General features: G+C 43.1%; 3 protein-coding genes, 1 long non-coding RNA gene and 1 other non-coding gene across 15 annotated transcripts; 1 reads left to right on the forward strand and 4 right to left on the reverse strand.

The window, feature by feature from the left end:
• Positions 1 to 19,578: 19,578 nt before the first annotated feature.
• On the forward strand, positions 19,579 to 19,635 carry LOC118937484. Its single transcript, XR_005034823.1, has one exon. It is a non-coding gene; the product is annotated as a U7 small nuclear RNA (small nuclear RNA).
• Positions 19,636 to 21,864: 2,229 nt separating this feature from the next.
• Positions 21,865 to 25,319, reverse strand: LOC110536211 (proliferating cell nuclear antigen). Its single transcript, XM_036936092.1, has 6 exons — positions 24,879 to 25,319; positions 23,534 to 23,631; positions 23,248 to 23,315; positions 22,900 to 23,094; positions 22,531 to 22,654; positions 21,865 to 22,423 (listed from the first exon to the last, which is right to left on the reverse strand). Exons 1-6 carry the CDS (start codon positions 25,097 to 25,099, stop codon positions 22,347 to 22,349), a joined length of 783 nt encoding a protein of 260 aa, XP_036791987.1. The 5' UTR covers positions 25,100 to 25,319; the 3' UTR covers positions 21,865 to 22,346.
• A 640-nt stretch (positions 25,320 to 25,959) lies between these two features.
• Positions 25,960 to 33,001, reverse strand: zgc:152830 (leucyl aminopeptidase family protein). Of its 2 annotated transcripts, XM_021621840.2 has the most exons (16): positions 32,883 to 33,001; positions 31,252 to 31,293; positions 31,086 to 31,176; positions 30,837 to 30,985; positions 30,632 to 30,740; positions 30,241 to 30,368; positions 30,009 to 30,108; positions 29,606 to 29,681; positions 29,168 to 29,253; positions 28,949 to 29,053; positions 28,750 to 28,825; positions 28,437 to 28,555; positions 28,023 to 28,106; positions 27,859 to 27,916; positions 26,627 to 26,808; positions 25,960 to 26,523 (listed from the first exon to the last, which is right to left on the reverse strand). In XM_021621840.2, exons 1-16 carry the CDS (start codon positions 32,891 to 32,893, stop codon positions 26,389 to 26,391), a joined length of 1,551 nt encoding a protein of 516 aa, XP_021477515.1. In that variant the 5' UTR covers positions 32,894 to 33,001; the 3' UTR covers positions 25,960 to 26,388. The 2 variants fall into 2 exon arrangements, with proteins under 2 accessions (XP_021477515.1, XP_021477516.1); XM_021621841.2 differs by lacking the exon at positions 31,252 to 31,293 and having other exon boundaries at positions 32,883 to 32,938.
• Positions 33,002 to 40,791: 7,790 nt separating this feature from the next.
• gpat2 (glycerol-3-phosphate acyltransferase 2, mitochondrial) lies at positions 40,792 to 91,955 on the reverse strand. 9 transcript variants are annotated; one of them, XM_036936098.1, is made up of 23 exons: positions 91,805 to 91,955; positions 88,439 to 88,548; positions 84,356 to 84,466; positions 75,443 to 75,516; positions 75,236 to 75,346; positions 73,325 to 73,447; positions 68,894 to 68,993; positions 67,795 to 67,928; positions 67,578 to 67,677; positions 61,559 to 61,738; positions 58,490 to 58,591; positions 46,106 to 46,188; positions 45,487 to 45,605; positions 45,084 to 45,154; positions 44,645 to 44,808; positions 44,469 to 44,572; positions 44,181 to 44,365; positions 42,230 to 42,307; positions 42,033 to 42,125; positions 41,828 to 41,948; positions 41,670 to 41,738; positions 41,450 to 41,505; positions 40,792 to 41,360 (listed from the first exon to the last, which is right to left on the reverse strand). In XM_036936098.1, exons 2-23 carry the CDS (start codon positions 88,508 to 88,510, stop codon positions 41,244 to 41,246), a joined length of 2,367 nt encoding a protein of 788 aa, XP_036791993.1. In that variant the 5' UTR covers positions 88,511 to 88,548; positions 91,805 to 91,955; the 3' UTR covers positions 40,792 to 41,243. The 9 variants fall into 9 exon arrangements, with proteins under 9 accessions (XP_036791993.1, XP_036791992.1, XP_036791991.1 ...); XM_036936097.1 differs by having other exon boundaries at positions 42,018 to 42,125; XM_036936096.1 differs by having other exon boundaries at positions 42,206 to 42,307.
• Positions 91,956 to 112,196: 20,241 nt separating this feature from the next.
• Positions 112,197 to 113,614, reverse strand: LOC118937456. Of its 2 annotated transcripts, XR_005034806.1 has the most exons (4): positions 112,992 to 113,614; positions 112,729 to 112,819; positions 112,387 to 112,638; positions 112,197 to 112,282 (listed from the first exon to the last, which is right to left on the reverse strand). It is a non-coding gene; the product is annotated as an uncharacterized LOC118937456 (long non-coding RNA). The 2 variants fall into 2 exon arrangements; XR_005034805.1 differs by having other exon boundaries at positions 112,729 to 113,614.
• Between the last annotated feature and the right edge of the window lie 30,565 nt (positions 113,615 to 144,179).

The following is a 144,179-nucleotide window of genomic DNA, read 5'->3' on the forward strand; positions in this document are numbered from 1 at the left end:
ATACATGTGTAACTGACGTATTCTAAATGGATACAGGTGTAACTGACGTATTCTAAATGGATACAGGTGTATCTGACGTATTCTAAATGGATACAGGTGTAACTGACGTATTCTAAATGGATACAGGTGTAACTGACGTATTCTAAATGGATACAGGTGTAACTGACGTATTCTAAATGGATACAGGTGTAACTGACGTATTCTAAATGGATACAGGTGTAACTGACGTATTCTAAATGGATACAGGTGTAACTGACGTATTCTAAATGGATACAGGTGTAACTGACGTATTCTAAATGGATACAGGTGTATCTGACGTATTCTAAATGGATACAGGTGTAACTGACGTATTCTAAATGGATACAGGTGTAACTGACGTATTCTAAATGGATACAGGTGTAACTGACGTATTCTAAATGGATACAGGTGTAACTGACGTATTCGAAATGGATACAGGTGTAACTGACATATTCTAAATGGATACAGGTGTAACTGACGTATTCTAAATGGATACAGGTGTAACTGACGTATTCTAAATGGATACAGGTGTATCTGACGTATTCTAAATGGATACAGGTGTAACTGACGTATTCTAAATGGATACAGGTGTAACTGACGTATTCTAAATGGATACAGGTGTAACTGACGTATTCTAAATGGATACAGGTGTAACTGACGTATTCTAAATGGATACAGGTGTAACTGACGTATTCTAAATGGATACAGGTGTAACTGACGTATTCTAAATGGATACAGGTGTAACTGACGTATTCTAAATGGATACAGGTGTAACTGACGTATTCTAAATGGATACAGGTGTATCTGACGTATTCTAAATGGATACAGGTGTATCTGACGTATTCTAAATGGATACAGGTGTAACTGACGTATTCTAAATGGATACAGGTGTATCTGATGTATTCTAAATGGATACAGGTGTAACTGACGTATTCTAAATGGATACAGGTGTAACTGACGTATTCTAAATGGATACAGGTGTAACTGACGTATTCTAAATGGATACAGGTGTAACTGACGTATTCTAAATGGATACAGGTGTAACTGACGTATTCTAAATGGATACAGGTATAACTGACGTATTCTAAATGGATACAGGTGTAACTGACGTATTCTAAATGGATACAGGTGTATCTGACGTATTCTAAATGGATACAGGTGTAACTGACGTATTCTAAATGGATACAGGTGTAACTGACGTATTCTAAATGGATACAGGTGTAACTGACGTATTCTAAATGGATACAGGTGTAACGACGTATTCTAAATGGATACAGGTGTAACTGACGTATTCTAAATGGATACAGGTGTAACTGACGTATTCTAAATGGATACAGGTGTATCTGACGTATTCTAAATGGATACAGGTGTATCTGACGTATTCTAAATGGATACAGGTGTAACTGACGTATTCTAAATGGATACAGGTGTAACTGATGTATTCTAAATGGATACATGTGTAACTGACGTATTCTAAATGGATACAGGTGTAACTGACGTATTCTAAATGGATACAGGTGTATCTGACGTATTCTAAATGGATACAGGTGTAACTGACGTATTCTAAATGGATACAGGTGTAACTGACGTATTCTAAATGGATACAGGTGTAACTGACGTATTCTAAATGGATACAGGTGTAACTGACGTATTCTAAATGGATACAGGTGTAACTGACGTATTCTAAATGGATACAGGTGTATCTGACGTATTCTAAATGGATACAGGTGTAACTGACGTATTCTAAATGGATACAGGTGTAACTGACGTATTCTAAATGGATACAGGTGTAACTGACGTATTCTAAATGGATACAGGTGTAACTGACGTATTCTAAATGGATACAGGTGTAACTGACGTATTCTAAATGGATACAGGTGTATCTGACGTATTCTAAATGGATACAGGTGTATCTGATGTATTCTAAATGGATACAGGTGTAACTGACGTATTCTAAATGGATACAGGTGTAACTGACGTATTCTAAATGGATACAGGTGTAACTGACGTATTCTAAATGGATACAGGTGTATCTGATGTATTCTAAATGGATACAGGTGTAACTGACGTATTCTAAATGGATACAGGTGTAACTGACGTATTCTAAATGGATACAGGTGTAACTGACGTATTCTAAATGGATACAGGTGTAACTGACGTATTCTAAATGGATACAGGTGTAACTGACGTATTCTAAATGGATACAGGTATAACTGACGTATTCTAAATGGATACAGGTGTAACTGACGTATTCTAAATGGATACAGGTGTATCTGACGTATTCTAAATGGATACAGGTGTAACTGACGTATTCTAAATGGATACAGGTGTAACTGACGTATTCTAAATGGATACAGGTGTAACTGACGTATTCTAAATGGATACAGGTGTAACTGACGTATTCTAAATGGATACAGGTGTAACTGACGTATTCTAAATGGATACAGGTGTAACTGACGTATTCTAAATGGATACAGGTGTAACTGACGTATTCTAAATGGATACAGGTGTAACTGACGTATTCTAAATGGATACAGGTGTAACTGACGTATTCTAAATGGATACAGGTGTATCTGACGTATTCTAAATGGATACAGGTGTAACTGACGTATTCTAAATGGATACAGGTGTAACTGACGTATTCTAAATGGATACAGGTTTAACTGACGTATTCTAAATGGATACAGGTGTAACTGACGTATTCTAAATGGATACAGGTGTAACTGACGTATTCTAAATGGATACAGGTGTAACTGACGTATTCTAAATGGATACAGGTGTAACTGACGTATTCTAAATGGATACAGGTGTATCTGACGTATTCTAAATGGATACAGGTGTAACTGACGTATTCTAAATGGATACAGGTGTAACTGACGTATTCTAAATGGATACAGGTGTAACTGACGTATTCTAAATGGATACAGGTGTAACTGACGTATTCTAAATGGATACAGGTGTAACTGACGTATTCGAAATGGATACAGGTGTAACTGACGTATTCTAAATGGATACAGGTGTAACTGACGTATTCTAAATGGATACAGGTGTAACTGACGTATTCTAAATGGATACAGGTGTATCTGACGTATTCTAAATGGATACAGGTGTAACTGACGTATTCTAAATGGATACAGGTGTAACTGACGTATTCTAAATGGATACAGGTGTATCTGACGTATTCTAAATGGATACAGGTGTAACTGACGTATTCTAAATGGATACAGGTGTAACTGACGTATTCTAAATGGATACAGGTGTAACTGACGTATTCTAAATGGATACAGGTGTATCTGACGTATTCTAAATGGATACAGGTGTAACTGACGTATTCTAAATGGATACAGGTGTAACTGACGTATTCTAAATGGATACAGGTGTAACTGACGTATTCTAAATGGATACAGGTGTAACTGACGTATTCTAAATGGATACAGGTGTAACTGACGTATTCGAAATGGATACAGGTGTAACTGACGTATTCTAAATGGATACAGGTGTAACTGACGTATTCTAAATGGATACAGGTGTAACTGACGTATTCTAAATGGATACAGGTGTATCTGACGTATTCTAAATGGATACAGGTGTAACTGACGTATTCTAAATGGATACAGGTGTAACTGACGTATTCTAAATGGATACAGGTGTATCTGACGTATTCTAAATGGATACAGGTGTAACTGACGTATTCTAAATGGATACAGGTGTAACTGACGTATTCTAAATGGATACAGGTGTAACTGACGTATTCTAAATGGATACAGGTGTAACTGACGTATTCTAAATGGATACAGGTGTAACTGACGTATTCTAAATGGATACAGGTGTAACTGACGTATTCTAAATGGATACAGGTGTAACTGACGTATTCTAAATGGATACAGGTGTAACTGACGTATTCTAAATGGATACAGGTGTAACTGACGTATTCTAAATGGATACAGGTGTATCTGACGTATTCTAAATGGATACAGGTGTATCTGACGTATTCTAAATGGATACAGGTGTAACTGACGTATTCTAAATGGATACAGGTGTAACTGACGTATTCTAAATGGATACAGGTGTAACTGACGTATTCTAAATGGATACAGGTGTATCTGATGTATTCTAAATGGATACAGGTGTAACTGACGTATTCTAAATGGATACAGGTGTAACTGACGTATTCTAAATGGATACAGGTGTAACTGACGTATTCTAAATGGATACAGGTGTAACTGACGTATTCTAAATGGATACAGGTGTAACTGACGTATTCTAAATGGATACAGGTGTAACTGACGTATTCTAAATGGATACAGGTGTATCTGACGTATTCTAAATGGATACAGGTGTAACTGACGTATTCTAAATGGATACAGGTGTAACTGACGTATTCTAAATGGTTACAGGTGTAACTGACGTATTCTAAATGGATACAGGTGTAACTGACGTATTCTAAATGGATACAGGTGTAACTGACGTATTCTAAATGGATACAGGTGTAACTGACGTATTCTAAATGGATACAGGTGTATCTGACGTATTCTAAATGGATACAGGTGTAACTGACGTATTCTAAATGGATACAGGTGTAACTGACGTATTCTAAATGGATACAGGTGTAACTGACGTATTCTAAATGGATACAGGTGTAACTGACGTATTCTAAATGGATACAGGTGTAACTGACGTATTCGAAATGGATACAGGGGTAACTGACGTATTCTAAATGGATACAGGTGTAACTGACGTATTCTAAATGGATACAGGTGTAACTGACGTATTCTAAATGGATACAGGTGTATCTGACGTATTCTAAATGGATACAGGTGTAACTGACGTATTCTAAATGGATACAGGTGTAACTGACGTATTCTAAATGGATACAGGTGTAACTGACGTATTCTAAATGGATACAGGTGTAACTGACGTATTCTAAATGGATACAGGTGTAACTGACGTATTCTAAATGGATACAGGTGTAACTGACGTATTCTAAATGGATACAGGTGTAACTGACGTATTCTAAATGGATACAGGTGTAACTGACGTATTCTAAATGGATACAGGTGTATCTGACGTATTCTAAATGGATACAGGTGTATCTGACGTATTCTAAATGGATACAGGTGTAACTGACGTATTCTAAATGGATACAGGTGTAACTGACGTATTCTAAATGGATACAGGTGTAACTGACGTATTCTAAATGGATACAGGTGTAACTGACGTATTCTAAATGGATACAGGTGTATCTGACGTATTCTAAATGGATACAGGTGTAACTGACGTATTCTAAATGGATACAGGTGTAACTGACGTATTCTAAATGGATACAGGTGTAACTGACGTATTCTAAATGGATACAGGTGTAACTGACGTATTCTAAATGGATACAGGTGTAACTGACGTATTCTAAATGGATACAGGTGTAACTGACGTATTCTAAATGGATACAGGTGTAACTGACGTATTCTAAATGGATACAGGTGTAACTGACGTATTCTAAATGGATACAGGTGTAACTGACGTATTCTAAATGGATACAGGTGTAACTGACGTATTCTAAATGGATACAGGTGTAACTGACGTATTCTAAATGGATACAGGTGTATCTGACGTATTCTAAATGGATACAGGTGTAACTGACGTATTCTAAATGGATACAGGTGTAACTGACGTATTCTAAATGGATACAGGTGTATCTGACGTATTCTAAATGGATACAGGTGTAACTGACGTATTCTAAATGGATACAGGTGTAACTGACGTATTCTAAATGGATACAGGTATAACTGACGTATTCTAAATGGATACAGGTGTAACTGACGTATTCTAAATGGATACAGGTGTATCTGACGTATTCTAAATGAATACAGGTGTAACTGATGTATTCTAAATGGATACAGGTGTAACTGACGTATTCTAAATGGATACAGGTGTATCTGACGTATTCTAAATGGATACAGGTGTAACTGACGTATTCTAAATGGATACAGGTGTAACTGACGTATTCTAAATGGATACAGGTGTAACTGACGTATTCTAAATGGATACAGGTGTAACTGACGTATTCTAAATGGATACAGGTGTAACTGACGTATTCTAAATGGATACAGGTGTAACTGACGTATTCTAAATGGATACAGGTGTAACTGACGTATTCTAAATGGATACAGGTGTAACTGACGTATTCTAAATGGATACAGGTGTAACTGACGTATTCTAAATGGATACAGGTGTAACTGACGTATTCTAAATGGATACAGGTGTAACTGATGTATTCTAAATGGATACAGGTGTAACTGACGTATTCTAAATGGATACAGGTGTAACTGACGTATTCTAAATGGATACAGGTGTAACTGACGTATTCTAAATGGATACAGGTGTATCTGACGTATTCTAAATGGATACAGGTGTAACTGACGTATTCTAAATGGATACAGGTGTAACTGACGTATTCTAAATGGATACAGGTGTATCTGACGTATTCTAAATGGATACAGGTGTAACTGACGTATTCTAAATGGATACAGGTGTAACTGACGTATTCTAAATGGATACAGGTGTAACTGACGTATTCTAAATGGATACAGGTGTAACTGATGTATTCTAAATGGATACAGGTGTAACTGACGTATTCTAAATGGATACAGATGTAACTGACATATTCGAAATGGATACAGGTGTAACTGGTGTGTCCTTGACTTGTGCGACCAGTCTTCCTTGCACACGTCAATATATCTATAGGACTAACTCTGGAGGGAGAATAGGATCACCATTATAATGAAGGGGAAATGGCGATCTTTGTGGTCAATCTTCATGTAAATAAATACACATTTTAAGGAAATCATGGTACCAATATTACTTCTATAACACCAGATGTATGTCCTTGAAGAGATTATTTTTAAATCACACAGAAGAAATTATAAGGATAATTTAGTAGCTAATATCAGCCTGCAGTACCCCGGTCAGTCTTCAATTTGAGGAGCAGCACTGAGCTACCCTCAAAGGTCACTTGATCGAGTAGCTCAAACTTTGCATGTGAGGTCTACATAAATCTCCCACGAGACGCCATTTTAACCAACTTCCTGGGCTGCATTCCAAACACTTAACAGACACACCCTCTCAAATGAAGTGGACACTTCTGATGACGTATCATGATATCTGACGAGTTTACACTTGCAGGTCAAGGGGCGAGGGAGGAAGGAAGATTTGATAGAGAGGAGGTGCCAAGATGGCTGCTTGAACAGACGCTTTTTTACAGAGCTCCGTACCAAACTTCAGAAAGATTGTGAAAAAAAAAAAAAGTTTAGTCATTATTATTTTTATTTGTTCAAGATATAAGACCTTTCCTGTGACTGGAATGATAATTGGATCATTTATTTCAGCATGTCCAGGCAAAGTCGTGACAAAAAAAGAAAGGAAGAAGTTAGCCGTTCTATTGCTAATCAACAAGAGAGAAACGTGCTTATAGACAACTGCCATAACTACGCTTGGCCTATGGATAATATCATGCTTTCGAATGCTGTTGAAGATGACGATGACGAATTCCCCTATTTACCGGTTACTCCGTGCAAACCTCCACCCTCCAAAAAACCCAACATGAACTCTGACATCGTGGCTACCCTCTCCTTACTCATCAACTCCAGGTGTGACGCCATTGAGAAAATGGTAGGCGCGAACGCCATGGTTATCGAAGGCTTGAAACAGACTGTGGAGTTTGCATGTGGTGAAATTAAGGATGTGAAAACGAGAGTGGCAAAAGTTGAAAAAAATGTGGAAAGGGTGGAAAAGAATAACAATGTCTACCATAGACGTCTCACTGATTTGGAACGATACACAAGAAGATGGAACCTGAGACTCTACGGCTTGCCAGAGGTGGAGAATGAAGATGTGCGAGGAGAGGCTATCCGTATCTGCCAAGACGTTTTGCCTGCAGAGAAGAACAAAGTTGGTGATACCATCGACGTTGTGCATCGCTCGGCAAGAAGCAACAGCAAAATGATTCAAGACCCAGGGGTATCATCATCTTATTCACTACCAGATTCTACAGGGATGCTGTCTGGAAAGCTGCTAGGAAGAACGCCTTCCTTCAGAGCCATGGTATGCGTTTCACTGAGCATCTCAGCCCGGAAGACATAGAAAGAAGGAACAAGTTGTGGCCAACGATCAAGAAAGCACGAAGTGAGGGGAAGGCTGCTTACTTCGTCGGAGGACGAGGCTTCATCAACGGTTCAGAAATCCATATTCCTCCCTAAAATATCACCAGAAGGAACAGGTTGATGGTTTCAGCCATGGTATTCTCATTTTCCTTATGTGGTTTACCTAACAAGCATCAGGTGACTATTTTACAGGAATACTCAGGTATTTAAATGTATTAGTTTGTTCTTGTATGACCAGAAGACCTATTTTGTTTACAAACTTACGAAGAAGATTGAAAGCTGAATTTATGTTTTATGTATACAGTAACTAAGATACTGTTTTAAATGGCATACAGGTCTGCTCTGACTTTACACGGTTATTGTTCTATTTAGTTATTAATACTTATTTCCAAAAAAGGTCTTAGGAACGTTTATATGTAAAACATGTTGTTATTCAGTTATTTTATGATCAGTTTTCATATGTACTTAAAATAGTAGGTACCCTTTTATTTAAATTATTATTTGTTGTTTTATTTCTCAGAATAGTTCCTGATTACACTAAAGAGGGTTTTTAGTCTCTCTTACTACAAGAACCCTTGGTTTGGTCTTGAACATCATTTCCAGTTGAGTTGAATTTCAAAGCCAGATAACGTCTAGCTCAAAGGTTATGGAATAAGCTATTTTCACTTTAAATTGACTTAAATGGTGCAGATCTCGGTTCCTTATCGTTTACGTTCACTGCTCCTACGTCTTTGACTCATCCTACTACAGTTTATACTTTTATATAATCTTTGTTGTTTTGTCTTTGTCTATATTATCTCTTAATGCTAGGGGGTTACGAAACAATGTGAAGCGCAAGGCCTTATTTTTATTTGTTAAACAATTTTGAACAGATTTTTGCTTTTTTCAAGAGTCTCACTCAATTTTGGCTGATGCCAACTTCTGGAGGTCACAGTGGGGCAACGATATTTGGCTTTCCCATGGATCTGAACGCTCCGCTGGTGTCACTACAATGAAAAATACCTTTGGTGGTAATATTCTACACTCGGACTTCTACACTTCTACACCCTTTGGTCACTTTATTTGTCTTGTGATCAGTTACAATGACATTACGCTCATTACTGTAAACTTCTACGGGTACAACACCAAACATGAGAACGATGAGTTGCTTGAATCTATAGAGAAACATATACTTCATAAATGTCCCAATTCGTTATTATTGATAGGAGGGGACTTTAACATTACAATAGATAATTCAACTGATAGATGGTCCCCAGGTAGGCCAACCAATCAGAATTTGGGTTTAATACTTTTTATGGAAAAGTTTGATCTTACGGATCATATGGATATGAGCGGTTTCCGGCTGACAGATCATTCACTTGGAGTAACAAAACAGGTTCCAGACAATCCAGAATAGATTTTTGGCTTATATCCAAATGTATTGATAGTGAGTGTGTTACTACAAATATTTGTACTACTCCCCTCACAGACCATAGGGCTATTTACATTGATATCAAAATATTTACCCCTGATACGAACCTTGGTAGAGCATCCTACTGGAAGCTAAATAGCTCAGTATTAAATAATGATATAGTTACATTTGAGGTTAAAGATCTGCTCTCACACTTTTGGGAAAGGGCTTGTGAAGAAAAATCTTATTGCAAGAACTGGGAGCTCTTTAAATTTGTGTCCAAATACCTTAGAAAATATGGTAGTAATCTTGCTAAGACTAGAACAGCTGAGGAGGAAAAGGTGATCTTTAAGATAACTTCCCTTTCTCAGAGGTCCCCAGCCGACCTCTTGGGGGAGGAGAAGATGGAACTAATTGAGTTACAAAATAACCTGGATAATACATATAAATTAAAAGCAGAAGGAGCCTTTATTCGATCTAGGGAAAAATGGATTGAGGAGGGAGAACAGAATTCATCCTATTTCTTTAGACTTGAGAAATTTCACTCTAAAAATAACACTATCCATAAGTTAAACATTGATGGTGTTATTACAGATGACCAAAAATGTATCGCTAAATACTGCAGCAATTTTTACAGAAAATTGTATAGCTCTACATACTGTCAGGAATCCACAGATATGTTTTTTAACTCACTGAATAATGTTCACTCTATCAGTGATATAGAATCTAAACAGTGTGATGAACCCATCAAAGTTGAAGAGATTATAGAGTCTATCAAACATCTAAAGAACAATAAATCACCAGGTGTTGATGGAATTACATCAGAATTCTACAAATTATTTTCTGAACAAGTAGCTCCCTTCCTATTTGAAGTCTTTTTAGAGAGTATTAAAAACAGTTCTCTCTCCTACAATGAGTAGGACCCTACGGACCCTGGTTAATAACACTGATACCTAAACCTAAAAAATAAGTGCTGCTCATCGATAACTGGCGTACAATTTGTCTTCTTAATAATGACTATAAGATATTAGCCTCACTACTTGCAAAAATAATTAAAGAAGTCCTGGATGCAATCATTGATAAAACAGTCTGGCTTCATGAGGAACAGACATATTTCTAACAATGTCAGACTAGTATTAGACGTACTTGACTACTCAGACCTAATAACTGAGGATAGCTTCATATTATTTTTAGATTTTTATAAAGCATTTGACACAGTAGAGCATCAGTTCCTCTTCCACTCCCTTGAGAGACTTGGCTTTGGGGATTTTTTCTGTAAGGCTATTAAGACTCTCTATGCAAATGGTAACAGCTCTATCAAATTGAAATATGGCACCTCACCTAGATTTGAGTTAAAGAGAGGAATTAGGCAAGGTTGTCCTATCTCTCCATACCTGTTTTTATTAATCACCCAACTTCTTGCAAATTCTTTAAATAATAGTCCTGTACAAGGTATTTCCATAGCTGGTAAAGAAATTATTATAAGCCAGCTGGCTGACGATACTACACTTTTTCTGAAAGACGCTAACCAAATTCCCATATCGATCAATGTGATACAATCCTTTTCCAAAGCGTCTGGTCTATATCTTAACATTAATAAATGTGAACTCATAGCTGTCAAAGATTGTGTGACACCTTCATATTATGGTATTCCAGTAAAATAAGAACTTACATATTTAGGCATAACCATTACAAAGGATCAGAAGTCTAGAGGCTTACTAAATTTTAACCCTCTTATTAAAAAAACCCAGAAGAAACTAAATCAATGGCTACAGAGGGACTTATCTTTAAAAGGTAGAGTCCTAATAACCAAGGCTGAAGGTATCTCTAGACTAACATATGGTGCTCTGTCTTTATATCTTGACAGTAAAATAAGCAAGGAGATAGACCAGATGCTTTTCAACTTTCTTTGGAGAAACCGTACCCATTACATTAGGAAAACTGTTGTAATGATGTTATGGTGAGTGAATGAGGACCCAAAAGCGAACTAACTTAAACAGAGCTTCTTTAATAACCAAACATAGGTAGGCTCAGATAGACCGGCAGATTCCGACAGGACAGGACAAGGTTACAGCAAACATGACGATAGTCTGGCTCAGGCATGAAACACAACAAACAAGAATCCGACAAGGACAGGAGCAGAAACAGAGAGAGATATAGGGACCTAATCAGAGGGAAAAAGGGAACAGGTGGGAAACGGGGTGAATGGGTAGTTAGAGGAGACAAGGAACAGCTGGGGGAAAGCGGGGGAGAAAAGGTAACCTAACAACGACCAGCAGAGGGAGACAGGGTGAAGGGAAAGGACAGAGACAAGACACAACATGACAGTACATGACAGTACCCCCCCACTCACCGAGCGCCTCCTGGCGCACTCGAGGAGGAAACCTGGCGGCAACGGAGGAAATCCTCGATCAGCGCACGGTCCAGCACGTCCCGAGAGGGAACCCAACTCCTCTCCTCAGGACCGTACCCCTCCCAATCTACGAGGTACTGGTGACCACGGCCCCGAGGACGCATGTCCAAAATTCTACGGACCCTGAAGATGGGTGCGCCCTCGACAAGGATGGGGGGGGGGGGGGGGGGAAGACGAGCGGGGGCGCGAAGGACGGGCTTGATGCAGGAGACATGGAAGACTGGGTGGACGCGACGAAGGTATCGCGGAAGAAGAAGTCGAACTGCGACAGGATTAATGACCCGAGAAATACGGAACGGACCAATGAACCGCGGGGTCAACTTGCGAGAAGCCGTCTTAAGGGGAAGGTTCTGAGTGGAGAGCCAAACTCTCTGACCGCGACAATATCTAGGACTCTTAGTTCTACGCTTATTAGCAGCCCTCACAGTCTGCGTCCTATAACGGCAAAGTGCAGACCTGACCCTCTTCCAGGTGCGCTCGCAACGTTGGACAAAAGCCTGAGCGGAGGGGACGCTGGACTCGGCGAACTGAGATGAGAACAGCGGAGGCTGGTACCCGAGGCTACTCTGAAAAGGAGATAGCCCGGTCGCAGACGAAGGAAGCGAGTTGTGGGCGTATTCTGCCCAGGGGAGCTGTTCTGACCAAGACGCAGGGTTACGAAAAGAAAGACTGCGTAAGATGCGACCAATAGTCTGATTGGCCCGTTCTGCTTGACCGTTAGACTGGGGGTGAAAGCCGGAAGAGAGACTGACGGAAGCCCCAATCAAACGGCAAAACTCCCTCCAAAATTGAGACGTGAATTGCAGACCTCTGTCCGAAACGACGTCTGACGGAAGGCCATGAATTCTGAAAACATTCTCGATGATGATTTGTGCCGTCTCTTTAGCAGAAGGAAGCTTAGCAAGGGGAATGAAATGAGCCGCCTTAGAGAACCTATCGACAACCGTAAGAATAACAGTCTTCCCCGCTGACGAAGGCAGTCCGGTGACAAAATCTAAGGCGATGTGAGACCACGGTCGAGAGGGAATAGGAAGCGGCCTGAGACGGCCGGCAGGAGGAGAGTTACCGGACTTAGTCTGCGCGCAGACCGAACAAGCAGCCACGAAACGACGCGTGTCATGCTCCCGGCTGGGCCACCAAAAACGCTGGCGAATGGAAGCAAGCGTACCCCGAACGCCAGGGTGGCCGGCTAACTTGGCAGAGTGAGCCCACTGAAGAACGGCCAGACGAGTAGGAACGGGAACGAAAAGAAGGTTCCTAGGACAAGCGCGCGGCGACGGAGTGTGAGTGAGCGCTTGTTTTACCTGCCTCTCAATTCCCCAGACAGTCAACCCGACAACACGCCCCTCAGGGAGAATCCCCTCGGGGTCAGTGGAGGCTACTGAAGAACTGAAGAGACGAGACAAAGCATCAGGCTTGGTGTTCTTAGAGCCCGGACGATAAGAAATCACGAACTCGAAACGAGCGAAAAACAGCGCCCAACGCGCCTGACGCGCATTAAGTCGTTTGGCAGAACGGATGTACTCAAGGTTCCTATGGTCAGTCCAAACGACAAAAGGAACGGTCGCCCCCTCCAACCACTGTCGCCATTCGCCTAGGGCTAACCGGATGGCGAGCAGTTCGCGGTTACCCACATCATAGTTACGTTCCGACGGCGACAGGCGATGAGAAAAATATGCGCATGGGTGGACCTTGTCGTCAGAGAGGGAGCGCTGAGAAAGGATGGCTCCCACGCCCACCTCTGACGCGTCAACCTCGACAACGAACTGTCTAGAGACGTCAGGTGTAACAAGGATAGGAGCGGATGTAAAACGATTCTTGAGGAGATCAAAAGCTCCCTGGGCGGAAACGGACCACTTAAAGCACGTCTTGACAGAAGTAAGGGCTGTGAGAGGAGCTGCCACCTGACCGAAATTACGGATGAAACGACGATAGAAGTTCGCGAAGCCGAGAAAACGCTGCAGCTCGACGCGTGACTTAGGGACGGGCCAATCAATGACAGCTTGGACCTTAGCGGGATCCATCTTAATGCCTTCAGCGGAAATAACAGAACCGAGAAATGTGACGGAGGAGGCATGAAAAGTGCACTTCTCAGCCTTCACAAAAAGACAATTCTCTAAAAGGCGCTGGAGGACACGTCGAACGTGCTGAACATGAATCTGGATTGACGGTGAAAAAATCAGGATATCGTCAAGGTAAACGAAAACAAAGATGTTCAGCATGTCTCTCAGGACATCATTGACTAATGCCTGAAAGACAGCTGGAGCGTTAGCGAGGCCGAAAGGAAGAACCCGGTATTCAAAGTGCCCTAACGGAGTGTTAAACGCCGCCTTCCACTCGTCCCCCTCCCTGATGCGCACGAGATGGTAAGCGTTACGAAGGTCCAACTTAGTGAAAAACCTGGCTCCCTGCAGGATCTCGAAGGCTGAAGACATAAGAGGAAGCGGATAACGATTCTTCACTGTTATGTCATTCAGCCCTCGATAATCTATGCAGGGGCGCAGAGACCCGTCCTTCTTCTTGACAAAAAAAAACCCCGCTCCGGCGGGAGAGGAGGAGGGGACTATGGTACCGGCGTCAAGAGCTACAGACAAATAATCTTCGAGAGCCTTACGTTCGGGAGCCGACAGAGAGTATAGTCTACCCCGGGGGGGGGGTGGTTCCCGGAAGGAGATCAATACTACAATCATACGACCGGTGTGGAGGAAGAGAGGTGGCCCTGGACCGACTGAACACCGTGCGCAGATCGTGATATTCCTCCGGCACCCCTGTCAAATCACCAGGCTCCTCCTGTGAAGAAGAGACAGAGGAAACAGGAGGGATAGCAGACATTAAACATTTCACATGACAAGAGACGTTCCAGGAGAGGATAGAATTACTAGACCAATTAATGGAAGGATTATGACAAACTAGCCAGGGATGGCCCAAAACAACAGGTGTAAAAGGTGAACGAAAAATTAAAAAAGAAATGGTTTCACTATGATTACCAGAAACAGTGAGGGTTAAAGGTAGCGTCTCACGCTGAATCCTGGGGAGAGGACTACCATCCAGAGCGAACAAGGCCGTGGGCTCCTTTAACTGTCTGAGAGGAATGTCATGTTCCCGAGCCCAGGTCTCGTCCATAAAACAGCCCTCCGCCCCAGAGTCTATTAAGGCACTGCAGGAAGCTGACGAACCGGTCCAGCGTAGATGGACCGACAAGGTAGTGCAGGATCTTGAAGGAGAGACAGGAGTAGTAGCGCTCACCAGTAGCCCTCCGCTTACTGACGAGCTCTGGCCTTTTACTGGACATGAAGTGACAAAATGACCAGCGGAACCGCAATAGAGACAGAGGCGGTTGGTGATTCTCCGTTCCCTCTCCTTAGTCGAGATGCGGATACCTCCCAGCTGCATGGGCTCAGCACCCGAGCCGGCAGAGGAAGATGGTAGTGATGCGGAGAGGGAGGCGACGGAGAGCGCGAGCTCCTCTCCACGAGCTCGGTGACGAAGATCAACCCGTCGCTCAATGCGAATAGCGAGTTCAATCAAGGAATCCACGCTGGAAGGAACCTCCCGGGAGAGAATCTCATCCTTTACCTCTGCGCGGAAACCCTCCAGAAGACGAGCGAGCAAGGCCGGCTCGTTCCAGCCACTGGAGACAGCAAGAGTGCGAAACTCAATAGAGTAGTCTGTTATGGATCGATTGCCTTGACATAGGGAAGACAGGGCCCTGGAAGCCTCCTCCCCAAAAACAGATCGATCAAAAACCCGTATCATCTCCTCCTTAAAGTCTTGATACTGGTTAGTACACTCAGCCCTTGCCTCCCAGATTGCCGTGCCCCACTCACGAGCCCGTCCAATAAGGAGAGATATGACGTAGGCGACACGAGCAGTGCTCCTGGAGTAAGTGTTGGGCTGGAGAGAAAACACAATATCACACTGGGTGAGGAACGAGCGGCATTCAGTGGGCTCCCCAGAGTAACACGGCGGGTTATTGATTCTGGGCTCCGGAGATTCGAAAGCCCTGGAAGTGGCCGGTGGATCGAGGCGGAGATGGTGAACCTGTTCTGTGAGGTTGGAGACTTGGGTGGCCAGGGTCTCAACGGCATGTCGAGCAGCAGACACTTCCTGCTCGTGTCTGCCTAGCATCGCTCCCTGGATCCCGACGGCTGAGTGGAGAGGATCCGAAGTCGCTGGGTCCATTCTTGGTCGGATTCTTCTGTTATGGTGAGTGAATGAGGACCCAAAAGCGAACTAACTTAAACAGAGCTTCTTTAATAACCAAACATAGGTAGGCTCAGATAGACCGGCAGATTCCGACAGGACAGGACAAGGTTACAGCAAACATGACGATAGTCTGGCTCAGGCATGAAACACAACAAACAAGAATCCGACAAGGACAGGAACAGAAACAGAGAGAGATATAGGGACCTAATCAGAGGGAAAAAGGGAACAGGTGGGAAACGGGGTGAATGGGTAGTTAGAGGAGACAAGGAACAGCTGGGGGAAAGCGGGGGAGAAAAGGTAACCTAACAACGACCAGCAGAGGGAGACAGGGTGAAGGGAAAGGACAGAGACAAGACACAACATGACAGTACATGACAAATGAACACTTATGAGAATGGTGGACTGAATTTTCTGGACTTCACTTCACTTTAAATAATACTTTTAAGATCAATTGGATAAAACAATTCCTAAGAAGACCCACTTCTATCTGGAATTTTATTCCTCATCATGTCTTCTCTACTTTTGGTGGCCTTAACTTCATGTTGTTTTGCAATTATAATATTGACAAAGTTCCAGTGAAACTTTCTGCTTTTCATCGGCAGGTTTTCTTGTCATGGTCCTTAATTTATAAGCATCATTTTTCTCCACACAGATATTATATATGGAATAATCGGGATATATTGTATAAAAATACCTCTCTGTTTCTAGAATATTGGTTCCAAAATAATATCCTATTGGTGAGCCAACTGGTAAATGCAGATGGTCTTTTACTCAGTTATAAGGAATTCTTATCACTTTACAAGGTCCCTGTAACACCTAAAGATTTTGCAATTGTTTTAGATGCCATTCCCTCAGGTGTTGCTTTATTATTCAGGAACATGTCAAGACCTGACCCTCAGAGCCTACCTCCCATTACCCCTGTTGACTCATCAGTAGGAAAGATTTGTTTCTCTTTTGATCCATTCAACAACAGAGCGATACGATCCTTGTTTCAGCAGGATGTTGTATCTATCTATACCTTATGTCATGCCTTATTGGAATGGATTTATTGATAATATCTGTTGGAAAAAAGTTTGGATGTTGCCACACACATACCTACCTACTTGTTAACAAAATTAAGGAAGTTTCCTTTAAAATTATTCATAAATATTATCCTGCCAACCACTATATGAAGAAGTTTAAGGAAAACATCAACTCAAATTACTCCTTTTGTAATGACCACCCAGAAACAGTTTTGCATCTTTTTTGGCATTGTATGCATGTAAGAAAACTGTGGCAAGACATCAGTAGGTTTATAATTGAACACATTTATGAAGATTTTACACTATTGTGGAGAGATGTACTGTTTGGATTCTTTACATACAATAGAAATAAGCGGAATCATTTTTATGTAATTAATTTCATTATTCTTTTGGCCAAATTTCATATACACAAATGTACATTTACAAACAGAAAACCACATTTTCGTACCCTACAAAAATTAATTGAACTGTATTAAGACGGTTAAATGCTCTACTAACAAAAAAGCTATTAGAATTGTAAGTATATGCATGTCCCTTAAGGTCCTTGTGTAATTGTAATGTGATATTGTACCCCCTAGCTCGATTGTCTATTGTTTGTAATCTATGCATGCTTGTGTTCCCTCATGTGCTTTATGTATTGATTTGTTATTATAAAAAAAAAATTAAAAAAGAGGGAGGAAGGAAGGAATTTTAAATGGACCACATTTGCCCGGATATTCGTCCTCATTCATCCCACGACGATTGTGTTTTCAGCCACTGGTAGCTTGTGGGTGCTTTATATGCGCTACAAGTCAATTATGATTGCATGTCTACTTATATTAAATATATAATTATTCATATACGCCTACTGTATGATAGCTAGCAAATTAATTAGCTAACTAACGTTAACCTGCCTAGCTGGAACTTCTGAAGTAGGAAAATGTTTTATTTTTTACCATTTCCAAAAGCTAACCAAACAAAAACATAATTACTGAAAACGAGGGCTGAGGGGCTTACGTTGCAAACTTCCCTTGCTTGGCTAATCATTTGGACCGCCGACAAATATGGCCGCAGGCATTCCCCCAAGGGCATAAGACGAGGATAAATTAATAAGAGTGTCTTTTATGAGTTTGAAACGCAGCCCTGGGCTTCAAATGCGCTATTGAGTCTTCAGATACGAATGAATGGTGTCACGTGATCGATGGCTTTGTCCATTCATAAATGTAGTCTTTGCGCTGTACCCACCTAGGTATACCTAGACTCACAGAGTAAGACCAAAGTGACTTGCTCTCCTCCTTCTCTCCATTAGCGATCCCCTGACTTTTACTATCTCCATGTATCTTCATCTAACTCTGTCGTTTCTCTGTCTCGGTCTGGGTGACCCACACTCATTGAGAAGAGTCTAACACAGGTCTGTATTAACTCATTTCCCTCTGCCTCAGAGAAAACTATAGAACTTACTATAGAATTCTGTTGTACACTGTACAACACTAGACTCCACACTGTAGTATCCCTCGTTCATGTGTTGTACTACAGTATACTATAGACCGCAAAAACACTACAGTAATTACTATAGTATATACCGCAGTATTTAATTTGCATATACCCTGGCCAATCCCCTCCCTAATATCCCAATTTGTGTCACCTATAAGTGACTGGAGGCTGCTATAACAGCCTCCAGTCTCTATCTCCAGTCTTCTGGGAAGGCTTTCCACTAGATGTTGGAACATTCCTGGGGGGACTTGCTTCCATTCAGCCATTGGAACATTAATGAGGTCAGGAAATAATGGATGATTAGGCCTGGCTCGCAGTTGGCTTTCCAATTCATCCCAAAGGTGTTCGATGGGGTTGAGGTCAGGGCTCTGTGGAGTCCAGGCAAGTTCTTCCACACTGATCTCAACAAATCATTTCTGTATGGACCTCGCTTTGGCCACAGGGGCATTGTCATTCTGAACGATGGAAACACAAAAAACATCAACCACAAATACCACCAGTATCCTGAAAAACAAGTTTCCATCCCCTACTTTCTATTTTTAATAAAGTTATTCACCCCCTCCCCAACCATACCCTAAACTGGGTTTGTATCCTATTCCCAACCATACCTCTTAAACCTAACCCCATCTCGTCTATTTTATTATCCTCTTTACATTTTTTTATTCATTATTTAAAAAAAAATCAAATCGAGGAAGACAAAAGGTGAACTCCACCACCCCTCCCCCTTGCAAACCTGATCTTCAACCAGACAGCTACACTGAGAAGAGGGATAGAAGAAGGCATGATACCTTGAGATGTCCCTACCAGTCCCAAAGTTTGTTGTGTCTATCTCCAGGTTATAGAAAAGAGCAGCTCTTAACTATCTGTACAGACTCCAGTCCTAAATACCTACAGGCTATGGAATATTTGCTCTTTTAGTATTTGTCCAGTAGGTTTCCTTTAAGGAGAAAGACCACATGTATATTACAAAAAGAACTAAACAAAAACATAAGAGTAAATACTACAGTAAATACTACAATCATGTCCGCAACACTACATTGAATAATACAGCAAAAACACTAGTGTATACTATCATATTTATACCGTAGTGTACTATACTATTTTTTCATGTGAGGGGAGAGAGCGATAGAGACGATTGACACGCAAGCCTAAGTATTCTCAGTACTGGATAATCTCCTTTTGCATGAGGGGAGGGGGGCTCAGAGAGAGAGGCGGCGTCTCACCCTGTCCCCTTATCTCACCCAGTCTCTGGCGCAAATCCCAGTCCTCTAAAAAGCAGTTTACAGACCAGACAGAAAAAGCAGAGGGAACGAGAAAGGAATGGATTAGAGAGATAAGTGCGGTAGAGTAATGAGCAGAAAAGGCTGAATAGACAAAAAGGGCACTCCAGGCCAGAGAGAAAAGCTAACTGTATACTAAACATGTAAATCAGAGAAAGCAAACTCTATAGGCTAAATTTATGAGTTGTCTGGCTCAAGAGATGTGAAGGGGTGAATTGTTAGATTGCACAGCAGTAATGCTTGTTAATGTACTTTTAAATTATTAGAATGCTTGGGCAGAAATAACTATTTAAGACAAATGCAGGGGCTACGCAGACAGACCTGTCACCAGAGGAAGACTGATAAATGGAAGTGTCCAGTTAAACCGTCATAGCTGCCTCAATATTTCATTAACCACTCACATCGACTAATTACTTTATAGAATTAATCAGAAGTCCACCTAGGTTTGTAACCAGAGAAGGGGCAAGGATGGAAGCCTGGAGCAACCTGAGGCAGTAGTTATTTTTTACCTTCAGTAGAAATTGGTCACAGAACCCGTGATGATTTAACTTGAAATGAAGATTGAGGGGGAAAAAAAACATTTCTCCCCTGGTTACTGTGGATACTAACTCAATGCAGCTCAGATTAGTTTTGAGAGAGCCTGTGGTAGCTGGGAAAGGGATAATGTAGAAATGCAATCTAGTGAGATTATAATCCAGCCCTCCCCTTTGTTGCTTTTGGGCTGGTTGAACCCAGTGAAGTGCTAAAATTGAGTATACATCTGAAGCCAGATGTACCGATGGGATTAGGGTTTAGAAAACCCAGACTGACAAAGCTGTGTTGGCTAGGCCCGTAGAGAGAATTGCTAGAGGACATAGCCTATTCACTTATAGCATGAGTGCCAGTGGTTGTGCCATAATGCCAAACAGTTTGGTTTGACAATGACAGTTGTCAAGGGCAAACAGATCTGGGCCCAGGCTACTATTTACAGCAGTCAAAACGATTTTGATTGTAAAAAGCTTGGATTTTGATTGCTATAAATAGCCTGGTCCCAGATCTGTGTGCCCTTGACAACTGTCATTGTCAAACCAAAGAAGCATTTTAAGACTAGGTAGAACCCACATATCTATGATCAACTCACATTACCCCAATCGGTAGGGGGATTAGGGGATTGAAGAAATACCAGACCCTATATGGTTAGTGGGAACTAGCAGGATCATTGGGTCCCCCAGGGGATGGTTGAGCTAACCTAGGCGAATGTGATTAGCATGAGTTTGTAAGTAACAAGAACATTTCCCAGGACATATCTGATATTGGCAGAAAGCTTAAAATTCTTGTTAATCTAACTGCACTGTACAATTTACAGTAGCTATTACAGTGAAAGAACACCATGCTATTGTTTTAGAGTGCACAATTTTCAACATGAAGTTATTAATAAACAAATTAGGCACATTTGGGCAGTCTTGATACATTTTGAACAGAAATGCAATGTTTCATCAGATCAGTTTAAAACTTGGCACACTTGCCATCTAGTGGCCAAAATCAAAATTGTACCTGGCCTGGACTAATGTTACGGCCTCTTGCATCAGACAAAGATTTGGGTATGTCGTTTTACGCAAAAAAAATGAAGGGCAGATCCTTATTAAAACATGCACCAATTGTCTAAATACATTGGTAAATTAATCTGGATAAAGTTTCCCTTAAAAACAAGAGTATGTTAATTAAGAGGCATATATTATTTTTCAGGGACACAGACCAACCCCAATACTGGAATAAAAATGTGTTCAAACAAGATTCTCCATTGCAAGTAATTTGTCAAACTAGTCCATCTATGCCCAGGAAAACTGCAAATGAAATGGCACTGAGAAAGTTCTGATTATTTTATAGTCATGGGCACCACCTTGTGGTAGCAGATAGAAAATACATATTGTAAATCAGAATCAAATTATTTATTTATTGGGGTTCAAGAAAAAAAAGTTGGAGTGGTGAACATGACCACAGAACATATATACAGACATATCTACAAACTGGAATGAGCATTTGTTTTCCAAACAGAAGAGGGAACAAGGGGAGCATGGAGTTCTGTTGATCTTCCTCACAGACAGCTGGCCAGGTAAGATGATCAACTAAAAAGTACTTGAGCTAGAATAAGAACCCTAGTCCCAGAAAAGGACATTAGTAGATCCTACCACCATTGTCTATCCAGTATATATATATATATATAAAAATGACTGGATCAGTCAAACTGCTGATAAACAAACGTATCCAGATAAAACTAAAACGCAATAGCGATGCCATGACGCAGACAAAGTCAGCCAGCCATCCCTTTCCCACCCGCCAACAAGATCCTCCTCCCCACCCACAGGAAGGAACATGAACCCCCCCACTGGAAGTTTGGACTAGGGAGGTTTAGGAAGCCTCCTCGTCAATCTTGGGCGCCAGGTAGTACTTGACATGGCCCATGTCAGCTATCTTGTACTCCACCACTGTCAAAGAAAAGATCAGTCAGACATCAGAAAACAATGTACAGTACCTGATAGGCTGTGTGTATGGGGTAGAGGTTAGGGTTAGAGGGCAGGAGCAGGTTACCTACCTAGGGGGATGTCTGCAGACATGCTGAGGATGACTGTCTTGGAGAGGGGTGTGGCCTTGGTGAAGAAGTTGAGGTAGTTGAGAGCAAAGATCAGCTGGACTGGCTCGTTCATCTCAATACTCACCTAAGAGGAAGGAATGGGAGAGAATATATTTAATTCAACATCGAAGCTTCCAGTGATCCCAGACAAAACTGCAAATCTGCTGTCCAAGAGAACAACCTTTACCGAGCCGATGGCCATTCTGGTTGACATGTTCATTGTCCATCTGATATGCAGTTTCTCACACTTCACCCCAGAGATCAAATTATATAGGGCACTAAAAAGGGAATAATTTGGGATACAGACCCAGGTCTCCTCCCCATACGTACCGCTTCCTCCTCCTTGTCCACGTTGCTGGTTTGGGACAGTTTGACGTTGCCAGTGCCCAGCTCTCCCGTGGCCGAGAACTTAACGCCATCCTTGGCGCAAGAGATCATGACGGCGTCACCAATCTGAGACAGGTCACGGCAGATACGGGCAAACTCCCCCGATGGCATCTTGACCACACAGCTGTACTCCTGCTCCTAGAGGGTAAGAGAGGGGTGAGAACGTGACAACCAACATGGCATGGTCTGGTGACAAGTGACTAACGCTACTGCCACAAGTATGGTTCAAATAGCACACTCTAAAGAGAAGCTTAGAACTTTTACTTCATGGAATATTGGGAGAACACTTACTGGGATTCCCAACTGTTCTACATCGAGATCCATCAACTTCATCTCATAGTCCGACACCTTCTCCTGGTCTAAGAGAAGAACAGGTTAACACTGACATCTAATTAAACATTAAATACATGACCAAGCATATATGATAGCAGGGGTTTACCATGGGTCCTGAGAATTCAAGTCGTCCTACTACAGGTACAACTCTCTCGATAGATCTAGCAATCTATCATTCCAGCTGCAAAATTAAATATCCCTACTGTATAAGTATAGATATTGCTTGATGGATAAAGGTACTCACTGAGTGTCTCGAAGACTAGGGCGAGTGTGTCTGCGTTGTCCTCTGCTCTGAGAGTGATGATGTCCTCATTCCCAGCACACTTCAGGATCTTTGACATACTAGGAGGGAGAGTGGTAGACCAGTCATAATTTCACTCAAAAAAAAAACTTGCTGAAGCACAAAATATGAAAATTGATTTGATATGCTTTGTTTATACAGCAATATTTTTATTAGCATATTTAAACCTGCTCTTTCCATAGGCTGTGTATGTCAATCAAATGCAACTTTGGTTAGGCCGTCATGACACTGCACGGACGTTAGTGGTTAAATTATACATCAGCATTTATGATTGTTGGATCCTGTTTTACATTATAGCCATATGATTGAATATTATCTGCTGTTGGCTTGTGTGGATGTATGTATGTGTTATGCAACATAGCTGACTTGAAACATTGTTAACAGTTACAGGGCCACGGGCCTTTCTCATGATGGAAAAATACAGAGTAGCATGGGGTTGCAGAACAAGCGGTCTTTTGTTAGATAACAGGAGCCAGGTGCGAGATAACCGTATGGAGCATGAGCGCATGGATGTTCTTCACAGCAACAGTTACATCTATCAACAGAAGCGCTAAGAGGCGGGGACCCGCCTGAGCACCTGCAATAGGCTGAGCAAGTTTAAACCACGCCCAGTCTCTACTGTGATAGGCCAACAGACGGGTTGGAACTGTCTATCACAGTATAAAGAATACTGCTTACATACAGTGGGCCCGTATATACGAAAGTTGCATTTGCCATTTATTACTTAGCTAATAAAAAATACATAGTACACAATCGGTGACTTATTTATCCTGATACCAGATTCGAATTTACGCAACTCTAACATGGTGACCGTCTAACATGAGATAATATACAAAGTGATTTCATATAGCTGGTAAACCTCATCGTATGCTCCATTTAGCCAACTTCAAACAATAGTGACTGACGTCACCTGAACTTGGCGGGTTCGCGAAATTCCCGCCAACCTTCAACCAGCGATTTAGCGCTCAAGTGACGTCACTTTCAAAAGGCGGCATGTTACGCTGCAACCGGTCGATATATCAGTTTTCCAGGAAAAACATAGTCTACAAACTTTTAACTTCTGAAAATAACACGAGGCGTTGCAAGAGACTTGAACGTCTAAAATGTCCTCACCACAGTACAAAGTAGAATACTAAAGCCACAAGAACATGGTTAACTTAGCTTACTAGCGACAATGAAAAATCTTAAACTTGTTACCTCCCTGCTAAACTAACGACATTATTGTTCTCTAGGCAAAGTAACTACCATTGACAATCATGCTGTCATACTCAAAATCCATTCCACTAACCTGCTAAGATTGACTCCCATTGCGAGGTTGCGGTCACAACGGTAGGAGTCGAATCCGTCGCTGCGGAGAGTGAGCTGAACTAGGGAGACGTGGGACGAGTCCATACTCTGAAGAGAGATACCCGACGAGCTCACGTCCCAACAGGCCTCCGTGATCAGGTCCTTCAGAGCCTCCAAAACCTTCTTCAGGATGGATCCCTGTACCAAGCGAGCCTCAAACATTGTCGAGTCTGTTTGTATGTAGTAGAAATACAAAATTATTTCCTGAGACCTTCTCCTTCAACTTTGGTCCTGCAGTCTAAAAATGCAGGCTTGGATAAAAAAAAAAAAGTAAAAAAGAGCTCCCTTCCTCGCTCCTCAAAATGCGACAAGAGTTCTCTCTTCTCTAGTTGGAGGGGAAACGGTCTGTGGATCACGAACGCGCGCTAACGTGTCGTTTTAAGCGTCATTCGTCATTTCCGTTTAATAATGGACGCCTTCGGCTCCTCCCACTGAAGAAATTGAGGCACAATAATCTCTTTGATATAGTTTTAGGCACTTGTTCATACGCATACGTTGATCCAAAATGGTATATGTTACAACCTATTTTCAAAATAAGGACGTTCGATGGCGCCAAATGTTCTCCAGCTTAATTTTCAAAACAGTAAAATGACTCCGATATTTCGACCGTAGCTATGCATACATGTTCTCTGGTTTTACTTTATTTGACTCATATTTATTACTTTAACCCATTTGTTTGAGTGATATGCAACTGTCTATGCGCTGCTGCATTAGGTTTGTCTGAGCTTTCCCAGTTGGCATTTTTTTGTGTGACTTTGTCATAAATTCATATGTTTTGTTGCAAACAGTCCATGCAACATGACAAATGTAATACATTTGAATTAAGAGAAACTATAGCTTCCATATTCAGCATACAATTGGTTAAAAATGGATTTCCCCAAATAGACAACTTATATATATATATATAATATATATATTAAAAAAAAGTTGTCTATGATTGGTGGCCTACCTCTATATACCTGCCATTCCACAATTCCTGGCCCTACAGATGTTAACATTGGTTATTGAAATAAGTAAACATAGAAAATTGATTATTTTATTGAAGCACACAACCATTTGACTTGCCACTCAGCTCAAGTTTCACGTGTATAAAATGGATGGATGAACAGAGCATGTCATTTCTCCCCTGAGAGTATTCAATACAGTGACTCATGTTAGACATGGGGGTAAAACATTTGGGACACTTAAGGTTGGATGGATATATATTTGCATGATCTTAGAAACAGAATCTATCGAACAACAACCTGAGCTCTTGGAATGTTTGAAATTAACTGCCAATATCACACCATTGATGGATGTCTGTTCTTATTCTTTGTGTAATATATCAAATTGTACTGGCACTACCATATTAGGACGGTTATATGTGATATAACTCAGGACAGAGTAGGGTACATTCTACACATTCTTATATCACAAGGTTGCTAAGCACTGGGCAGGGTGTAGTTGGGTTGCTAGGCGCTGGGCAGGATGTAGTTGGTAGCCATGGCAAGGACTGGCGCTCCGGTGGGTACACCGGGGAAGGGGCCGCTGGAGCCAGCAATGTCGATGTGAGAGTATGGCAGAGGACTGCCAGAGTCCACACCATACTAATGGAGGGAAACAAACAAACAAACACAGATTATGTTCGATCTAGAGCTGTGAAAAGAGCTGGAGCATTGTGTGTCTGTGTGGTGTGGGATGTGTGTGTACCTTGTCCAGCCCAGAGGCCATGATGAGGAAGGCAGCGGGGGTCTGATGTCCGCGGGGAGTAGCAGAGGATGGCAGGTTGTTGCTCTGCAGAATCTCCTCGTACTCAGACTTCCCCTTATGGAAGTCATAGTCCTCACGCCTGATACTGGACACCTCAAACAGATCACCCAGCACCTCTCCCGCTACACAGAGAGAGAAAGAAATAGGACTAACAGGTTAAACCATGTCCAACCCAGAAAACCCACATTCAGACCTGTAAACCCTGGTTTGAATGTATGTACAGTGGGGCAAAAAAGTATTTAGTCAGCCACCAATTGTGCAAGTTCTCCCACTTAAAAAGATGAGGCCTGTAATTTTCATCATAGGTACACTTCAACTATGACAGACAAAATGTGAGAAAGAAAATCCAGAAAATCACATTGTAGGATTTTTTATGAATTTATTTGCAAATTATGGTGGAAAATAAGTATTTGGTCACCTACAAACAAGCAAGATTTCTGGCTCTCACAGACCAGTAACTTCTTCTTTAAGAGGCTCCTCTGTCCTCCACTCGTTACCTGTATTAATGGAACCTGTTTGAACTTGTTATCAGTATAAAAGACACCTGTAAAGGAAAGAATGAATGGGGCCATGTATCGTGAGATTGAGTGAAAACCTCCTTCCATCAGCAAGGGCATTGAAGATGAAACGTGGCTGGGTCTTTCAGCATGACAATGATCCCAAACACACCGCCCGGGCAACGAAGGGGTGGGTGGCTTCGTAAGAAGCATTTCAAGGTCCTGGAGTGGCCTAGCCAGTCTCCAGATCAACCCCATAGAAAATCTTTGGAGGGAGTTTAAAGTCCGTGTTGCCCAGCAACAGCCCCAAAACATCACTGCTCTAGAGGAGATCTGCATGGAGGAATGGGCCAAAATACCAGCAACAAAAAACCTTGTGAAGACTTACAGAAAACATTTTACCTCTGTCATTGCCAACAAAGTATTGAGATAAACTTTTGTTATTGACCAAATACTTATTTTCCACCATAATTTGCAAATAAATTAATTAAAAAAATCCTACAATGTGATTTTCTAGATTTTGTTTTCTCATTTTGTCTGTCATAGTTGAAGTGTACCTATGATGAAAATTACAGGCCTCTCTCACCTTTTTAAGTGGGAGAACTTGCACAATTGGTGGCTGACTAAATACTTTTTTGCCCCACTGTATATGTATGCATGTGCAGAGCGTCTCACCTTTCTGCCACTGCCGGGCAGTGCCAGAGCGTTGGGCAGCTCCGTTGTCCATGATGATCTAAAAGGGGACAAAGTTTAATCAAACAAAATTGTCACCATGGCCTGTGTGTTGTATTGTACTGTGTGTATGGTAGAGTACTGTGTGTAAATGGTCCCGTCCTCACAGAGTAGTTTGGTCCCATGGCTCTGATGGCGTGTCCTGTCAGAGTGGCGATGGTAAACAGCTGAGGAGACACCTCACATACCGCCTGGAAAGAGAGGAGATAGAGGGTATTATTACACTTGACGAAACACCCTGCCAAGAAATGAAACTTTACACCTAATTTTACATTGTCATCAACAGCTATCCCCTAGAATGTCGCATGCAAACATATCCAGTGACACCTGTTTTGGGACTTAAACAGATATACGCACACATTAAAGGTCTTGCCCCTGGACCTGGAAGGCGTATAAAGTCATGGACTGACAGTCAGTCAGTTTTTGACAGAAAGAGGTGAGATTAAGGTGACAGAATGGGTTGGACAGGAGAAACAGAGGGAGAGATGGAGAGAAGAGGGAATAGAGTTGTGTATTCTCACTTTCTCCTTCATTTCACAGAGCAGGTCGACCATCACCATGCGTCCCTCAGCGTCTGTGTTCCCCACACGAACTCTGCGACCCGCACGGGACACCACCAACTCATCAGCTACGTAGCAGTCTGAAAGAAGAGAACCACAACACAACCCTTAAACCCTCATTCAGTCAGAGAGACAACACACAGAGAGAGATAGGAGAGAGGGAAGACGCCAACTGTACACTCATTAGGTGAAACTATAGAAATAGAATAATAAAAATAGATTTTCATATAAGATTCTATTTGTGAAACCCCTACCCCTATGTCATCACACTGACCTGAGCCCACGCTGTTCCTGACCATCGCCATGGCACCGACCACCTTCAGATGCTTGGGCTTGAGTTTGGCCAGGACCTGACAGGGCAGAACAGAGCTACATGTTAGCAGGAGTAGCAGACTATTTGAGGGACTATGAAACATCTCTAACTACCATCCTCTAGTGATAACTAAATAGTGTCAAAGTTCTAGTTGTTGAACCTGGAAGAACCCAGCCACGGCAGCAGCACCACACTTGTCTCTGTGCATGCCAGCCATGAAGCCACCAGCCTTGATGTCAGCTCCACCGGTGTCATAGGTGATGCCCTGAGAGAAACACACACAAACATGTTACATCCAAAAACATGTTCATGACATGAGAACACCCCACCTCCTTTATCGCCACCATCATCTTCCCCTCTTCCACACTCTCACTCTCACCTTGCCGACCAGCATCAGTGTGTGTTGGACTGGTCCTTCTCCACAGTACTGCAGCTTGATCACTCTGGCCTGGTGACGAGGCACAGCTATAAGAGACAAACACACGGATGAAAAACAGACACACCAGACCTAGGTTCAAATACATGTGAATTTGAGTATCTGGTATTTAAAATACTATTCTCTGTGTATTTGAGTATTTTCAAATAAACAGCCCAAAACAAGTACTTTTATTTGAGTATTTGAATGGTTATTTGTAATAAAAAAAACAGATAGAATATCAAAAATTGAGAGCATTTTCAAATACTATTTTTAAATGGGACTGTATTTGAGTATTTTCAAATATTCAACTACTATTCAAATAAGAGATCTGAATACTTACTGTGAATGTATGTAAAAGTAATTGAGGTATTTGAACTCAGGTCTGACACACACACTTACCATTGGCACAGCGGTTGACAGCAGCGAGGCAAGGGTACTCCTTCTCCAGCACCTTCAGATCACTCACCACATCTACCTGAGAAAGACAGGGTGGTTCAGCTTCATCACATTAACATATTAGTGAAATACATGAGACAAGTAGAGTTTAGATATGCTGGCACTACTAAAGGCTGGTAAAGAATGGAGAGCTCATCTGGGTAAAGTCATATTCCCCAAAATTAAAGGTGATTGCATCTCCCAAAAAGACTGCAACAAACCTTTGACAAAGACCGATTGAGGTCGAAACAGATCAGCTTTTTTAACTAATAAAAAAAGCACCTGAATCACAAAATCACTTTGTTGTTGCTGTCTTTTTGGGAGATATAAATCACCTTTTCAGATGTCTGAGAAAATCATCTCTCACCTGCACTGGGCTGTCCTTAAAGAGGGCCTGGATGTACTCAGCTACACGAGGAGCAGCCATCCTCTCAGGATCGGACCCTCCTATGTCGCGGCAAGCCAGCCTGGAGAAAGAGGGAGAGAGAGATGGGGTAGTCAGCGGGAAAAAAATATTGATTTTTCAGATCTAATACATTTAAAAACCTCTCCCCATAAGAGGGATCACTAAGTTGTGAAAATGTGTGTGTGTGACCCACCGTCCACTCTCCAGAGCAGAGGCCAGATCCACTAACTCCTTCCCCTGGGCCTCCTGGTCCACCCACAGCCCCAGAACACACACCTTATACTGGCTAGGCTTCACAGACGCCTCCCTCACTTCCAGAGGCTGAGAGAGAGGAGATGGAAAAAGAGAGAGAGGGATAAAAAGAGAGAATAAATGTCAGCACCATATTTGGTGCAAGAGAATTGATTTTCTAGAGCTCCATATGTGTGCAAAGTTTTTTTGAATAAGGGTCTAGGGCTTTATGGGCACAGGAGTGCCTGACAAAGTCTTTCGGGTCGAAACGTTGCACAATAAAAAACAACTATGGGAGCATTAATCAGTGTACTGGTTGGTATCTATTCAGTTTTTCATAGGATAGTTCTCACCATGTAGAGGGCGTGCAGGGCACCTAGGGCAGCCACCAGGGTGCTCCTGTCATAGCTGCTATGGCGAGGACAGACCAAAAGGGGGCGCTGCATGCCTGCTTTCATGGCCCTGAAGAAACACCCATACAGTATATGGTAATGAATGTGAGAGCCACACACACACGCACACCTCTTGATACCATTTGTGTGTGTGGTGTTGACTGACCTCTTGATGCCATTAACAGCTGCGTCACTGAAGCGTCTGACATCATCGTAGTCCCGGTTAACAGGCCCGGTGGACGCAAACACCAAGCGGTTACCAGGCAACCCCGGAACCTTCAACAGCACCACCTCATCTCCCAGACCACAGTCCACCTAGAAGAGAAAGGGAGAAAGGAGAGAGACGAAGGAGGAAAAATGAGAGGGGAGAAGAAAAAAAGTATGGCTATATTCTATATGCTGTTGTGTGACTCACAGAGCTGTAGTCCAGCAGAGGTGCTTTCAGACATTGCAGCTCCTTGGGCAGCGTGTCATAACTCTGCGTCACCAAGACTATTCCATCATAACTGGAGAGAACACACACAGTTAGATCTCACACACACACACACACACACACACACACACACACACACAATACTCACTTCTGGCTTTTACAGTCAGTGGTCCACTCGATGGGCTGGACACTATAGAAAGTGGTGGAAAAAGTACCCAATTGTCATACTTGAGTAAAAGTAAAGATACCTTAATAGAAAAATGACTCAAGTAATACTAATTGAGTAAAAGTATTTCGTTTTAAATATACTTAAGTATCAAATGTAAAAATGTAATTTGTAAAATATACTAAAGTACCAAAAGTAAAAATAAAAATAATTTCACATTCCATATATTAAGCAAACCAGAGGGCACAATGTTTTTGTTTGATTATTTTAGGGATAGCCAGGGGACACTCCAAAACTCAGACATTTACAAACAAAGCATGTGTGTTTAGTGAGTCCACCAGACCAGAGACAGTAGGGATGACCTGGGATGTTCTCTTGATTAAGTCTGAACTGTCCTGCTAAGCATTCGAAATGTAGCTAATACTCAGGGAAAATGTATGGAGTAAAATTACATTATTTTCATTAGGAATGTAGTGGAGTAAAAGTGGTCAAAAATATAAAGATGCCCCCCAAAAACTACTTAATTAAGTAGTACTTTAAAGTATTTTTACCTTAGTACTTTACACTTCTGACTATAGAGAGAAACATTAATTACAGCTCAATATTACTGGTCTTGAAGGTCCAACTCACAAACCTGGTCCCAGATTTGTATGTGACCTTGTCAACCCAATTGCTGTCATTGTCAAGCCAAACATTGTTAAGCATGATAATGAATGACAAGGAGTTGGAAATCATTATAGTACACACTGGATCTCTGGTTACCAACTCAGAATAATACAGTGAGCTGTTTTGACTGCAGAGAAAGGTGAGATAATGTATTGCTTTGCTTTCCTGTCTGGTATTCTCTGCTGCAGGGTTAGCGATTTCACTGAGACTGTGTCAAAGTCTGTCTTGCAGAGAAACCTTTGGCCTCTAGTTAACCTGCAAGACTCGTATACACTCGGCCTGTTAAGACTCCCTGGTTATCTCTAAAGGCACACATAGTCAAGGGGACATCGCTTTTACCTGCCCAATTCATCCACAACGCACAAGGAACAGAGAGACCTTTGAGATCCACTTTATGTTTAGTTGCAGACCATATGAGTCCGACTCAGTATTTACGTATCTCGCCATAGAACGAACAATGCCTTCAGATTGAAATGGAAGGGGTGTTCTAAAGACCAGTGTTACCTTTCTCGCACCCTCCCTTTCCTGTAATGTGGAGATTTATGCCTTTGTCACAAGAATAACATGTCATGTGGGGAGACTATTATATCTCCAAAAACAAGGAACACGATCTAGGAACAGAAAGTGAAAATGGCAGATTATATTTTTTGCCATAGGCCAAGACAAACTGGGCTGTAATAAAAAGCTAGTTCGCAGCTACTTGAATGCAAAATTGCAACTATCTTGCTAATCAGCCTGTCTGTAAAAAAAATAGACAGTCCTTGCGAATTGATCAAGTGGATTTAAATATGCATGCAATCTTGTCGAACAAAGCCACGGCTCAAGAAGTTAGTTCGCTCATTCATACCAGATAACAATTGATCCTGCACACATGTATTTCACAAAGTACATTTTCTGACCAAATCTTTGCACGGAAAACAGCTAAATATATGAATCGGTAGGCTTACCGGGCACACATTGCTGTCCTTCCGACGTCTAGAGGGAAAGAGACAGCAAGCTGACAGAACGAAGCCTCCCTCTGGTTGATCACCTGATTTATCAACGTTCTTTAAATGTAATCATGGGAATTGTAGTTTATACATAGCAATTACTTATCGTCTCGTTCGCGGAAATGTATGCAGATTATCTATAGAAATTGTTCAGATAATCAATTGTAAGTGTTACTTATGATGCACATGCTAGAGAGCATTGACCTTTCATCTCACATACTGTGAACACTGAGTGACAGTCTCCACTAAACTAAACTACAAACACTGACCAGGAAGTGCACTTCTGTGCATATCTGTTCTGTAGACAAACTAGCAAGGCGAGTTTATTGATCTTCGGTCCAAAGTGCAATAATGAGACGATTTACAAGACGTTTGACCTGATTTATATGATATCGGTAAAAACCAGCTACTTTTCATTGACTAGATTGTATTAGCAAATTTTGGTTGTGCAACGTAGAGTATATGTTGCTGGCTGCGTAATGTATACACCAGTTCCACAGGATAGGGACAAGAGGTTAATTTGTGATTGGGCACAAGCGTTACAAGTGTTGTCTGTTGTGGTCCTCAGTGCTAGACTTCAGCAAGAACTCACCAGAGTTGACTACTGGCACCTAAAATGTTCTACTGCTTGAGCTCCTGTTCCTCTAATAGAATAGGAACTCATAAGTATTGTGAAGCTCCTGCACCATAATGAAGTGTTCCTGTATATGTGTGTGTTTCAGAGAGGTGACGTGGTTGAGTGTCAGATAGACCAGCTGGGGGGTAATAGCAACAATGTTGTCTAACCTATGACTCCTGAAGCAGCCAGCCCATTGGTCAGCTCTTTTTTAAATCAACCAATCATTATGATTGATAGATTCAGCTCTCTTTTGGACCGAAGTGGCATTATTCTACTGTACTGTAAATCAGGTCACAAATCCAAGCAATGTTTTGTGTGTAAATTCTGTCAATCTAACTCATGTTGCATATATTTTGTGGAATTCTTGTAGATTCGACTAGATTACTTATCAATTCAAGCTCTGTGTGTGTTCGGTGATCATTCTTATACAAAACATCTGTTGTCATACTAAAATACCACTCACATGGCTAAATGCATGACGAGTCTTTACAGAAGTCAAGTGTGCTATAACAATGTTTCCATCCCAAATGGCACCCTATTACCTACATGACCACAGACCAAAAGTAGTGCACTATATAGGGAATAAATAGGATGCCATTTGTGATGCAAAGTGTCATGAAGAATATATTTTTACCTAGACAATTAGATTAAGCAGGACTACCATTAATAATTATGATAAATATTCATGTGGGTCATTATGACTCATATCACTGTTATATTTCTTTGACAATAGATATACTCAGTGGTCAGTTTATTTAGGTACACCAAGCTATACTGAACAAAATAAAACACAAAATGCAACAACTTTAAAGATTTTACTGAGTTAAATGAACTTGAAGGAAATCAGTCAATTGAAATACATTCATTAGGCCCTAATCTATGGATTTCATATGACTGGGAATACAGACAGGCAACTGTTGGTCACAGATACCTTAAAAAAAAGGTAGGGGTATGGAACTGAAAACCAGTCAGTATCGGGCGTGACCACCATTTGCCTCATGCAGCGCAACACAACTCCTTCGCATAGAGTTGATCAGGCTGTTGATTGTGGCCTGTGGAATGTTGTCCCACTCTTTAATGGCTGTCTGAAGTTGCTGGATATTGGCAGGAACTGGAACACGCTGTTGTACAAGTCGATCCAGAGCATCCCGAACAGGCTCAATGGGTGACATGTCTGGTGAGTATGCAGGCCATGGAAGAACTGGGACATTTTCTGCTTCCAGGAATTGTGTACAGGTCCTTGTGACGTGGGGCCGTGCATTATCATGTTGTCACAGTATTTCTATGCAATCAAAAATTGCCAACGATAAAATGTTTGTTGTCCGCAGCTTATGCCTGCCCATACCATAACATCACCGCCACCCTTCTGTTCACAACGTTGACATCAGCATACCGCTTGCCCACACATGAACCCTCCAGGACACCTACAACACCCGATGTCACAGGAAAGCCCAAAAGATCAAGGACAACAACCATCCGAGCCACTGCCTGTTCACTCTGCTATCATCCAGAAGGCGAGATCAGTACAGGTATGTCAAAGCTGGGACCGAGAGACTGAAAAACAGCTTTTATCTCAAGGCCATCAGACTGTTAAATAGCCATCACTAGCACAGAGGCTGCTGCCCTATATAAACTCAGCAAAAAAAGAAATGTCCCTTTTTCAGGACCCTGTCTTTCAAAGAAAATTAGTAAAAATCCAAATAACTTAACAGATCTTCATTGTAAAGGGTTTATACACAGTTTCCCATGCTTGTTCAATGAACCATAAACAATTAATGAACATGCACCTGTGGAACAGTCGTTAAGACACTAACAGCTTGCAGATAATTACCTACTAAGGTCACAGTTCTGGAAACTTAGGACACTAAAAAGAGGCCTTTCTACTGACTCTGAAAAACACCAAAAGAAAGATGCCCAGAGTCCCTGCTCATCTGCGTGAACGTGCCTTAGGCATGCTGCAAAGAGGCATGAGGACTGCAGATATGGCCAGGGCAATAAATTGCAATGTCTGTACTGTGAGACGCCTAAGACAGCGCTACAGGGAGACAGGACGGACAGCTGATTGTCCTCGCAGTGGCAGACCACGTGTAACAACATCTGCACAGGATCGGTACATCCGTAATACACACCTGCGGGACAGGTACAGGATGGCAACAACAACTGCCCGAGTTGCACAATCCCTCCATCAGTGCTCAGACTGTCCGCAATAGGCTGAGGGAGGCTGGACTGAGGGCTTGTAGGCAGGTCCTCACCAGACATCACCGGCAACAACGTCACCTATGGGCACAAACTCACCGTCGCTGGACCAGACAGGACTGGCAAAAAGTGCTCTTTATTGACGAGTCACGGTTTTGTCTCACCAGGGGTGATAGTCAGATTCGCGTTTATCGTCGAAGGAATGAGCGTTACACCGAGGCCTGTACTCTGGAGCGGGATCGATTTGGAGGTGGAGGATCCGTCATGGTCTGGGGCGGTGTGTCACAGCATCAGACTGAGCTTGTTGTCATTGCAGGAAATCTCAACGCTGTGCGTTACAGGGAAGATATCCTTCTCCCTCATGTGGTACCCTTCCTGCAGGCTCATCCTGACATGACCCTCCAACATATCAATGTCACCAGCCATACTGCTTGTTCTGTGCGTGATTTCCTGCAAGACAGGAATGCCAGTGTTCTGCCATTCGCCAGCGAAGAGCACGGATGTCAATCCCATTGAGCACATCTGGGACCTGTTGGATCGGAGGGTGAGGGCAAGGGCCTTGGTGGAAGAGTGGGGTGGAACTGGCAAATCTGGTGCAGTCCATGAGGAGGAAAAGCACTGCAGTACTTAATGCAGCTGGTGGCCACACCAGATACTGACTGTTACTTTTGATTTTGACCGCCCTTTGTTCAGGGTCACATTATTCAATTTATGTTAGTCACATGTCTGTGGAACTTGTTCAGTTTGTCTCAGTTGTTGAATCTTGTTATGTTCATACAACTATTTACACATGTTAAGTTTGCTGAAAATAAACGCAGTGAGGACGTTTATTTTTTTGCTGAGTTTACAGACTTGGAATCACTGGCCACTTTAATAAATGGAACACCAGTGACTTTATTAATGTTGACATATTTTGCCTTACCCATTTCATATGTATATATTGTATTCTATCCTATTCTACTGTATCTTAGTCTATTCCGCTCTGACATTGCTCGCCCAAATATTTATATATTCTTAATTCCATTCCTTGACTTTAGATGTGTGTATTGTTGTGAAATTGTTAGATATTACTGCACTGTTAGAGCTAGAAACACAAGCATTTTTTCGCTACACCCGTTTATAACATCTGCTAAACACGTGTATGACAAATTCAATTTGATTTGACATGCTGTCTGTCATCTGCCCGGTACAGTCAAAACCGGGATTCATTCGTGAAGAGCACACTTCTCCAGCGTGTCAGTGGCAATTGAAGGTGAGCATTTGCCTACTAAAGTCAGTTATGACGCCAAACTGCAGTCATGTCAAGACCCTGGTGAGGACGACAAGTACACAGATGAGCTTACCTGAGAAGGGTTGACAGTTTGTGCAGAAATTCTTTGGTTGCGCAAACCCCCAGTTTCATCAGCTGTTCGGGTGGCTGGTCTCAGATGATACTGCAGGTGAAGAAGCCAGAAGTGGAGGCCCTCGGCTGGCATGGTAATACGTGGTCTGAGGTTGTGAGGCCTGTTGGACATACTGTCAAATTCTCCAAAACAACGTTAGAGGTGGCTTATTGTATAGAAATGCACATTTAATTTTCTAGAAACAGCACTGGTGGACATTCCTGCAGTTAGCATGCCCCCACAAAACTTGAGACATCTGTGGCATTGTGTTGTGTGACTGCACATTTTAGGGGCCTTTTATTGTCCCCAGCACAAGGTGCCCCCGTGTAATGATAATGCTGTTCATTCAGCTTCTTGACATGCCGCACCTATCAGGTGGATGGATAATCTTGGCAAAGGAGAAATGCTCACTAACAGGGAGGGAAACAAATTTGTGAACAACATTTGAGATACGCTTTTTGTGCTTATGGATAATTTCTGGGATTTTTTATTTAAACTCATGAAACATGGGACCAAAACTTTCTATATGTCGCATTTTATTTATGATCAGTGCAGTACCGGGTTGAACCCCCCTTTGCCTCCAGAACAGACAGAATTCTTCAGGGCATGGATTCTACTTAATATAGCAAGCCACAGTCACATGATTCACTGTCTGTAGGTGTGAACCATTTTCATGAATGGGGTGGTGTACCTAATAAAACAGACAACTGAGTGTATGAGGTTAGATGTGGGCACAGATAAGATTCCAGTGTGTGCAGGAATAGCAGCTGCTTACCATGAGGCAGTGTGGCAGCTGGAAAGGTATTGCTCTGAGTCAGCTGTTCTGGGCAGCTCAACTTCTCTGTATGGAGATGGTGGCTTTGGTCTCCATGATTCAATCAGACATATGTATGACCTTGGAAATATTAAAATATCTTGGTCCACTGCAGTTCAATGCTTTACGGTAGATACATATTCTGTATTTGAAACATTATACCTGGTTAGTCTCACCATCAGACAGTGGCCTCTCCTGTGGCACTTACACAAACACAAGTGTTTACTGTGTCAAACACACCCCAGAGATACCCACTTAATCTAAATGCAAAGTGCGAGACCGAAAGAGAGAGCTGAAGGCTATTGATTATTCAAGGGCAATAGAGGTAAAATGCACAGCCAGCCTGTCACATCTCTGATTACAAATGCTGCCATTTGTTCAGACCAACACAAGGTGGTAGTAGTGTGTCATAAGACATTCAGACAACGGTATCTTATCTCTGCCATCTCTTGAAATAGTCTGCATGCTATATTGTTGCTTTACAAGACAACTGATTTGACTTATTTCCATCTGTTCAAATGTTTCTTGCACATGTTGTCTTCTACAGTATTTAAGGGTGAATTATTTGACCTCAACTCATCTTCCCATGTTTTTGCTGTCCAGCCACTCTTCTCCCAGGTTAAGTATTGATTGCTCTCTCTTTGTTATTCAGTGACCCCCCCTCCTCATCCCCTGGTTGTTCATACTCTCCTGGGCTCTGATTCAGCACATCAAGACAGATATAAAATATACTGTCTAGAACAGCGATGTTAGAAACGCACTACCTTGAACAAGCATGATAGAAATACACTGCCTACAACCAACATAAAGTACACTGCCTAGAATAGGCATGCTAGAAATATAATATATATATATATATATATATATTTATTTATTATCAGTCAAACTTTTGAACACACTCATTCAAGGGTTTTTCTTTATTTTTACTATTGTCTACATTGTAGAATAATAGTGAAGACATCAAAACTCTGAAATAACATATGGAATCATGTAGTAATTATGTAGTAAAATGTAAATCTATTTTAGATTCTTCAAATAGCCACCCTTTGCCTTGATGATTGCCAAGAGTGAGCAAAGCTTTCGCTTAACCAACTTCACCCGGATCAGTCTTGAAGGAGTTCCCACACATGCTGAGCACTTGTTAGCTGCTTTTTCTTCACTCTGCGGTCCAACTCATTCCAAACCATCTCAATTGTGTTGAGGTTGGGTGATTGTGGAGGCCAGGTCATCTGATGCAGAACTCAATCACTCTCCTTCTTGGTCAAATAGCCCTTACACAACCTGGAGGTGTGTTGGGTCATTGTCCTGTTGAAAAACAAATGATGGTCCCACTAAGCCCAAACCAGATGGGATGGCATGTCGCTGCAGAATGCGTGCAGTGTGCCTTGAATTCATAATAAATCACTGACAGTGTTACCAGCAAAGCACCCCCACACCACCTCCTCCATGCTTCACGATGAGAACCACACATGCGGAGATAATCCATTCACATACTCTGAGTCTCACAAAGACACGGCGGTTGGAACCAAAAATCACAAATTTGGACTCATCAGAACAAAGAACAGATGTCCACCAATCTAATGTCCATTGGTCGTGTTTCTTTGCCCAATTAAGTCTCTTCTTCTTATTGGTATCCTTTAATAGTGGTTTATTTGCAGCAATTCGACCATGAAGGCCTGATTCATGCAGTCTCCTCTGAACAGTTGATGTGTCTGTTACTTGAACGCTGTGAAGCATTTATTGGGGCTGCAATCTGAGGTGCAGTTAACTCTAATGAACTTATCCTCTGCAGCAGAGATAACTCTGGGTCTTCCTTTCCTGTGACGGTCCTCATGAGAGCCAGTTTCATCATAGTGCTTGATGGTTTTTGCGACTGCACTTGAAGAAACATTCAAAGTTCTTGATATTTTCTGTACAGACTGACCTTCATGTCTTAAAGTAATGATGGACTGTTGTTTCTCTTCGCTTATTTGAGCTGTTCTTGCCATAATATGGACTTGGTCTTTTACCAAATAGGACTCTTCTGTATACCACCTCTACCTTGTCACAACACAACTGACTGGCTCAAATGCATTAAGGAAAGAAATTCCACAAATTAAGGCACACCTGTTAAATGAAATGCATTCCAGGTGACTACCTCATGAAGCTGGTTGAGAATGCCAAGAGTGTGCAAAACTGTCATCAAGGCAAAGGGTGGCTACTTTTAAGAATCTATAAAATATATTTTGATTTGTTTAACACTTTTTTGGTTACTACATGATTCCATGTGTTATTTCATAGTTGATGTCTTCACTATTATTCTACAATGTAGAAAATAGTAAAAATAAAGAAAAACCCTTGAATGAGGAGGTGTGTCCTAACTTTTGATTGGTACTGTATATGTTCTTAATTTTCATTGGACATAAAAAACATTAACATTTTGGGAAATCTGTTCTAAAGTATTTCCATGCATAACAGTGATCATATACAAATGTAAGCAAGGTTTGAAATTATTTAGTTTAATTTATTATATCTGTTTGCTAGTTTAGGGTTGGAGTAAAAACCTATACGATGGTAGCTCTCCAGAAATAGGGTTGGAGAGCCCTGGCCTAGAACAGTTATAGATATACACTGCCAAGAACAGGAATGATAGAAATATACTGCCTAGACTTGATAAGACTCAAGAGTTCTAATCTAAACTGACCTCTAGTCCATAAACCATTGTTAATTATGTGAACACTTGGCAAACAATAAACTGAATGGCTGCCCACACATTAGTTTTATAGGGATTGTTCTCAATCATTATGGCCCTTATCACTTCTAATTGAGTGTGATGCTTCAGGTTTGTGAGAGCAGAGCAATGATGGATTCAGAAAATAAAAACATTTCTAGGTTTAATAACATCAACGTAACAAAGAGCATCATTTGAAAAAAAATCTTGCTTAGACACTTTCCACTGAGCTATTCAGCATCATTAACACTAGAAACACACATCTTCTCTCAATTTCTCTGGTGTGTCAAAAAATTTGAACTGTTCCAAGCCAAGTTATCACTATACATCTTTGGCCAAAGGCAACATCTAAACTGAAACAAGACCCAATGTTCCGGTCCATTATAGACTCATGCAAAGTCTTTTACTAAACTGAAACACACATTGAGATTAAACAAAAAAATTGCCTGATGAGAACAGTAAAATGTAAACTTAATTCCAACGACTTGATCATGTAAACACATGAAAGTCAATAAGAGCAGGCTAAACATTATAGAGCTTCACTATATAGACTTTACTCTCATTCACTGCTTGGTCGTTCTCTTGTGGTGTGTGTGTGTTAGTCATAGAGGAACTGGGATACAAAGCTGTGGAGTTTCTGTCTGTTGTCTGTCTGTTGGAAGAGTGGACTGACTCCCAGGAACACACATCCTCTCTGCTGATCCTCAACCAGCACCTGACACACAAACACTATTTAGATACACGTGCAAGGACCAGTGAGTCACTGATAAAATGTTAATCATATACAGAGTGACTGCTTCTCACCCCCAGGTCTGTTAGCGTCCTGACTGTCACACGTGCCACCTCCTCTGAGCAGCTCTCTGTGACACACACACAACAAACCAGTGTTTGTGAAAGGTAAGTCATGTGCGTAACCTTCAGACAAAAAAGCTGGTTATTAAAGAGGAGATTTTCATTAGGAAAATGTTTGAAGTATGAGTATTAAGCATTCTGTGTGTATGTCATTGTGTAATTCCAGTCTCACCATAGTGTCCCCTATCCCTCTGGGCGGTGTAACACAGGTGGGAGTGTATCTGGCCCAAACAGACAGCCTCTGCAGGGTGAGACACACACAGCTACTCAGAGGAGTTCCACGCACACACACGCGCACACACACACACACACACACACACACACACACACCTGGTAGCGGAGTGTCTAGGAGGTCTAACCCCTTTGTAGCCCAGCACAGGGCCCTCAGGTAGCCAGCCATCAGACTGCACAGGAAGAAAAGCAGTTCTGGACACTGGCTGGGCTGGCTCAACTACAAAGAGAATGAGAGAGATAGATTTTAGTCACTGAGTTGTGTTGATTAGTAGTTCTGTGTGTGTACCTTGAAGGAGCGTGCCTCTCCTTCTTCACAGTCAGAATGGTCATCTGAAGCACTCCAGGTCAGAGCACCCTTCCTCCAGAAATCACAGATCGGCGTGTCGCTAGGAACCTACACACACACACACGATATAAATGACATAAGCCCAATCACTGGGTTGAAATGATGAAAGTGTGTTGTGAGAGATGTACGTTTGTGTGTGATGCACTTTTAACCTCTTCCATCACAAGGATGCCACAGCGAACCAGTGTGTCCACTGCATCCAGAGCAAAGCCATGAGATGACTGACATGGCTATGGAGAAAGAAAGACAGAAAAATGGGGCAAGTCAGAGCATTATCTGTGCATATTTCGTTGCTACTGGTGGACAGACAGGCAGTTATCAGTCAATGTGGAAACACAGATGGGTAGGGGGAGTGAGGAAAAACAGATGGGTAGGGAGAGTGAGGAAAAACAGATGGATAGGGGGAGTGAGGAAAAACAGATGGGTAGGGGGAGTGAGGAAAAACAGATGGGTAGGGGGAGTGAGGAAAAACAGATGGGTAGGGGGAGTGAGGAAAAACAGATGGGTAGGGGGAGTGAGGAAAAACAGATGGGTAGGGGGAGTGAGGAAAAACAGATGGGTAGGGGGGGTGAGGAAAAACAGATGGGTAGGGGGGGTGAGGAAAAACAGATGGATAGGTAGGGGGAGTGAGGAAAAACAGATGGGTAGGGGGAGTGAGGAAAAATTGATGGGTAGGAGTGAGGAAACACTGATGGGTAGGGGGGGGTGAGGAATAATAGATGGGTAGGGTGAGTGAGTGAGGAAAAACAGATGGGTAGGGTGAGTGAGGAAAAACAGACGGGTAGGGGGAGTGAGGAAAAACAGATGGGTAGGGGGAGTGAGGAAAAACAGATGGGTAGGGGGAGTGATGAAAAACAGATGGGTAGGGAGAGTGAGGAAAAACTGATGGGTAGGGGGAGTGAGGAAAAACAGATGGGTAGGGGGAGTGAGAAGAAATTGATGGGTAGATGGAGTGAGGAAAAATTGATGGGTAGGGGGAGTGAGGAAAAACTGATGGGTAGATGGAGTGAGGAAAAACTGATGGGTAGATGGAGTGAGGAAAAACTGATGGGTAGATGGAGTGATGAAAAACAGATGGGTAGGGAGAGTGAGGAAAAACTGATGGGTATGGGGAGTGAGGAAAAACTGATGGGTAGATGGAGTGAGGAAAAACAGATGGGTAGGGAGAGTGAGGAAAAATTGATAGGTAGGGGGAGTGAGGAAAAATTGATGGGTAGGGGGAGTGAGGAAAAACAGATGGGTAGGGGGAGTGAGGAAAAACAGATGGGTAGGGGGAGTGAGAAAAAATTGATGGGTAGGTGGAGTGAGGAAAAATTGATGGGTAGGGGGAGTGAGGAAAAATTGATGGGTAGGTGGAGTGAGGAAAAATTGATGGGTAGGGGGAGTGAGGAAAAATTGATGGGTAGGGGGAGTGAGGAAAAACTGATGGGTAGGGGGAGTGAGGAAAGACAGATGGGTAGGGGGAGTGAGGAAAAACAGACGGGTAGGGGGGTGAGGAAACAGATGGGTAGAGGGCGTGAGGAAACAGATGGGTAGAGGGGGTGAGGAAACAGATGGGAGGGGTGGGGGGTGAGGAAACAGATGGGAGGGGTGGTGGGTGAGGAAACAGATGGGAGGGGTGGGGGGTGAGGAAACAGATGTGTAGGGGGGGTGAGAAAACAGATGTGTAGGGGGGGTGAGGAAACAGATGGGTGGGGGGTGAGGAAACAGATGGGTGGGGGGTGAGGAAACAGATGGGTGGGGGGTGAGGAAACAGTGTGAGTCAGATAGAAATAAAAACTGATGCAATCAGACAAAGGAGGGAGCGGGAAGGAGAGAAGGAGGGAGCGAGAGAGAGAAAGGCCTAGTATTTATGTCTTTGATTAAAAGCCTTTGAGGACAGAGAGTTCGAGCACACACTCCATACACAATCTCTTGCACTCTCTGAGCTAGATGAATGGCTGTGCTGCACCATTAAACATTCATTGAATAAGACACACACACACCCAGCCAGTCCATTGTGTGTCTAGTATAGTATTTCCAGGCACAGTAGGTATGTGTGTGTGAATGTGTACTATTCACAGGTATTGTTCACAGGGGGGCATTGTGGGTGTACGTACTCACAGGTATATACCCCGGGGGCAGTAAGTGTGTGAGTTGCAGGGCTCTCTCAGTCAGTTCATCCTGACACAGTGCCACGTCAAACTCCATCTCCCCTCTGACCTCGTCACCTTTAATCTCTTCACCCCTGATCCTGCTGCTGCCCCCGCAGCCTGCCACCTCACACAGCATGGCCGACACCGCACACGCTGCACACACACACAGTCAATTGTAGGAAAAACAAAAGAATCATAAATAATACAACTAATCAATGAAGATTGTGAATGTGGTAATGAATTTGCACAGACGTACCTCCGACGGCCTCATGGATGAAGGTGTGTGTGAGTATCTGGGAATGGCGGGAAAGAGAGAGAGTGGCGGAGAGAGAGGGGTGGGGAGCGATGAGGGGATCAGACCTAGAAGGGAGGGAGAGAAATGGTTGGTATTCCCTCTCCGTCACACACACACACACACACCTACCTACCTACCTGTCTTTGGGATGGGCAGCGAGGGTGAGGTGAGGGGTGAGTAGGGTGAGGGAGTGGTAGACCACCCCAACCAGACTGCCCCCAAAGCCCACATCTCTGTTCCTGAACAATATCTCCTCCAGCAGCCAGGCCACGTCACGACACAACACAGACAGACATACACCCTGGATGGAGGGTGGGGGTGGAGAGAGAGAAAAAGAGGTGAGCAGATGACCTAATGACCAATAAAATGAAAGAACAGGGCTTTGCCCCTTTGAGAGTAGAAAGTCAGCATCAGCGACTCTAATAACGTCTATACACAGAAACAATAAGCATTAAAGCAGAAAAACACGGGACTCCAGTACTTAACCCCCCATGCTGAGTTTATGGTCATAGATGGCGTGTGTTCCCAGTGATATCACCACAGGGCTGGCAGGAGAATAGTTCTCACACACACTACCTTGCGGTGTTTGTGCAGTAGAAGACAGGAGACCAGGCTAGTGGACATCACAGCCATGCAGGACATAGTGGCTAAAAAGAGGAAAAACACCAGGTATATTACATGTTAATAGACTGGAACTGGCATTATGACATGTCAAAGAGATGGAGACAGAGGGTGTGAGAGAGAGAGGGGGGGGGTTGGACAGTGATGTAGTGTCAAAGATATTATGGAAACTCCAGACTAGTACAGTATAGCTGATCTGGTCCTTTCTGATGTACAAGGGGGAAATCAAGAAGAGTCTAGGGGTTAGGACTAGAGGTTGATTTAGGACGGCAATAGATTCACAGTAGATGAAGGGCAGGGTGGGGGTGTGTGTGCGCACTTATGTATGCATCTCTCTGTGTGTGTGTGTGTAACTCACAGTAGGTGAGGTGCAGGGTGAGGGCAATGCTGAGGTCTCTCTCCGATTGGCAGAGCTCAGGCAAATAACGAGGGGGCAGGATCCATGACATCGTCCTCTGGCCAAATATCGCATCAGACCTGGAGGAAGGGCAAGGGCGCGCACAAACATATCAGCCTGAAGACCTTTCACTAAATCAGCTCCTTCAAAACAGGAAATGATCTCAATTAGCGATGCCAGATAGACAACAGGAAGCATAAAACCTAGAGAGTAGAGACTGCAGGGTGTTTGAGCATCAGTTAGGTACTTTGAATGAGTGTGTTTTTGTGAGTCAGATCAAAAGTGTGTGTATATCCCACCAGGTTCCCAGCTTGGTTTGGCCAGCTCTCCTGTTCACTGCTGTGTGTTTACCATTTGAGCTGTGAACAATAGAGACTTTAAACAGACCTAATAAACCAAGTAAAGCCAGACAGATTGACTCAACAACCTCTTTCTCCATCCATCTTCAGTCCCCACTGCTAATAACCCCTTTCAACTCTCTCCTTTTCCCATCGTCCTCTCTCCTCCTCTGAGTTTCAAAAGAAGTGAGGACTGAACAGCAAATATTGAGATAAGATGTTACGCAAGCGCAGGCACACACCTGTTGTGTAGAATGGTAGGGAGCAGGAGATCTTGTAGAGGGCGCCCTCCATCCACACGACACTTCCCTGTGTCACACATCTCCTAACACACAGCAGAGAGAAAAGTCACACACGCGCACACTCAGTAACAACTAGGGCTGTTACGGTGACCGCATTACTGCCACAACGGCGGTCACGAGTCATGACGGCAGTCAAATTCCACCTGGGTAATTAGGCTTCTCCAAGCTCTGATGCTGCTGATGGTCATTAGTAGCCCACCAAACTTGCTAACTGCCTGGTACTCAGCACTCCACTGTCCCTCTAATCACTCTGACGTCAATGCAAACGTAATCAAAAATCGAATCAAACACTTTGAGAGCCCATGAGCTCATGTTGAGCAACATTTCTATAGGCTATGCAATTGCGCAAGAAAACAGAGTGATGGCCTCTATTAAAAAGAGGACGATCCCATCAGATTTCTTCAGGCTAGGCTTACTTTATTTATCAACTTTCCTAATATTTAGCACATTGCTTCTCTTTACAACAGGAGTAGAGCCTACCTGACTGGTGTGAAAATAAACCAATGGAAAAGTGTCCTCGATTTGCTATTTAAGTGCATAGATGACATGTATTTTCCCCGATGCCCCGTTTCAAGACAGGTGCATGATAATGGATAATTTTAAATCTAAACTAATTCCACACATATACAGTGGGGCAAAAAAGTATTTAGTCAGCCACCAATTGTGCAAGTTCTCCCACTTAAAAAGATGAGAGGCCTGTAATTTTCATCATAGGTACACTTCAACTATGACAGACAAAATGAGGGGAAAAAATCCAGAAAATCACATTGCAGGATTTTTAATACATTTATTTGCAAAATTATGGTGGAAAATAAGTATTTGGTCAATAACAAAAGTTTCTCAATACTTTGTTATATACCCTTTGTTGGCAATGACAGTGGCCAAATAACTTCTTAAAATGAAGCACATTAATCTGCTTTATAACAGGTGTAGAGCCTAACTGGCAAACACATGCAGTGCGTGAGTGTCAAGTTTGGGGGAAGATAATTTTTACCATAATAATTCACCTTTATAATGAAATAATTTAATGCATCATCGCATCTGTGGTCACTTTTGAGAATGCTGTTTTCCTGCTAATGGAACATTTGCGCTTATAGCCTACTGCCATTTGCGCATTGCTGCGCTTATAATGTGAAGAAATAGCCTAATAGTTTAACAACATTTTAAGCTAAATGTTCTCTTCTGTTTTGTCAGGCTCATTGCTTTAAATTGTTTTTTTTATGCTAGTGTTTGTATTAATTTGGGATCTAGGGCATTCCACAACTGTCCCGGGCTATGTTTGGAATATTTATTTCTCGTACGGAATAGGTGAACTTTTGTACTATGGGGATAGTATATAGACTAGTGCTTTTGCTGTTTGTTACGCCTACTCCTCTTGTTGGTTGACAAAAAGTAAATGTGGACAGTTCTTCCAATATGCGCCTCGGAATTGGATAAGGACGCGCACAGTTGCGTCCCCGATGTGTCTGTCTTCACTTGTAGCCTGTGAGAAAGACATGTACCACATGACTGAAGAGCCATACGAGTGTGATGCCTCGGCACGCAGCCGGGAGAAGGGAATCATAATTATTATATTCAGCCCAAGGGCACAGATTTTTTTCGTGGGCATTACGGCCACAAAGGGGATGCAGCAAGGAAATTTGAGGCATTATCAAATGCTTGTCAAACTGTGAATGAGAGTCTGATGAAGTGTGTACAGCCTGAGCAAAAAAAAACAAATCAGAGCTCATGCCTTTTTTCAAAACATCATTAGAGTCGCACCATGCAGGCTTAGAAAGTATAACATCTAAACATTGTCATGACGTTGCCCTGTTGGGTGAGGTTTATGACCCCCCATAAATACATTTCCCCCTTCTCTCCACTCTACAGAATGGACTCTTGGAAAGCCCTTTGTTAACAAGGAGAGAGTATGGCAATATCAAAAGGTTGAGGAATGGAACAATATTTCCCTTTCTCAACCAGTTGAAAGTGTCTGTTGGTACTTAAAGAATATGATCTCAGATCAGTTGTTGTCTGGGACTGGGACAATTTAGTTCCCGACGACGTGAGGACTGGTGTCCAAATGTTTAAAAGGGCGAATTTCAACGTGGAAGTGGCGATCACTACGCTGGAATGGTGAATTTCAACGTGGAAGTGGCGATCACTACGCTGGAATGGTGAATTTCAACGTGGAAGTGGCGATCACTACGCTGGAATGGTGAATTTCAACGTGGAAGTGGCGATCACTACGCTGGAATGGTGAATTTCAACGTGGAAGTGGCGATCACTACGCTGGAATGGTGAATTTCAACGTGGAAGTGGCGATCACTACGCTGGGATGGTGAATTTCAACGTGGAAGTGGCGATCACTACGCTGGAATGGTGAATTTCAACGTGGAAGTGGCGATCACTACGCTGGAATGGTGAATTTCAACATGGAAGTGGCGATCACTACGCTGGAATGGTGAATTTCAACGTGGAAGTGGCGATCACTACGCTGGAATGGTGAATTTCAACGTGGAAGTGGCAATCATTACGCTGGAATGGTGAATTTCAACGTGGAAGTGCTGATCATTACGCTGGAATGGTGAATTTCAACGTGGAAGTGCTGATCATTACGCTGGAATGGTGAATTTCAACGTGGAAGTGGCGATCATTACGCTGGAATGGTGAATTTCAACTAGACCAGCCAGAATACAGTGCGAGCTGATTACGGCAACTTGGTATGAACTTTGAACAGTTATTCACGAAAGAAGAAGTGATACTGCAGGAAGGGTACCACATGAGGGAACAGGATGTCTTTCCTGTTTCGCACAGCGTTGAGATTACCTGCAATGACAGCAAGCTCAATTGGTATGTTTTTATTTATCACACTTTTCTTTAACCATTTATGTTCTTTAATACAGGGCCGACATACCAGTTCCTTATTTTTTTCCCCTTCTACTTGCCTCTTCCATTTTTGTGGTAGTGCTGCAATTAGTTGGTTGTAATTTTGGGTAGAGCAGATATTTCCATGTCTGTGTTAGCTGCATGTGTGACATAACTCCACCAGTCCTATTTATGATATCATTCACTATAACACCTTTTTTTAATAATTTCTTCGAAAAATATATATTTTTTTAATCAATTAGTATATTTGAGTTTAACCACAATATTTGTTGTATTATTTGTTCTGTCTTTTCAGGTGGATTTAACTGAAATTGCAACCAACTTTCTAAGGCTTGTTTAAAAAAATAACGATATTTTAGATTATTTCCTTTTCAAACAACCGAAAGTGAGCAGGTGTAATCTGAATAAAGGGAAAAAGGCCATTCTTGAACATAGGATGAGACATTCCTACCAATTTAATAGAAAACCAGTTTGGATTTAAGTATAACTTTTGTATGACTGATGCCTTTAGTGAGACCATTTAATTGGTAAACTACACGGTAATGTAAAATTAGCATTTTTTTGAGAGCCAATACGTAATAGTACACTTATAATTTGGTTTTAATCCAGAGACGATAGCAAAAGTATCTAGATCCTTTATGAGGCCGTGGAAAGATTCTAATTGTGTTTTTAAAACAAAACATGAATCAGCGTACAATGACACCTTCGTTTTTAAGCCATGGATTTCTAATCCCTTAATTCTTAAGGCTAGAGGGCACTATTTTCACATCCGGATGAAAGTGTGCCCAAAGTAAACTGCCTGATACTCAGGCCCAGAAGCTAGGATATGCATATAATTGGTAGATTTGGATAGAAAACTCTAAAGTTTCTAAAACTGTTAAAATTATGTCTGAGCATAAGATAACTTATTTGGCAGGAGAATCCCCGAGAACAAACCATCCAGGAAATTTGTTGTTGTTGAGGTCACTCTTTTCAATGGGTTTTCTATGTGGACCTAGATTTCTAAGGTACTTGCTTTCAGTTCCTATCGCTTCCACTAGATGTCAGTCTTTAGAAATTGGTTGAGGTTTTTCCTTTGTGTAATGAAGAAGTACGGCCATCTTGAATGAGAGTCACTTGAAGTGGACTGTTTGATAGATGCGCGTGACCAGAAAAGTAGCGTCAGTTTGTTTTCTTTTTGTATTGAACACAGACCATCCCGCCTTCAATTTTATAGATTATTTACTTAAAAAAAATACCTAAAGTTGTATTACAAAAGTAGTTTGAAATGTTTTGGCAAAGTTTACAGGTAACTTTTGAGATATTTTGTAGTGACGTTGGGCAAGTTGGAACCTGTGTTTTTCTGGATAAAACGCGCCACATAAATGGACATTTTGGATATATATGGACGGAATTAATCGAACAAAAGGACCATTTGTGATGTTTATGGGACATATTGGACTGCAAACAAAAGAAGCTCATCAAAGGTAAGGCATGATTTACATTTTTATTTCTGCTTGCAGGGTTGAAATATGTTCTCTCTCTTTGTATACGGAGGTGCTACCCTCAGATAATAGCATCGTTTGCTTTCACCGAAAAGCCTTTTTGAAATCTGACATGTTGGCTGGATTCACAACACGTGTAGTTTTAATTTGGTATCTTACATGTGTGATTTCATGAATGTTTGATTTTTTTATAGTATTTTATTTGAATTTGGCACTCTGCATCTTCCCTGGCTATTGGCAATCATCCTATCCCAGAGTGGTTAACCTGTTGAGTGTATGGGGCAGTATTTTGATGTTTGGATGAAAAACGTACCCAAATGAAACGGCCTATTTCTCAGGCCCAGAATCTAGAATATGCATATAATTCTCAGATTAGGATAGAACACACTCTAAAGTTTCCAAAACTGTCAAAATGTTGTCTGAGTATAACTGAACTGATATTGCAGGCGAAAACCTGAGGAAAATCCAACCGGAAGTGCTGTTTTTCCTGAAACCTCTGTTCCATTGCCTGCCTTCGCTCCATTTAAAGGGATATCAACCAGATTCCTTTTCCTATGGCTTCCACATGTTGTGAACAGTCTTCAGACATAGTTTCAGGCTTTCATTTAGAAAAATGAGCTAGAAAGATCACATCGCGTCATTGGATGGCTGGGTGCCAGCAGCGTTTTGCATGCGCAACAGCTTGGAGCAGACCTTTTCTCTCTCCCATTGAAGAAGCTACAGTCTGGTTGAAATATTATCGATTATATATTGTAAAATCAACCTGAGGATTGATTATAAAAAACATTTGACATGTTTCTATGAACTTTACAGATACTATTTGGAATTTGTCTGCCCGGTCATGACCGCTCAAGCCTGTAGGATTTCTTAACATAACTCTCCAACCAAACAGAGGTATTTTGGATATAAAAATCATCTTTATGGAACAAAAGGAACATTTATTGTGTACCTGGGAATCTCGTGAGTGCAAACATCCGAAGATCATCAAAGGTAAGTGATTCATTTTATTGCTTTTCTGACTTTCGTGACCAAACATATGGCAGCAGATCCACAAGGTCTGCCATGAGAGGTGACTGTATAGTTCCCTTAAGGAAAAGCACCTTTAGTAAATCCGCTTTCTCTGTGAGAGCTTCCCTTGTCTGGAATACACTGCCATCAGACACATAACTGCACCACCTATCACACTTTCACAAAATGTATGAATACATGGCTAAAGGGCAATCAGATTTGTGATCATAATCCCTAGCTGTGTATTGCCGCTTTCCATGTTGTCTGTTGTCTGTAGCTTGTGAGGTGTGGAAACACTGTTGCTTTTATGAATTTTGTCTTGCTGCTTTTTGTTCTATGTCTGTATGCTACGTCTTGCTTGTCCTACGTTGCTCTGCGTGTGCTCACTGCTCAATGATTGTCTATATTTTAATTGTTTTTAATAACCTGCCCAGGGACTGCGGTTGAAAATTAGCCGGCTGGCTAAAACCGGCACTTTTACTGAAACGTTGATTAATGTGCACTGTCCCTGTAAAAATAAAATAAACTCAAACTCAATCTACTTGGCTGCTAGGTGTTTGTAATGTTTTGTCTGCTGAGAGAGATGTCCTTACATAAAGGCTTGGTATGCTTTCGCCGAAAAGCATTTTTGAAATCTGACACGCCAGGTGGATTAACAAGCTAAGCTGTGTTTTGCTATATTGCACTTGTGATTTCATGAAAATTACATATTTTTTAGTAATTTAATTTGAATTTGGCGCTCTGCAATTCAGGGGATGTTGACGAAAATCATCCCGCTAACGGGATGGGTGCATCAAGAAGTTAACGGGATTGATTTGACAACACCCAGTGAAATAGCAGTGCGCCAAATTCAAAACCAGAAATACTCATAATAATAATTCATGACTCATACAAGTGTTATACATCGGTTTAAAGATGAACTTCTTGTTAATCCAACCACCGTGTCAGATTTCAAAAGGGCTTTACGGCGAAAGCAAACCATGCTATTATCTGAGGACAGCACCCCATCAAACAAACACATGAGGTGCGACACAAAAGTCTGAAATAATGCTATAATTTATACCTTACCTTTGAAGAGCTTCTTCTGTTGGCACTCCAATATGTCCATTAAACATCACAAATGGTCCTTTTATTCGATAAATTCCGTCGTTATATCCCCAAAATGTCCATTTATTTGGCGCTTTTGATTCAGAAAATACACCGGTTCCAACTCGCGCAACATGACTACAAAGTATCTAATAAGTTACATGTAAACTTGATCCAAACAACTTTCCTAATCCAACTTTATGTATTTTTAAACGTAAATAATCGCTCAAATTTAAGACGGGATAAACTGTGTTCAATACCGGACAAAAACAAAGTGGAGCGAGCTTTCATGTCGCGCGCCCCAACCACAACAGTACACTAGACTCGACACTTGTTCTGAACAGCCCTACTACTATATTATCTCCAATGTATCGTCCATGTAAAAAACCTGTCTGATTAGGATGAATAATATCTGACAATACTTTATTAATTCTATGCACCAAGCATTTTGCTAGGATTTTTGCATCACAACACTGAAGTGTAAGAGGTCTCCAATTTTTTAAATGAACTGGAACTTTATATATACACACACACACCACTTGTGTCCTGTTTCAGTAATAATGATATCAGACCTTGTTGCGTGTTTGATAATCTACCATTTATATAGGAGTGGTTAAAACATTCTAATAATGGTCCTCTGAGTATATCAAATAAGTGTTGTATACTTCCACAGGTATGCCATCCAGCCCTGGAGTTTTCCCAGCCTTAAAGGCTTTAATTGCATAAAGAAGTTCCTCCTCTGTAATTTGGCCTTCACATGTCTTTCTGTACAGATGTTAATTTGACATTATTATTATTATTATTGTTATTATTATTAGGAAAAATATCCATACAATTAGTTTCAGTTAGTGGAGATGGAGGAGACTGAAACTAAAACATTCTTAAAGTATTTTACTTCCTCTTTCAAAATATAATTTGGTGAATCATGCGTTACTCCATACATTTTTGGTAGCATTTCTATATTGAAGATAAAAAAATAATTTGGTGCATTTTCCCACATATTCCATCCAGTTCGCTTAATTTTTTATAATATATTACACTGGATCTTTCTTGAATTAGTTCCTCCATTTCTTTTTGTTTTTCCTCCAACTTATTCTTTGGGTCTATGGTACAGTTTTAATTGCTATCTAACTGTACTGTTAGTCCTTCAATTTCCTTTGTTAACCTCTCTGAGCACGGAACCCGGTAGCGGGCTGAAATTCCACAACATACGGTGATCGCTACATAAATAGTCATATTAAACATTCATGAAAATACAAGTGTCTCACATGTATCGAAAGCCTAGAATCTTGCTAATCCAACTGCGTTGTCAGATTTAAAAAAGGATTTACTGCGAAAGAATACGATGTGATTATCCGAGGATAGAGCCCCATTTAAAAAAACAACTATTTCAACCAGCACAGGCATAACAAAATCACAAACTGCATTAAAATAAATAGTTTACCTTTGACGATCTTCCTCTGTTTGCAATCTCAATGCTCATTGTTACACAATGAATGATCTTTTGTTTGATAAAATCCGTTTTTACAGCCTAACACAAAACATTTTGTGAACCGCTTGTGTCGTGAATTCCGTCTCATTCCATTTGACGACGACCCATTCGAGGGTAAATACCCACACAAAACGTGACTTTTCCAGTCATGTTTGGTTTCATTGCAATCAACTGGTTTGTTTGTAACACAACCAAGCATGATGGGCCATTTTGCGGGACGTAATTGACTGAAAGAAACCGATTTGAAGACAACAGGTAATGACATCACTGTGCACCAATGATATGACCACTGTTTCGTTGATTGACGGTATTTTAACCCAATGACCACTGATCGTCTTGAAATCTAGCTGGGTAGATAGCCAATGAGCTGAGGTAAACGGCAATATGCAATGGTTATGTGTTGGAAGACCAACCCATGTAGTAAACTCCAGCGTAAAGAAAGTCATTCGCTATTGAAGTTTTATACCGGAAGGAGCTACGCATACTACGCACAGCATTGTTTGGTAAACGCGCAGATTCAGCTGTTAATATATCAATCAGTATGGCGACTAAGTCAGGGAAAGCTAAGTCTAAGTCTAGATATACAGATGTACACACAATTTTAGAAGAAATTGATCAGAAAAGTGAGACAGAGATTGTTGTAGGACGATTCATTTAGCGATTCCCAAGCGGAGGAATATTTCTTTGAACGGAGAGGACATCGTTTTGGACTGGTAAGTTCTTCCGATGTTAATGCCCTTGTTTGAAATGAATAATATAAAATATTATTTGTGATTTCTATTAAATTTAGAAGCAATATCTAAAAATGTAATGAAATGCGAGATGCGTGTGTCTGCCGCCCCACCCCAACCCACATGAAATAGCCTATTTGAGGCTGTTGAGGGGAGGGCAGGCCCACAACAATGGCCAAAGTGAAATGGAGACAGTAGATACAGCTGGTCTGCTGTAATATAATAAAGACAGTAGATCTAGCTGAAATGTCATAATATAAAAGAGACAGGTCTATAATAATATATTCAACCTTATGTTCCCTGTACTCTATATATACACTGCTCAAAAAAATAAAGGGAACACTAAAATAACACATCCTAGATCTGAATGAATGAAATATTCTTATTAAATACTTTTTTCTTTACATAGTTGAATGTGCTGACAACAAAATCACACAAAAATTATCAATGGAAATCAAATTTATCAACCCATGGAGGTCTGGATTTGGAGTCACACTCAAAATTAAAGTGGAAAACCACACTACAGGCTGATCCAACTTTGATGTAATGTCCTTAAAACAAGTCAAAATGAGGCTCAGTAGTGTGTGTGGCCTCCACGTGCCTGTATGACCTCCCTGCAACGCCTGGGCATGCTCCTGATGACTCCTGGACAGTCTGTGGTGCAACGTGGCATTGGTGGATGGAGCGAGACATGATGTCCCAGATGTGCTCAATTGCATTCAGGTCTGGGGAACGGGCGAGCCAGTCCATAGCATCAATGCCTTCCTCTTGCAGGAACTGCTGACACACTCCAGCCACATGAGGTCTAGCATTGTCTTGCATTAAGAGGAACCCAGGGCCAACCGCACCAGCATATGGTCTCACAAGGGGTCTGAGGATCTCATCTCGGTACCTAATGGCAGTCAGGCTACCTCTGGCGAGCACATGGAGGCCCCCCAAAGAAATACCACCCCACACCATGACTGACCCACCGCCAAACCGGTCATGCAGGCAGCAGAACGTTCTCCACGGCATCTCCAGACTCTGTCACGTCTGTCACATGTGCTCAGTGTGTACCTGCTTTCATCTGTGAAGAGCACAGGGCGCCAGTGGCGAATTTGCCAATCTTGGTGTTCTCTGGCAAATGCCAAATGTCCTGCACGGTGTTGGGCTGTGAGCACAACCCCCACCTGTGGACGTCGGGCCCTCATACCACCCTCATGGAGTTTGTTTCTGACCGTTTGAGCAGACACATGCACATTTGTGGCCTGCTGGAGGTCATTTTGCAGGGCTCTGGCAGTGCTCCTCCTGCTCCTCCTTGCACAAAGGCGGAGGTAGCGGTCCGGCTGCTGGGTTGTTGCCCTCCTACGGCCTCCTCCAGGTCTCCTGATGTACTGGCCTGTCTCCTGGTAGCGCCTCCATGCTCTGGACACTACGCTGACAGACACAGCAAACCTTCTTGCCACAGCTCACATTGATGTGCCATCCTGGATGAGCTGCACTACCTGAGCAACTTGTGTGGGTTGTAGACTCCGTCTCATGCTACCACTAGAGTGAAAGCACCGCCAGCATTCAAAAGTGACCAAAACATCAGCCAGGAAGCATAGGAACTGAGAAGTGGTCTGTGGCCATCACCTGCAGAACCACTCCTTTATTGGGGGTGTCTTGCTAATTGTCTATAATTTCCACCTGTTGTCTATTCCATTTGCACAACAGCATGTGAAATTTATTGTCAATCAGTGTTGCTTCCTAAGTGGACAGTTTGATTTCACAGAAGTGTGATTGATTTGGAGTTACATTGTGTTGTTTAAGTGTTCCCTTTATTTTTTTGAGCAGTGTATTTGAAGATATATAGAAAAGCTATATTTTTTTATTGTATTATTACAATCCATAACCGGGGTAGAATTGTGTTTCATTATTTTCCTCGTCTCTAAGAACTTCGTAATTTTTTAAATAACCATGGATTAGTCCTTGTGTCTCTGAACAGCTGGTTATCAATATATAGTTTATCAACGACGAGAGCGACTCGTTTCCCTTTTAATCTATTTTTCTTGGAAAATGGATACAGAACTTTATGCCATTCTGTAATTTATTTCGGGAACTGGTCATTCATGCCAATTTTGGTCCCAGCAAGTCTTTTACCCAGGCTTTTAACCATTATTTTATCTTTAATTGTAGCAAATTTGGCAACGATTGGGCGTTCATACCTCTGCTCTCTGTCCGAAGTGGTGTACACATTTGAGTTGGACTTTGTCGATAGCTTCACATGGAATCTGAAGCGCTGTAAGGAGGAACTCTAACTACAGATTCAGGAACTTCTCCTTCTTGGATACCTGTAAGTACCAAATTCTCTCTCGTGGATCTAGTCTTATGTCAACTAAGGCTTCTCTCAGAACGGTGTTCACTTCGGTTTCAATCTTATGGATTGTCACTTTTAGCTTATTTGTTTCCTTCTCCAATGGTCGCAGCTTTTTCATCACTCATCGAGGCTTGCCTTCAACTCTTATATCCTTACTGACTATTTCAAGTATACCCAGTTTGTCAGTTATTGATTTTAACAGATCGGTTTCGACCTTTACCATTCCCGGTGGTGAAAATATTAAATCGTCTGTGTCTGTAGAAGTCACGTTTTCGTTCTGAAATCGGTTCCCCTGTCTTAACTCTGTCATATTTGTGTGTTTCGTGTTTTCTTAATATTTGTCAATACATTTCTCTAGCCTTAAGATTTGTTTTGTGTTATTATCCAGATTGAAGGTTATCACCCACCAGATTGTGTTGTGCTAATATTTAGTCTAACTTGCCGATATTGAATATTACGTTTTCATCTTGAGGTGCTCTACATAACTATGTTCAGTCCACCATTACCTGTCTCAGTCCCGCCCTCTCCTCCTACCTTTATAGCCAAGTATTTACGACAATCAGAATGAGACCGATCGAGCTGACGATTAATAATTGACTGCTATTGATATAAAAGATCTGAAGATCTTTTAAAGAGTGGATTCGGGAGATAACCGCTCTATATAAATGAATGCCTCCGTGGTGCCCCAGGTTATTAGTGGTTTAATTGTTGCATGGTTTAATTCAATCACGTAATCAATTAAATGTCAGGTAATCGATTTGATAAAATAGCATATCTTATAATTTAATCAGTCAGCGACACGACAAATCTTGTCTGCTAAATTAAATAGTGTAGCCCACAGCCATATGGCATAGCCTGATCAGGGCCTAACATATGGACAACTCAGAGTGTGCTATTCTGTTCTTCTGAAATATACTACATTTCCTTCATTTCATGTTTCTATAGACATGTCTAAAATAAATAACGGATTTATTGTGATGGTGTAGGCTGGTGTACATGGATCTATTAGACTTTTTAAAATGTAGATGTTCCAAAGTTCTGCATCAGTGGCTTGTAGCCTGTGTGTGGAAGATGCTAAATGTGTTTTATGTTAATTAACGGTCAATTACCGTGAGACTGGCAGTTATTTGCTTGACATTCACAGGCTGACTAAATTTCATGACCGCCTCAGCCCTAGTCACAACTAGACTTCAAAAATACTAAGACAAAAGTGTTTCACAATCCCTGTCTGTTGGAGAGTTAGTTTTAAGCTAAGCAGCTCAGTCCTCCATGAAGGAACAACAATAGCATACCCATCAGTTCCTGGTCCAAACATACCTTCAGAGAGAAGGGCTGGGCGAAGTGGATCCTCACACTACTTCTCTGTCGGTTGCCGCACAACAAGGAGAACACACACCTCAGAGTAGACAGCAGACCAACCTGGGGGATATGGAATACATAAACACATTGTTATCCTCATGGGGACCTAGAATTAATTTCCATTAAAATTCCTATTTTCCCTAATCCTTACCATAACCCTAACCCGTAACCCTAGCCCTAATAGTAACCCTAACCCCTAAGCTTAAAATAGCCTTTATCCTCATGGGGATGTGGGAAATTCTTTGGATACTTGAGGGAACGATTAGTTAGGAGAATGGAAGTACAGATACAATAGAAATATAGAATACATGAGCACACACAGATGAGTTATGATGATACCATAATGGGGCTCTCCCATTAAGAGGAAGATTAGGGGAGCAATAACAAAAATGAGAAGGCTATTTTAATTAACAATAGGATGACGTGTGTGTGTGTCAGATTAATAATGAACAATAAGATGTTGAGGGAACATTAGCCCACCCACAACGGAACACCTTCATCTAACCAACAAGTACAGAAGCAACACTGTGGGGGGGCTCCGAGGTGCTTTACCGGGAAATTTAAGAATAATGTGTGTGTGTTATACAGGTAACTGTCAAAAATAATGGGAACACTCAAATAAATGAGGGATAGAGATGTGGTTCTTGAGTTAATTCAGCATCCCATCAAGCTTAGGGTCATGTAGAAAAATGCTGGGCAGGCCATTATTTCGGCTACCATGGCTATACTCCCATAGGATGACAATGCACCAATCCACAGGGCACGAATGGTCACTGAATGGTTTGAGGAGCATGAAAATGATGTAAAACACATGCCATGTCTGTCTCAGTCACCGGATCTCAACCCAACTGACCACTTACGGGAGATTCTGGAGCGGCGCCTGAGACAGCACTTTCCACCACCATCAACAAAACATCTCTCCCACAGTGTTCCAGACACTTGTAGAATGTATACAGTGCCTTCGGAAAGTATTTAGACCCCTTGACTTTTTACATATTTTGTTACATTACAGCCTTATTCTAAAATGGATTAAATAAAAATCCTCAGCAATCTACACAGAGTAACCCATAATGACAAAGCGAAAACAGGTTAAGAATGTGTCCAAGGTACATATAAAAAATAAACTGAAATAGCTCATTTACATAAATATTCAGACCCTTTGCTATGAGACTCGAAATTGAGCTCAGGTGCATCCGGTTTCCATTGATCATCCTTGAGATGTTTCTACAACTTGATTGGAGTCCACCTGTGATAAATTCAATTGATTGGACATGTTTATAAAAAAATAAAAAAATAAAAAAAAGACACACCTGTCTATTTAAGGTCCCACAGTTGCCAGTGCATGTCAGAGCAAAAACCAAGCCATGAGGTCGAAGGAATTGTCCGTGGAGCTCCGGGACAGGATTGTGTTGAGGCACAGATCTGGGGAAGGGTACCAACAAATGTCTGCAGCATTGAAGGTCCCCAAGAACACAGTGGCATCCATCAATCTTAAATGGAAGTTTGGAACCACCAAAACTCTTCCTTGATCTGGCCGCCCGGCCAAACTGAGCAATCGGGGGAGAAGGGCCTTGGTCAGGGAGGTGACAAATAACCTGATGGTCACTCTGACAGAGCTCTAGAGTTCCTCTGTGGAGATGTGAGAACCTTCCAGAAGGACAACCATCTCTGCAGCACTCCACCAATCAGGTCTTTATGGTAGAGTGGCCAGACAGAAGATACTCCTTAGTAAAAGGCACATGACAGCCAGCTTGGAGTTTGCCAAAAGGCACCTAAAGGACTCTCAGAACATGATTGAATGCCAAGAGTCCCGTCTGGAGGAACCCTGGTACCATTGTTACGGTGAAGCATGGGTGGCAGCATCATGCTGTGGGGATGTTTTTCAGTGTCAGGGACCAGTAGACTAGTCAGGATCGAGGCAAAGATGAACGGAGAAAAGCACAGAGAGATCCTTGATGAAAAGCAATCTGGAGCAGGTTAGGACCTCAGACTGGGGCACAGGTGTTCACCTTTCAACAGGACAACGACCCTAAGCACACAGCCAACGCAGAAGTGGCTTCGGGACAAGTCTCAATGTCCTTGAGTGACAAAGCCAGAGCCCGGACTTGAACCCGATCAAACATTTCTGGAGACCTGAAAATAGCTGTGCAGCAAAGCTTCCCATCCAGCCTGACCGAGCTTGAGGGTCTGCAGAGAAGACTGGGAGAAACTCCCCAAATAATGTTGTGCCAGGTTTGTAGAGTCATACCCAAGAAGACTCTAGGCTGTAATCACTGTCAAAGGTGCTTCAACAAAGTACTGAGTAAAGGGTTCGAGTAGTTATGTAAATATGATATCAGTTTTTTATTTTTCATAAATTAGCAACAATTTCTAAAAATCTGTTTTTGCTTTGTCATTATGGGGTATTGTGTGCCGATTGACGATAATAATTGTTTTAATGTAACATAACAAAATGTGGAAAAAGTCAAGGGGTCAGAATACTTTCCGAAAGGCACTGTACCAAGGTGCATTGAAGTTGTTCTGGCTTGTGGTGCCCAATGCCTTATTAACACACTTTATGTTGGTGCTTCCTTTATTTTGGCAGTTACATGTAGGCTATACACTGAGTGTACAAAACATTAGTAACCCCTGCTCTTTCCATTACAGACTGACCAGGTGAATCCAGGTCACCTGTTAAATCCACTTCAATCATTGTAGATGAAGGAGAGGAAACAGGTTAAAGAAGGATTTTTAAGCCTAGAGACAATTGAGACATGGACTGTGTATGTGTGCCATTCAGAGGGTGAATGGGCAAGACAAAAGATTGAAGGGCCTTTGAACAGGGTATGTTAGTAGGTGCCAGGCACACTGGTTTGAGCGTGTCAAGAACTGCACCGCTGCTGGGTTTATCATGCTCAACAGTTTCCTGTGGGTCAACATGGGCCAGCCTCCCTGTGGAATGCGTTCGACACCCTGTAGAGTCCATACCCCAACAAATTGAAGCTGTTAGGTATTAGGTAGGTGTTCCTATTGTTGTGTATACTGTACCGGTGTGCTGGTGTTGGGAACACAGTCATAGGAGATGCCCACTGGAACCAGGTGGACGTCAGGCACCACTCCCTCCCTCACAGCCAGTCTGATGCGTGCCAACCATTGCCCTCCTCGCCAACTCTCTCCTGACACACACACACTCAGTACCTGGCCTTCACACAGCAACTCACCAACCAACTACACACAAAGAGAGAGAGGGGGTGGGGAGCAGTTGGAGAAAAACATGTTTTGGAATGCAATAATCTGATTAATGACCCACCATAACGTAATGACAACCTCCAATAAGAGGGGTGGGGGACCAGAGAAGGAGAAGAGAGGATAGAGAAATAGGAGAGCTGTAACGGTTTTCTTGTGGTGAAGGAGAGGCGGACCAAAATGCAGCGTGGTGGTTATTCATGTTCTTTAATAAAGGAACTATACATGAATAAACTAACAAAACAATAAATGTGCGAAAACCTAAACAGTCCTATCTGGTGCAAACACAGAGACAGGAACAATCACCCACAAACACACAGTGAAACCCAGGCTACCTAAGTATGATTCTCAATCAGAGACAACTAATGACACCTGCCTCTGATTGAGAACCATACTAGACCGAAACATAGAAATACCCAAATCATAGAAAAACAAACAGACTGCCCACCCCAACTCACGCCCTGACCATACTAAATAATGACAAATCAAAGGAAATAAAGGTCAGAACGTGACAAGAGCTAAGAGTAGTCGATGCCTCCAGTCCAAAGCATCTGTCCCTACTGAGAGGTTGAAAAGGCAAGGATGATAAGGAAAGAGGGGATGATGAACAGAGAAAGAGGTATATAGCAGGACAGACAAGTGGATTATGAATGTGTGAGATATATGTACATACATACACAGTTGAAGTCGTTAGTTTACTTACACAATTTATGACATTTAATCCTAGAAAAAATTCCCTGTCTTAGGTCAGTTAGGATCACAACTTGATTTTAAGAATGTGAAATGTCAGAATAATAGGAGAGAGAATGATTTGTTTCAGCTATTATTTCTTTCATCACATTCCCAGTGCGTCAGAAGTTCACATGCTACCAAATGCTAATTGAGTGTATTGCCTTTAAATTGGGTCAAACGTTTCTGGTAGCCTCCCACAAGCTTCCCACAATAAGTTGGATGAATTTTGGCTCATTCCTCCAGACAGAGCTGGTGTAACCGAGTCAGGTTTTTAGGCCTCCTTGCTCGAACGCGCTTTTTCAGTTCAGCCCACAAATTCTCTCTATGATTGAGGTCAGGGCTTTGTGATGGCCACTCCAATACCTTGACTTTGTTGTCCTTAAGCCATTTTCCCACAACTTTGGAAGTATGCTTGGGGTCAATGTCCATTTGGAAGAACCTTTTGCGACCAAGCTTTAACTTCCTGACTGATGTCTTGAGATGTTGCTTCAATATATCCACATAATTTTCCTACCTCATGATGCCATCTATGTTGTGAAGTGCACCAGTCCCACTTGCAGCAAAGCACCACAACATGATGCTACCACCCCGTGGTTCACGGTTGGGATGGTGTTCTTCGGCTTGCAAGCATCCCCCTTTTTCCTCCAAACATAGCGATGGTCATTATGGCCAAAAAGTTATTTTTTTGTTTCATCAGACCAGAGGACATTTCTCCAAAAAGTACGATCTTTCTCCCCATGTGCAGTTGCAAACTGTAGTCTGGCTTTTTTATGGCGGTTTTGGAGCAGTGGCTTCTTCCTTGCTGAGCAGCCTTTCAGGTTATGTCGATATAGGACTCGTTTTACCGTGGATATAGATACTTTTGTACCTGTTTCCTCCAGCATCTTCACACGGTCCTTTGCTGTTGTTTTGGTATTGATTTGCACTTTTTGCACCAAAGTACGTTCATCTCTAGGGGATAGAATGTGTCTCCTTCCTGAGCGGTATGACGGCTGGGTAGTCCCATGGTGTTTATACTTGCGTACTATTGTTTGTACAGATGAACGTGGTACCTTCAGGCATTTGGAAATTGCTCCCAAGGACCAGACTTGTGGAGGTCTACAATTTTTTCTGAGGTCTTGGCTGATTTCTTTTGATTTTCCCATGATGTCAAGCGAAGAGGCACTGAGTTTGAAGGTAGGCCTTGAAATACATCCACAGGTACACCTCCAATTTATTCAAATGATGTTAATTAGCCTATCAGAAGCTTCTAAACCATGACATCATTTTCTGGTATTTTCTAAGCTGTTTAAAGGCACAGTCAACTTAGTGTATGTAAACTTCTGACCCACTGCAATTATGATACATTGAATTATAAGTGAAATAACTTGTCTGTTAAGAATTGTTGGAAAAATTACTTGCATCATGCACAAAGTAGATGTCCTAGCCGACTTGCCAAAACTATAGTTTGTTAACAAGAAATTTGTGGAGTGGTTGAAAAACAAGTTTTAATGACTCCAATCTAAGTGTATGTAAACTTCCGACTTCAACTGTGTGTGTATATATTAAAGGTCAGACGATTAATTAGGGCCGATTTCAAGTTTTCATAACAATCGAAAATCTGTATTTTTGGGCGCCGATTTTCTTTATTTTTATAAAAAAAAAGATATATATACAGTAGGGCAAAAAAGTATTTAGTCAGCCACCAATTGTGCAAGTTCTCCCCATTAAAAAGATGAGAGAGGCCTGTCATTTTCATCATAGGTACACTTCAACTATGACAGACAAAATGAGAAAAAAAATCCAGAAAATCACATTGTAGGATTTTTTATGAATTTATTTGCAAATTATGGTGGAAAATAAGTATTTGCACGCAGAGTCAGGGTATATGCAACAGTTTGCGAACTGCGAACTAACTCATTGCGAACTAACTCATTGCGAACTAATTTGCCAGATTTATACGTAATTATGACATAACATTGAAGGTTGTGCAATGTAACAAGAATATTTAGACTTAGGGATGCCACCCGTTAGATAAAATACCGAACGGTTCCGTATTTCACTGAAATAAACGTTTTGTTCTCGAGATGATAGGTCATTAATATGGTCGAACCCGGAAACTAAGGCCATTTCTGTGTGTTATTATAATTAAGTCTATGATTTGATAGAACAGTCTGACTGAGTGATGGTAGGCAGCAGCAGGCTCGTAAGCATTCATTCAAACAGCACTTTCTTGCGTTTTGCCAGCAGCTCTTCGCAAGCACAGCGCTGTTTATGACTCCAAGCCTATCAGCCTAATGGCTGGTGTAACCGATGTGAAATGGCTAGCTAGTTAGCGGGGTGTGCGCTAATAGCGTTTCAAACATCACTCGCTCTGAGACTTGGAGTAGATATTCCCCTTGATCTGCAAGGGCCGCGGCTTTTGTGGAACGATGGGTAACGCTGCTTGAAGTGTGGCTGTTGTGGTTCGAGCCCAGGTAGGGGCGAGGAGAGGGACGGAAGCTATACTGTTACACTGGCAATACTATAGTGTCTATAAGAACATCCAATAGTCAAAGGTATATGAAATACAAATGGTATGGAGAGAAATAGTCCAATAACTACTATATTAACTACAACCTAAAACCTCTTACCTTGGAATATTGAAGTCTCATGTTAAAAGGAATCACCAGCTTTCATATTGTTAAGGGAATTTTTATCAATGATGACTAATTATGTATACATTTCAATCAGGACTGACTAGTCCAAATGCTATTATGTACTGTACATATATGAATTCTCTCTTGCTCCCATTCCCAATTGTATATAATATATAGTCAGGAGTTTAGTAACAATGACGGTCTGTTCCTTTGTACAAATGAATGAACTATCTCCAGATGGCACGGACGGACTATCTCCAGACTGTCTAGAATGCTGATTTACAGTGACTGACCTTGGCTTTAGGAGAGGAGGGAAGGCTCGAGAACTATAGGGCCTCTCTACCGGTGTCATGAATAGATAGAACATTTAGGAAACGATGACGTCATTTTCAGTTTATAACCTGTGGTAAAATGTGTATGTACCCAGTACTCTCTTGAATTAAACGCTGCTACCTGACTTTTAAGACTGGTCTCGATCTATTTCATGCATAAATGATAAACTTCCAACTTATCACGAAATAGAGAGAGTGTTAATTTGGTTTTGGCTACAAAACATATAGGAATTTAGAATTCCTCTAACACATATGTTCTCATGTTCTGAGCAAGGAACTCAAACGTTAGCTTTTTTACATGGCACATATTGCACTTTTACTTCTCCAACACTTTGTTTTTGCATTATTTAAACAAAATTGAACATGTTTTATTATTTATTTGAGGCTAAATAGATTTTTATTGATGTATTATATTAAGTTAAAATAAGTGTTCATTCAGTATCGCTGTAAATGTCATTATTACAACAACAAAAAATAAAACGGCCGATTGATCGGTATCTGCTTTTTTGGTCCTCCAATAATCGGTATCGGCGTTGAAAAATCATAATAGGTCGACCTCTAGTATATATACAAACGTGTGTGTGTGTGTGCGCGCACATACACACACACACAGCAGGACGGACCAGTGATACTATAGGATGAGCTGCAGTAGCTAGATGCCGCCAGAGCCTCAAGTTGTGTTTTTGCTTCTCATACAGAGTGAATTAAATTACTATTGACCAGCAGAAGAGCAGCCCTGTGAAATGAACTCAATAAACTAGCAGGTCTATTAACAATGATGCACAGCCAATAGAAATACACACACACACACAACTGCCTCCCTCCCTTTTTCCCTTACTTCCTCCTCCTCTCTCCTCTCCAGCCAACACAGATGCCACAGATTCTCTAGTGAGATTCAGACTTGCTGTTAATGGGAATAGAACCAGAGCTGGAGTGGGATGGAGCCGGGGCTGACAGTGGGGGATGGAGCCAGAGTGTGGGATGGAGCCGGGGCTGACAGTGGGGGATGGAGCCAGAGTGTGGGATGGAGATGGGGCTGACAGTGGGGTGTGGAGCCGGAGATGGGGCTGACAGTGGGGTGTGGAGCCGGAGATGGGGCTGACAGTGGGGTGTGGAGCCGGAGATGGGGCTGACAGTGGGGTGTGGAGCCGGAGATGGGGCTGACAGTGGGGGGTGGAGCCGGAGATGGGGCTGACAGTGGGGGGTGGAGCCGGAGATGGGGCTGACAGTGGGGGGTGGAGATGGGGCTGACAGTGGGGGATGGAGCCGGAGTGGTGGATGGAGATGGGGCTGACAGTGGGGGATGGAGCCGGAGTGGTGGATGGAGATGGTGCTGACAGTGGGGGATGGAGCCGGAGTGGTGGATGGAGATGGTGCTGACAGTGGGGGATGGAGCCGGAGTGGTGGATGGAGATGGGGCTGACAGTGGGGGTTGGAGCCGGAGTGGTGGATGGAGATGGTGCTGACAGTGGGGGATGGAGCCGAAGTGGTGGATGGAGATGGTGCTGACAGTGGGGGATGGAGCCGGAGTGGTGGATGGAGATGGTGCTGACAGTGGGGGATGGAGCCGGAGTGGTGGATGGAGATGGTGCTGACAGTGGGGGATGGAGCCGGAGTGGTGGATGGAGATGGGGCTGACAGTGGGGGATGGAGCCGGAGTGGTGGATGGAGATGGTGCTGACAGTGGGGGATGGAGCCGGAGTGGTGGATGGAGATGGTGCTGACAGTGGGGGATGGAGCTGGAGTGTGGGATGGAAATGGGGCTGACAGTAGGGGATGGAGCCGGAGATGGGGCTGACAGTGGGGGATGGAGCCGGAGATGGGGCTTACAGTGGGGGATGGAGCCGGAGTGGTGGATGGAGATGGGGCTGACAGTGGGGGATGGAGCTGGAGTGTGGAATGGAGATGGGTCTGATAGTGGGGGATGGAGCTGGAGTGTGGGATGGAAATGAGGCTGACAGTGGGGGACGGAGCTTGAGATGGAGCCAGGCTGGGTTCGGGTTGAAGTTCTGTCATCAGCATGCCAAGGAGTGCAATAAAGATGGCGCACGTGTGTGTGTTTTACCCAAATTCCATTTCTCCCCTTCCCCTGAAGTACGAAGGTCTCTCGAATCCACTTGTTGATGGAGACAGACTTACGGAGGTCATGACTGATGAGTAGAGGTTGTCGGTCTCTGCTTCCTGTTCTGTGATTGGATCTGGTGGGAGGAGGACAACGCCAAGTCTCTGCAGGACTGACCTATAGGAACAGGTTATACCAGTCAGGTTACAGGAAGAGTAGAGCAGCCAAACTGCCATACCAGGTTGTCTTTTTGTCAATCACTGACTGTCTGTGTGTGTCTGCGCACGCTCATACCTAAACCAGTTGTTGTGTGTCTGTAGGTGACAGAGTGTGTATGGCACTCTCAGGTTGTGACAGAAGAGAACCAGTGGGATGAGAGCATAGTCCACGATACTCTGAGGCACACACACATACACCAGTGACGCACCCTGAAAAACAAAACGCATTACACACATTCATTCCTCCAATCGACCTTCTACACACACACACACACACCTACATATCTTCTTACACTTCGATCAAAATGTCTGTGTGCGTTCGCCAAAATTTCCTAGGGGGATGCAACCTTTATTTGAGGGGTAAAATATCCTTAAATAGCCTATAGGTACACATAAAATATGTCATGAGTCTTGTTAAAATATGTAGAATTGCAGTAAATTAGCTTCAAAACATGTATTTTACTATGGTTATAGCGTCATTTAATAAATTGTTTATATTTACTTTAACCTTTATTTAACTAGCCATGTCAGTTAAGAACAAATACTTATTTACAATGACGGACTACACTGGTCCAAACCCGGACGACGCTGGGCCAATTGTGCGCCACCCTATGGGACTCCCAATCACGGCCGGTTGTGATACAGCCTGGATTCGAACCAGGGTCTGTAGTGACAGATGTGCCTTAGACCGCTGCGCCACTCGGGAGCCCCATCACTATTGATTTAATTAGAGCCCTAGAACGACCTTGCCTGACGACTCAAACTGAATTATTCCGCTGCTCTATGTTCAACTACATACTTCAGTCAGACTGCCATCGTTGAAGTCGTTTGTGGTGACGTCAAAATAAGGGGTGTTGTTCAAAATAAAGTCATCAGTGATTGGATCATCTCTAATCAGAGTATCAACAGCAATTACGAATTTTCAAAACGCAGTTTTACCCATGTGCGTTCTGGCTCTGGCCCAATGCATCAGTTTCTAGGACTACTAAGAAAGGTTCAAATGTCTTTGAGTTCTAGAAATAGTCGGAGGTACTCAGATCCGGCCTCTGACGTCCATGGGCGTAGCATTTGGCCGGAGCAAGGAGTTTGGGTAACCAGGCAAAGAAAGACCCTCATACCTATGGGGTACATATGAAAATGTCTGTATGACAGTGTGTGCGTGTGTGAGTGAGTACCTGCTTTGAGGCTCTGTGCAGGGGAGCCATGTGGTTCAGGTTGACCTGAACACTGCAGAACACTGACCCAAACACCTTCAGCAACACCCAGCCGACCAGCCTGGAGTGAGTGAGAGAGAAAAACCCCTTCAGCAACACCCAGCCGATCAGCCTGGAGAGAGTGAGAAACCCCTTCAGCAACACTCAGCCTACCAGCCTGGAGAGAGAGAAACCCCTTCAGCAACACTCAGCCTACCAGCCTGGAGAGAGTGAGAAACCCCTTCAGCAACACACAGCCTAGAGAGAGACAAACGCCTTCAGCAACACCCAGCCTGGAGAGAGAGAAAAACCCCTTCAGCAACACTCAGCCTACCAGCCTGGAGAGAGACAAACACCTTCAGCAACACCCAGCCTAGAGAGAGAGAAACCCCTTCAGCAACACCCAGCCTGGAGAGAGAGAAAAACCCCTTCAGCAACACCCAGCCGACCAGCCTGGAGAGAGTGAGAAACCCCTTCAGCAACACTCAGCCTACCAGCCTGGAGAGAGAGAAACCCCTTCAGCAACACTCAGCCTACCAGCCTGGAGAGAGTGAGAAACCCCTTCAGCAACACTCAGCCTACCAGCCTGGAGAGAGAGAAACCCCTTCAGCAACACTCAGCCTACCAGCCTGGAGAGAGAGAGAAACCCCTTCAGCAACACTCAGCCTACCAGCCTAGAGAGAGACAAACACCTTCAGCAACACCCAGCCTAGAGAGAGACAAACGCCTTCAGCAACACCCAGCCTGGAGAGAGAGAAAAACCCCTTCAGCAACACTCAGCCTACCAGCCTGGAGAGAGAGAGAAACCCCTTCAGCAACACTCAGCCTACCAGCCTGGAGAGAGAGAAACCCCTTCAGCAACACTCAGCCTACCAGCCTGGAGAGAGACAAACACCTTCAGCAACACCCAGCCTAGAGAGAGAGAAACCCCTTCAGCAACACCCAGCCTGGAGAGAGAGAAAAACCCCTTCAGCAACACCCAGCCGACCAGCCTGGAGAGAGTGAGAAACCCCTTCAGCAACACTCAGCCTACCAGCCTGGAGAGAGAGAAACCCCTTCAGCAACACTCAGCCTACCAGCCTGGAGAGAGTGAGAAACCCCTTCAGCAACACTCAGCCTAGAGAGAGACAAACGCCTTCAGCAACACCCAGCCTGGAGAGAGAAAAAAAAAACCTTCAGCAACACTCAGCCTACCAGCCTGGAGAGAGAGAAACCCCTTCAGCAACACTCAGCCTACCAGCCTGGAGAGAGACAAACACCTTCAGCAACACTCAGCCTACCAGCCTGGAGAGAGACAAACACCTTCAGCAACACCCAGCCTAGAGAGAGAGAAACCCCTTCAGCAACACCCAGCCTGGAGAGAGAGAAAAACCCCTTCAGCAACACCCAGCCGACCAGCCTGGAGAGAGTGAGAAACCCCTTCAGCAACACTCAGCCTACCAGCCTGGAGAGAGAGAAACCCCTTCAGCAACACTCAGCCTACCAGCCTGGAGAGAGTGAGAAACCCCTTCAGCAACACTCAGCCTACCAGCCTGGAGAGAGAGAAACCCCTTCAGCAACACTCAGCCTACCAGCCTGGAGAGAGAGAGAAACCCCTTCAGCAACACTCAGCCTACCAGCCTAGAGAGAGACAAACACCTTCAGCAACACCCAGCCTAGAGAGAGACAAACGCCTTCAGCAACACCCAGCCTGGAGAGAGAGAAAAACCCCTTCAGCAACACTCAGCCTACCAGCCTGGAGAGAGAGAGAAACCCCTTCAGCAACACTCAGCCTACCAGCCTGGAGAGAGAGAAACCCCTTCAGCAACACTCAGCCTACCAGCCTGGAGAGAGACAAACACCTTCAGCAACACTCAGCCTACCAGCCTGGAGAGAGACAAACACCTTCAGCAACACCCAGCCTAGAGAGAGAGAAACCCCTTCAGCAACACCCAGCCTGGAGAGAGAGAAAAACCCCTTCAGCAACACCCAGCCGACCAGCCTGGAGAGAGTGAGAAACCCCTTCAGCAACACTCAGCCTACCAGCCTGGAGAGAGAGAAACCCCTTCAGCAACACTCAGCCTACCAGCCTGGAGAGAGAGAGAAACCCCTTCAGCAACACTCAGCCTACCAGCCTGGAGAGAGACAAACACCTTCAGCAACACCCAGCCTAGAGAGAGACAAACGCCTTCAGCAACACCCAGCCTAGAGAGAGAGAAAAACCCCTTCAGCAACACTTAGCCTACCAGCCTGGAGAGAGACAAACACCTTCAGCAACACCCAGCCTAGAGAGAGAGAAACCCCTTCAGCAACACCCAGCCTGGAGAGAGAGAAAAACCCCTTCAGCAACACCCAGCCGACCAGCCTGGAGAGAGTGAGAAACCCCTTCAGCAACACTCAGCCTACCAGCCTGGAGAGAGAGAAACCCCTTCAGCAACACTCAGCCTACCAGCCTGGAGAGAGAGAAAAACCCCTTCAGCAACACTCAGCCTACCAGCCTGGAGAGAGAGAGAAACCCCTTCAGCAACACTCAGCCTACCAGCCTGGAGAGAGAGAAACCCCTTCAGCAACACTCAGCCTACCAGCCTGGAGAGAGAAAAACCCCTTCAGCAACACTCAGCCTACCAGCCTGGAGAGAGAGAAACCCCTTCAGCAACACTCAGCCTACCAGCCTGGAGAGAGAGAAACCCCTTCAGCAACACTCCGCCTACCAGCCTGGAGAGAGACAAACACCTTCAGCAACACCCAGCCTAGAGAGAGAGAAACCCCTTCAGCAACACCCAGCCTGGAGAGAGAGAAAAACCCCTTCAGCAACACCCAGCCGACCAGCCTGGAGAGAGAGAGAAACCCCTTCAGCAACACTCAGCCTACTAGCCTGGAGAGAGAGAAACCCCTTCAGCAACACTCAGCCTACCAGCCTGGAGAGAGAGAAAAACCCCTTCAGCAACACTCAGCCTACCAGCCTGGAGAGAGAGAAACCCCTTCAGCAACACTCAGCCTACCAGCCTGGAGAGAGAGAAACCCCTTCAGCAACACTCAGCCTACCAGCCTGGAGAGAGAGAGAAACCCCTTCAGCAACACTCAGCCTACCAGCCTGGAGAGAGACAAACACCTTCAGCAACACCCAGCCTGGAGAGAGAGAAAAACCCCTTCAGCAACACCCAGCCGACCAGCCTGGAGAGAGAGAGAAACCCCTTCAGCAACACCCAGCCGACCAGCCTGGAGAGAGAGAGAAACCCCTTCAGCAACACTCAGCCTACCAGCCTGGAGAGAGAGAAAAACCCCTTCAGCAACACTCAGCCTACCAGCCTGGAGAGAGAGAAACCCCTTCAGCAACACTCAGCCTACCAGCCTGGAGAGAGAGAGAAACCCCTTCAGCAACACTCAGCCTACCAGCCTGGAGAGAGAGAGAAACCCCTTCAGCAACACTCAGCCTACCAGCCTGGAGAGAGAGAGAAACCCCTTCAGCAACACTCAGCCTACCAGCCTGGAGAGAGAAAAACACCTTCAGCAACACCCAGCCTGGAGAGAGAAAAACACCTTCAGCAACACCCAGCCTGGAGAGAAACAAACCCCTTCAGCAACACTCAGCCTAGAGAGAGACAAACCATAAAAATATAGCTGTATGTGAGCTCAATCAATGAATTCTTAATTTATTTTATAAACCCCTTTCAACCTCAGCAGTTGTCACAAAGTGCTTTACAGAGCTCTCAGGAGTGCTCTAATTCTAAAGATAGTGTTTGTGAGGGAAAGATGACACTGATATGGAGAAAGCACGGGGTAAACCCATTTGAATTTAATCACTTTAATCAGTTCTTTGTAGTTTGACAACCCTGTTTGTAAGCTTTTAAATTATATCAAACTTTTAGATTTTCCAGTGATGAAGACATTTATAGCCTGAATGTCCAAAAAGTCACCTTTAGAGCACTTCTACAATGGACAAACATGGAAAGTTTTGTTGAAATCAAAAGGGATGCTATGAAAAAGTAAATTAATTCAAATGGATTTACCCGGAGGGGGAGGGGTAGAAAGAGAGAGGAGATAAAGAGGGTCAGATGACACTGGCTGGAAATTAGATGGAAGTTGTGGGGGGAGAGAGCGTGGGTGGAGAGAAGTAGACAGATTTTTAAAGACAACCACAATAGAATTCCAATGACCGAGTATATCTACTGGGGATGAAATTGAAAAGAGAATTTTCAATTCCATCCAGGACTACATTATATCCACCATCTACAGAATCTGAAAGCCAGTGAAATTCAGAAGACAGGTCAAATTAACTCCAAGACAGGATTTCAATGACAATGGTATTCCAAAAACAAATTCCAAGATTTATGGAACAGACAGAGTTAATCCCAAATGGCACCCTATTCTCTACTTTTGATAAGGCTCTATGGGCCTTTTGGGACGCATCCACTGCCGGACAGACAGACCCACCGTAGAAGCTGTGGAGAGATGCAGGTGTTGATGAGGGGGATGTAGGGGGTAAGGTGGGTGAGTGAACCCCAGGTGTCTCCCCCTGTTGGTGCTATGTCTGGTGAGGAGAGAGCCTTCTGAACCCTGAAACACACACACACACGTTGGGATAGGCAACAGGACAAAACAGCCATTTTACTTAACATGTGCACAAACGCGTATGCACGCACTCGTACACACATATCCACTTGGGGTGAGCTCCCAGCCATCAAGGACGTACATACAAGGGGGTGTCTGAGAAAGGCCAGAAAATGGCTAAAGACTCCAGCCACCCGAGACATGGACTGTTCGCCATGCTCCCGTCCGGCAGATGGTACTGGTGCATCAAAGCTCAGAACGACAGACTCTTAACAGTTTTTATCCCCTGACCATAAGACTGTTAAAAGGCTAACAACTACTACTCACCCTCACACCTACACTCCTGCTAAAATCCTTAATGATTCTATTTATTATTTCCACTATGATGCTGTTCATTGATTGCCATTATCTATCCATTTTATCCTGCTATTGGCCACTATTACTCCCGTTCACATTTATACACTCACCGGACAGTTTATAAGGTACACCCATCTAGTACTGGGTCGGACCCCCTCTGCCTCCAGAACAACCTGAATTATTCAGGACAAGGATTCTACAAGGTGTCGGAAATGTTCGTCGCTCAATTGGTATCAAGGGACCTATCGTGTGCCATGAAAACATTCCCCACACAAGTACACTACCAGCCTGTACGAACCAGGATGGGGCCATGGACTAATGCGTCTTACGCCAAATCGTGACTGTCATCCAGCATGACGCAACAGAAACCAAGATTCGTCGGACTAGGCAATGTTTTTCCTCTCAATTGTCCAGTGTTGGTGATCGTGTGCCTACTAGAACCGATTCGTCTAGTTTTTAGCTGATAGGAGTGTAACCCGATGTGGTCGTCTGCTGCAATAGACCATCCGTGACGAGGATCGACATGTTATGCATTACGAGATGCCGTTCTGCCCACAAATGTTGTACTGCACCGTTATTTATCCGTTTGTGGCCCACCTGTTAGCTTGTCTGATTTTTGCTATTCTCCTTTGACCTCCCATCAAGCTGTTTTGGCCCACAGGACTGCCGCTGACTGGATGTTTTTTCTTTGTCGCACCCTTCTTAGTAAATGAAGGAAGGCCAAGGAGGGCATTCGTTTGAGTTACTGGATCTGGCACGCCTGGCACCGACGATCATACCACGGTCAAAGTCGCTTAAGCCACTCGTTTTGCCTATTCTAACATTGACTCACTGTACGTAGGAGCAAACCATTTTCGTGAATGGGGTGGTGTACCTAAAACTGGCATGTAAGTATCTGCTGGTCCCAGTGGTTTTCAATTAATGTGGTCTTGTTTTTTTCCAGAGAGAGAGAGTTTTGATACATAGCGATCCATTTGTTATATGTCTGTAGGAGCGATCCATTTTTGCTATACTATTTTTTTAGTGATAACTGTACTGTTGGGTAGAGCTTGCAAGTTAAACATTTACGCTTCGAACACACCGACAGCGTCAATGCGCAAAATAGTATGCAGCATCATCTGGATATGTGTGCAACAAAAGTTTAACATTCACCTTCTGCTACCATTTCTGTCAAGCCGTCTACACATAGTTTAACATTCACCTTCTGCTACCATTTCTGTCAAGCCGTCTACACATAGTTTAACACATACGTTCAATAAATCCAACATCTGCACCACACCGAAAGCACTGCAACTGCCTCTGCAGCACAATGCTGCACAGCAAACTCAGCGTTTCCTTGGAAATGAATGTACTTCTGGTGTACCAAAATGCAATGACGCCGTCGGTGTGTTCGAAGCGTTAACTGTACCTTTGCATGCAACAATACAACACACACACCTGTTGCTTTGGGAGACTCGCTCCACTCTGTCAGTAGCAGGACTAGGGTAGACCCTGCAGCCTCTGACCAACAGCACACAGCACACTCTCCTCACCAGCCAACCACGATACCTACAACACCCAGGAAACATCACATCATTGTGTATTTGCATGCAGTGTAAGGCCGTGGAGGTCTGTGTGTGTGTGTAATATATGTGTTACGTCTACCTGGTGTGGGTCTCATTGACACTCAGTAGATTATGGAAGCCCAGAGAGGGTATGGTCTGTCCCAGCTTCTTGCCCTGAAACGCAAGTGTACGCACACACACACACACAACCTAGTTGGTTAGACCAGTCCAAAGACAACAACACACCTCATAATAATGGCTGGAATTGAGTGATGGAATGGTATGAAACATGTTTGATGTGATTGACACCATTCCATTACTATGAACCCATCCTGATTTAAAGTGCCTCCAGCCATCACTGCTGCAGAGATTGACTGATGTGAACAGTAAACGTCCTCTAAGGACTTCATTTAAATGGGGCCTTTTATTAGGACATGACTGCGTTTGCTAAATGTGCTTTGTGTGTCAGGTCAACCCCATCTCTATGGGTACACCTCAATAGCCTCTCTATAGACCCCTTTTCCAGTACACGACACACTGACGTCACTCTTGGCGGCAGTAAGAAAGCCATCACCATTTGCGGCCATTCAACATTTAGATTTACGTTTTTATTACTTTAAACTTAATACGTTTTTTGGGTTCTCATACGCTTACAATAATGTTTTGATTCTAGCTTGAACAGTCGCTAAGATTATATTTTGTATGCAGCAGTTGTTAGCTAGAATGCTAACACTCATTATTATAAGCTGTAGCAAAAGCTAGCCAAATAGCAATTTTGATGGTTGAAGTTTGTGTTTAAGTATAATGTAATTGATTTGCAATGATGACAAACAATATATTAAGCAGGACATTCATACATTCATTCAATTATAATCCAAAAGTAGAGTGAAATAAGCAACATGTAAATAGAGGCGGTTTTTGCGGGCGTTCTGTTCTGCCACCCTCATGCGGCAAAGCTTGCAAACACAGAAAGGGCTCTCTGGGCAGCCCCTCCATAGGCTCGCTCTCTGGGCAGCCCCTCCATAGGCTCGCTCTCTGGGCAGCCCCTCCATAGGCTCGCTCTCTGGGCAGCCCCTCCATAGGCTCGCTCTCCTGGGCAGCCCCTCCATAGGCTCGCTCTCCTGGGCAGCCCCTCCATAGGCTCGCTCTCTGGGCAACCCCTCCATAGGCTCGCTCTCTGGGCAACCCCTCCATAGGCTCGCTCTCTGGGCAACCCCTCCATAGGCTCGCTCTCTGGGCAACCCCTCCATAGGCTCGCTCTCTGGGCAACCCCTCCATAGGCTCGCTCTCTGGGCAACCCCTCCATAGGCTTGCTCTCTGGGCACACCTCAAAAGACTGAAGTGGCTCTCTCTCTTCCATCTGCATTATTTTTTTATTTCACCTTTATTTAACCAGGTAGGCCAGCTGAGAACAAGTTCTCATTTACAACTGCGACGTGGCCAAGATAAAGCAAAGCAGTGCGACAAAAACAGAGTTAAACAAATGTACAGTCAATAACACAATAGAAAAATCTGTGTGTGTGCAAATGTAGTAAGATCAGGGAGGTAAAGCAATAAATAAGCCATAGCGGCGAAATAATTACAATTTAGCATTAACCCTGGAGTGATAGATGTGCAGATGATGTGCAAGTAGAGATACTGGGGTGCAAAAAGAGCAAAAATAAATACATTTGGGGGATGAGGTAGTTGGATAGGCTATTTCCAGATGGGCTGTGTACAGGTGCAGTGATCGGTAAGCTGCTCTGACAGCTGATGCTTAAAGTTAGGGAGGGAGATGAGTCTCCAGCTTCAGTGATTTTTGCAATTCGTTCCAGTCATTGGCAACAGAGAACTGGAAGGAAAGGCCGCCAAAGAAGTTGGCTTTGGGGATGACCAGTGAAATAAACCTGCTGGAGCGTGTGCTATGGGTGGATGTTGCTATGGTGACCAGTGAGCTGAAATAAGGCGGGACTTTACCTAGCAAAGACTTATAGATGACCTGGAGCCAGTGGGTTTGGCGACGAATATGAAGCGAGAGCCAGCAGACTAGAGCATACAGGTCGCAGTGGTGGGTAGTATATGTAGCTTTGGTGACAAAACGGATGGCACTGTGATAGACAACATCTAATTTGCTGAGTAGAGTGTTGGAGGCTATTTTGTAAATGACATCGCCGAAGTCAAGGATTGGTAGGACAGTCAGTATTACGAGGGTATGTTTAGCAGCATGAGTGAAAGAGGCTTTGTTGCGAAATAGGAAGCCGATTCTACATTCAATTTTGGATTGGAGACGCTTAATGTGAGTCTGGAAGGAGAGTTCAGTCTACCCAGACACCTAGGTATGTGTAGTTGTCCACATATTCTCAGTCAGAACCGTCCAGGGTAGTGATGCTAGTCGGGCGGGCGGGTTCAGGCACCAATCGGATAAAAAGCATGCATTTAGTATTACTAGCATTTAAGAGCAGTTGGAGGCCACGGAAGGAGAGTTGTATGGCATTGAAGCTCGTCTGGAGGTTTATTAACAGTGTCCAAAGAAGGGCCAAAAGTATACAGAATGGTGTTGTCTGCGTAGAGGTGGATCAGAGAATCACCAGGAGCAAGAGCGACTTCATTGATATATATACACAAAAGAGTCGGCCTGAGAATTGAACCCTGCGGCACCCCCATAGAGTGGCATAGAGTGGAGTGGCACCCCCATAGGCTGCACAGTACTGTCTTTTATCGATGGCGGTTATGATATGGTTTAGGACCTTGAGAGTGGCTGAGATACACCCATGACCAGCTCGGAAACCAGATTGCATGGTGGAGAAGGTACAGTGGGATTCAAAATTATTATTATTTGACCATGCTGGTCATTTATGAACATTTGAACATCTTGGCCAAGTTCTGTTATAATCTCCACCGGCACAGCCAGAAGAGGACTGGCCACCCCACAAAGCCTGGTTCCTCTCTAGGTTTCTTCCTAGGTTTTGGCCTTTCTAGGGAGTTTTTCCTAGCCACCGTGCTTCTACACCTGCATTGCTTGCTGTTTGGGGTTTTAGGCTGGTTTTCTGTACAGCACTTTGAGATATCAGCTGATGTACGATGGGCTATATAAATATATATATATATATTTTTTTTTTTAAATGGTCGGTGATCTGGCTTTAGAAAGGCAGGGCAGGATGGATATAGGTCTATAACAGTTTGGGTCTAGTGTCTCCCCCTTTGAAAGGGGGATGACCGAGGCAGCTTTCCAATCTTTAGTGATCTCAGATTAAACGAACGAGGTTGAATAGGTTAGTAATAGGGGTTGCAACAATTGCGGCGGATCATTTTAAAAAGAGAGAGTACAGATTGTTTAGCCCAGCTGATTTGTAGGGGTCCAGATTTTGCAGCTCTTTCAGAACATCAGCTATCTGGATTTGGGTGAAGGAGAAGCGGGGGGGGGGGGGGGGGGGGGCAAGTTGCTGCGGGGGGTGCAGAGCTGTTGGCTAGGGTCGGGGTAGCCAGGTGGAAAGCAAGGCCAGCTGTAGAAAAATGCTCATTGAAATTCCCAGTTATTGTGGATTTAATCGGTGGTGACAGTGTTTCCTAGCCTCAGTGCAGTGGGCAGCTGGGAGGAGGTGCTCTTATTCTCCATGGACTTTAGTGTCCCAAAACTTTTGGGAATTTGTGCTACAGAATGCAAAATTCTGTTAGGAAAGCAAAAGCTAGCTTTTTCAAACGGACTGTGTATATTGGTTCTTAACTTCCCTGAAAAGTTGCATATCGTGGGGGCTATTCGACGCTAATGCAGTCCGCCACAGGATGTTTTTGTGCTGGCCAAGGACAGTCAAGTCTGGAGTGAACCTAGGGCTATATCTGTTCTTAGTTCTACATTAAAAAAAAATGGGGGCATGCTTATTTAAAGAATAACCAGGTGTCCTCTACTGACGGTGTGACGTAGAAGTCTGTCACTGGCCGCGGGCAGCATTTGGTTCTTTAACGCACGCACACATTCATCACTCCTCCCTGCTCCGTTATAAGATAAGTTAACAATGTGGGTCGACACACAAGTTAACTTCTGTCATAGTGCATACATTTCACACTTGTCAGTGTTAATTTGTAATATAAGTATTATGTATTATACTTATCTATGTTGTGGATGAGCGCGTTGTTTGTTTGTTTTGTTCCTCTATCTCTGTAGCTTCCGGGTATGCTGGATAAGGACCCGAGCTAAGGGAATTGGGCTGACTTTGTAGTGCCTGTCCCAAATGGCTCATTAATGTAAATGTGCATATTGAAAGACACTGTCAGTAGTGATGTCATTTTGTAACTGTTATGTTGTGATATCGTTTCATAAACATGTTGCAATGTATATACTTTAGTATGTTTAGTTAAATGGAGAATGTAGGTTTGTATAGGTAATTGCTTAATTCATTGGTGTTAATTGTTCTGAAGGGAGGGGCTAGCACTACAAAAGGAGCCTCTCTTTCAGTTCACGGGAAGGCCATTTTGGATTGAGCTGTGAATGTGGCAGCATTGTTTTTAGCTGTCCCATAAGGTATACGTTTGATGGCAGTACTGTTGTTTTTGTTCTGGAATCACTTAGTAAATAAACACTCTTGCACAGAAGAACATTTGCGGCTCCGCCATCTTTTTATTTTGATAGAGGTTAGGTTTTCCAGTATAGCCTTCTGGGATACTCTACGTGACAGACGGGATGAGGTCAATATCCTTCCAGGATACCTGGGCCAGGGCGATTAGAAAGGACTGCTCGCTGAAGTGTTTCAGGGTTTGACAGTGAAGAGGAGTGGTCGTTTGACCGCAGACGCATTACGGACAAAGGCAATGATGCAGTGGTCGCTGAGATCCTGGTTGAAGACAGCAGAGGTGTATTTAGAAGGCAGGTTGGTCAGAATGATGAGGGTGCCCGCGTTTATGGATTTGGGGTTGTACCTGGTAGGTTCCTTGATAATTTCTGTGCGATTGAGGGCATCTAGCTTAGATTGTAGGACGGACATAAAGCATATCCCAGTTTAGGTCATCCAACAGTATGAACTCTGAAGATAAATGAGGGGCAATCAATTCGCATATGGAGTCCAGGGCATCCCTGGGGCTAAGGGGGGTCTATAGCAGGCAGCAACAGTGAGAGACTTTGTTTCTGGAAAGGTGGATTTTTAGAAGTAGAAGCTCAAACTGGTTTGGGTACAGACCTGGATAGCATGACAGAACTCTGCAGGCTCTCTGCAGTAGATTGCGACCACGCCCCCTTTGGCAGTTCTATCGCGGCGGAAAATGTTGTAGTTCGGGATGGAAATTTCATAATTTTTGGTGGCCTGCCTAAGCCAGGATTCAGACACAGCTAGGACATCAGGGTTAGCGGAGTGTACTAAAGCAGTGAATAAAACAAACTTAGGGATGAGGCTTCTGATGTTAACATGCATGAAACCAAGGCCTTTACGGTTACAGAAGTCAACAAATGATAGCGCCTGGGGAATAGGAGTGGTACTGGGGTCTACAGGGCCTGGGTTAAGCTCTACATCACCAGAGGAACAGAGTAGGATAAGGGTACGACTAAAGGCTATAAGAACTGGTCGTCTAGTGCAATGGGAACAGGGAATAAAAGGAGAAGATTTCTGGGCGTTGTAGAAAAGATTCAGGGCATAATGTACAGACAAGGGTATGGTAGGATGTGAGTAAACCTAGGCGTTGAGTGACGATGAGAGGTTTCGTCTCTGGTGGGACCAGTTAAGCCAGGTGAGGACTCCGCATATGTGGGGGGTGGGACAAAATATATATCTAAGGTAAGGTGAGTGGGACTGAAACAATAAGGACTAGCCGAGGGAGGCATAAAGCAGTCATAGGTGTTGATCGGGAGAGCTAAGACAACAACGGGTAAATGGTGATGAATGGGCAGAGCAGGTCAGTTAGGTACATACAGAACCTGAATTCGAGGCTGGGGCCAACATATAAACAAAATGGGGTACCGTATTATTGTAACAGTCCAGGGGGTATCAGCTGTGTAGCCGAGTGATCATAGGGTCCAAAGAACAGCAATAGGTTAGTCAGGGAGCCATTCAGTAGTCAGTACTATGCTAGGTGAGTGGGAGACATAGCGCTTAGAAAGCTAGCGGGCTGGGGTAAGAAGATGGGTCTTCGGCGACATCGCAACGGAAAAGCCAGTCGAGACCACATTGGGTGACCACGTCGGCAGACCAGTCGTGATGGATCGGCGGGGTTCCGTATCGACAACAAAGCGTCCAGGCCAATTGGCAAAAGAGGTATTGTAGCCCTAGAATTAGCTGGTATATGGGCCTAGCTCGTGGCTAACTCAAGGCTAACTGGTGCTTGCTTCGTTAGCTAACAGTAGCCACTCGGTAGCAGCTAGCTAGCTGCAATGATCCGGTGTAATGACCCAGAGAGGCAGGAATCCGGTGATGTGGTAGGGGGAATCAGTTCGATATGCTCTGGGGTTGATATCGCGCTGTGCAGACTGGCATGTATTGTCCGAGCTAAAGCTGGCGGTGTCCAAGCTAAAAGGTGAAGATCGCTAGCAGTGGCTAACAAAGACTAGTAGCTAGTTAGCTGGCTAGCTCCTGACAGAGGTTCCAGTTATAAGGAAGAAAAATAGCAGATGGGTGAGGCGGGTTGCAGGAAAGTACCCTGCTCAAAAAAATAAAGGGAACACTTAAACAACACAATGTAACTCCAAATCAATCACACTTCTGTGAAATCAAACTGTCCACTTAGGAAGCAACACTGATTGATAAATTTCACATGCTGTTGTGCAAATGGAATAGACAACAGGTGGAAATTATAGGCAATTAGCAAGACACCCCCAATAAAGGAGTGGTTCTGCAGGTGGTGACCACAGACCACTTCTCAGTTCCTATGCTTCCTGGCTGATGTTTTGGTCACTTTTGAATGCTGGCGGTGCTTTCACTCTAGTGGTAGCATGAGACGGAGTCTACAACCCACACAAGTAGCTCAGGTAGTGCAGCTCATCCAGGATGGAACATCAATGCGAGCTGTGGCAAGAAGGTTTGCTGTGTCTGTCAGCTTAGTGTCCAGAGCATGGAGGCGCTACCAGGAGACAGGCCAGTACATCAGGAGACGTGGAGGAGGCCGTAGGAGGGCAACAACCCAGCAGCAGGACCGCTACCTCCGCCTTTGCGCAAGGAAGAGCAGGAGGAGCACTGCCAGAGCCCTGCAAAATAACCTCCAGCAGGCCACAAATGTGCATGTGTCTGCTCACACGGTCAGAAACAGACTCCATGAGGGTGGTATGAGGGCCCGACGTCCACAGGTGGGGTTGTGCTTACAGCCCAACACCGTGTAGGACGTTTGGCATTTGCCAGAGAACACCAAGATTGGCAAATTCGCCACTGGCGCCCTGTGCTCTGCACAGATGAAAGCAGGTTCACACTGAGCACATGTGACAGACGTGACAGAGTCTGGAGACGCCGTGGAGAACGTTCTGCTGCCTGCAACATCCTCCAGCATGACCGGTTTGGCGGTGGGTCAGTCATGGTGTGGGGTGGCATTTCTTTAGGGGGCCGCACAGCCCTCCATGTGCTCGCCAGAGGTAGCCTGACTGCCATTAGGTACCGAGATGAGATCCTCAGACCCCTTGTGAGGTGCGGTTGGCCCTGGGTTCCTTCTAATGCAAGACAATGCTAGACCTCATGTCGCTGGAGTGTGTCAGCAGTTCCTGCAAGAGGAAAGCATTGATGCTATAGACTGGCCCGCCCGTTCCCCAGACCTGAATCCAATTGAGCACATCTGGAACATCATGTCTCGCTCCATCCACCAACGCCACGTTGCACCACAGACTGTCCAGGAGTTGGCGGATGCTTTAGTCCAGGTCTGGGAGGAGATCCCTCAGGAGACCATCCGCCACCTCATCAGGAGCATGCCCAGGCGTTGTAGGGAGGTCATACAGGCACGTGGAGGCCACACACACTACTGAGCCTCATTTTGACTTGTTTTAAGGACATTACATCAAAGTTGGATCAGCCTGTAGTGTGGTTTTCCACTTTAATTTTGAGTGTGACTCCAAATCCAGACCTCCATGGGTTGATAAATTTGATTTCCAATGATAATTTGTGTGTGATTTTGTTGTCAGCACATTCAACTATGTAAAGAAAAAAGTATTTAATAAGAATATTTCATTCATTCAGTTCTAGGATGTGTTATTTTAGTTTTCCCTTTATTTTTGTTGAGCAGTGTATATAAAGTAAACAGAAAGTGAGATTAAAATGTATACAAGAAAATAAAAAGCCGGGTATTTACATGGGATAAAGACAGACACTGCTACACCATCTTGGATTTAATCTGCTACGTCATCTTTGATTTGCATTAGTCTGAAAACAGTAGTTAGGTGTTAAAATGGAGGAAGACACTATTGAGACACAATCTACTTTATAAACTCGGTGGTTCGAGCCCTGAATGCTGATTGGCCGAAAGCTACAGTATATCAGACCATCTACAATGGGTATGACAAAAAATAACTTAGTCTTCTAATTACGTTGGTAACCACTTTATAATAGCAATAGGCCACCTCAGGGGTTTGTGGTATATGGTCAATATACCACGGATAAAGGCCGTGTTCAGGCACTCTGCGTTGCGTCGTCCTTAAGAACAGCCCTTAGCTGTGGAATATTAGACATATACCACAACCCCCTGAGGTCGTATTGCTTAATTATACAACGGGTGGTTTGGAATTCCCATTGTTAGAGCCTATCCTGCCCATGATATACGAGACGAAAACAGGAGGTTGGTGGCACCTTCATTTGGGAGAACGGGCTTGTGGTAATGACTGGCGCGGACTTAATGGAATGGTATCAATAACATAAAACAAATGGTTTCCAGGTGTTTGATGCCATTTGCTCCGTTCCGGACATTATTATGAAACGTTCTCCCCTCAGCAGCGTCTACTGGAGACAACATACACATGGCCTGTACATTCATAAAAAGTACCATTGTTTACGTTGTTACCTAGCAACGCACTACTACTCCTCCTCGGGCCTTATTGCTTAAGTACCCACCTCGCCCCGCTCTCCATCCCCCTACTTACCAGGCTGTCAGGGGTACACTGGTGGCAACATTGTCCTACAGATGGTCTGAATTTGCCGAGGTAGGGAGCTACAGTCTTCAGCTTCTTCTTGATCTTCGACCCCCACGACAACTAACAGGGAGAGAATGCAGGGATATGGCATTAACATACACACAAAATCACCATGTAAATTGACGACAGCATCAACTCTGAGTCAACATGCTCCATATTTGGTATTGCTCTTATATTGTCCGGCACAAACACATGATCTTATATCAACATGTCATAAACATGTCAACATGTCTAACACAAACCGGATTGTCACTGTATAGGACTTTTGAGCGGTGACTTTCAAACTAGTGGCAGTAGAATGCGTTTACATGACATCCCTATCAGTGAGACCAAATCCATTTTTAATTCTGTCTACTCCCAAAACACAAGTATTGTGCTATGTGTGTGCGCATGTGTAACAGACAAAGGCTTGCTTACCGGTACCACGGTAATATAACGTTACCAAAATGTCATGATACGAAGATTTTAGCATACGATACTAGCGACTTTTTCAGCCCGACCGATCTAAAGAACCTGCGTGCGCCTGTTCTAAAATGTTTCTCAAGTCAGTTTTGTTTATGAATTCAGTTGAATTTAAGCAACAGCCAATAGTCTCTTGAATCAGCAGGCAATAATATCCACTTCACTTTGTTTAAAAAAATATATAATTTAACTGTGATGCGAGCGGGGATGCAGACCCAGACGAGTCTTATGTTGTTAGAGTTGTATATTTGTTACATTGGAGCAGCCCGCAAAGTGATACATTGTATAATTTCTGAGTCGACTTTAAAAGTTCCCTGACATGTAGCCTCTGAGTGCCAGAGAGGGAAAATGGAGCAGAGAAAACATCTTGTCTCTAATCTAACCAGTGACAACAATTTGACCCATATTACCAGAGACGCCTTTCATTCTACCTATCAGGATTCGCGCACATTTGCTATAATTTCATAAACCATGTCACGGGCCTTTTACACTCATCCTGGGTCGCTGATTAGGAGTTTGGTAACAGACAACATTGTTCAGTCATATTACCCAGCTAGCTAACAACCTGGTAACTTGACAGTAGGTTTAGGCAAATTGAATTGGCACAGGAAGAAAGGAAAAGAGTCTGCTACTCATGAGGGGTATTTCAAAAGGAATAATTCATTTATGGTGCTCCTTCAATTCTGTTTGGTGCCTATAATTTTAAAAGTTGGTAGTAGTGTGTGTTTGTGGGAGAGAGAGAGTGGTGTGTGTGTGTTTTATGAGAGTGAGGGAGACAGAAGGTGACACAATGACATGCAGATCATTATGCATGTATATCACAGGAGGTTGTTGGCACCTTAATTGGGGAGGACAGGCTAGTGGTAATGGCTGGAGCGGAATGATATCAAACACATGGTTTCTGTGTGCTTGATGCCATTCCATTTGCGCCGTTCCAGCCATCATTATGAGCCATACTCCTTTCAGCAGCCTCCACTGATGTACATATATTCCTTCCTCTCATTCCTCCAGCCAATCACAGGTAGGCCTTTTCAAATATTAGCAAATCCTCCACAGGCTGAGCAGGGCCAGGGACAATCCACTTTAATAGAGAGCCTGCAGTATGACCCTGATAAATGAGCCAGTAAGTTTTCACTACAGTAAGAACACATTGTGAAAAAATCTAAAGTGCTGACATGTTGAAAGCAACTCTCCAAACCAAATATATATATATATATATATGACTTTTGCGTGTCAATTCATAAACCATGTAATCGGTACATCGAAAATCTCCCCAACTATTTTGCAATGTACATGGCACAGCTGTCAATATAAGGTCCCACAGTTGCCAGTGCATGTCAAAGCAAAAACCAAGCCATGAGGTTGAAGTAATTGTCCGTAGAGCTCCAAGACAGAATTGTGTCGAGGCACAGATCTGGGGAAAGGTACCAAAAAATGTCTGCAGCATTGAAGGTCCCAAAAAACACAGTGGCCTCCATCATTCTTAAAAATGGAAGAAGTTTGGAACCACCAAGACTCTTCATAGAGTTTGCCGCCTGGGACAAGTCTCTGAATGTCCTTGAATGGCCCAGCTAGAGCCCGGATCTGAACTCGATCATACGTCTCTGGAGATGCCTGAAAATAGCTGTGCAGCGACACTGCCCATCCAACCTGACAGGGCTTGAGATGATCTGCGGAAAAGAATGGGAGAAGTGTGCCAAGCTTGTAGCGTCATACATCTCAAAACAGCAAATGCATTTGCAACGGAAGGCAGGCCTCATCAGCGTGTCACACACCACTTTCAATGAGATGGAGGCCGTATGCATTTTGAAAACAGCCTACTTAATCGTTTTACTACATTATGAGGCATGTCTTACCTTGCTTTAACCTCTTGGGGCTAGGGGGCAGAATTTTCACTTTTGGATAAATAGCGTGCCCAATTTCAACTTCCTGCTACTCATGCCAAGAATATAAGATACGCATATTATTCATAGATTTGGGTAGAAAACACTGAAGTTTCTAAAACTGTTTGAATCATGTCTGTGAGTATAACAGAACTTATGTAGCAGGCAAAACCCCGAGGACTAACTGTTCAGAATTTTTTTTTTTTTTTTAGGTCTGTCTGTTCATTGAGTTCTCTGGTTTGTTTTCATTCCTGTATTGAACACAGACAGACCAGTCTACAAGTTGATCGATTATTAACGTTTAAAAATACCTAAAGTTGTATTACAAAAGTAGTTTGAAATATTTTGGCAAAGTTTATAGGCAACTTTTGAAATATTTTGTAGTGACGTTGCATTTTTTGGAAGGTGTTTTTTTCTGGATCAAACAAGCTTTATAAATGGACATTTTGGATATATATGGACGGAATTAATCGAACAAAAGGACCAATTGTGATGTTTATGGGACATATTGGAGTGCCAACAAAAGAAGCTTGTCAAAGGTAATGCATGTTTTATATTTTATTTCTGCATTTGTGTAGCGCCTGCAGGGTTGAAATATGCTACCCCCTTTGTTTACTGCTGGTGCGATAATCAGATAATAGCTTCTTATGCATTCGCCGAAAAGCATTTTTGAAATCTGACATGTTGGCTGGATTCACAACGAGTGCAGCTTTAATTGAGTATCTTACATGTGTGATTTAATGAAGGTTGTATTTTATATAAAAAAATAATAATTTGCCGCGCTGCATTTTCCCTGTTTTTTGCCCAAGTGGGACGCAACTGTCCCACCTCGTCAAAATTCAGACCATATCCGTGGAGGCAATTGTTTTATATTAACTTTTTTTTATTGTCCAGTAGCCAAAGGCACAACCCATGCTAGTTGTTGTATATTAGATCACCCCCCTTTCTAAATGTTTAAGGAAATGTCCATCTCTGTTACATGAAACCACTCGCATGTGCATTGCGCTTTTGACAATAGGCGGTTTCCCACTAATTGCATTCTGGAACGAAACGTTGCACGTAACCTACTGCTTTGCTGCGCTTATTATGTGAATAAATAATTGTTTTTCAACATTTTAAGCTAAACGTTCTGATCGGTTTCATCACTCATTGCCTTTTAAAGTATAATTTATTTTTTTTTTTTATGTAGCCTACTGGTTGTATGAATTGGGGATCTATCATCCCACAACTGTCCCAGTCTGTTAGGAATAGGAAAATTCTTTCTCGACAAGCTGACCAATAGAATAGGTAAACATTTGTACTATGGGGTATAGTAGATTGACATAGGCTAGTGATTTTCTGTTTGTTACTCGTCTTGTTGGCTGAGGAAAAGTACATGTGGACAGTTATTCTAACATCTTCGAAGTGCACATCTGAATTCAGTAAGAAGATCCGCACATCGTTGCATCCTGGACTTGCATGTCCATTTAACATTTAATTACCATAAACAAAATGTGATTTGTCATTCTGAGCACTGTGGTTGGATGCCCTAATCAGGTTACATACCCAATGCATATGGGTCCGGTAAATTTCTCAAATGTCAGGTAAATTAAAATGTTGCCGGTCAAATGTCCGGCGCCAAATTTTCCTAACGGAACCCCTGGTGGGTAGGTAGGTGGGTGTTCTGTAGGCAGAAGGGTGTTCTTACTGCTGGTCTCTTCTGTTGAGTGCCCTGGGAGATGAGGGCTTCAGTAAAGCCATACCCACTCTCCTGCGCCATGGTGGTTCGTTCCACAGGTGTGTCACTCTCTCAGGGACCTATAGGCACAAAGAGGGTGGCAGGGTAAGAGCAGGTTTACTTCACACACATACACTGTAGAGCTGTTCACGGTTCCGGGTGGACACGATATACCCGAGACCCGAACAGATCGGGTTTGTGTTTGAAATTCAAACTTGTCCCTCGGGTCTGAGCTGGATCCTGTTTGATTGTCATCGGGTCTATGTAACTACAGCTTACTGACCCGAGTGGACCTGACCATGTTCTGCATAGCCCATAGCATATTTATGTTACGCTAATAAGGTGAATTTATTGACTTAGAAGGTCTAGCCAACATAAAGACCTATTCATTAACCAGAAGAGCAACTTGTTAGTTCACAGGCTGAAACAATGGTGCTCAAACACAAGAGGCTGTTTCTGTTCTTAACTGCCATTACAATTAGACTTTTATTAGAGATGTATGCCTTCCTGTTCATCTGTTATCAATAGAAAAATGGTGTTCTGGTGAAAACATTCAGAGACAGATAACGCAGACTCACTGGTAAACAAGACAACAGTCAAGAGAAACAGTATGAGTGAGTGCACTGATGCATCTAACATCTATCAGTATCACTGACATCTCCCCCAACCTCTCATTATCACATAATAAGGCCAGACTTCCATAATAGGAGAGAGCTGACAGAGCCAGAGCATGTGGCCAACCCAGTCATCCTCTGTAGCTGATAATACACCTGAAAGCATCACACGCACATGCACCGTTTCATTCAGACTTTTCCATGGGAATGGGGGTTATTCTAGGGTGAAGCTGTAACCATAGTAACCCTAGAAGCCAATCTAGCTTGACACACAAGCATATGCTTTATTTTGCACAAACACCCATAAGCATGCACGCACGCTTTATGAATACATAACAGTAATGTGCTGGACACTGCACAAAACAAACAGAAGAGGATTGTGATTGAAATGCACAGACTGTGCTTTATCACTTCAATTACAGCTAAAGTCTTAACACACACACACACCTTTCCCCCAAAACAAATTTACTCACCCAGTCCTGGCCAGGGAGTGTTGGCAAAAGTCAACCATCTATCAACCTGAGCCCATAGCTACAATTACTCATCCTCCTTCTGCATCTCTCCACACCACATTTCACTCTCACTTCCTTATTACTAACTTTACTCACGTCCTGAATTAACTCTCCTTTCTAGCAAGCGTATAGCCTAACTTAATGCTCAGAGAGGGCAAAGAGGGGTGGGCTATCAGCTGATCATAGCGAATGTACACTGAACAAAAATATAAAACGCAACATGCAACAATTTCAAAGATATTACTGAGTTACAGTTCATATAAGGAAATCAGTCAATTTAAATCAGTTCATTAGGCCCTAATCTATGGATTTCACATGACTGGGAATACAGATATACATCACTTGGTCACAGATACCTTACAGAACAAGGTAGGGGCATGGATCAGAAAACCAGTCAGTATCTGGTGTGACAACCATTTGCATCATGCAGCACAACACATCTCCTTCACATAGAGTTGATCAGACTTGATTGTGGCCTATGGCATGTTGTCCCACTCTTTAATGGCTGTGCGAAGTTTCTGGATATTGGCGGGAACTGGAACATGCTGTCGTACATCCAGAGCATCCCAAACATGCTCAATGGGTGACATGTCTGGTGAGTATGCAGGCCACGGAAGAACTGGGACATTTTCAGCTTCCAGGAATTATGTACAGATCCTTGTGACATGGAGCCATGCATTATAATGCTGAAACATGAGGTGACGGCGACGGATGAACGGCACAACAATGGGCCTCAGGATCTCGTCACGGTATCTCTGTGCATTCAAATTAACATCAATAAAATGTATTTTTTTGTTGCCTGTAGCTTATGCCTGCCCGTACTATAACCGCACCATGAGGCACTTTGTTCCCAACATTGACAACAGAAAACTGCTCACCCACATGTCTGCCATTTGCCCGGTACAGTTGAAACTGGGATTAATTCATAAAGAGCACACTAAGTGATGCCAATGGCCATCGAAAGTGAGCATTTGCCACTTAAGTCAGTTACGACAACGAACTGCAGTCAGGTCAAGACCCTGGTGAGGATGACGAGCTTCCCTGAGGCGTTTTCTGACAGTTTGTGAAGAAATTCTTCAGTTATGCAAAGCCACAGTTTCATCAGCTGTCTGGGTGGCTGGTCTCAGATGATCCCACAGGTGAAGAAGCTGGATGTGGAGGTCAAGGGCTGGTGTGGTTACACGTGGTCCGTGGTTGTGAGACCAGTTGGATGTACTGCCAAATTCTCAAAAATGACAGCGGCTTATGGTAGAGAAATTAACATTAAATTCTCTGGCAACAGCTCTGGTGGACATTCCTGCAGTCAGCATGTCAATTGCATGCACCCTCAAAAATGTTGACATCTGTGGCATTGTGTTGTGTGACAAAACTGCACATTTTAGAGTGGCCTTTTGTCCCCAGCACAAGGTGCACCTGTGTAATGATCATGTTTAATCAGCTTCTTGATATGCCACACCTGTCAGGTGGATGGATTATCTTGGCAAAGGAGGAATGCTCACTAAACACATTTCTGCACAACATTTGAGAGAAATAAGCTCTGTCTGCTTATGGAAAATGGCTCAGATCTTTTAATTCAACTCATGAAACCTTTACTCTATATGTTGCATTTGTAATTTTGTTCAGTATAGATTATGTAAAGCAGCTAATTATCTTGCTATTCTGTTGAAACAATCTAACTAGTCTTTACCTGTGATTGGAGTTATCTGCCTTTTAGGCCTACTGACAGTCGAATTGAAGCCTTCCCTGTTCCTGACCGTGAGATGACAGGCAAATCAAAAGGGAGCCACTAGTAGCCTACACTACCGTTCGGGGCCGATAGCTTCTGCCTGCAGGACAAGTAACAAGGAGAAGTACAGTACGCGCACGGGTTGGTGCGAAGGAGGAGGGAGTTTCAAGATTCAAAAATTAGCAATGAGCTGGTTTGATGGGCAACTCAAATAAGAGAGAAAATGGACTAAGTGAAATAAAAAAAGTTAAACGCCACCAATCTGAAAGGGCACTTTTCTTATAGGAGGGCAAAAGGGCAGGTGCCCAGAAAGACCATCTATGCACGTGCCTGATTCCTGCTCTCTCAGTCTTTTCCTTTTTCTCTCATTCACCTCCATGGGTACATCTCTGGCTAAGCATCATTAGCTAAACATCAAATGGTACTAAGACAGAGTGGACAGGAATTAGTTTGTAAACTAGGCAGAGCCACAACATAAACCTACCTGTCTTTGCTCTTTCTCTCTTATTAACGCCTTTTCTATTCTCCTCTGAAGTTGTTCAACGCTACACTATGATGCGTATGACCGCTTATCCTGCACAGCTAGCTTATGTAACTAGCCAATTTGCTGGCTAGCTCTAAGTATGGGTAATTGCATACGTTCTGTCTAGAAGTGGGCGTGTCAACAGAAGTAGGAGGATCAACAGACAGTTTTGATTGTGCGTGTTGTTTTTAGTTTCCACGTTTTAATTGGTCAGTTCCCCACCGTGTGAACCAAGACTGGGTGCTAAAATGCACTCTGTTCTAGATAGAGAATAATACTGTGCCATTTGAATGTTAACAAAACACACAACAAACACCTCACTTATTGCCTATATATGAAAATAAAAGTAATTTCAACGTTAAATACTGAACTAAAATCCACAAATAGCAGTAGAGCATAGATAGGCCTTGGGGTTCTCCAAATGTTGCAGGATGAGATGCACTATACTGAGGATTGCTTAATCTGTGCCACATTTGTATTTGTTAGCCAACTGATACAGGTCCAACAGTGTGTTTAGTCTGACTGAATGATATTTTCAATACACTTCATTACAATGGAGGTCAGAGCAACAGGTCAAAAGTCTTATCTTTGGGAGAAGGCTTCTGAGGAAGAGGGGTGATGATTGCCATCTTCCACCGAGGTGGAACCGTGTGGGAATGTACAGGTATCTAAAAGACAGTGACCCTGACTGGTGTTGAGCATGTTAACACACTTGGCAGAGAAGTGATGTCAAATTTGATGTAGAAGTCATTAAGTTAATTTGCTATTTTCTTTTCATCTGTTGTGTACAGTGGTTTTCTGGTGGGAGTTATATTAGTGATGGCTTTTATTGTTAACCTTTGTCCTTGAATACTCTTCATAAGCTGGTTTGCTGCACAAGTCTAAGAGTAATTATATTGAGCCAAACAATTTTATTATCATCATCTGATAGTAAAATATATAGATGCCATAAGTTATAATAAAACAGATTTATTGGTAAATGGAAAAAAACAGTAGACTGTTTGCTGCCCAATTATACAAGAGTAATTATTATTGGTAATACTTGAAAAACTGGAAGACTAATAACTGACATCAACATTTATTTTCATATACTGTATAAGCTATAAGAGAGGTGTTTGTTATGTGTTTCGTTAACATTAAAATGGCATAGTATGATTTTCTATCAAGAATAAAGCGGCTGTTACCCCTCCCAGTCTTGTTTCACACTTTCAGGAACTGACCAATAAAAACACGCTCAATCAAAACAGTCTAACCAATTACAGAACGCTGGTGTAACGCCTATCGCTGCTGATCCTCCAACTTCTGTTGACACACCCACTTCCAGACACACTCCACGTATGTATTTACCCAAGGGAGGAAAAGTGACAAGGACATGGCTAACGTTACTTGTTTGGGTAAAGTGTACATTGCAAATTTGAGTTGTTTTGATTAATACATTTTTCAAATGTGCTTGCAAAACAGTATTTGCTTCTCACGTTGTGATCTTCTGTCTGCTGGCAGTACTTATGATGTTCAATCACTGAGAGTCTAACCTAACATAGGCGTAAAATAAACACCTGATACTAGATCCTCTACATCAGTGATTCTCAACTGGTGGGTTGCGACCAGGTTCGTTGGCTGGCGACCGGTGTGCACACAGGCACCTAACTGTAGACAAGAACCCACACCAGAAAGTGGGAAACAGGGCTGCCTAAATATGATCCCCAATCAGAGACAACGATAAACAGCTGTCTCTGATTGGGAACCATATCAAGTCTAATCTAATCTAGTCACATACACATGGTTAGCAGATGTTAATGCGAGTGTAGCGAAATGCTTGTGCTTCTAGTTCCGACAATGCAGTAATAACCAACGAGTAATCTAACTAACAATTCCAAAACTACTACCTTATACACACAAGTGTAAAGGGATAAAGAATATGTACATAAAGATATGTGAATGAGTGATGTCACAGAACGGCATAGGCAAGATGCAATAGATGGTATCGAGTACAGTATATACATATGAGATGAGTATGTAAACAAAGTGGCATAGTTTAAAGTGGCTAGTGATACATGTATTACATAAAGATGCAGTAGATGATATAGAGTACAGTATATACATATGAGATGAGTAATGTAGGGTATGTAAACAAAGTGGCATAGTTTAAAGTGGCTAGTGATACATGTATTACATAAAGATGCAGTAGATGATATAGAGTACAGTATATACGTAGACATATGAGATGAATAATGTAGGGTATGTAAACATTATATTAAGTAGCATTGTTTAAAGTGGCTAGTGATATATTTTACATAAATTCCCATTATTAAAGTGGCTGGAGTTGAGTCAGTGTGTTGGCAGCAGCCACTCAATGTTAGTGGTGGCTGTTTAACAGTCTGATGGCCTTGAGATAGAAGCTGTTTTTCAGTCTCTCGGTCCCAGCTTTGATGCACCTGTACTGACCTCGCCTTCTGGATGATAGCGGGGTGAACAGGCAGTGGCTCGGGTGGTTGTTGTCCTTGATGATCTTTATGGCCAACATAGAAAGACAAAACCCCCTAGACCTACAACAACCCTAGACATACAAAACCCTAGACATACAAAACCCTAGACATACAACACTAGAGTACCCAACCTAGTCACACCCTGACCTAACCAAATTATATAGAAAACAGAGATATCTAAGGTCAGGGCGTGACACTACCTCTTCCCCTACTGTATTTATTTATTTTGCTCCTTTGCACCCCATTATATCTATTTCTACTTTGCACATTCTTCCACTGCAAATCTACCATTCCAGTGTTTTACTTGCTATATTGTATTTACTTCGCCACCATGGCCTTTTTTTTGCCTTTACCTCCCTTATCGCACCTCATTTGCTCACATCGTTTATAGACTTATTTTTCTACTGTATTATTGACTGTATGTTTGTTTTACTCCATGTGTAATTCTGTGTTGTTGTATGTGTCGAACTGTTTTGCTTTATCTTGGCCAGGTTGAAATTGTAAATGAGAACTTGTTCTCAACTTGCCTACCTGGTTAAATAAAGGTGAAATAAAATAAAATAAAATAAAAATGGATAGCGACAGACAACCTGGTTCAATTTGGGTCCCGAAGAAAAACCAGTTGAGAACCACTGCTCTACATACTGTTCTTGACAAGAAGGGAAAATAACTGTTAGGGGAGGAGTTAAAATGGAGTGTCGCCAAAGTTGTCACCTTGATAACGTCCACAGTGGAAGTCGTGTCACAGGCTCTCTTTCCATTTCCCCTGAACACCAGAACATCCGGCCACAAAGTCAAAATTGTCTATATCGTAAAAATTCATGAAAACAAACACTTACTTTTGGGTCTTAATTTAAGGTTAGGCATAAGGTTAACAGTATGGTTAATATTAGTGTTAAGGTTAGGTTTAAAAATCACATTAATGAAAATAAATTGTAGAAATAGACAGAGTTTATGACTGCGGTAACTAGTGACAATCCTACTGAGAGGCGTGTAGTAAGCTTGGAGCGCCCCCTTCAGGCCAAAAATAAAGACAAGATTAGCACATTTGTTTGTTCATTTGTTAATATAATATCAGCGTTTTTATAAGTGAATGCCGATACATATGTATATAAGGCCAATATTGGCCAAAAATATCGCTAAACTGATTTATTGTTTGGCCTCTAGTGGTCATAGTGCTGTAGTGGGCTGGGATTGGGAGATCATGAGGGACTCTCAGTGAGAAGAGGAGACTGGCGTAACCATGGTTGCATTTGCAACCACTTAACACTGTCACTCACACTATCATCAACTCTGGTATTCACATCACACCGCAGGGCTGGAAATGCAGTCTAGAGAGGGAGACAGCGATTACATGAGAGAGTGTGAGCCGACAAACCAAAAAGAAAGATGGACAGCGAGAAAGCAACAGAAGCAGAATACCTCTGTTAGTAAGAGACTGTGCTTGTATTGTTCCCTGTATCACTGATCTGCAGAAGAGAGTTCTGACTGTCTACCGTCTGTCCTAAATGCCACCACATTCCCCATAGTGCACTACATTTAAAAAGTAGTGCACAGGTGCGGCCTCTCTCTCTAAGGCTGGGCCACCAGAGGCTCTGGGTTCAAGCCCAGGCTCTGTCGCACCCGGCCGCGACCGGGAGGTCCATGGGGTGACGCACAATTGGCCTAGCATCGTCCGGGTTTGGGAGGGCTTGGCCGGTAGAGATATCCTTGTCTCATCGCGCACTAGTGACTCCTGTGGCGGGCCGGGCACAATGCACGCTGACCAGGTCGCTAGGTGTACAGTGTTTCCTCCGACACATTGGTGCGGCTGGTTTCCGGGTTGGATGCGCACTGTGTTAAGAAGCAGTACGGCTTGGTTGGGTTGTGTTTCGGAGGACGCATGGCTCTCGACCTTCGTCTCTCCCGAGCCCGTACGGGAGTTGTAGCGTTGAGACAATTGCATACCACGAAATTGGGGAGAAAAAGGGGGTAAAAATAAATATATATATCATTTTTTAAGTAGTGCACTGGGGAATAGGGTGCCATTTGAGACGCCTCATAGGTTGTCCTATTGGCTGCGTGTGATCAGTCAGTCAGACTAGGTAGATAGGCTAGAGCCTAGAGAGGTACAGGGAGTCTAGAGGCTGTGTGTGGTCAGTAAAACCAGGTCAGGCCTGGTCTGATTGACCACACACAGCCTCTAGCCTCCCTGTACCTCCCCAGGCCCTAGCCTATCCACCTGGTTTGATGATTGTATGATGATTGTATGTATTTTCCATGGAGGGCCACATTAGAATATATTTTTGCCATTGCGGGCCAGAATCATATTACATACATACTACTTATTTTACTTTTTTAACATGCACAGAAATAAACCATATCCATGTTCTCCTCTTGGTAGTCATTATTAAACATGCAATGGACTACACGGAGGGAAAGTACACTGCACATACAGCACCACGGACAGAACTCTTGTTAGCGGGTATGCACAAAAACACAAGAAAGAGAGAGCTCAACATTACATTTAAACTACTCAATCAGTGTGAGGAGTGAAGTCTCTGATTGACATTGACTAGAGCAGTGAAGTCAGGTATAGTTTCTGACGTCGCTATGAGCAGGATTGCTGAGAGGTGAGAGTCAGTAAGAGATGATCTGTGCCTTGACTTGTTATATTTCGTCACTGAAAATGTCTGTTCACATACATAGGTTGACCCAAACAGTACAAACATCTTCTGAGCATGACCCCTAATCTTTGGAAAGTTTTATTTATCGAGAGATGCATAGAACCTCGTCAGTGACATTGTTTTGAGTAGTTCTCCAATCACTGCACCAGACTGAAGATTGATAAGCTCAAGTTGCAGGTAAGTGGGAGCGTTATGCACATTGAAGGTGAAAGGAGAGGAAACCAACAGCATTAAATGTTCCAACACTTTGAAGTCCTCAAAACGAGAGAAAACTCACCATTCAAAGCACACAGCAGAGATGTATACTTCTCCCGCTAGTCCTCTGAAAAGGAACAAATTAGTAGTGTCAGAAGGTGGTTGAGATTGTTGACTTCTACTTGGCGGGTCAGGAGGAGTCAATTTCCCTTGAAGGCTTTGACAAGGCTGTACATCTGATGTGCAAAAGGGCCCTTCCCTTGTAGTTTGGAATTAATTTAATTCACGAGGGCCATGATGTCCACGGTGAAGGCAAAATCAGCCAACCATTCTTTATCTTGCAGTTGAGGGAAATCCACATATTTTCCTTTCATTTGCAAAAACTCAGCAATCTCCTACTTCAGGTCCCACACCATTTTAAGAACCTTCCCCAAACTCAGCCATCTCACGTTTGTGTGGTAGGGGAGATTTGCAACTTCCAACTGTGAGACAAACTGTCTGTGGTTTAAATATTTAGCTCTTACGAAGTTTACCACTTTAGTGACTGTGTCCACAACATGACTCATTTTCAGAACACATTTACAGAGCACCTCCTGATGAGTAATGCAACGCAGGAAAATTATTTTCTGATCTGGGTTCAGCTCAGCTACTTGATCCTTTTCAAAGGGCCAATGTTTTTTTCTGTCAAGTTTGGGCACCCATCAGTGGTCACACTGGATAACTTTTCAAAACTCAGTCCCAGCTTTGCCACACACTTATTAACCTCCTTCAATAAACATTTCCCTGTGGTTTTGCTCTTCGTTGACTGCACTAAAGCAAGCCTCCGTAATTTCAGAGTATGGGGTTATGCCTCGTAATAATATCAACAACTCAGCCTTGTCACGAGCATCACTGCTCTCATCCAGGGCCAAGGAGAAATCCGTTACCTTGTCTTTCAACTGTTGTTCCATATTCTCTGCAATGTCCTCAACACGCCGTGTCACTATTCGTCTTGACAGGGAAACATTTTCAAACAGCTCTTTATTGTTGGAGCAAAGTATTGCTGCAGAGTCAATTAGAAATTATTTAATGAATTCGCTCTCAGCGAATGTCTTGTTATGTTTAGCAATTTTGTGGGACAGTACATAGCTAGCTCTCGCAATTCCGTCGTTTGATGAATGCAGTTTTGTGAAAAGTCTTTGCTGCTTTTGCAACTGAGAAAGCAACTCTTTCGATGCACTTGCCCGCTGCTCAGAAGACATATTCCTACAGTTCTCTGTATGCTTCGTTTGGAAGTGTCGGGACAAGTTGAAGTATTTCAAGACTGCGATAATCTCTTTGCACACAGCTGATACCTCAATAAAGACATATTTCAATGTCCACTCTTGCTGGAACATCCTACATTCATTGTCTACTTTCCTTTTCCTTGAAAACTATTTTTGCGCAATTTCTAGCTAACTATTATTTATAACTGTGACTTTTGTGTCAGCCTGTCAGTTACTGTCTGTTCTAGTGCAGTTGTTATTTGTAGGTGAGAGAGATTAAAGTAGACGGCACGCGTCAAAATGATTGATTGATGACCTTACGTCATTTTGACCTTTGCGTGTCCGAATATGTGCCCCCTCCCCGTCCCCCCTGTTCCCGTGGTCACGTGTTATTTTGTGTTATTTCAGATCTCTATGTCATCCTTTGAAGTATTCCAGTTGATGGATGTCTAGGGGGCTGGTTGAACTGTGGTTGTTGTGTTTGAACTTTTGGACCTGGTATGACCCCCCAGATGTATCGCCCATATGTGTATCTGATGAATCCGGAATGTCCTGGGCATATGCCTTATAAATGTCCAGAACAAGGTTTGTGAACCCCGAACCGTAAACGCATTTTTTTTTTAAACATGGATTTTGTGATCAGTGGCAAAGCTGTGATGACTGTAGCAACTGAAGCAGGACCGCGTCTGAAACATAGAGAAAGGGCAAAGTATACCGCTGCAATATACGATGCTCCAAAAAAGCGGTTTCTAAATGTGTATAGAACCCAGATACCGCCCGCAACTGCGCTGAAAGATGAAGTGCCGATGTCTAACGGCCAGCAATGGGGGTATCTGTTTGATTACTTGGCCTGTAGCGTGAAGCTCTATACGGTAGCCGAAGGAGAAGAATATACAGCCCAGACATTAGGAGTGGCCTATGGGGTTGAAGACTGGACTGTTTTTCGCCAGGTTTTGTGTCCCGAACTGAGCCGTCTCACCAAGGGTTACAGCGTGTTCACAGGCTACGAGACCCGTTGGGAAGGTACCCCGGACCCCTCTGGAAGAGTATTTCACCGGGTGAAAATACAGAGAAAGAATGGCCTTCCCTGTGGCTGCGTGGAGTTCTATATCAGCACCGAGGAAATCCGCAAACAAAACATCAGGGATGGCGGTTTGGTCGGTGATTTTAGGCTTCGAATGCTTATTCCCTTTAAAAGTTGGCCTTTATTGGAATTGAAAATGTTGGATGTGTTGGACGCTCTGTTTGTACAGAGCCAACAGCGGCAGAGCATTGTTCGGCTAAAGAAGTGCATAATCTATACGAATCCGGAGGATTACGACGCAAAGCAGCCCCAAGAAGGTACATCGTCAGAATGGGCAGTCCCCGAAGAAAACTAGGTAAACTGCGTAGTTAACCACGCCCAGATACCCCCAGGGGCTGGTTCAACAATAAAAGGAGGGTCCTTTAAAACCTACAGTTCTTAACCTACGCATTAACCATGGATATTCCTAACGCATACCAGAACTCCGAAACGTCATGGGAGGCCGACACTAAGGACTGTATACCGCGCAGCCCTACATTCTACTCCCCCCTGGCAAGACCCTCGACACCCCCTACATGTACACAGCCTGAGGACGTGTTTGATGGGGTGGTCAGTACTATTTTTGTGGACACCATCAAGGCCTCTGTAGCCACGCTTTTAGACGTGGTGATTGGAGAATATATACGAGAAAAATGCATCGGTTGTGAGATTAATCACCCCAGCCAGCGCCGGCATCCCTGCCTATACGACCCCCCAAGATACTACTTCTTCAACAATTTTGAGGCGCTGGTGAAAAGACTTTGGTCCTGCCGGTTAATACCATCGCTGGTCAGAGCCCTGGAGGCTATGGGCCTTGTGCCGTCTATCCCCAGAGTTTACGGGGTAACCGAGGCATTCCTACACGAACTGAAGGAGGCGATTCACATCCACGAGAAACTCAAAGAAATCCGACACACCCTGGTGGACGATAACAAATACCGGGAGGCTGTGGTGGCTGACGTGATGACTTTCTGGCTCAATAAACCCCAAGAGACCGAGTGACATTTTTGTTATTTAGATGTAGAGCAATGGGTAACTATGTGTATACGAGGTTAGATAGATTAAACACATTTTTTCTTTTGAGAGAACTTACAATTGTTATGCATCAAATTATTGAAAATAAAGTGAACAATGTATCGTTCTACACAACCCACAATTCCGGGACTAATGTAGAGAGGGTGTTGAAAATGGAACAAATCATGAATCAGGTACGACATGCGGGCGAGTATCTACAATGGACACAAATGGTAACCCGGCTTGGTGGTGATTCTGAAGAACTAGAAACAACCGTGTCTAAGATTTTACTTTATCTGTTTGAAAAACCATTTAATTGTAACATGTATCATATTTGTTGTTTATATACTTTTATAGCGGATGTGTGTGTTGTAAAAATTCAGCGAAACAAACCTGTTAATCTCAACCAAATATACCGGGTTTTGCATGATGCGGTCATTGAGAAAGCGGGGACATGTATCCTGCAACGAATTCTGAATTGTCTGTATGCGTAAGACATGTTTTCATGAAAATAAAAACCCCCAAAATGAAATTGAACTGTTGTCGTTATTTGAAAGTGGCTCATTAACGTTATTGTACCTCAGAGAGGCAAGAAGGATGGCAGAGCAGATGTTGAAAAACATTTACTATAATCCCGCTAACCCGGGGGCTTATGGGGGTAAGGAACGTTTACAGAGAGCTATAGCCGAAGAAACAGGTAGCCGGTTAAGCGATGCTAAAGTAAACGAGTGGCTATCAGAGCAGGATGCACACACTCTGCATAAACCCGTAAGAAAACATTTTCCCAGAAATATAGTTTTTTCTACCCAACCAATGTCCCAATTTCAGGCTGATCTATGTGACATGCAGGCCCTTGCAGATAAAAATGAGGGAAATCGCTACATGCTAACGGTTATAGATATTTTCTCTAAAATAGCTTTTGTCAGGGTCTTAAAAAATAAGGGTGGTGCAGAAGTGACCAGGGCCTTTGAATCTATCTTGAAGGAAGGAGGCGCCCCGAAGAAAGTGCAGACTGATGGCGGAAAAGAATTTTTTAATAAGACTTTTCAGAAACTCATGAAAAAGCACAATATAGTACATTTTGCTACTGGCTCAGATTTGAAAGCTTCCGTTGTTGAACGCTTTAACAGAACTCTGAAGGAGCGCATGTGGCGCTATTTTACAGCGCACAACACGCATAGATATATCGATATAGTTCAAGATTTAGTAATGGGGTATAACAATAGTTATCATAAGAGTATAAGGATGAAACCCTCAGAGGTCTCTTCGGAAAACTCTTTTCAAGTCTTTAAAAATCTGTATGGTTTGCTCCCCCTTCGCCGTAAGAGAAAAATTAATTTTAAATTCGCTGTGGGGGACTTGGTTCGCATATCCAAGTTGAGGGGTGTTTTCGATAAAAGATACATGCAAGGATACAGTGCCGAGCTTTTCACGATTACAGAATGTCTGCCGCGCATACCCCCGGTCTACACATTAAAAGATTATGACGGGGAAATTATAGAGGGATCTTTTTATGAGAAGGAATTACAGAAGGTACAGGTGGGTAAAGACAAAGTGTTCCACGTGGAGGAGATTCTAGCTCAAAAGAGAGAAAAGGGTCAAAAATGGGTGTTGGTCCGCTGGAAAAACTGGCCCCAAAAATTCAACAGCTGGGTATTAGAGCAGGATGTGGTGGAGGCCTCGGGGTTAATTTAAACCCCCAGGCATGATAAAATACAGCCTCATTCGTGTGTACACCGGAGTGCATAATGGAACACAGCGGCTTCTACCTGACTCTCCCCAGTAATGCGTCCGCACATATATATCGTAATAATCAGAGTTCGAATTATACAACCAATTTTCCAAAGCCTATAGAGTTATCCGAGGCCTGGGAAGTAGGTCTCAGCGAGATTACATACCCCCATAGTTGGTATAATATCAAGGATAAGGACCGGGATTTTTATTTCAAAAAGTTATCGGAACCTGCAAAACATATTAAGGTTAAAAAAGGGTTCTATAGAACCGTAGACAGGCTCGTCTCCGAGTTGAATGAACGCCTATCGCAGAACAGGATGGAAATATTCCTGTTGTACAACCCTATACATAAACGTGTACAAATCTCAGGAGATGCTTCCGGGGGGATAAAGACCGGCGGTAATTTAGCATACATTTTGGGGATGGGTCCCGATAAATGGACGTATGTGACCGATAAATTATTCCCATTCCCCGCGGATATACATGCAGGATTTTACAACATATTTGTGTATACCGACATCATATCCTATCAAAGGGTCGGAGACAGCTGTGTGCCACTCCTGAGAACGGTTCATATAGACGGAAAGGATGGGGACATAGTCACTGTCACCTACGACAAGCCACACTACGTACCTGTAAGCAAGAAATATATTGAAAACATTCTTGTTGAGCTTAAAACGGATCAGAACGAAAACATTGAATTTACTTATGGTAAAACGATTGTAAAAATCCACTTTAGACCCACCAAAACCTCTCTACATATATAAGTATTATATATTTTATATAAGACATTTAAATTAAAATTATGGAACACCGACATCTCGACCCTAACCGGTATGTCTCATACTATGTTGATCAGGTGGGTAATGGGTTACCCGGCTATTATGGTTCCCCCACCATGTATGGTTCGGGGATAGGAGGTATATTTCGTAACCTCTTTAGGATGGTTTTACCGTTTATGAAGAGAGGCCTCAGCATAGCCAAACCGCATTTAAAATCAGCAGCAAAAAATATAGTAAGTGAGGTTGTAGCCAATGCTATGACCCGAAGGGCGTCACCAGATGTCGAGAGTCAAGAAGGCTCAGGGTTGATGATGTTGTCTCGAAGAACGAAAAAGAGGCCTCCGGGTATAAGGCGCAGGCCTGCGCCTAAAAAACGGAGGTTAACGGTTGAAAGAAACTCAGTTAGTCAAAGACGGGGTAAAGTGAGGAGGTCTGGACCAAAAACGGTAAAAAGAATACTCGGAAGTATTTTCTAAAAGAACAAGCAACATGGCTCTTTTACACCGCATGTCCTCTGAAGCTATAAAGACAGAGCTCGATCTTTTCACGGCCCCCTTAACCCAACATTCAGTAGAGAGGTCCAGTTATGTGGAGATAGCCCCACTCTCTGCCATTACAGACAACGGGCCCATAGAGTTTTTTATACCAGGCCACGGTGACAACTATCTGGACCTCAACAACACCTTGGTGCATTTGCGTCTAAAAGTGACCAAAAGAGACGGTACTGATATTGCAAACGATGCCAAAGTGAGTCTCATTAATTACCCCGTGGCCACCATCTTCTCCCAAGTGGATGTGACTTTGGGGGAACGTCTAATCAGTCAAAGCAGTGCCACATACCCATACCGGGCCATCATGGAATGTTTACTCAACTACTCGGAAGACACGCTCAAGACCCAATTCAGCGCAGGGCTGTTTAGCAAGGATACTGCAGGAGCCTCTATGGAATCGTCAGACCCATCCACCGGTGCAAATAAAGGACTGGAGGCACGGGCTCGCTACTGTGCAGAATCTCGAGAGTTTCATCTGCTAGGCCCTATACACTCTGACATTTTCTTTCAAGAACGTTTACTCTTAAATGCGGTTGATTTAAGACTAAAATTAACCAGGGCCAAGGATGAGTTTTGCCTAATGTCTGCAACGGACGGGGACTTTAGCTTAAAAGTGTTGGGGGCCACGCTTTTTATTAAAAAAGTGTCTGTATCTCCGGCCGTTCGTCTGGGTCACTCACAGGCTTTGATGAAAGGAAATGCCCTTTACCCTCTCCAAAGAATTACCATGAAAACCTTTAGCATACCTGTGGGCAGCAGAATCTGCAGTCAAGAAAACCTATTTCTAGGGCCTTTACCGCGATATGTGGTTATAGTTTTGGTTGATCACGCCTCCAATACGGGCAGCTTAAATAAAAACCCATTTAATTTTCAACACTTCAATGCAGAGTATGTAGCTCTGTGTCAGGACGGACGTCAGGTCCCTGCTAAGGCTTTCCAACCGCAATTTAATAACAACATATCTGTGCGAGAATTTTACAATCTATTCCTGGCTACCGGGAGGCATCTAAAAGATCTCTCTTTACCTATTGACAGAAATGATTTTGCAGAGGGTTACACAATGTATGCTTTCAATTTATCCCCTGATGATGACACCTCGGGAAATCTTTCGGTGGTGTCCCAAGGTAACCTCAGGCTGGAGATGCGTTTCCGTACACCTTTAGCCTGTACCGTTAGCATGATTGTTTATGCCTGCTCTGATTCAATCTTGGAGGTGAATAGCCGAAGACAGGTTTTAGTAGATTATTATTAAGGATCGTTGAGCAAAGACATGAATACCCAAGAGTTGGAAGGGCTCATGAGCCGACTGATTGGAAAACAATTTTGCGGCGTGTTGGCTTGTGATGAATTACCTATGGAGAAATGGATGGTGCGGCCTGCCATGTTTATTGTCAATACCCATCCTAAACACATGCCGGGTGAACATTGGCTAGCTGTGACATTAGAAGCGGAAGGAGGAAGAACAATCTCAACTTTTTTTGATTCCTATGGCTTTCCCCCGGGTTTTTCACATTTCCCTAAATCTATTAAAGAATTTTTGACCAAAAACGGCTCAAAGATATACTACAACACCAAACAGGTGCAAGATAACCTTTCCACAACATGCGGTCACCACTGTGTATTCTATCTATGCCAAAGAGCCCGGGGAGTTTCTTTTGAAGATGTTATGTCTCTTTATAAGGATGATTTAAGAAGTAATGATAAAGTTGTAGCTTGTTTTGTTAGAAAATATCAAAAGTGTTCAAATGTGTATCATTTAAGAACGTGTAATCAAGGCGTATGCTCACGCCAAATGTTTCAAGAATGCCACAAATGTTAAATTGCTTATTTTTTCAAATAAAATTTATTGAATTTAATCATAGTCATTCAAAAGTCATTCAAAAGTCTAACCACCCAGAGAGATCGGGATTAGGGAAAGGTCCGGAGGCGTTCAGGGGGGTAAATGGGTTATCGTCATTCATTTCATAAGGATGCGAGGGTTTTGGGTCGTCTTTAGGGGTGCTGTATTTCGTTGAAGGTGTGTGTTTTAAAGAGTGAATCTGTTGACGAGTCTTATAGTTGGGTACACCCGAGAGGGGTATGTTGAGGATGGCCAGGGCCTTAAGAAACTGAAGCCATCCTGGAGGTCTTCTGTCATCAGCAACCTTGTGGGCAGATGTGGTACTTTTAAGCAAGTCCAGCATATGGGAACCTTTGACAAGCGAGCCCTGAAGGATAAACTCTCCTTTGTCGTTCCAAGTAGCTGCCCCCTTTGAGTCTTTTAGCTTGTTCATAATGTAGCTAACATTTTTCCTGTTACGTGCCGGAACATGGGCTAACATGTCATGCATAACTTTATCTTCAACAGGCGTTTGAGCTTCAGACGGTAAGCTCACAGGTACCGGCATTACAGGGGCGTGGCTCTCGCTAGGCTCGTCATCTTTTAAAGGGTCCTGTAGGGAAATAGTTAAATGGCCTGTCTCTCTCTCCCCTTGTTTCACCAAGGACAAATACCTTTGCAAGAGGTTTGTGTATTTTTGGACCTTATCATAGGGGTTCAAGCCTTTTTGATTCAAAATATCCTTCATGGCCGTATCCAAATCATTTTCCGCTGTTTGTCTGATATTTTCGGGACCCTGCACTTGTTTTTTAAGTCTATCCAACTCTTGTTGTGGCACCAGATACATTTTATTGGCCATCACCCTATGTGTTCAACCCCCACGTCGGGCTGCAATAAGGCTGGTGATGAAGGGCACGGCTATACTTAGTAAAGGTAGAAGAAAACCCCCAGACTGTTGTATGCTATGTCGTTTCTTTTGAAGACTGACCCTTTTATTGGCAAAGAGCTTGATCGCGGTCTTTTGTCTCTTTAATTTTTTCAATTGTGTCAGGGTGAGTGGAATGCGTCCTTTGAGAAGATTCAAAGCAATCTCACATAGGGATAATATTAGATCTGAAGAACAGTGACCCAAGATGGCCTTCCGTTCATTAGATGTAGCCCCAACTAGGCTTCTCAAGAGGGGCAAGTTTCTTTTTAAACGCAGAGACATAGCGGTTACTTTTTAGGTATGTACGCAGCCGGCCACTCCCACGGAAACAGACCTGTTCGTAGCCTAAGGTGTTCTGGAGTATTTGCTTTTAAATCCACGATTAAATAAGAAAATGGCGCTTTGGTAGCGTCCTCGTAGCTCTCCATAAAGTAGGATTTCCTTCCCGGGTACATCTGCTGAGCTAGAGTGTTAATTTGTAGTTTGTCTCTAGGATTTTTGAACAAAACCATGTAATTGGCGTTCAAACTGATGGTGCGGCTATTTTTACCTTGGTGAAACACATTCTGCACCAAGTAAAGCACAGACAGGTTTCTATGATGAGTATATTGGGTAAATGCTCGGGCAATTTCAGGATGTTCGCTACCTGCAAATAGCATATCGTCCAAAACCAGCAGATTGTTTTTATGAGGAGGTAAAAGTTCATCATCAGACAGGGAATCAGGTATTCCTTCAACAAACTTGATTTTTATTGTCTTCAACAATTCATCATACAGAGGTTGATAACAAGAATAACACCACACAACATTATCAGGCTTTTGAGATAACACATGTTCAGAATTCTCTAAAATACTTTTTACAAAACAAGTTTTACCACTATTCGAAGGCCCTGCGATTAAGGCCGAAAATGGTAGTTGCAACCGGGGGTCAAAACCTTCTACAGCAGTCATTATATCTTAAGCTTTAAGACACCCTGTAGCTTGTAGCATAAGTCTGTAGCCAAAGGGACAATGTGGTCCAGTCAGGCAAAAAGCAGTCTCTCGTCATAGACAACCCTGAAGCTTTTAGTAAGTGGGGGCCTTCCTCCGATGGAAGCCCTTTTTTAGACCTAACAATCTTTTTGTAGGAGCTCAAAATCTCCAAGTCACTATTCCTGTCATTTAGGCACCCCTCGACCAAGCGTGTGACTGATTCAAAGTTTTACACGCGGGGCATTTTCATAGTTTTGAGTCACGCCTGACACACTGCTGCATGTAGCATAAGTCAGTAGCCATAGGGCAATGTGGTCCCGTCAGGCAAAAGCCGTCTCTTGTCATAGACAACCCTGAATCTTTTAGTGAGTGGGGCATTCCTCAGATGGAAGCCCTTTTTATCTCTAACAATCTTTTTGTAGGAGCTCAAAATCTCCAAGTCACTATTCCTGTCATTTAGGAACCCCTCGACCAAGCGTGTGATTGATTCCAAGTTTACACGCGGGGCATTTTCATAGTTTTGAGTCACGCCTTTGGCTTTCAAAACCACGTGATTGTCCTTAGTTCTAAAAGCATAGCTTTTAGGACCACAGGAGGACCATTCGGTGATATGGTCACCCTCTGCGAGTTCACTCGTTAAGCCACCCAGATAGTTGCTGAGTGGGGGGATCCAATCCCCCGGTTTGCTTACATAGACCACAGAGTCTGTGTCGTGGTAAAGAACCCGCCTCTGAAGCTGCTCCATGAGCTTGTACAGTTCAAGTCGGCCATAGGCCGTGGTAAATGCTGCAAGAAACACATTTACATTACCCGGAGGTAGAACCCACTTCTTGTTACGTCGCCATTGCACCAAGGCAATGTCTTGACTCAAGAATGAAAAATGTGAAATTTCGTATTGGTCCGAAAAAACAAATTCCAAAAATTCTTCCGGGTCTTTAATAATCGACGTTGTTAGCATATTACACCTCTGCGCTAATTTGCCCCAAAGCGAGTTTAAGTACAATTTCGACACATTTCGTTTGGTTTTGTTGACCTCTATTCTGTCAGGGTCAAGAAGGATGCCTTCTCTGTCGTGATAGTCTTGAATGTACCTGTCTTTACTCTCTTGATCTGTGACGATGCAGGATAGCCCGAAGCCATTTGCTTACATCTCAAGAAGGTTTTGATGTACTCTTTAAAAAGAGTGTCTGATTTCTTGGTAAAGTTCCATACTTCAAAGATTTTGGCCACACGATACCCCATCTCTAAAGCCTTAGAGAATTCAACTGTGACCCACACCCCTGTCAGGGCTCTTTCTTGATCTGAGTGATCACATGGGGTTTGCTGTATGTTTTCACTGCATGTGCGACAAAGGGGAAAGAAAAGTTTTCCTTGAGGGCCCCTGTAAGGCAACACAGGTATAAACAAACCCCTAGGAGGGTAGACTGTTGCTTTGATCAGACCAAAATAGTTTTGGGGTAAGTCAAAATCCCGATGAATAATTTCTGGATGCCCTATAGGATAGCATGAGGAACTCATTACATGAGGATAAAGGGATGTAAAATCTACATAGCCTATTGTCTCGTCGGGTTGCGCTACATACCGCAATGTCAAAGCATTGGTACGGCCGCCATACAAGGCCTGGCGCGGTTCCAGGGGCTCGGGGGTTTCAAAGCTGGAAAGGAAGGCTTGAACATTAGGATCAGACTTTTTGAGGGCTGTCCATTCGTGCTCCCACAAAACAACCACTTTTAGACCGTAAGTAGCCTGTAAAGAATCAACTTTGTCTTGAAACTCTTGGTACATTTCCCCAAAAGTCTTTTGGGTTAGGACACACAGGGTCTGGGGCACAAAGCAAGATTTGCAACCATGGAAGAAACAACCGTTGTACTCATACGCGGTCTCAACCCCGTCAATCTGTGTGTAGCCATCTACATGGTAAGAGCCAAATGCCTTCTCCCCTCGATTCAAAGCATGTTGAATAAAAATGTCTTTATCCTGGGCCATATACTCTAACCATTGAATGGACCCACTAGAGTATGACTTGAATTGGCGTCGGTAGTTGTCAGGCGAGGGAATGGCTATTGAAGCGGGCGGCAAATAGTGTGTACGATAGGTTTTCATGCATGCCGATGCAATAGTTGTACAACTCCAGGGGTCAATACCTGCATCTTTGATTACCTCTTCTCTGAATCTGAGGCATCCTTCACGAAGTATAACCACATCATTGTCACAGTATGATTCCATCTCTTTATGGAAATCAAAGGTGCCATGTCTTACTGTCTCGTACCACGTCATGAATCTCTCACGCTCTTTGGGAGACATTTGATCACACCCGTACATTTCAGGGCTGGGATATGCTCCGACATAATGTAGATTCTCATCAGATGTGAAGAAGTGGGGGAACCAACCTTTCACAGAGTTTTCAAAACCCAAGGCCTCTGGCATTTGAGCCAATCGCATGGGTAAGAAGCTTAGACTGTCAATGTATCTCTGGTTGAAGGCTGGGTCTACAAAACACAAGATTTTACTACCTTGAGCTACGACCCAGGGTGCCACGCCTTGCTGTATCAAGGGATTCAGAAGCAGGTAAGAATCGTAGGCTCTAGCATTGTGGGCTATAAACGTGAAGTTTCTGTACTGTGGCTTTCTAAAATGTTTTAGAAAGAGTAGTGCACAATTGGATCCTTCTGCAGACCACTTTTCCCCCTTGAATGTCATGGTAGATACAAAAATAGGCAAATGATCCCCCGATTGCTGATTTGTCTCAAAATCATAGAACACATATTTCTCTGAATGTTCATCTTCAGCCAAGGGTTGAATATAACACTCGTGTGGCACTTCTTGAACCACTTCAGCGTCTCTGCTTTTCAAAGGCCCTTTACAGATTGGACAATGAATGATTCCACACACATGTGGTTTAGGGCTATCTATTTTAAGGTTGTAATTGCAATGACATTTTGGGCATTTCTTGTTAATGGCACAAATGCTTACAGATTTACAGGCCTTAGGGTGCCATGTTTCAATTTTGTGTTTAGCGTAACAGTAGGTCGAACGACATGTGCGGTGGCAATCAGCACATGGTGTCAAGTTTAAGGGTTGCATTGGGCACTCTGCATCTTGACATACCGAACAGTTATAACGGCACGAGTGCCCCCCCTTTCGGGTGTAGCCGGTATGGCATGATGGACACACATAGGGGGTCCCGAGGAACGCCGTGATGTTGGTAATGGCGTAGTAATGTTCGTTTTGCACATAAAAATACAGAATCTGCGGGTGCGGTTGGGGGGTGTTTTGGAACTTCAAGAGAGATGCATTAGCTCTACTGTGGTACAAAACCACAATCTTGATATTCAGAAGGTTTTCAAATTTGAATATGTCGGAAAAAGCAACCCCCTCATGTATACCGAGACCCACCCCCGTTTGGATCTCTCTAGCCTTTTGCAATGCCGTCAGATCAGTACATCCTGGGTTAAGTAAATGCGCTAGGCCTATTGCAAAACATAGCTTATTATCGGGATTGTGAACGTTTATGAGGTAGGCCCTTTTATTGCTTAGGATTTCCGATTGCATTAGGCTATCAAGCTTCCTTCTCTGCCCACCACCCCCCTGGGGTTGACGTATTATTTGAACTACAAGCTCGAGGGTTCGATCGGCTATGATGGCAAAATTTGACTGAACAAGTCGTTCTAGCAGCGCGGTAAATTGTTCAAGATCTGCTTCGCCATTGGGTAAAATAAGAGATACTGTGTTATGCAGGCTATCTCCACAAAGTTCCAACTGTAGAACATCCCGTGGTTCGCCATAATCTCTAGCCGTCTCTAACAGATCGTTCAGAGTGTCCGTTATCATCATGTAAAACAACGCATAGTCAAGATTCTGATTCACCCATAGGAAATTGAAAAACTGTCGAATCTCTGTATTGTTGAATTTATTCCGGTACACAACCCGGACACGTCTATCAAGACCATCTCCCGCCAGATGTATTAGACAATTTTCCAATTCCCCAAAAACATCTTGTGGCGTTTCAGACTCTACGGACCTGGGCGATATTGGTTGGTCTATCTCTGTTGGGGTTGCCGGGGCCGAAAATGTCTGACTCTCGTTCAGACGATTAATTAAGGTTATGAGGGCTTCGGGAATCTGTGATAACAGGTTTTCATCGGGCCCCCCTGACTCGTTCATGCGATTAATCATTTCTAGGAGTTCGGCTGGAATCTGTGATAATATGCTTTCATCGCACACCCCAGACTCGTTCATACGTGTAATAACTTCTAAGAGTTCTGGCGGGATCTGCGCTAAGAGGCTTTCAACTGTCGCACCTTGTTTCTGTAGTTCGGCCATTTGGATAATTAAGGATGTGCGTTTTGGGGTCTTTTCGGGAATGATTGGTGGTTACATGTATGATTTTAGCGTCTGTATTTGCGTTTTTTAATGGGTTTGCTGTTTAACATGCGGGGAATTGTTCTATGCCAGAATAACATATCGTCTCTGTACTGTCTCTCAATTAAATCACCCACTCGTTTGTATAGCAAAACATTCCTTGATTTCAAAGCCCTGGAAAATAATGTGAAAAACCTTTCTTGTTCTACTGCAGGTACTGATGCCGTAGAATTGACGGGGTCGATAAGGTTGGCCGCATCACAGAAAAGCTGGTCGTCAACATCTGAAATGTCATTAAAAACAGGTCTATCGGTTGTTTCATCGGGAATGTTCGGGGCGCCGGAATCCCCCAGCTCTAGGTGTATGTGTCCGTCTGTGCCGTTTTTCGCCGGGGCTGAGTCTGAATGAAAATAATACATACAAAATTACGTTATTAAATATAAAATATGTTAGATACATAAAATGTCAAATACATTTCAGGTCTAATAATATATATATATTAACAATACATCGTTAAAATACCTAGGTTTTTTTGGCGCTTGTTCTGACGAATTGCTGATACCGAGGGCTCTGGGCTTTTTTCAGCTAGCGTTCCCGATTCTGCAGGGTCTGTCTCCGGGCAGTCTGAAAAAACATTATTTGTCCTTGTTTTAACATATTCTATCAAAAGAGGTATAACTAATAAAAAGACGTATAACACATAACATAAACGTATAATGGTCTCATACCATGTCCTTGGAGCGCCTGCTCGCGAAGCCTCAAGTTCCCGGCCCAGCCGTACTTTTCGGGTGGGGTTGAATCTGAGCAATGTACTTGGGCCACAGTTGTGCGTTGCCTGTTGGGGTCTGGAATATGTCGTGAGGGGGTGGACGTTCCCGGTGAGTTTGAAAAAACGCGCGTACAGAACGGTAGAATTGCATCCATGTCACTCGTGTCCGCTGTCCATAACGAATCCTTTATCATTCTTGGCGGTATGTCGACTGTAAATACATAAAATCGTTTTTAAAATAGTACACACTATTTTTTATATATAAATATTCTTGGGTATGTGTTTAATTGTAAGGACTTACAACGAAAAAAGTCTGATGGCGACTGACTGCCTGATTTTTGAGAGTGTGTATCCCCCTCATGTTGTTCCAGATCAGGTAAACCGTGTAAAAGCTGCGTAAAGGTTTGGGACTCTAGCCACCGTTAGACAATATTAACCGTTATACGATATATATACACTTTTTAACACATATTGGCCTTTGGTCTGAAATACCCAAATAACTCGGGGGTTTGTTATTACAATAATATTCAAACAAATCTTAAACTATATTTCTCATTTACTCACCTCCAGAAATATCCATTAGGAGGGCTTTACAGCCTATGCTATCTGTCCTGGCAGTTAAATATTCGGGCCTTTGGGTTTGCGCTAAAGCCGTGCTAAACTTGTTAAAAATAGACGTTCTGTCCCTAACTTGTTAAAGTACGGAATGAGTTTCGAGAGATAGCCTGTATGCAACCAACTGTATGTTTGCTTTAGACCAAAAGGCTGTGAATTCAAAGAACCGTTCTGTCATGCGTTTTGTTTGGGGGGTCCTGGGGGGGCGTTGATTAGATATCCTGGTTTAACCCCGGGCGGTCGGCCGATACCTTGACAGGCCATATGCTGGATAGTTCAAACTTTGGGATTTCAAACGATTCTCTACAGATGGGACCCCATGTTGAACCCACACAAACAAACCCTTTGTTTTTTGAAACGCACACACACACTCCTGCTGCTCCTTCACACGCACACTCATGCACGCACCCTGATTTTCAATGTCTTTTTCTTCGCGACCGAGTTGGCTGAAGATGTGAAATACCGTTTCACATAGTTACGGGTGAGATACAGTTTTTTAAAACTCCTTTTATTGAATTCCAAAATATTTAACACATACATTTTAACACACTTTATAATTCAACATGTTTTACTATTTCTTACAAATATAGCGGTGGGATCATTACACAAAGGCGAGTATTCAATGGGCTTTTAATTTGAATTAGTGATGGGCATTCCGGCTCTTTTCAATGAGATTTATATGCACTTTGTTTACATACATTAAAAAGGTATACTTTAAATGCAAATGTTTAATAGCATCCTTTTTCATAACAAACCAATGCATTTTTAAATACATTGTGGTTAAGGTAGAGTATGATTTCATTTAATAATTTAATTATAATTGTTTTAACACCAATCAAAGTCAAACTATTGCAGACTGTTTGACTTGAAAAATACAAAACATATATTTTTTAAAGAACCGTTTGGGAGCCAAAAGAGCTGTCTCTTTTTGGTGAGCTGAGCCTTAGACCTTGCCTCATTAACTTGGTACGCCCAGAGAATTGCCCTAAAGGCGGTTACGCCCACTTCTGACCCAAGGGTATAAAACCTGTGAGTATAGAATCTACGACAGGACTACGTGACCCCAGCTGCAGCAAGGTCTAAAAAAGACAACGAACCCAGAACGCAACGCAAGTTTGAAGACAAATAAATCCTTTTCTACCCAAGTAGAAAGTGTCTAAGCGGGTGTCTAAATGAGTAGCTGTGTCTAAGCGGGTGAATTCAAGTCGAACCACCTAGCCTCCATCTCCCATCGAATCGTGGTATCTAAAGGGTTTCATTCCTATGCTGTGAGCTCTGAGCTACAGAGCTGTCTGTCCTCAGAAGACCCCTTCCAGAGAAAAGGGTGAGGGAACAGACTCCTAAGCCAAAAAGGACACTGACATCGAGAGGACGAGCAGGGAGGTGCGCAGGAGAAGTGCGTCATCGAACAGCGGAACGGTCCACGCAGAGAATCCTTGGAAATCATCCCCACGTAATTACATCATTATATTCTGACCCATAAGAGTGGCAGTTTGGGGAAAGGCTAGGGTTAGAATAGCATAGCTGACAAATTCACCCAAATGTATATTTCTCTTTATTTTCTCTCTCTTTTGAAATCCTCATTGTGGGTAACACGCGCCATAGTGTGTTGGCCCGTTATACTAAGTTCTAATCAATAGCCTATAATGTGTTTTGTCTATGTGCATATTTTATCATAATTTTAGCTTTTTAGTAAATAAATATTCAACTAAGATTGGTGTGGTACGAATTCATTGGTGGGACCCGGGTCCGTGCAGATTCACGGGCTATACGACGTTCAGAACTAGATTGGTAGAGGTAACTGGTAAATTAGCGGCTGTTGTAAAATCGATATTCTGATATTCTTTTAGTTAATTTGGGAAATAGAAACTCAATTAAAAACTAGTTTTCCCATGGTGCCCCAGGTTAATGAGTTAATAATTGCTTGATTCAGTTAATCACGCAATTAGAAACTTGTAATCATTCGATGAGCAACAGTCGTCACATTAACTAATACAACACCATGTTATAACCAGAAGCACACAGCAATGCCGACCATATTTTGCTTTTATGAGAGATTTGCATTCAGAAATGCAAGCGGCCTCACTTTTGAGGGGCTGATGCGGTTTCTTCTCTCAGTAATTATTTGCTCAGTTTTTGAGAAGACTCAGAGGGAACTGATGTGGCCACTATACAGAGTCTCCCTGTCATGACTTTAGTAAGCCGTGGGTACACAGAGGCCTTATTATTCCACCAGCTCAGAGGATCTGCAGGAGGGGCTCCTCCAAATAGGATCAGACCTCCATTATGAGATCTACTGAGGAATTTCTTTGTGCTGCATCCCCAGTTGCTCTCTCGTCGAACAGCATCCAAAAAGCAGACGTTTGTGGCACTACTGCTGGTGCTTCTGCTCCATCAGATCCCTCTTCTTCCTGTTGCCCTGGTGCCTGAGCCAGCTGACTGCCGGGGCTGTCCCTACCTGCAGCTGAGGTTATTCTTTGAAGAGCCTCATCAATCGCTCTGGCATCACTGAAGTCTAACTTCTTAAACCTGGGGTCAAGTGCAGCAGTTTCTGATAGCACGTGATTATATTCCATTCTGTGGAACTTTCTGTCCATTGATGAACATAGGGTGTCCATCAACTCTGTCACATGTCCTGTGGTTACATTTGCTTCTCTGTGGCGGCTGGCTATGATTCGCTGTAGACCTTTACACAGGAGTATCATTTTTGAGCCTATCACATAGCTGAAAAGAGAGAACAGTAACTTATTAGTTCAACAGGTTCATGTTTTGTCTACTGATACTACATTCTCATATACTGCTCATATACAGTTGAAGTTGGAAGTTTACATACAGTGCCTTGCGAAAGTATTCGGCCCCCTTGAACTTTGCAACCTTTTGCCACATTTCAGGCTTCAAACATAAAGATATAAAACTGTATTTTTTTTGTGAAGAATCAACAACAAGTGGGACACAATCATGAAGTGGAACGACATTTATTGGATATTTCAAACTTTTTTAACAAATCAAAAACTGAAAAATTGGGCGTGAAATTATTCAGTCCCTTTACTTTCAGTGCAGCAAACTCTCTCCAGAAGTTCAGTGAGGATCTCTGAATGATCCAATGTTGACCTAAATGACTAATGATGATAAATACAATCCACCTGTGTGTAATCAAGTCTCCGTATAAATGCACCTGCACTGTGATGGTCTCAGGGGTCTGTTAAAAGCGCAGAGAGCATCATGAAGAACAAGGAACACACCAGGCAGGTCCGAGATACTGTTGTGAAGAAGTTTAAAGCCGGATTTGGATACAAAAGATTTCCCAAGCTTTAAACATCCCAAGGAGCACTGTGCAAGCGATAATATTGAAATGGAAGGAGTATCAGACCACTGGCCGTACCTCTAAACTTTCAGCTCATACAAGGAGAAGACTGATCAGAGATGCAGCCAAGAGGCCCATGATCACTCTGGATGAACTGCAGAGATCTACAGCTGAGGTGGGAGACTCTGTCCATAGGACAACAATCAGTCGTCTATTGCACAAATCTGGCCTTTATGGAAGAGTGGCGAGAAGAAAGCCATTTCTTAAAGATATCCATAAAAAGTTTTGTTTAAAGTTTGCCACAAGCCACCTGGGAGACACACCAAACATGTGGAAGAAGGTGCTCTGGTCAGATGAAACCAAAATTGAACTTTTTGGCAACAATGCAAAACGTTGTGTTTGGCGTAAAAGCAACACAGCTCATCACACTGAACACACCATCCACACTGTCAAACATGGTGGTGGCAGCATCATGGTTTGGGCCTGCTTTTCTTCAGCAGGGACAGGGAAGATGGTTAAAATTGATGGGAAGATGGATGGAGCCAAATACAGGACCATTCTGGAAGAAAACCTGATGGAGTCTGCAAAAGACCTGAGACTGGGACGGAGATTTGTCTTCCAACAAGACAATGATCCAAAACATAAAGCAAAATCTACAATGGAATGGTTCAAAAATAAACATATCCAGGTGTTAGAATGGCCAAGTCAAAGTCCAGACCTGAATCCAATCGAGAATCTGTGGAAAGAACTGAAAACTGCTGTTCACAAATGCTCTCCATCCAACCTCACTGAGCTCCAGCTGTTTTGCAAGGAGGAATGGGAAAAAATGTCAGTCTCTCGATGTGCAAAACTGATAGAGACATACCCCAAGCGACTTACAGCTGTAATCGCAGCAAAAGGTTGCGCTACCAAGTATTAACTTAAGGGGGCTGAATAATTTTGCACGCCCAATTTTTCAGTTTTTGATTTGTTAAAAAAGTTTGAAATATCCAATAAATGTCGTTCCACTTCATGATTGTGTCCCACTTGTTGTTGATTCTTCACAAAAAAATACAGTTTTATATCTTTATGTTTGAAGCCTGAAATGTGGCAAAAGGTCGCAAAGTTCAAGGGGGCCGAATACTTTCGCAAGGCACTGTACACTTAGGTTGGAGTTATTAAAACAAACTTTTCAACCACTCCACACATTTCTTGTTAACAAACTATAGTTTTGGCAAGTCGGTTAGGACATCTACTTTGTGCATGACACAAGTCAAATCAAATCAAATCAAATTTTATTTGTCACATACACATGGTTAGCAGATGTTAATGCGAGTGTAGCGAAATGCTTGTGCTTCTAGTTCCGACAATGCAGTAATAACCAACAAGTAATCTAACTAACAATTCCAAAACAACTGTCTTATACACAGTGTAAGGGGATAAAGAATATGTACATAAGGATATATGAATGAGTCATTGTTTACAGACAGATTATTTCACTGTATCACAATTCCATTGGGTCAGAAGTGTACATACACTAAGTTGACTGTGCCTTTGAACAGCTTGGAAAATTCCAGAAAATGATATCATGGCTTTAGAAGCTTCTGATAGGCTAACTGACATCATTTTAGTCAATTGGAGGTGTCCCTGTGGATGTATTTCAAGACCTACCTTCAAACTCAATGCCTCTTTGCTTGACATCATGGGAAAATCAAAAGAAATCAGCAAAGACCTAAAAAAAAAACTGTAGACCTCCACAAGTCTGGTTCATCCTTGGGAGCAATTTCAAAACGCCTGAAGGTACCACGTTCATCTGTACAAACAATAGTACACAAGTATAAACACCATGGGACCACGCAGCCGTCATACCACTCAGGAAGGTGACGTGTTCTGTCTCCTAGAGATGAACGTACTTTGGTGTGAAAAGTGCAAATCAATCCCAGAACAACAGCAAAGGACCTTGTGAAGATGCTGGAGGAAATAAGTACAAAAGTATCTATATCCACAGTAAAACGAGTCCTATATCGACATAACCTGAAAGGCCGCTCAGCAAGGAAGAAGCCACTGCTCCAAAACCGCCATAAAAAAAAAAACAGAATACGGTTTGCAACTGCACATGGGGACAAAGATTGTACTTTTTGGACAAATGTCCTCTGGTCTGATGCACCAGAAATAGAACTGTTTGGCCATAATGATCATCGTTATGTTTGGAGGAAAAAGGGGGATGCTTGCAAGCCGAAGAACACCATCCCAACCGTGAAGCACGGGGATGGCAGCATCATGTTGTGGGGGTGCTTTGCTGCAGGAGGGTCTGGTGCACTTCACAAAATAGATGGCATCATGAGGTAGGAAAATTATGTTGATATATTGAAGCAACATCTCAAAACATCAGTCAGGAAGTTAAAGTTTGGTCGCAAATGGGTCTTCCAAATGGACAATGAGCCCAAGCATACTTCCAAAGTTGTGGCAAAATGGCTCACTGACAACAAAGTCAAGTTATTGGAGTGGCCATCACAAAGCCCTGACCTCAATCCTAAAGAAACTTTGTGGGCACAACTGAAAAAGCATGTGAGAGCAAGGAGGCCTACAAACCGGACTCAGTTACACCAGCTCTGTCAGAAGAAATGGGCCAAAATCCACCCAATTTATTCTGGGAAGGTTGTAGAAGGCTACCTGAAACGTTTGACCCAAGTTAAACAATTTAAAGGCAATGCTACCAAATACTAACTGAGTGTATGTAAACTTCTGACCCAGTGGGAATGTGATGAAAGAAATAAAAAGCTTAAATAAATCATTCTCTCTACTATTATCTCAACATTTCACATTCTTAAAGTAAGTGGTGATCCTAATTGACCTAAGACAGGGAATTTTTACTCAGATTAAATGTCAGGAATTGTGAAAAACTGAGTTTAACTGTATTTGGCTAAATTGTATGTAAACTTCCGACTTCAACTGTACATATATAATACTGGATTAAATAATGAGGTAGTAATAACTGCTTACTGTACCTCTCTCCACTGATCTCCACAGGGACCTGCTCAAAGGGTTCCAGGACTCTGCACACCTCCTCAACCACCTCCCATTCCTCTTGGGTCAGAGCGTCAACAGGTGCATTGACGATGGCCAGGGTAGAGATGATGGCATCCTTTGACTCAAGAAACCGCTTCAACATATAAAATGTTGAATTCTACCTTGTAGTGCAGTCTTGTTTACGCCTCAGCTCAGGCGTCCCCATCTTTCATTGTGTAGACTTTAGTTTTACAGCACCTACTGTGCTCCTGTGGAAGTATTCTACAGCTGCTTTCACTTTGTCCACAGGGGGCTTAATCACCTTCAGAGCATCTCTTAGAATCAGGTTGATTGTGTGGGCAAGACATGGATGATGGGTTCATTTTAAAATTGTCATGGCTTTGGTTATGTTAGCTGCATTGTCAGACCACTTTTCCGTCTACTTGCCATTCTCTGGCCACTCTCAACAGTTCCTCTGCCAAGTTCTCTGAGGTGTGTCTGTCGCTGAACTTAAAGCAGTCCAGAAGACAGCTAGACATTGAAAAATCTTCAATGAAGTGACATATAACCAACATGTAAGATGTGGTTGCTCTTGATGTCCAGCAGTCAGTGGTAAGGAAAACTGCAGTAGCTTTTTGGACTCTTTCCCACACTGAAGCCTGTGCGCTCTCGTACAGTTGTGGAATAAGTGATTTTGAAAGGGTTTTCCTGCTTGGAATTGTGTACATTGAATTTAGACTATTGCTATAATTTTTAAAACCTCTATCCTCCACGATCGAAAATGGCTGGAAATCAGTGGCAATCATTTTAGCCAATGCAATATCAATTTGGCCTTGTTTTTCTACAGACATAGACTTTGGCATAAACTGGTCCATAGAAGACTGCGTTGCTGTGGGTCGCGGAGTAGGTCTACTTGACTGAGTGGCTACATCTCCACGTGTGGAGGTGCTGGCTCCACCACTATCACTATGCTCTAACATTGTTTACATTATTAAAATGCATCCAAATGCTACTGTACTTCCGACTCATTTCCCAGCTGTTGTTTTCACAGCTGTCCTTCCTCTCTCTCCTCGGCTGCTAAAGTGTGTGACTGAGTGAGTTGGCTTGACACTTAGAGCGAATAACCCATCACTAATTTGAATAACAAATACGTTTTTCAAAACTTTACAATGGCAAATTCCTTGATCTGATTTCGCGGACGTATTGAATCAGGTCGTGGGCTGCATACGGCCCCTGGCCGGCCTTTGTCCAGGCCCTCTACCTTTCAGACAGAAAGAAAAGGTGGCAAAAAGTTGGCAGCATGTTAAAGTTGCCAGTAACTGTCTTGGTAGGTTTATATGTTTGGTCAGTCAGTGTGGCTGTTAGACCAGTGTGGTGGAGACTGGAGAAGAGACAGAGGGGGACTGGGAGTGCCTGGGAGGCAGCATTACACTAGATGGATTATTTAATGGTTGCAGGCTTCAGGTATTTAACACTGCTTATGCAACCCTGTTCCCCAACACCAACATCAATCTAGGTTAGTTTGAAACCGAGTGGCTCACAGCTATATAGGGCCTTAGGAAACATTATTTTACTTCATTTCACACAACTACAGTAGCTGGGGTATTTTTGCCAAATAAATGTTCAGTGTGAGCGAAGCCAAGGAAAGCTAGTTTTAATGACTGAGTACTGTGTTGTTGCTCGACAAGCAGGTTTCCACAGGCAATTCCTTTGATATATGCTTCTGTAGTAGAGTAGAGTTCACGTACTAGTGAGTTCAATACTAAACCTGCCACAAAGAGACTTAAAGCCTGTATCTCTCTCTCTCTCCCTATGTCTCTCTCCATCACTCTCCCTCTCCCTCATCCCACTTTCTCTCCCTCCTGCCCCATTAAAGTTGGCTAATTAAAACCAATCCATTCCCTTCTTTGGGGAGGTGCTCCACTTCAACTGGCTCCGGTTCCCACATTTATTATCTTCCCCGTGGGAACACCAGGCATCAATCAGAGGTTACCAGGGCCCCTCGGTTTCCTCCAACAAGGGAGGAGGAAGAAGGGAGAGAGGAGGTAGAGGAGGAGGAAGATGGGAGAGGGGAGGGAAAGAGAGGAAGGGTGTTCATTTGTGGATTAAGGATGTCAGTAATCAGCATGTATCAGAGTGATAGGCTGTAGTAGGGTTGTATAAAATCTCTACAGGGGAAGGCCACACAGAATCAGCATATACATATATAGGTAGGTCAGCCCTATACTAGCTATGTACCAAAACCGCCTCTCTCTCTCTAAACAAGGCCACATGAATTGGAAACCACTGGGGCCAGCAGATATACACTCAGTGGTACACCACCCCGTTCACGAAAATGGTTCGCTTCTACAGACAGTGAGTGATGTCATGTGGCCGTGGCTTACTATATGAAGCAGGCACCCAGGCATCGAGGCATTCAGTTACTGTTCGATTTAATGTTAGAATGGGCGAAACAGGTAACCAAGCGACTTTGAGCACGATATGATCATCGGTGCCTGGCGCGCCGGTTCAGGTATCTCAGAAACGGACGGCCTCCTGGGCTTTTCATGCTTGCCATTTCCCAAAAAACATCCAGTCAGTGGTAGTCCTGTGGGCGAAAACAGGTCGTTGATGAGAGGTCTAAGGAGAATGGCAAGAATAGCTGTATTTTTTTCTATTCATGCCATGAGATTTCAACCAACGACGTGATTGGTCGATTGATCCTGCTGTCTGATCTAAAAATCAATGAAGTTGTCACGTTGTCACGCCCTGACCTTAGAGCTTTTTGTGTCTCTATTTTGGTTTGGTCAGGGTGTGATTTGGGTGGGCATTCTATGTTCCCTTTTCTATGTTTTTGTATTTCTTTGTTTTGGCCGTCTATCGTTGTCTCTGATTGGGAACCATACTTATTAGGTAGCTTTTTCCCACATGGTTTTTGTGGGTAGTTAATTTCTGTTTAGTGTTTTGCACCTTACAGGACTGATTCGGTTATTCTCTTTGTTATTTTTGTTATAGTGTTCAGTTAAAATAAAAGCATGAACACTTACCATGCTGCACTTTGGTCCGATGATTCCTCTTCCTCTTCTTCAGACGACGAAAGCCGTTACACACGTATACTCCCTCTCCGGCCTCTAGGTCATCAGGCTGCTGATTATCCCACACACCTGTCACCATCATCTCGCGCACCAGCACCTCATGACACTCACCTGGACTCCATCACCTCCTTGAATTATCTTCCCTATATCTGTCGCTCCCCTTGGTTCTTTCCTCTGGAGTTATTGGCTCTGTTTCATTTCAGTGTGTTGTTTGTGTTTATTATTTGTTTATTTATTAACACTTGCTCCCTGTACTTGCTCCCCGACTCTCAACACACTCATTACATGAGTCATGTTTCATAGCAATTATTGTGGCCTTAGTGATAAGGCCTTAGTGATAAGGCCTTAGTGATAAGGCGATTGCATGATTTAAAAAATGAATTATTTCACCTTTATTTAACCAGGTAGGCTAGTTGAGAACAAGTTCTCATTTACAACTGCGACCTGGCCAAGATAAAACAAAGTAGTGCGACACAAACAACAATACAGAGTTACACATGGAATAAACAAACATACTGATGTAAAGGTCACATTCTGACCTTTATTTCCTTTGTTTTGTATTTATTTAGTATGGTCAGGGCGTGAGTTGGGTGGGCAGTCTATGTTTGTTTTTTTATGTTTTGGGTTATTTCTATGTTTCGGCCTAGTATGGTTCTCAATCAGAGGCAGGTGTCATTAGTTGTCTCTGATTGAGAATCATACTTAGGTAGCCTGGGTTTCACTGTGTGTTTGTGAGTGATTGTTCCTGTCTCTGTGTTTTGCACCAGATAGGGATGTTTTTGGTTTTCCACGTTTATTGTTTTGTAGTGTTCATCTTTCTTTATTAAACATGAATCAATATAACCACGCTGCGTTTTGGTCTGCTTCTCCTTCACCACAGGAAAACCCTTACACGATAATACAATAGAGAAAGTCCATATACAGTGTTGCAAGATGAGTGTGCAAGTAGCGGTACTGGGGTGCAAAGGAGCAAAATAAATAACAATATGGTGATGAGGTAGTTGGATGGGCTATTTACAGATTGGCTATGTACAGGTGCAGTGATCTGGGAGCTGCTCTGACAGCTGGTGCCTAAAGCTAGTGAGGGAGATAAGAATCTCGAGCTTACGAGGGTATGTTTGGCAACATGAGTGAAGGATGCTTTGTTGCGAAATAGGAAGCAGATTCTAGATTTAATTTTGGATTGGAGATACTTAATGTGAGTCTGGAAGGAGAGTTTACAGTCTAACCAGACACCTAGGTATTTGTAGTTGTCCACATATTCTAAGTCAGAACCTTCCAGAGTAGTGATGCTGGACAGGTGGGTAGGTGTGGGCAGCGATCGGTTGAAGAGCTTGCATTTAAGAGCAGTTGGCCACAGGAGAGTTGTATGGCATTGAAGCTCATCTGCAGGTTAGATAACACAGTGTATAAAGATGGACCATGAAACGGCCGTTGTTGGTGGAAGAAGGTGAGGACCAAGGTGCAGCGTGGTATGTGTCCATATTTATTAAAATGAAGGCGCACTGGAGCTCTCGAGCACCGAGCCTGCCCAACCCTACCTGGCTGAATACTCCCTGTAGCCAGGCCAGTGCGGCGAGGTGGAATAGCCCGCACTGGGCTGTGCTAGCAAACCAGGGACACCATGCGTAGGGCTGGTGCCATGTACCCCGGCCCGAGGAGATGTACTGGAGACCAGATGCACTGAGCCGGCTTCATGGCACCTGGCTCGATGCCCACTCTAGTCCAGCCGATACGAGGCGCTGCTATGTACCGCACCGGGTTATGCCTGCGCATCGGGGACACCGTGCGCCTCGCGGCATAACACGGTGCCTGCATGGTCCACCTCTCTCCACGGTAAGTACGGGGAGTTGGCTCAGGTCTCCTACCTGACTTAGCCACACTCCCCGTGTGCCTCCCACCAAGACATTTTTGGGGCTGCCTCTCGGGCTTCCTTGACCGCCGTGCCAACTCCATTCTCCGGTATCCCTCCTCACATTGTTCCAGAGAATCCCAGGCGGGCTCCGGCACTCTCTCTGGGTCGACGGACCACCTCTCTATTTCATCCCATGTTGTAACCTCCTCCAGATAGCTCTGCTCCTTACCATGCTGCTTGGTCCTTTGGTGGTCGGTGATTCTGTAATGGCCTTTGTTGGTGGAAGAAGGTGAGGACCAAGGTGCAGCGTGATGTGTGTCCATATTTATTAAAATTAACACGAAAATACCAAAGAGAAACGACCGAAAACAGTTCTGGCTGGTGCAGACACACAACAGAAAACAATCACCCACGAAACACAATAGAAAACAGGCTCCCTAAATATGGTTCTCAATCAGGGAAAACAATTGACAGCTGCCTCTGATTGAGAACCATACCAGGCCAAACACAGAAATAGCAAATCATAGAAAAACTAACATAGAAAATGCACCCAACTAAAACAAAGACATAACAAAAGAACTAAGGTCAGAACGTGACAGACCAGAAGTATACAGAATGGTGTCGTCTGCGTAGAGGTGGGTCAGAGAATCACCAACCGCAAGAGCGACATCATTGATGTATACAGAGAAATGAGTCGGCCCGAGGATTGAACCATGTGGCACCCCCATAGAGACTGTCAGAGGTCCGGACAACAGACCCTCCGATTTGACACACTGAACTCTGTCAGAGAAGTAGTTGGTGAACCAGGTGAGGCAGTCATTTGAGGGTGTTGAGTCTGCCGATAAGAATATGGTGATTGACAGAGTCAAAAGCCTTGGCCAGGGTGATGAAGACAGCTGCACAGTATTGTCTCTTATTGATGGCGGTTGTGATATCGTTTAGGACTTTGAGCATGGCTGAGGTGTACCCGTGACCAGCTCGGAAACCAGATTGCATAGTGGAGAAGGTACGATGGGATTCGAAATGGTTGGCTATCTGTTTGTTAACTTGGCTTTCAAATACCTTAGAAAGGCAGGGTAGGATAGATATAGGTCTGTAGCAGTTTGGGTCTAGAGTGTCTCCCCCTTTGAAGAGGGGGATGACCACAGCAGCTTTCCAATCTTTGGGGATCTCAGACGACACGAAAGAGAGGTTGAACAAGCTAGTAATAGGGGTTGCAACAATTTTGGCGGATAATTTTAGGAAGAGAGGGTCCAGATTGTCTAGCCCTGCTGATTTGTAGGGGTCCAGATTTTGCAGCTCTTTCAGAACATCAGCTATCTGGATTTGGGTGAAGGAGAAATGGGAAGGCTTGGGCAAGTTGCAGTGAGGGGTGCAGGGTTGTTGACCGGGGTCGGGGTAGCCAGGTGGAGAGCATGGCCAGTCCGAGGTCGGCGGCGAGGGTCGCCACTCTAAAGAGGCCACAGAGGCGGGCTAAGAGGCAAACGAGGACTATGGTGGAGTGGGGTCCACGTCCTGCGCCAGAGCCGCCACCGCGGACAGACACCCACCCAGACCCTCCCCTAGCCTCAGGGCAGTGGGCATCTGGGAGGAGGTGCTCTTAATCTCCATAGACTTTACAGTGTCCCAGAACTTTTTGGAGTTAGTGTTACAGGATGCAAATTTCTGTTTGAAAAAGCTAGCCTTTGCTTTCCTAACTGCCTTTCCTGATATTGGTTCCTAACTTCCCTGAAAAGTTGCATATCGAGGGGGCTATTCCATGTTAATGCAGTATGCCACAGGATGTGTTTGTGCTGGTCAAGGGCAGTCAGGTCTGGAGTGAACCAAGGGCTATATCTGTTCCTGGTTCTACATTTTTTGAAAGGGGCATGCTTATTTAAGATGGTGAGGAAAGCCCTTTTAAATTAATTTTTTTACCCCAATTTCGTAGTATCCAATTGTTAGTAGCTACTATCTTGTCTCATCGCTACAACTCCCATACGGGCTCGGGAGAGACGAAGGTTGAAAGTCATGCGTCCTCCGATACACAACCCAACCAAGCCTCACTGCTTCTTAACACAGCGCGCATCCAACCTGCAAGCCAGCCGCACCAATGTGTCGGAGGAAACGCTGTGCACCTGGCAAACCCTCCCTAACCCAGATGACACTAGGCCAATTGTGCGTCGCCCCACGGCCCTCCCGGTCGCGGTTCGCCTGGGCGCGAACCCAGAGTCTCTGGTGGCACAGCTGGCGCTGCAGTACAGCATCCTTAACCACAGCGCCACCCGGGAGGCCCCCAGGAAAACAGTTTTAAAGGCGTCCTCTACTGAAGGAATGAGGTCAATATCCTTCCAGGATACCCGGGCCAGGTTGATTAGAAATGCCTGCTCGCTGAAGTGTTTTAGGGAGCGTTTGACAGTGATGAGGGGTGGTCCCTTGACCACAGACCCATTACGGACGCAGGCAACGAGGCAGTTATTGCTGAGATCCTGGTTGAAGACAGCAGAGGTGTATTTGGAGGGCAGGTTGGTTAGGATGATATGAGGGTGCCCGTGTTTACGGATTTGGGTTTGTACCTGGTGGGTTCATTGATAATTTGTGTGAGATTGAGAGCATCAAGCTTACATTGTAGGATGGCCCAGAAGATATATGCATATAACTGTTAGATTTGGATAGAAAACACTCTGAAGTTTCCAAAAATGTTAAAATAGTGTCTGTGAGTATAACAGAACTGATTTAGCAGGAGAAAACCTGAGAAAAATCCATTCAGGAAGTAGTTTTTGTTTTGTTTTTGTAGTTTTCTATTCAATGCCATTACAGTATCCATTGACTTAGGACTCCATTTAACAGTTCCTATGCCTTCCACTAGATGTCAACCATCTTTAGAAATCATTTCAGGCTTGTATTCTTATAAATGAGGGAGTAAGACCAGTCTGAACGAGTGGACCCTAACGTGACGCAGAGTTTTTTCAGGCGCATGTGCATTTCTTGTTTACCTTTTATATTGACGACGTTATTGTCCGGTTGAAATATTATAGATCATTTAGGCTAAAAAACAACCTGAGGATTGAATATAAACATCGTTTGACATGTTTCTATGAACTTTACGGATACAATTTCGATTTTCTGTCTGATTGTTTTGATTGAGTTTGAGCCTGTGGATTACTGAAAGAAAACGGCCTAACAAAACTGAGGTTTTTGGATGTAAAAGACTTCATCGAACAAAAGGAACATTTATTGATTAAATTAATGTCTTCTGAGTGCCACCATATGAAGATCATCAAAGGTAAGGGATTCATTTTATCTCTATTTCTGAGTTTTGTAACGCTTCTGCTTGGCTGGTTACTGTTTGTAATAATTTGTCAACTGGGCTATGTTCTGGGCTAGGTATGTTCTGGGCTAGGTATGCTTTCACCGAAAAGCATTTTATAAATATGACACTGTGGTTGGTTTAACAAGAAGTTAATCTTTAAACCTATGTAAAATATGTTTTGTTTTCTGAATTTTTATAATGAGCATTTCTGTAATTGGATTTGGCACTCTGCAACCTCACTGGATGTTGGCCAGATGGGACGCTAGATTCCCACATACCCTAGAGAGGTTAAGCATGTCCCAGTTTAGATCACCTAGCAGCACAAGCTCTGAAGATAGATGGGGGGTCAATCAATTCGCATATGGTGTTCAGGGCACAGCTGGGGGCAGTGGGTGGTCTATAGCAAGCTAAAATTGTATGGGCACAGAACTGGATAGTAAGACAGAACTCTGCAGGCTATCCCTGCAGTTGATTGCAACTCCGTCCCCTTTGGCAGTTCTATCTTGTCAGAAAATGTTATAGTCATGAATGTCTCATGGTCTCATGAGTAAGTATGGTTGTCCTTGTTCAATAGAGGCATTTTACTCCACTATATTCCTATCTGCTTGGACATTGCAGGATATTTAGGTTGAGCCATTTGCCTTGGCTTTGTAAAGACTACTGCCTGACGGAAGTAATACTTCCTTGTTCCCATCCTAGAAGGCAGGCTTTTCAAAATGAGAGTGGTACTATTTTATTTTATTTAACCTTTATTTAACTTGGCAAGTTAGTTAACTCTTGGAACTACCCATCCCGGATCCGGGAGAATTGTCATCAACTACACTAATTAGCATAGCGCAACGGTCAAAAAACATTACTAGAAAATATTCATATTCATGAAAGTGACACACAGCTTAGCCTTTTGTTAATCACCCCGTCATCTCAGATTTTGAAATTATGCTTTACAGCCAAAGCAAGACAAGCGTTCATCGATAGCCTAGCATAGCATTATGTCCAGCTAGCAGCAGGAAGCTTGGTCACGAAAATCAGAAATCAAATTAACCGTTTACCTTTGATGATCTTCGGATGTTTTCACTGACGAGACTCCCAGTTAGACAGCAAATGTTTCTTTTGTTCCATAAAAATAATTTTTATACCCAAAATACCTCTGTTTGGTTGTCACTTTATGTTCAGAAATCCACCGGAAATAGCGGTCACGACAACGCCGAATTATATCAAATTAAAGTGCCTTGCGAAAGTATTTGGCCTCCTTGAACTTTGCGACCTTTTGCCACATTTCAGGCTTCAAACATAAAGATATAAAACTGTATTTTTGTGTGAAGAATCAACAACAACTGGGACACAATCATGAAGTGGAACGACATTTATTGGATATGCTTGTGCTTTGAGTTTCGACCGTGCAGTAATATCTAACAAGTAATCTAACAATTTCACAACAACTACCTAATACACACAAGTGTAAAGGAATTAATAAGAATGTACATATAAATATATGGATGAGCGAAGGCCGAACGGCATAGGCAAGATGCAGTAGAGGGTGTAGAGCACAGTATATACAGTGCCTTGCGAAAGTATTCGCCCCCCTTGAACTTTGCTACCTTTTGCCACATTTCAGGCTTCAAACATAAAGATATAAAACTGTATTTTTTTGTGAAGAATCAACAACAAGTGGGACACAATCATGAAATGGAACGACATTTATTGGATATTTCAAACTTGAACAAATCAAAAATTGGGCGTGCAAAATTATTCAGCCCCCTTAAGTTAATACTTTGTAGCGCCACCTTTTGCTGCGATTACAGCTGTAAGTCGCTTGGGGTATGTCTCTATCAGTTTTGCACATCGAGAGACTGACATTTTTTCCCATTCCTCCTTGCAAAACAGCTCAAGCTCAGTGAGGTTGGATGGAGAGCATTTGTGAACAGCAGTTTTCAGTTCTTTCCACAGATTCTCGATTGGATTCAGGTCTGGACTTTGACTTGGCCATTCTAACACCTGGATATGTTTATTTTTGAACCATTCCATTGTAGATTTTGCTTTATGTTTTGGATCATTGTCTTGTTGGAAGACAAATCTCCGTCCCAGTCTCAGGTCTTTTGCAGACTCCATCAGGTTTTCTTCCAGAATGGTCCTGTATTTGGCTCCATCCATCTTCCCATCAATTTTAACCATCTTCCCTGTCCCTGCTGAAGAAAAGCAGGCCCAAACCATGATGCTGCCACCACCATGTTTGACAGTGTGGATGGTGTGTTCAGTGTGATGAGCTGTGTTGCTTTTACGCCAAACATAACGTTTTGCATTGTTGCCAAAAAGTTCAATTTTGGTTTCATCTGACCAGAGCACCTTCTTCCACATGTTTGGTGTGTCTCCCAGGTGGCTTGTGGCAAACTTTAAACAACACTTTTTATGGATATCTTTAAGAAATGGCTTTCTTCTTGCCACTCTTCCATAAAGGCCAGATTTGTGCAATATACGACTGATTGTTGTCCTATGGACAGAGTCTCCCACCTCAGCTGTAGATCTCTGCAGTTCATCCAGAGTGATCATGGGCCTCTTGGCTACATCTCTGATCAGTCTTCTCCTTGTATGAGCTGAAAGTTTAGAGGGACGGCCAGGTCTTGGTAGATTTGCAGTGGTCTGATACTCCTTCCATTTCAATATTATCGCTTGCACAGTGCTCCTTGGGATGTTTAAAGCTTGGGAAATCTTTTTGTATCCAAATCCGGCTTTAAACTTCTTCACAACAGTATCTCGGACCTGCCTGGTGTGTTCCTTGTTCTTCATGATGCTCTCTGCGCTTTTGACGGACCTCTGAGACTATCACAGTGCAGGTGCATTTATACGGAGACTTAGAATAGCTACACTGTTTGTATTCGGTCATGTTTCCGGTCGCCTTGCCCTGATTAAAAGTAGTGGTTCACACTTTTTTGCGCGAATGCTGCCATCAATCCATGGTTTCTGGTTGGGGAAGGTTTTAATAGTCACTGTGGGTACGACATCACCAATGCACTTGCTAATAAACTCGCTCACCGAATCAGTGTTGTCCGACGCTATCCGGAACATATCCCAGTCCACGTGATCAAAGCAATTTTGAAGCGTGCAATCAGATTGTTTGGACCAGCGTTGAACAGACCTGAGCATGGGACGTTTCCTGTTTTAGTTTCTGTCTATAGGCTGGGAGCAACAAAATGGAGTCATGGTCAGATTTGCCAAAAGGAGGGCGAGGGAGGGCTTTGTATGCGTTGCGGAAGTTAGAGTAACAATGATCCAGAATTTTGCCAGCCTGGGTTGCGCATTTGTTATGCTGATACATTTTAGGGAGCCTTGTTTTCAGATTTGCCTTGTTAAAATCCCCAGCTACAATAAATGCACGGGGGGATATACACGGCTGTGATTGTAATCGAAGAGAATTATCTTGGTAGATAATGCGGTCAGTATTTGATTGTAAGGAATTCTAGGTCGGGTGAACAAAAGGACCACGACTCGTTAATCATAAGGCATACACTCCCGCCCTTCTTACCAGAGAGATGTTTGTTTCTGTCGGAACGATGCGTGAAGAAACCAGGTGGCTGTACTGACTCTGATAACTTATCCCGAGTGAGCCATGTTTCCGTGAAACAGAGAATTTTACAATCTCTGATGTCTCTCTGGGAGGCAACCCTTGCACGAATTTTGTCTACCTTGTTGTCAAGAGATTGGACATTGGCCGGTAGTATACTCGGGAGCAGTGGGCGATTTTACCATCTACGGAGCCTGACCAGAAGACAGCTCCATCTGCCCCTTCTGCAGCACCTTTTTTTTGGGTCGCCTGCTGGGATCCGATATTAAATATTAAATACATCAACTGTTCAGAGGTGATTGCGTGAATCAGGCATTCATGGTAAAATTGCTGCAAAGAAACCACTAAAGGACACCAATAAGAAGAGACTTGCTTGGGCCAAGAAACACGTGCAATTGACATTAGACCGGTGTAAATCTGTCCTTTAGTTTGATGAGTCCAAATTTGAGATTTTTGTTTCCAACCTCCATGTCTTGTGAGATGCAGAGAAGGTGAACGGCTGGTCTCCGCATGTGTGGTTCCCACCGTGAAGCATGGAGGAGGTGGTGTGGGGGTGCTTTGCTGGTGACACTGTCTGATTTATTTAGAATTCAATTCAGATGACCTGGTCTCCACAGTCACCTGACCTCAACCCAGTTGAGATGGTTTGGGGTGAGTTGGACCGTAGAGTGAAGGAAAAGCATCCAAGTCTGCAGCATTTGTTGGTACTCCTTCAAGACTGTTGGAAAATTTCCAGGTGAAGCTGGTTGAAAGAATGCTAAGTGTGCCAAGCTGTCAAAGGCAAAAGGGTGGCTGCTTGTTTAACACTTTTCGGGTTACTACATGATTCCAAATGTATTATTTCATAGTTTGTAGATGTAGAAAATAGTCAAAAATAAAAACCCTTGAATGAGTAAGTGTGTCCAAACTTTTGACTGGTACTTTATGTACAGCAGCTAGCAATAGCTATACCACAACGCAGTTGTGAGCATACTAGTTCATTGTATGTTATGCTAAAACATGACTCTGAATATGGACGTTGTATTACTTGAATGTTCCAGGCAGGTTCCAGAATGTTATTCAGCTGGTTAACCTCATCTTGTGATGGGTAACGGCAGCTGGTTTAGCAAGCTTTGGCCCTGTGTCAATGTTGGCAGGGGATGTTGAGTTTGGGGGGCCGTGACGCTTGCTCCTTGTAGACAACCGTCTAGTCCTTTCTTCACACCACAGCCAAGGTGGACAAGCCTCTCATACACTTTCTTCACCACCCACTACATTGACCGCTTGCAGAAGATTTGTTTGCACTGGAAGTCTCCTGGAAAGACAGAGTGATCATGATGATGTGTAACTACTGTTGATAATGGGATATGTAGGAGGGAGAGCCGGTCAAGGATTGATTCAGACAAGGTGGTCTATTGTATGACAAGTGACAGTTTAATTATGAGTAAAGATATCTGGTACAACGTATACGGGCCCATTTCATTCAGTTCTTAAGGAACCAGCAGAAAAGAAGCCCCGCTAACAGTTTGCACATGTCTCATATACAGAACAGAAAGTAGGTTGATTCTAGAAGATCGGGTCTTCGGGTTGGTTCAGGCTGAGGTGTAGTCTTCTTGGATTGGCCCTGTTGGGCCGTCCGTCATCCCTCTGAGTCTTGTCGTGCCGTTCCTTGTCACACAATGTTCAGCTAAAAAAGGAGATTAGGTGTGTGCGCTGTCCTCAGTCACACAATGTTCGGCTAGAAAGGAGATTAGGTGTGTGCGCTGGTTTCTGCAAGTCAAGGCTGTCTCTTCCTCCCAATGTGTGGGTGTATGTCTTATCTGTGTGTCCTCGGCAGTTAGTGTGTGTAATGTGTGTGTGCTGTGTGTGTGGGTGTGGGAGCTATCCTGTATGGGACCTAACATGTTTTACTGTGAAAATACGTTGTCTCAGTTACAGCAATGTAATAGCAGTAGGCTGGTCACCTGCATAAGAAATAGCACTTCCTTACACTACATAATAAACCCTGTTTGTAAGCAAAAATGGGTACAGTAGACTTGTTTTGTTACACTAATGGGGCATTGATATGGGCTGTTAGCAAAGACGTGAAAAGTTTGAGGCGTGCTTGACTTGTAGACAGTCTAGTCGTGTATTGTTGTGTACGAGCACCCACAGTTGTGCTGTTGAGTAGACAAGCACTGCCAACAATAGAATGATTAGGCTAGAAGAGTATACTCGAACAGCCCCTCTCACCATGCCAAAGAACTGACTGCAAGGGTGTGAAAAGTTTGAGGAGCACTTGTCTTGCAGACAATTTAGTGTATTGGTAAATTTGTTTTCTCAAGAGGATATAGGGGCTTTTATGCATACATTTTGGCTGTCCTGGCTTGTTTCAAAGTCAGATGATGTTATTTAAGCTTGAGCTTATTCCAGGCTGGAAGCTTTCATCCAATGGGTCTACAGGCGCTGTACTACAAAAGCTGAGTCAAGGTCATCGTCATCAGTAGCAGGGTTAATCTGTAGGACACACAGTAGTCAGTGATTAGCCAACATTGTACCACTTTGCCCTCATCAATACACACTCAAATAACGTACTATATCCACCCATCCCCCTCATGTCAATACAGCATGCATACTAAGCTTCACACGCAATGCCCACCTGTTATGGTTTTCTTCCGGTGAAGGAGAGGAGGACCAAAATGCAGCATGGTTATTTCAATTCATGTTTAATAAAAAGATAAACAATAACCGTAACGTGAAAAACTAAACAGCCTTATCTGGTGCAAACAAACACTGAGACAGGAACAATCACCCACTAAACACTCAAAGAATATGGCTGCCTAAATATGGTTCCCAATCAGAGACAACGATAAACACCTGCCTCTGATTGAGAACGACTTCAGGCAACCATAGACTTTTCTAGATAACCCCACTATACCACAATCCCAATACCTACAAAAAAACAAGACAAAACACACCACATAATTAACCCATGTCACACCCTGGCCTGATCAAAATAATAAAGAAAACACAAAATACTAAGACCAGGGCGTGACACCACCCCAGTCAGTCACCCACACCATCCCTTCCTTACTAATACTTATTTTTCTCCAATTTAGACTTCAAGCCTTGCATGACCATTCAACTAAGCCTCCATAATACAGAGATAACGAATGTAGTGTAGAAGCTGTAGCCTACTTGTAAACACACTAATTATGACAACAAGACACGCATGGATCATGTTTATGTCTGGCTCCATTAAATGTATTTGCTCATCATGGAGTCATGGACAGATTTAGTAGATTTTAGTAAGATTTTAGAAGGTGACTTACACTAATTCCGGGTGCTGAGCTTGATGTTGATGCCTCTGCAGATGTTGATGGGATTAGACTCTAAATAGAACAGTCATGTTAGCCTCTGAGGTAGTTAGTTTGCTACAAATTTGCACAATAGCGACATTCAAACGAGGCTGCAATGAAAACTAATAGGACTGTAGCGACAGTGTTGACATCAAAATCTGAGGTGTGAACTACATTTCTATTCAAGTGTTGATTGACATGGTAATGGCTCAATATTACTGGACAAAAGTTGAAAAAACTGACCCCCTCTGACGTTGTACGTTAAATTGTGACGTGTCATGACGTAACGTACAGCACGCATGAAGCATCTAATTCTGTCTTACAGCCTCTCTCCACTAGGTGTAGCACTTCTCTCGCCGTTTAAAAACAAGAAAGGGACAGGGTAATGGGGATACCGAGTCATTTTTTGCGTCATCACTGCAAGCTATCAAATCAAATCAAATTTATTTATATAGCCCTTCGTACATCAGCTGATATCTCAAAGTGCTGTACAGAAACCCAGCCTAAAACCCCAAACAGCAAGCAATGCAGGTGTAGAAGCACGGTGGCTAGGAAAAACTCCCTAGAAAGGCCAAAACCTAGGAAGAAACCTAGAGAGGAACCAGGCTATGTGGGGTGGCCAGTCCTCTTCTGGCTGTGCCGGGTGGAGATTATAACAAAACATGGTCAAGATGTTCAAATGTTCATAAATGACCAGCATGGTCGAATAATAATAAGGCAGAATAGTTGAAACTGGAGCAGCAGCACAGTCAGGTGGACTGGGGACAGCAAGGAGTCATCATGTCAGGTATTCCTGGGGCATAGTCCTAGGGCTCAGGTGCTCCGAGAGAGAGAAAGAAAGAGAGAATTAGAGAGAGCATATGTGGGATGGCCAGTCCTCTTCTGGCTGTGCCGGGTGGAGATTATAACAGAACATGGCCAAGATGTTCAAATGTTCATAAATGACCAGCATGGTCGAATAATAATAAGGCAGAACAGTTGAAACTGGAGCAGCAGCACAGCCAGGTGGACTGGGGACAGCAAGGAGTCATCATGTCAGGTAGTCCTGGGGCATGGTCCTAGGGCTCAGGTCCTCCGAGAGAGAGAAAGAGAGAAGGAGAGAATTAGAGAACGCACACTTAGATTCACACAGGACACCAAATAGGACAGGAGAAGTACTCCAGATATAACAAACTGACCCTAGCCCCCCGACACATAAACTACTGCAGGGGCGCCAACCCAGACAGGATGACCACATCAGTGACTCAACCCACTCAGGTGACGGCATGAGAGAGCCCCAGTAAAGCCAGTGACTCAGCCCCTGTAATAGGGTTAGAGGCAGAGAATCCCAGTGGAAAGAGGGGAACCGGCCAGGCAAAGACAGCAAGGAAGCCAGTGTAGAGAGGCTAGCACTGGAGTAATATGATCAAATTTTTGGTTCTAGTCAGGATTCTAGCAGCCGTATTTAGCACTAACTGAAGTTTATTTAGTGCTTTATCCGGGTAGCCGGAAAGTAGAGCATTGCAGTAGTCTAACCTAGAAGTGACAAAAGCATGGATTAATTTTTCTGCATCATTTTTGGACAGAAAGTTTCTGATTTTTGCAATGTTACGTAGATGGAAAAAAGCTGTCCTTGAAATGGTCTTGATATGTTCTTCAAAAGAGAGATCAGGGTCCAGAGTAACGCCGAGGTCCTTCACAGTTTTATTTGAGACGACTGTACAACCATTAAGATAAATTTTCAGATTCAACAGACTCTCAAACGCTGCTGTTTACTTCTGAAGATCACTTTAGCACTTCCCTAAAACCCGATTCAAATTTGACACAAACCTTCAAATAGGTATGTAATGACACATTATATAAACTCTTTATAGTGTTTTATTTACATTTTTGAGGTGATAAGGTGATAAGTTGGACAGATCGAGTGAAAAAAGCTTTTTTCCCACACGACATCTCTCCTTCTCACTATCACGCAATAGGTTTCGCTTCACCACCTGCCATTTTAAAGAAGAACCCACAGAGCTCATTGCCTTCTTGAATCATGCAAAGATGGGCATCATGAAGGTCTCATCACTGATTTTGTTGGAAAGGGGAGTAATTGTGCTTTACAATGATATTACAGTTGATCTGGAAGTGTTACGTTTTTTGGCCGCTAAAATAAGGTCAATTGTACGGACCAGCGCAATGTACCAAAGTGAGTTAACGTTAGCTATTGGTTAGCTAATGTAACCTAACAAAGCTAACACTAGCTTGCAACGTTACAAATCACATCGGCAGAGAGCAGCTGTAAAAATCCCTGGTAAAACTGTTTACCAAAAACAAAAACAAAAATATTAGTCCGCCATTCAATGTATTGTTAAAGGCGACCTAAAATAAATGAGGACCCCCTGTAAACGCCTACAGCTTCCACACGATGTCGCCATTGCTGTCATTTTCTGATTTATCCTTGGTTACAACACGAATAAGCCCCTCCTTTCTTGAGGCGCACCACAGTATGTTGTGAAACTGAAAAAATGGACGATGATTTCCAGACTTGCAGCTATCGAATACAGATCGCCCCGTGATCAATTTGATACATCATTAACGTTTATTAATACCTAAAGTTGGTTTAGAAAAGTTGTTTGAAGTGATTTGTAAAAGTTTATAGGCGACTTTTGTAATTTTAAAAAGTGACGTTGCGTCTTGTAAATGGGCTTTTTGAAGCATCAGACTGGCCTTCAGCAAATGACATTTTGGGTATACAATGACGGATTTAATCGGGAACAAGACCCAATTGTGATGTTTATGGGACATATAGGAGTGCCAACAAAGAAGCTCGTCCAAGGTAATGAATGTTTTATATTTTATTTCTGCGTTTTGGGTAGCGCCGGCTACCGCAAAATCTGTTGTTTACGTGTCGTGCTGGTATTTTGGGGGGGTGCATGCTATCAGATAATAGCTTCTCATGCTTTCGCCGAAAAGCATTTTACAAATCTGACTTGGTGGCTAGATTCACAACGAGTGTAGCTTTAATTCAGTACCTTGCATGTGTATTTTTATGAAAGTTTGAGTATTATCGAGTACTATACTCAAGGTGTGGCACTCTGAAATTTCCGCTGAGCTGTCCCTGTGCAGGGACCACCTCCATAAGAAGCTAGCCAGCATATTATGAAAGCTATCTAGATTTTGGTTTAGATAAACAAATGTAGTTAGCTACTATTTTCTGCTGCTCAGATTGGATAGCTCCCTCTTTGAAGTGAAGGGGGAAATCTACAGAAAGGCATCAATTTTCAATGTTTGACGACATGGCAACCCCATCAGTTGTTATTCACATGATTCTCACGAGTCACACACACTGTGTATTACACCATGCACTTTAAGGGACCACAATGGAAATAAGTAATTTACTTTGTTATCCTAGTCTAAAAATGTACTGTGAGTATGTATTTTTTTTAACTGTCAAATAAAAGCAATCAATCAGCGCACACACACACTATGCAGTCTGACCTTGATGTTCACAAGTAGATACTATTCTTTAAATGGTAATACTATACCTTGTTTTCTAACATAGCAGCTCTAGAAAAAGGCTCAGTGCAATCAGCCAGTTGTAACGTTCCATTCTACACAACAATGACTGAGGGAACACTGACACTCACCTCTCAGGACCCTCAAAGGAAAATGAGATGGTTTGAATGCTTAATTGATTGATTGATCAATTATTTACACAAACAGCCAGCCTATGATGTGTAAATGTTTTCAGCACTTTCAGGACAGCTCTCACAATAAGCTACCATTCTCAGAAAGGATCACTTGTATAAATTTAGAAGACATAAACAAATATATAAGTAATTGAATGACTAATGTGATGTGTGTTAAGTGCTGCCGTTTAGAGCTGGTTTTGACTTGCTAATGAACTCTCTGGGATGGGCCAATTAGATGAGATGAGATGAGTGAGCAAATAGATAACGTCACAGACTGATGTATCAGGTATGAAGGTAAGACCCAGATGCAGTGTCGAATTAACAATGTTTATTACAGCAACAGGGACAAAGGTACAGGATGGCAAGCAGGCTCATGATCAGGTCAGGCAGAGGTCAGTAATCCAGAGGTGGGGCAAAGGTACAGGACGGCAGGCAGGCTCAGGGGCAGGCAGAGTGGTCAGACTGGCGGGTACAGGGTCAGGACAGGCAAGGGTCAAAAACCAGGATACCAAGAAAAGAGAGACTGGGGAAAAGCAGGAACTGACACAAAAATGCTGGTTGACTCGACAAATAAGACAAACTGGCACAGATAAACAGAGAACACAGGTATAAATACACCGGGGAATATGGGCGACACCTGGAGGGGAGTGGAGACAATCACGAAGACAGGTGAAATAGGCGAGGGTGTGACAGTACCCCCCCCCCCCTCCAGGTGCGCCACCTGGTGTCCTACCTGGGAGCATACCTGGTTGACCGGGGTGCCGGTGATGGAAGTCGGCAATGAGGGCTAGGTCCAGGATGTCTCTAGCACTTCTCCTCTGGGCCATAACCCTCTCAATCAACCAGGTACTGGAAACCCTTGCCCCGGGGTCGAACCCTCAGGAGGTGTCTCACTGTGTATGCCGGATGGCCATCGACGACATGGGGAGGAGGGGTGGGCCTTGAAATAGAAGACAAAGGGCCGTGAGACAAATGCTTAATTCTAGACACATGGAATGTAGGATGAAAACGAAGGGCACGTGGCAACAGAAGGCGAACAGCAGAGAGGCTAATGATCTTGGAGATGGAGAAAGTGCCGATAAACCAGGGGGACAGTTTCGAGACTCCAGCCGGAGGGGCAGATCCCGGGTGGACAGCTATACCTTCTGCCCGAGACAATACCTGGAAGCCGGGGTCAGATGGCAATCCGCTTGTCGTCGATACCTGGAGTTGGTCTTGAGGAGGGCCGACTGGGCTCTCCGCCAGGTATGATGACAGCGGCGGACAAACAGCTGGGCAGAAGGGATGCCGACCTCCTCTTCCTGCTCAGGGAAGAGTGGAGGCTGATAGGTCCGTGGCAGAGCAGGGAAGGGTGTTGCAGGTGTATTTGACCCACACAAGCTACTGGCTCCAGGTGGTGGGGTTGGCGGAGAACAGGCTGCACAGAGTAGTTTCGAGGTCCTGGTTAGCTAGCTCCGACTGGCCGTTGAACTGTGTGTGGAACCCGGAGGACAGGCTGGCCGACAACCCAATGAGGGTGGGACGAGAATTGAGGACCCCAGTAGGAGACCATGTCTACGGGCAGTCCCTAGATCCGGAAAACGTGCCGCACCATGAGCTGGGCCATCTTTTTGGCAGGGGGTAGTTTGGGGAGAGGAATGAAGTGGGCGGCTTTGGAAAACAGATCCACCACGGTCAGGATGGTGGTGTAGCCATCAGACGAGGGAAGACCTGTTACAATGTCCAGGGAGATGTGAGACCGGGGACGGTGGGGACAGGCAGAGGTTGGAGGAGACCAGCCGGAGCTGGCAGAGGAGTCTTGTTCTGTGCACACAGTGCAAGCGGCAGCAAATGCGAACACATCAGGGACCGTAGCAGGCCATCAAAAGCACTGTTGCACAAATGCCAGGGTCCGACGGGCGCCCAGGTGGCAGGCAGGCCGGGAGGAGTGGGCGCACTCCAGGACCGCGGAGCAGACGGCGTCAGGAATGAGCATCCGGTTATCAGGGCCCCCCGGGGTTTGGCTAGGAACGCTGCACCTCATGGACCTGCTTCCCTATTCCCCAGCTGAGTGCCCTCACCAGGCATGAAGTGGGAAGGATGGTCTCGGGTTCCGGAGTTGTAGTCGTGCGGCTATAGCGACGGGATGATGCATCCGGCTTGACATTCTTGGATCCCATGAAGTTGAATCGTGTGAACAGCAGGGCCCATCTGGCTTGCCTGGAGTTGAGGCGGTTGGTGGTGAGGAGATACTCCAGGTTCTTGTGGTTTGAATTGATTTTTATTTAGATCTCTTTTAGTCCTCATTTGGATTAATCTTCCAAGAGTCCTTAAACATTAAAATACAATTTATAATACGATCACATTTTCACATATAAACACAGTGTTACAAACAGACATAATACACTAACATATTTACCCGATAAATACTCAGTCTAAAAAGATATTGATTCTTCATCTACTATAGTCAAACACAACATTTCTATGTATTATATTTAAATGGTTTTAAAGTATTGTTTAAATGTATATATTGAGAGGTTTCTGGTTTCCTCAGTTAAATTATTCAATTTCGTTATTGCTCTAAATCGAAATGTTATTTTGCCTATTTCTCTTTTCTGTCTGGATAACACATAGATAGTGGACAATCTATTCCTAGTATTTACTGAATGTCTGTCTCTTACCAACTGAATACCGTTGTGAATAGAGTTTGTCCGTTTTAAATGGCGCATATTATGAAACAAAATAAGCATGTTTTTTCAATTATCTTGTTCATTGATGACCAACCAAGAACATTGTCCATGACTACAACAGAAGAACCATATCTCCACCTTAAAACAATCCTTGCTGCTTTGTTCTGTGCAATCTGCAGCCTCCTAATTTCACTTACTGATTGATGCATTTCCACAGACCACAGAACAGTAGTTCACCTGACTCAATTAATGCTTGTGTTATTTGCTTAAGAATCTTTCCTGGTAAATATTTAGCTATCCTTCTGCTCATGCATGCTGTTTATTTTGTATTATTTTTTATATAGATTAGTAATTTGAGACGACCATGATAGGCAGTTTTCTGGCTGCACTCCCAGTAGTTTGGTTTCTGCCACTTCCTCAATTTGTACTCCCCTCATACTTAATTGTATCCCATGCTCTGTTGGCCTTTTCTTAGTGGAACAGACCAACATAACTTTGGTTTTCTTGGTGTTTAAAACAAGTTAGTTCCGGCAAACCAACTCCATGATATTCTCCAAACCTTCTTGTAAAGCTTGCTGTACCTGTTGAACCGATTGTCTTGCTGTATAAATTGTAGTATCATCTGCAAATATAGTAGCTTGAGTTACAGATAAGGCATAAGGAAGGTCGTTGGTATATATTAAATAAAGAAGAGGCCCAAGGCAACTGCCCTGTGGTATTCCACAGTTTAAAGCATGAGGGGAATTAAATGAACCATTGATATAGGCGGACTGTTTCCTGTCAGTTAGATAGGACTATACCCAATTCAATGCTACCTCCTTAAAACCATAAAGCATTAATTTAGTCAAAATGATTTCATGATCCACTAAATCAAATGCTGGACTAAAATCTAAAAATAATACACCCACAAATCTGTCATTATCCATAGCATTGAGCCACTGGTCAGTCATGTCAACCAATGCAGTGGTAGTGGAATGTTTTTTGCGATAAGCATGCTGATTGACTGTAATCAGATCATTCTTTTCCATGTACTCATATTTGTCTACTGACAATACCCTCCAATATCTTCCTTAGTGAAGGGAGTAGACTAATTGGCAGGAGTAATGGGTTCTTTGCTGTCTTTCGAATAGGACACAGTTTCTCATGGTTCCATACATTTGCAAACATCCCCTTTTCCAGTGACCAATTAAATATATATTTCAGTGGAGCTGCAATCTGGGGAGCAGCAGAGCGAAGTAAAACATTGCCCATAAGATCATAACCTGTAGATTTACCATCGGGTAATGACTTCAATAGGTTTAACACCTCCTCTACTGACACCATTTGTAGACTAAAAGAACAGGGCTTGTTGCTCATAATATGATCATCAATCCTTTGGACAATAGCTTGTTTGAAAGAATGTATGTTTGCATTAATGCTCAGTAAATTAATTTTCTTTGTAAAAAATTCTGCAAAATGATTGGCAATATCAGCTTGTTTTGTTATTGTTCTCCCGCCAACCTCTACACTAGATGGGCATGATGAGATAAATGTACCAAGTAGGCCCTTAACTGTATTCCATACCTTTTTAGAATCATTTTTACAATCAATAAAAGCATTTTGGTAAAATAACGTTTTTTTTCTTACGATTCAATTTAACTGCATAATTACGTAATGTTCTATAATTCTGTTCATCAATTTCTAGTTCTGATTTGGCTGCTAAGACTTTTGACATATTTCTTTGAGAAAAAGCCTCACCCAGTTCATCATCAATCCATGGAGATGGACAAGCCCCAACAACTCTTTCTTACTGGGACATGGTGGTCCATTACCTCAGTGAGCAAATCAATAAAACATTCTGTAGCGTGATTTAAATCATCCTCTCGATAAATCAGCTCCAATGGGACAGCAGCCAAATCATTTAAAAATAGCTCATGATTAAATGTTTTAAAATGTCTCTTGACCACAATCCTAGGGGGTTTCTTTGGAACCTTGGTGTTCATGGTTATGGTCACAATATTATGGTCTGTCTAGCCCACTGGCATTGATCTGGCTTTTAAACATTGCAATGGTATATTACAGAAGATCAGATCAATGCATGTGTTTGAACAATGACCAAACTTAGTTGATTTGGATTTGGATGGATTTTTCCCGCTTTCACAAGATTCATGCCGCCAAAAAACTGAGCACCGTCACAAAATGTGACGTAAATCGAGCGCGCTCAAACTACCCATCATTCTGATTACGGTAGTAATTTTGTCACCCTCATCATGGCAAAGACACAGAGCAATGCATATGATGCAGCTTTCAAGTTGAAGGCGATAGATCTGGCTGTTGGAAAAGGAAATAGAGCTGCTGCATGGGAGCTTGCCCTTAATGAGTCGATGATAAGACGTTGGAAACAGCAGCGTGAGGAACTGACTCAGTGCAGAAAGACAACAAAAGCTTTCAGAGGGAAGAAAAGCAGATGGCCCAAAGTATTTGCAGCCACTCGACATCATTGTAAATCGTGCATTTAAGGTGGCGCTCCTTGTTCAGTGGGAGGCTTGGATGACAAGTGGGGAGAAATCCTACACTAAAACGGGCCGCAGGCAAAGAGCATCTTATGGTCAAGTCTGCCAGTGGGTCCTGACAGCATGGAGCATTGTCAAAAAATCCACTATCATCAACGGGTTTCGAAAGGCTGGACTGCTGCGTGTTGAAGGGGTAGCATGAGCTCAGCGGGGTATTTGCCTCCGGATGAAAGTGACGACGATGAAAACGATCCAACATCGTTGACCTGAGGCTATTTAACTCCGACACCGAAGGAGATGACTTCAGTGGTTTCAGTGCACAGGAGAATGAAAATAGTGACCAATGACTTTCTTGGTAGGCTACTGTTTTAATTCTTGTTACAAGCCGTGTTTCGTTAACCTGTCTAAGATATTGGTTCCCAATTGGGGATCAACCCTCCCACGTTCAGCTGAAACGGTGGCGCATGGAACGCAAAAATATTCTTAAAAATATTTAACCTCCACACATTAACAAGTCCAATAGCTCAAATGAAAGATAAACACCTTGTTCATCTAGCCAGCAAGTCAGATTTCTAAAATGTTTTACGGCGAAAACATAGCACATATATATGTCAAACCACCACCAGACACAGCTCATTTGAATAGCCAAAACATGCAATCAACAAACGCAGGATTAAAAAATAAATTGTTCACTAACCTTTTGAAAATCTTCATCAGATGACAGTAATAGGACATGTTACACAGTACATTTTTTTTTTCAATAATATGCCATTTATATCCATAAATGTCCATTTACAGTGAGTTCACGTTCAGAAATTACTCAAAAATGTCCGCAGGAAATCTAGGTAGCGCGGCAAGATAACGTAAATAGACAATCATAAACTTTGACTAAATATACATGTTCTACATATAGTTAGAAAGATACACT

The sequence above is a fragment of the Oncorhynchus mykiss genome, chromosome 11, assembly GCF_013265735.2.
Source record: "Oncorhynchus mykiss isolate Arlee chromosome 11, USDA_OmykA_1.1, whole genome shotgun sequence".
Lineage (NCBI taxonomy): Eukaryota > Metazoa > Chordata > Actinopteri > Salmoniformes > Salmonidae > Oncorhynchus > Oncorhynchus mykiss.

Excerpts from the sequence above, each read along its gene's own strand:
- LOC110536211 (XM_036936092.1), bottom strand. The coding sequence starts at position 25,099 with ATGTTTGAGGCTCGCTTGGTACAGGGATCCATCCTGAAGAAGGTTTTG. Across the intron at positions 22,655-22,899 it reads TGGACAAGGAGGAGGAAGCG|GTGAGTATTGAGATGAACGA; the intron begins GTACGTATGGGG and ends CCTTCCTCTTAG. Across the intron at positions 22,424-22,530 it reads GTCTGCAGACATCCCCCTAG|TGGTGGAGTACAAGATAGCT; the intron begins GTAGGTAACCTG and ends TTTCTTTGACAG.
- zgc:152830 (XM_021621840.2), bottom strand. Across the intron at positions 30,741-30,836 it reads GCTGTTAATGGCATCAAGAG|GGCCATGAAAGCAGGCATGC; the intron begins GTCAGTCAACAC and ends GTGTTTCTTCAG. Across the intron at positions 29,054-29,167 it reads CACTGATGCTGGTCGGCAAG|GGCATCACCTATGACACCGG; the intron begins GTGAGAGTGAGA and ends TGTTTCTCTCAG.
- gpat2 (XM_036936093.1), bottom strand. The coding sequence starts at position 88,510 with ATGGCGCAGGAGAGTGGGTATGGCTTTACTGAAGCCCTCATCTCCCAG. Across the intron at positions 73,448-75,235 it reads CGAGTCTCCCAAAGCAACAG|GGTTCAGAAGGCTCTCTCCT; the intron begins GTGTGTGTGTTG and ends TGTGTGTTTCAG. Across the intron at positions 41,949-42,017 it reads GAGAGGCACGCTCCTTCAAG|TTGAGCCAGCCCAGCCAGTG; the intron begins GTACACACACAG and ends TTCTCTTTGTAG.